This window comes from Camelus ferus, chromosome 5 (assembly GCF_009834535.1).
Source record: "Camelus ferus isolate YT-003-E chromosome 5, BCGSAC_Cfer_1.0, whole genome shotgun sequence".
NCBI classification, from domain to species: Eukaryota; Metazoa; Chordata; class Mammalia; order Artiodactyla; family Camelidae; genus Camelus; species Camelus ferus.
In genome coordinates this window covers 37946142-38080943 of record NC_045700.1, presented here as the reverse complement: position 1 = coordinate 38080943, position 134802 = coordinate 37946142, and the positions used below count along the sequence as shown (strand labels likewise).

General features: G+C 38.0%; 2 protein-coding genes and 1 long non-coding RNA gene across 8 annotated transcripts in view; 2 read left to right on the top strand and 1 right to left on the bottom strand.

Annotated features, from left to right (window-relative positions):
• The first annotated feature begins 13108 nt into the window (after window positions 1-13108).
• FAP (fibroblast activation protein alpha) lies at window positions 13109-76108 on the top strand. 5 transcript variants are annotated; one of them, XM_006176812.3, is made up of 27 exons: window positions 13109-13310; window positions 14575-14754; window positions 15085-15169; window positions 23200-23298; window positions 24277-24371; window positions 24841-24915; window positions 26325-26377; window positions 29665-29737; window positions 30437-30557; window positions 31559-31713; window positions 33674-33777; window positions 35630-35765; window positions 39377-39421; window positions 45101-45205; window positions 45304-45374; window positions 47531-47584; window positions 49206-49330; window positions 53336-53383; window positions 58056-58154; window positions 58620-58689; window positions 59439-59633; window positions 65157-65211; window positions 72037-72136; window positions 73244-73308; window positions 73808-73880; window positions 74143-74216; window positions 75710-76108. In XM_006176812.3, the coding sequence occupies exons 2-27, from the start codon at window positions 14749-14751 to the stop codon at window positions 75809-75811; spliced, it is 2283 nt and encodes a 760-aa protein (XP_006176874.1). In that variant the 5' UTR covers window positions 13109-13310; window positions 14575-14748; the 3' UTR covers window positions 75812-76108. The 5 variants fall into 5 exon arrangements, 3 of the variants coding, with proteins under 3 accessions (XP_006176874.1, XP_032335466.1, XP_014407944.1); XM_032479575.1 differs by lacking the exon at window positions 73244-73308 and adding an exon at window positions 73039-73208 and having other exon boundaries at window positions 13123-13310; XR_004319892.1 differs by lacking the exon at window positions 73244-73308 and having other exon boundaries at window positions 13116-13310; window positions 75710-75778.
• Window positions 76109-93096: 16988 nt separating this feature from the next.
• GCG (glucagon) lies at window positions 93097-102276 on the top strand. Of its 2 annotated transcripts, XM_006176810.2 has the most exons (6): window positions 93097-93204; window positions 96177-96277; window positions 97722-97883; window positions 99532-99669; window positions 100987-101130; window positions 101786-102276. In XM_006176810.2, exons 2-6 carry the CDS (start codon window positions 96186-96188, stop codon window positions 101790-101792), a joined length of 543 nt encoding a protein of 180 aa, XP_006176872.1. In that variant the 5' UTR covers window positions 93097-93204; window positions 96177-96185; the 3' UTR covers window positions 101793-102276. The 2 variants fall into 2 exon arrangements, with proteins under 2 accessions (XP_006176872.1, XP_032335465.1); XM_032479574.1 differs by lacking the exon at window positions 101786-102276 and having other exon boundaries at window positions 100987-101134.
• Window positions 102277-132705: 30429 nt separating this feature from the next.
• LOC116663640 overlaps window positions 132706-134802 on the bottom strand; it is a 5686-nt gene continuing 3589 nt past the window's right edge. The window contains exon 2 of the long non-coding RNA XR_004319890.1: window positions 132706-133790. This is a non-coding gene — a long non-coding RNA (uncharacterized LOC116663640). The remainder of the gene's footprint in view (window positions 133791-134802) is intronic.

Here is a 134802-nt window from a genome sequence, read left to right as displayed (position 1 = left end):
TCATTGTTGCTTTTCAGATGTAGGAGACCTGAACACACTTATGTGCCCGTGGAAAAGAACTATAGTAAGTGAGAAAATTAGCAATGTTCAGCCCCCAAGTAGATTGCTTATTGGGTTTTATTGATATTTTCTACAAAATATTCTTGCTACAAAGTTTTCTGGTCACTGTGATCCTCTCTGATATGTGCCTTTGCACATGGGGAGAAGACCTGCCACCTCTTCAGCAGACATCCTTTATGTTTTTCAAAGACAAACCCCATGTTTCAGTTTCCAGTATCTGACACAGTTTACGTTTTCAGAACTAGAATGGAGAGCACATTCAGGGAAAGTCATGTTCATGCACCATGAGCACAAAAGTGCTCATTTCCAGAATCTGGTAAACAATCACATGAGCCATAGCAATTAAGAAAAAAGAAAGAAAATTACTTTATTTTCCTTGAAGAGTTATGAAGTTAATTTGAAATGACTATGAGCTTCTTTTGTCTTCTTCAGTTTGTGAATTTCTCCTTAATTAGTCATACTAGGTGTGCAATTTTATATCTTTGTTTTTCTGGCGAGAGCATGGAGTGAGACAGACTTGGGTTTTGTGACTTGAACAAGTCACTTAATCTCTCTGAGACTGTAGGAAATCAATAGTGACTTTGAGGGACTTTTAGGAGAATTTGGATATTGTGTGGAATATACCTGGTAGTTGGCACATAGTAGGCAATAATGTCTAGAATATATTAGCAAGAGTTGCCAGACAAGCAGCAGCAGCAGCAGCAGAAGCACAGTTGTAGGTAAGGCGTAGCAATAGTACATTTTAGACCGATGGCTTGATTATAAATAGCATATGTACAGACTTGGAGCCCCCACGTTCAATGATTAGCCTAGAGCGCTGATCTCAAGAAGTAAGGAGTAGCTGTCAGGAAACCTGATTGCTATGAATATGCTCTCCAGTGTAGCGAGAGGACGGATTTAATGTCCAGATCTTCCATGTGTGCAACATAAAGGCAGGTATTAATATCAATATAAAGATCAGCACTTATTTATGAAGTGGCTACAGGACTTAAGCAGGTCTATCATGTAGACACAATTCTAATTAGAGTCTGTCTTCATCTCCAAGAAGAAAATAATAATGCTGTATAGAGCAGGCCAGCAGTTGTATGAAAAAAAGAAAGAGACAGAGATTCCGTTGTAACATGTCAACAGTAATTTTTGTCCGGCACGAATAGTAATTGTTTTTTATTTGTTTCTAAATCCCTAAACTTTTTTTTTCAGGTCATAGGTTATAAAGTAATAAATATATATGGAAAACATTCCAGACATTCTTTATAATTTTTAGATATTTTCCACACACAGCATTACCAAATCCCTTTTTACAGGAAATAAATTATTTCATAAGCATCTTATCATCATAGGTGAGCCCTATTGGTTCATAAGTTTAAAATCCAAATTAAAGGCCATGTTCTAGGTGGGAAGAGGAACAGACTAACAGTTAACCATGCAGTTGTTAGAATACATTTGAGCCACCATTTAAGTTGAATATATTTGATGAAATATATTATTCTTTACATACTATTTTCAAAACTGGACATTATTTTGACACTTATGAAAGAAATTTAACTGTTTAATTCAGTAATATATATGTAAAATAATAATGAACCAAAGATGAGCATTTTTTCCAGCTTAAATATTTCCTTCAAACCCTGCCCTCTGCTGCTCTTTATGCATGCTTGTATTTTATTGTGTACCCATAGGATGCATGGACTGTTGGAAGGTTAATTCTTGCCGTCTGAATCCCTTAATGGGCCTTGGAAATGATAATTCATTAAGCTGTAAGGATTTGTATAATACTACAATGACCAAAAACACCCATCAGTGTTATCCTGGACAGGGTTCCCATTTGAGTTCTTTCTCTAAAACATTGATGTTTCTTGTATTTAATTAGAATAAACAGTTTTTTTCTACTGAAAGTCACAAACTTCATGGGGAAAGGTTAGTTAAGGCTCTCTATATTTTGAAATAAACAACTTGGTTCAGTGTTTTGTTTTTATCACTCATTTCTTTTGAGACAAAATGCAAAACTTAAAAGACTGCAAGAAACACGATTTGATGGACTCAGAAAGTTTTACAATGTTATGGTCAGTGTAACCCAAATAGAGCTGCTTCTGTTTGTAGCTTCTCTCAACATGGAGCTGTATTAAAAGAAACCCAACATTAATATCCAGACAAATTAAAAATTAATTTAAATATTTTTGGCACGCAGAAAAAGTCCAAATGGATATTGCATATTATAAAAATATTTTCAAATCTTTTAAATTCTGTGTTTCCCAAAGAACTATAATTATACATGAAAATTACTTCACCACCTCCTTTTCTCTTTCCAAAACTTCTCCAGTTTATTTCCCTAAATAATCCTGTATTACTTTTTATCTCTCCTACTCCTCCCCATCTCTTCCTTTAAATGTAAATCAATATGGTTTTACTGTGTTCATTTCTTTTCCTCTCTTCATTATCCTAGGCTTGATGGGTGCCTAAACCACAAATGGTTTTTTCACCTTGAAAGTGTGCATTTGGAAGTGGGAAATTTTTGTGAATATTCATATTAATATTTGTAGTCTCTGGAATGTCAGAAAATAACAGTGACAATTATCAATTTATTGCCTTTTATCTCCAAATTCAACCTTTTTAACTGCTCCCTAAAAATGCATCTGGGCCTTTTAAATGTTTTGCTCTGCCGGCTATCATGACATTAAAGTTTGCCTGTAGAGGGTGCTAAAGAGGTAGTGCAGAAGAAAGGGCTTGCTTGCTGGTTCTGATGTGCTTACTTGACAAGCTTCTGCAGTGTGGGAGGCCCTCCAGCATCCCATTCCTGCAGTACGTGTGGCTCTCTCCAGCACCAGGGTCTTGCATGGCATCCAGCAGCACTCAGTGGCCAGCAACTGCAGAGTCTCAGGCGGTTTTGTGTAGAGCACCTCCAGTGAGACACCTCCCCAAGAGCAGATATCCCTGGTCCCTAGAGGGCACATTTCCAGCAAGCTCAAAAAGTAGACTTCTGGCAAGTTCCAGTGGTACCATGACAACTTCCTTGCTTTCGGTAACCTACACTTGCCCTCTCCAATAAGGTCTGAATCAGCTTTGAGGGCTCAATCTCAGCCACAAGGGAAGTGGCTGCTTCAGATGTCTGTTATTTCCATATATGTTAGTGTCCTTTTTACTTCTTACTAGCTAATCCTGTTACTCAGAACCCATAAAGTTAATCATTATTTACTTTAAGATTTACCTGTGCAAATTACTCTGTGGTTTCTCCCACCAGATTGGACTCAGATTCATACAATAATATCTAAAGAAATATGAGAATTAGTTCATAATCTATAATTTTCAAACATCCAACTATGTTCTCTTAGATGTAAGTATTGTATTTCACATAGGAAATGACTCAAATGCATCTGACCAATTCTCTAACCAAAAAATTTAGAAACAGGACAGAATGTATTTTATAAGTAGATAATTTCATTTTCTGAATCCAATTAACTAGTTTCATAATAGTATTAACTGAACCCAAAATTCCTGTCTTATGTGAAAGACCGTGGAATGGATCATTGAGAGGATGAAATGAGAAAATGTGTGTATAACAGATTCTTTAATACTTAAAACTCACAGAATAACTCTCAGAGAGAGAGAACTATCTTTGTTTTAGAACCCATCCCCCACAATGTTTGTGTTTATTTTTTAAGATGAAGTCTTCTTATAGTTCCATTGGTAATGAGTCAAAGAAATAGCTAAAATGTTTTGTGTAAGACAGGATCAGTTAGAGGAACTAAAGAGGAGGGGAGAAAACACTGTAGAGAGAGGAAATCCTAGAAGCAAAGCAAGAGGCTGCAGCCCAAGCAGAAATCACCAGTGGAAATTCTACCATCATTGTCCCGAAATACCAGTAAATCTGCTTCTTACACACTTGAGTCGGTGTTATTTGGCATCAGGCATTGGGGAGGTTTGGCAGGGAAATATGGAAACAATGAAGGGTGAACACCACACAAGGCAAAGTGGATACAGAGAAATTCCGGATAACAAATGCTGAGCACTTTTACAGTGACTGACGCAAAGAAAGCATTCAATAAATATTAATTTCCTTTCCTGATTTGACTTACAAGGTGCAATCTCTGACCTTGGGGAGTTAACAAACTGGTTGGCATTCAATGATTATGAGCACAAAATTATTAGAAAAAAATTGAGTATACAACAATTGTGTGGTATACAAATTATAGGTATTGTAGAGTTCAGAAAAGTCAGGGATCAATTGAGAAAACCTTCTGAATTAGAGTGAATAAGAAATCTGAATAATGCCTTGTGTATAATAGATGTTCATAGTTGTTTAAAATAATTTTTAAAAGGAAGAAGAGGAGAAAGTACTTTCTAAATGGGGATGGTGAGGAAGAAGGAAGATGAAAATGAATGCATTTTGCTTATCTAGCTATTAGAATGCCTTACTGAAGTCATTCTAGCTTTTTGAGCAGTGGAGTGACATGTTTTAGAAAAGATGATCTACAAGGAGTTAACAAGCTAAATCATATTGAAGAGAAAAAAAAATTGGAAGGAAAAAGATTAAGGAAGAAGCTGGTTGCCGTCATTCGGGCTGAGGATGATGAAAATCTGGACTCGGTCTTTGGCAGTGAGAGGGAGAGAAATGAGTGGTTCTGGATGATGTTGAAATAAAATCACGAGCTGCGGAAAACATGGTTGGCATAGAATTGATGACAGCAAACAAAAGAAAGACAAAAGGACAGCACAGTTGCTGATAGAAAGAAATACAAGTCATTTCTTTACATCACCTGATTTATGCTCTCCGTGTGACTCAGTCCTGTTCAGCCGTCATCTAGTGTCACGTGTGGTCATGTTCTTGGCACAAGGAGTAACTGCTTCATTTCACCAAAGAACTTACTCACTGGGCTCCAGCTGTTCCTAGTCCGCCCACATGATCACTGAGCTGTGGTGGATACAATTCCTTTGTCCTGAGGAAAAGGTTTAAAATGAGTCAGAATCTCTTGATTTGTGAATAAAGCAAACCCTTCTTCTTCCCAGAGGCTCTAGTTCCCAAGGAGGCTGGTGAGCTTAAGGATCTCGGTTACTTCCTCCTCTGTCCATCCTGGTCCACCAATGGGGGCAAACTGGTTGTGACCCATGTCCTATCTTGGTCTCAAGAGCTAAATAAGGTGCTTTGGGGTACCCATTCCAGTAAAGCCGGGAGAGTGAGCTTCTGATAACGTGGACGACATGGTCTCCACACTCCCCATTCTTTGGCCCTTTCCAGTGCCGCTCTGTCTTAGGCTGTGGCTGGAGATAATGATGCCTTTGTCAGCCTTTAAGATGTTAACCTATTCTAGACCAGCTCTGTTAATATACATATGATACACATAATTAATTTAAAATTTGCCAATAGCAGCATTAAAAAAGTTAAACAGGCGAGATTAATTTTAATAACTTACTTTATTTAGCTCAATATAGCAAAAATATTATATTGATGTTACCAATATAAAATTATTAATAAAATAGTTCACATTGTTTTCCTATTAGCATGAGAAGGGGGAAATCAAGACCCCCCTTGTCTTAAAACTTGGGCTTGTCCGCCACTCAGATCTCTGACTCCCAGCCGTCTGACATGACTCTCCTGGAGGTTGTTGGCTTTTACTGTTCCTGCTTTATCCATCTTCGGCAACTTTATATCTCTGTCTCACACACACGTACTCATCCAGGTCAATGAAAGTTCATTCTGCACAGCACTTCTGATGGCTTTCTTCCAGACCTTACCAAGTCACAATCCATTGATTATTGTCATAGCAAAGACCATTATAACCTAAGGAAGAGGAAGAAGGAAGGCGTCGTTCTGTACCTTCCCCTCCCTGCCCTGATACCTCAAGTCCTCTAAAAGGGATGAGGCACTCAGTTATTAGACCTGAACTGAGTTAGGAGACATTGACTCTCCATCTGATTTTCTCTTACTGAAGTTTTTGTGACTCATTTAATATCTGGAGTATTCTATCACCTAAATGTTACAGAGGCCGTAGCAAAATAATGATTACAAGTGCTCTGTGTTCCTGAAAATCTTTTCTAGCCTATAAACTCAAGTAGAAGATGGGATAAAATCTTACAGAAGGTAGGCAATGTATCTTTTCCTCAAAACTCTTGCTGCCTCTTTCGTCTTGGAAAAATTCACAGGGGTGGCAGGAAAGAATTTTAGAGCAAGTGGCTATTTTCCTAAAGTCATATGAGAAATCTGTTTTTTTGGGGGGGTATTTTTATTGTGTCTATAACTAATATATGACTGTATTAGAAATACCAAAACCATTGAAGTGTCTGTACTTCCGTGAAATATTAGGTTTACCAGTAAGTGATGCTGTAATGGCACTTGGAGGTCAGCGACTAGGGATTTTTCAAAGGAGGGACCCTACATTTAGCGAGGGATAAATTGTGAGAATCCTAGGGACAAGGAGATTCTGGCCTAAGTAACTCTTCAGGCTGTAAGAATATGTCTGAAAATATCTATAATGCACTTTGGATATTTCATTTGAGTAAAAGCAAAACTAGAGCAAGCCCTCAAGCAGTTGAGCATGGCCCCTCCTGTATTCAACAAAGAGGATTTTCTTCTTTCACTGTCCATCAGGAGATGGGAATTTATAGGGGAGAAGGCAATGTTGTTGTTCCTTTTTCCTGTAAGAGTAGGAACAGGGTTACAAAAGAATAAGAGGTCATGCCTCCATATCACACACAAAAAAGTAATTTCTCTGGCCTCATGTTCGCCAAGAGAGAAAGCGTGGGTTTGTGCGCATGCCTCAGTGTGGCCAGTTGGGCATCACATGAAAGGAGAAGGAATTCATGCCCGAGTAGATTGTGTGGTCCACAAAGTCCCTCCTCTGTGACGGTTCATCTGTATGAGCCTGGCGGAGGAGGCAGCATGAAAGAGAGAGCTTGCTGCATCAGAGTTTGTGCCAACTGGACAGGAAAGTGCAATCCCTTAGCCACCAGATGGTCCAGAGAGCCCACCGGCTTTTTGGATCCCACAGGCTCCCATACAACTCCTTGACCACATCGCTAAGCTCTGCCAGTTCAAATTGACTGTTTTACTAAGTCATCTACCATGAGCATGAAACAGTTCAGCGAATGTAGCCAATATGTTATAACTTTAAATAGAGTATAACTTTTAAAAATTGTAAATCACTATGTTGTACACCTGAAACTTATATAATATTGTACATCAACTATACCTCAAAAAAATCTTCCAAAATCTGGCACATGAATCCCACAAAGTTTTTTTCTAGATCTCTAGAATTTTTTTTTTTTTTTTTTTTTTTGCAAGGGGGAGATAATTAGTTTTATTTATTTATTTACTTTTTCAGTGGAGGTACTGGGGATTGAACCCAGGACCTCGTGTATGCTAAGCACGTGCTCTACCACTTGAGCTATACCCTCCCCCCTAGATCTCTAGAATTTGATCAAATGATTTCTCTTGTAAATAATTACAATACTCTTATATTATTATATGAATATATTTTAAACTTCAAGTTGATAAACTCAAACCACAATTAAGTCGAGGTGGGAGACCACAAAGGCGAGCGCTCATGCCCTGAGGGGGTTGCAGAGCCCAACTGGAAGAAGAAAGACTCCTCTTCTTTCCTGGCAAGGACTCAGCCAGTGGAAGGCTTACAGACTCGTTGTTCACTACAGCCCTCTCAACTTCCTTTTTCTCTCTATAAAAGCATTCTCCTTCCCTTGCTGTACAGGAGAACTTGCACTTGGCTTATCGTGGTTACAGACCCCAAATGGCGATTCTCTGCTGATTCTGAATAAACCCATCTTTGCTGGAGAAAAATCTGGCAGTCTATTTATTTCAGGTTAACACTAGAAAAATTATCAGATGGAACACAGAATTGATTAGATTATGTATTAATTGAAATTTCACTAACTAGAATGTCAAAAGGAAGCAGATAGGGAGTTCAACTAATTCTTACGTAACTAATCCACAAAGCAGTACTTCTCACAAATAGTTGGTACTCTTCCCTCAGTTCACAGGGAAGAAAAAAAAAAAAACCGAATAGATGCAGTTAAATCTCCTGTTACTAATTCTCCATGCTATAGTGAATAAAAGTACAATTGGTATTCAAAGTTATACTGAACCAGTGGCACAAGGATTAAATGATAATTGTTAGAAAGCAATGGTTAATATCTGATTGTTTAACAGTCATGAGCTTGGCCCTTAATATCTGACTGTTTAACAGTCATGAGCTTGGCCCTTTACTGGCCACACCTGGAGGTGCTCTCCTCGAGTGGTGTCTAGCTTGGACCCCAGTGAGAGCTGGTGATACCCAGATCCTCTACACCCTTCTTCACGCATTCAGTCAGGTACTATGGTTATTAAGCTCTTACTTTACACCAAGTTGTTCCTATGTCCTTAGGCTGTATGAGTGAAAAAAGCCAAAAATGGAGATAATACGTGAGATAAAGAGGAATAAGCAATCAAAATAACATGTACCTACTTACAGACGTATTCCAGGATTTGGGGGAGTGGTAAAACCTATGGACAAAAAGAAGAGTAAGCTAAGAAAACCTGGAGGTTGAAGGGGGTCAATTTTAAATGAGTGATTCAGCTTCATTGAGAAGGTGACATTTGAGCAAAAACTTGAGCTCATGTTGGCAATCTCTCCTATTTTCTCATTCATAAATCTGGCAACCACTTTTTGACTATTTCTATGAGTTTGACATTTAAAAATTTTTTCACATATAAATGATAACATGAAGTATTTGCCTTTCTTTGTCTAGTTTATTTCACTTTGTATAATGCCTCCCAAATCCATCCACGTTGTTGCAAATAGCAGGATCCCTTCTTTCTCATAGTTGAATGATATTCCACTGTACATGTACACCAGGATTCCTTATCCATGCATCTGTTGATGGACACTTAGGTTGTTCCCCTATTTGGGCTATTGTGAATAATGCTGCAATGACCATGGGAGTGCAGATATCCTGTCTTCATTTCCTTTGGCTATGTAGCCAGAAGTGAAATTGCTGAATTCAAACTTTTTTTTTAGAGATTCTTGAAGGTTATACACCAGTTTATAGTTGTTATAAAATATTTGCTATATTCCCCATATTCAAGCTTTTTAGAGGTTGTCTTCTGTTCTCATAATTATCTTCATGGTCATTTTTCCTATTTTTCTTGAGTGTCTTTTTTCCCCTACTTGTTCTTAGCATCCTTACTTTTTCTTTCATGTTTTAGGGGTTTGATTCTTCTTCTTCTTTTTTTTTTTTTCTAAATATTATTCTTGTCTACTGATTCTTGGTTTTTGTAGGAGACATAAGAATGAGGTAAGAATGAAGAGACCCTGTTATGTGGGTGGCGCTTATAGGCTGCTGGATTTTGTTTAAGGATAAACAATCAGGAAGCCATTATGCTGGAGGACTGAATTTACTCAGATACACCAACTCCCAGCTGGCCCCTTTCATACCTCCTCAGCAATAGTTTAATATCTCTTAAAATTAAATCTCTTACTTTTTGCCTAGAATAAATGCTCAGCTGCAGATGGTTCTGCATGTAGAGATGAAGAGTCCATATATGGATGTCCAAATGGCCCCCTTTTCTCAGCACCTTTTCTCTCTCCTATCCTCATTGGTAAATACCGTCTCAATTTGGAACTGTTCATTGAAACTTCCTCTCTAGCTGTGTCCAGGCAGCCTCTTGTTCTGCTCTGCTTTGTCCACCGACGCTGCTCTCGCCATTCTCCTCGTTGCTATACATCTTATCCTTCTTCCTTTTACAATCAGTTTAATGATGTTTCACAGGGCAAATAAATTGATGTATATGTTCATTCTACCACTTTGACCTGTTTTACAAAGACTTTAGAATGTGACTCAGAGTATTTCTTCCCCCTTCTCCAAGTATTGCCATAATTTGGGGTAAATGAGTTCCTAAGATAGACATCCCAAATGACACCCTCACTTCTCACTGTTTTGCCTAAGCACCTTCACCTCTTGCCTCTACCTCAGCCACCCACTTCTGTAGCCACACCCTAGACCTTGTCAGAACCTTGAGCTGAAATCTTAAACTGAAACCTGCTACTTTCTGGTAACAACTTCTTTTACTTTCCATTCTATCACTCAGTGATGACTACAATGGTGCGGCTTTGGCCCTGTCAAGGTATCCAGCTTATCAGCCCATCTAATTTCTTCCCTCTGTTTCACTTCCTCCTAGATCTAGTCTCAGTTACATATCCCATCACTTTCCCTACAGATCCCCTCCTGGCATAAACTTAACCCCTGACCAATCAAATTGTGTTAAGACCGTTTGGGTTCATGTTCCACCTCCAACCCCTATGTAGCTTATGCATACATATCACAATCTATGTGACTTTGAGGACGTTACTTAAATTTTCTGTGCAGCCTTGTCCTTATCTCTAAAATGAGGATCATAATAGTACTGATGTTCTGAGGGTGGAAGGAAATAGTTCATGTAAAGTCCTTGGGAAAATGCCGGGCTCAATGGATGTGTTCCACAAACAGTAGCTATTACAAGTAATAGTCTCTCTAAAATTACGAGTGGAATGGCAAAGTATATAAAGTGCTTACCCTTTCAATTTACACTATTTAATATCATCAAGCCTACTGACTGACTACTTCTAAGGAAATCTAATATTTGCATTTCAAAGTGCATCAAAACAAAAAAAAAAGAAACAAGTTGTTTCCCTACTGTTTCTTTTTTAATCCAACTTTGTTAGTTAACTCTCTGGGCCGCCAAAGAGAAATTGCCCTAATTATTAAAGGATAATAAACCACTGACATCTAATTATAACATCTATTAAGAAAGTAAGTATCAATTACAAAGTAGGAGACATGTTGCTTCATATTCTCCCTTATGTAACAATTGTGGTTGTTACAGATTCAAGAGTAGCTTAAGCTCTGTCATTTGTCACTGACGTTATGTTACGCCACTTCTTCCAGATCTATACCTATGTGATCGTAACTATGAGCTTTAAGATCTTGGCTCTTCCTAGCCTAGGCCTCAGATCTCTTTGATGACGGGTATTCTGATGAATCCCTTAATTTAAACAAGTACCTGGAGGAAGACCTTTTAACTCTAGGCACTATATATCTATTGTCCTGATTACTAGACCTCAGTTCTAACAAAACCCTAACCAAGTTAATATTTTAGACACATTCCCTGTAGAGTCAGACTGTGGTCTTTTGAGTCATGTGTAGCAATGATCTCTGAAAATATGAGAATTAGACATACTCTAGCTCTAATATTCTACCATCATGCCCTTAAGATGTCTCTCAGTAGAAAATCAATGAGATGTTAATTAAAATTAAATATATATATATATATTTATTTATTTATTTATTACTTTGGAATCAGCTTCAGGAATTATCACAAAAAAGCAATATAATTTTAATAACACTGGATCCTGTCAGAATTTAGGCAAGTTACCTTTCAGGGCTCCATTTACTAATCATTAAAATGAGTTTTGGTATGAGTTAAATGAAATGTATTGAAGCACTTTGTATAAAATAGTTGACAGGAAATTTTTACTGAATCTGAGGAATCTGAGTGAGGCATGGCCTTCTTGGGAGCAAATTTTTATTTTAAAGTATAAAATCAAGGCTTATGTTTGTTCCACTCCCACCCTCTTATCACGCATCCTTAAATGATCTATTTTAGTTTTTGGTTAATGAATGCATCTCTCTTTCTTTTTCTCTCCATCCTCAGATAAAAAGACAACATCCCTATTTATCTTTCAGCATGGTCTTAACCTTCACACTCTAGGAATATATAGTTGAATGTATTTTCTGGGAAAACGCCTAAGTCAAGATCATTTCTGGCAGACACACGATGGCTGTTTCTAAATAGTTCTAGAAAGCTCTCCTAGTAAGCTGAAGATTTATGTTATAGTTAACTTGTCCAGGGGGCTGGATTAAGCCCAAATTAAGCCTTATAAGGTCTGTCTCTGGAAAAAGCTCAGTTGAGCCTCTACTATCTTAATTCTTCCTCTTAACTATTTACAAATCAGTCATACTTTCCATTTTGGCAGCAATGAATAGATCCAGAGTTGCTTTCTGATGAAAATAGGACTTGAATTAAGGATCACAAACATACGCTATGTTTACTTTCTGTCTCTCCTCCTGGGTCCATGCAGGCATCCACACACCCATCAGAGCACTCTTCCACTGAGCGCAAGCCCAACATCAGGTTCGTTCTCAGCAAGAGCTCCAGGAAGGGAAACAAATATGTTAGAACCTAACTTGTCATGCTTGTAGTAAAATGTAAGCTCCCTGGGGACACAGACTGTGGCTTATTCACATTTGTTTTCCCAACAAAAATGTTGACTGGATGCTAACTGTATAAAATAAGAATAGTAGTCAATTTCCTTAATGTTTAAAAAAGTGTTAGCATAAACATTTCAACTCAAAAAGGAGAAAAAAATCAGGAAAGATGTTATAATATTAAAGGAATCTAAATTTTTGTGGGAGTACCTGTTTAGATGAAAACTAGAGCACTTATACACTGTCTCAAAGGGAAGAACATGTGTGGTTCTGTTCCAAGCAATATATCCCTAGCTCATGGAACCAGATGGAAAACCTCTGGACAGCTTTACTTCTGGAATCAGTCTCATTTTCCTTAAACCATTCAAACCAGTAAGAATTTTCCAGAAGTTGCAGTTTGAATCACCCAAGTATCCAAGGAAAAAACAAACAAAACTAAATAAACGTGGTTTAGCCTCATAATTTTCCTTCTCACTGATAGTTTCAATTTAAATTTGTCCCTCTTAAAGCACCCTGATTTCTCTTTAGATCTTGTAAAATGAGTTTCTTGTGGACACCCACACTTGACTATAACCCTAAGTGGTACTCAGACTAGTCACATGCCAGTGCCTTTTTAATTGCTAAAGCCAATAGTATCCATTTTAATTACACCCTAGTCATTTATTACAGTCAGTTTCTCTTCAGGATATAAAGTCTTGGAAATAACCCACTAAAAAGTATTTGCGGACTTTGGGGCTTTGGCAGGCTGGGACAGAACTTCTGAGAACACGCTGTGTGAATTTTCCAAAGAAGGCAATCAATCTGGGAGGGCCCACATGGGAGCCGTTCGTCTGGGATCTGGCTGGTGGTTTTTATCTTGGGTTTGAGGATTTCACAATCATATGGAGATGCCTACAAGCATATAGCATAACTTGGATGTTTATCTCAATGATTGCTTCAGTTTGTAAAGAGCTGGTCCCATCACCTGCACAGGAGGGAGGGGCTCCTCCCCAAGCCAGGGTGGCTGCATCTCTCTGCCAGTAAGTGCTTAATGACTCATTTTCCTCAACAGAAATTTCATAAGGCTGGAATTCGGGGAGGGATGTCTGGAGAGTGTCTGAGAGGAAGTTCACAAGCCACTGTCCTGCTCTTTGCTGGAGAAAGCCTCCCATGGTAGTCAGACTGGTTGACTAAAGTGAAGAGGAGCAGATTTCAGGAACGTGTTTTCATTATCATTCATGAAAAAAAATTCATGAAAGCTCACCATGAAGTTTGTTTCAGTCAGGTTGAGAACATTACAAATCTAGAGAAGAAAACCATTAGTGGAAAAACAAACACTAGAGGTTGACAACTGTGTTTATGTGGAACCACTGAATCTATCCAAATTCAGTATACTCCAAGCCAGCCAGTATACTCCAGGAAACTGGTGTGTGTGTGTGTGTGTGTGTGTGTGTGTGTGTGTGTGTTTTAACTCAGACAGTCATTTTACTGATCTCTCAAGTTGACCAATTGCTTTGGATTAATGTAAATTTAGCCAAAATGAAATTGTACATAAGACTTACTTCTCTTTTCAAATGCTTTTTAATTTATTTTAAAGACTTTATAATTACTAACTGTTCTCCTCTCTCAGAAGATATTCTGAGAGGGAAGCAAAAATATCACTTTTGCAAAGCCATTTTCATTCTTCCAAAGGTCTGCTGGTAAATTATTCTTACTGATCTTTCCATCTTTCTGGCCTGTGCATACACACCTAACCCATACTAAATTTCACCAGATGGCATTTTATTTCTTTAAAGTAAAGCAGTCGTGGGTTTAGACAGTTGAATTTTTAAACTTCTGTATTTACTGAAAGTGCATATGGTGCTATATGGACAAAGAAATTGTGCTGAAAGAAAAACATTTCTGTCTGCAATACCTCATAATCTCCCAGAGGAAGAAAAAAATGCAGTAATGTGGTGTACTTCTCACAAAATCTTATGTGGCTTTAATTTTCTTCCTCTGCTAAAAATTAGACATATGTGTACTGTACACACCTGGAAGTTACATTATTTTAAATTCTTTTGGTTACAGATAGAAAGGTTATACAAAACCCAATGACTTGCCAATGTGATCTGTAAGTGATTTCTAGAGGAAAACGAAACATAAACTTGTTAAAAAAAAAAAAAAAAAAACCTCTGTATGTCAACGTAAGCAGATGTTGGTGTAGAATTTACAAGGATGAGAAGGCTATAAAACCTCCCTTGAGCCACTCACAGTTCATTTCAAGGCCAAGAACGCCCCCAAAATCTGTTTCTAATTTTACAGAAATCTTTTGAAATTTGGCACAGTATTCAAAAGTCCGTGGAAAGGAAAAAAAACCTTGCCCTAGCTTCGGCTTCCAACTACGAAGACAGACTCGCTTCTTTCAACGGTTTTCACAGATCCAGTGACCCACGCTCTGAAGTCAGAATTAGCTAACTTTCAAAAACATCTGGTAAAATGAAGGTTAGTATATGCAGCCTCGGGTACTGCTAAAGCAGGGGGGCTGGCTATATTGAGCGCGATCAGAGTTTTCTATTGTTTAGAAAGTGAGGATTTGTACATAAGTATGTACTTCCTGGAGCGGGTTGGGATTGGGAAATTGTTCTAAATATACTGTAGAAACATTTGTCCTTGCAGAGCTGGAAGAATTCCAGCGATTATAGCCGGATCAGTGAAAGACAATTAAAAGCTTTGTGGGGAGGGAGAAATAGGATTTAGGTGTAAACAAAATCTTGCCCTTTCTACTATTTAGCAGAAGCCATTTATATGTCTAATTTTCTTTATTTTATGTAGACATGGTTAAAAATTGTATTCGGAGTTGCCACCTCTGCAGTGCTTGCTTTATTGGTGATGTGCATTGTCTTACGTCCTTCAAGAGGTAAGGATTTTCTGTAATTCGCTCTTTCTGCTGAGAATAGTTTGGAAAATGCACTAAGGCATGGTCACAAGTGATTGAACATTTCCTAAGTGCTTATTTTTCAAAGTCTGTTATTTCGAAGAAGACGTATAAGCTCCCAGAAATGTTGTTGAGCAACCAGAACTACTGAGGAATTTAAGGCATGGGTAGGAAGAGTTTTCCAGCATCATTTCAGCAATAGAAAAACCTAAGCACTGTTCTGTTTCACCCCCACATCTCTCCAAAATATATGCAAAATGACAAGCTTCGACAGGGCCTTTAGAGACAATATTTTTAACTAACATTGTGTTTCATTATTGGATTGCCTCATGGAAAGTAAGGATGAGTAAGAATGGAAAAGTTAAAACAGAACCTATGGAAATTTTTATGATGAGTCTTTCCAAAAATTTAGGGAGGCAGTCAAGAATAGAGATCTCGGGAATAGCTGTATAGAAAAAGAAAAATTGTTGTTCTGGAGGCAGCAGCAAAGAACAATCAAATTAGAAGATTAAATATTATTAAGCAAGCATCATGTTGAATGATAAATTGATCCTTTTTACAAAGACTTAGATTAACGTTAGATCTGACTTGGCTGACATTTAGTAGATAACGTGGACTGCTGTTGGGGCTCGTTTGGATTTAAGTTAGGATCCTGTCTATAAATATTTCAGTGATATTAAGGGAACAGGTTTTTATGAAACTATAAAAAGAAGCTCAAGTTCTAAAACAGGAAAAGAAAGCAATAATAATAGGTCTTGTGCCTTGGGGTCTAGAGAAGGGAAAACATTTGAACCAACAAACATTAAAAACATTTATTACCGTTATGTAGTGTTTACCTATCTCTGATTTCCAAGATGAATTGTGCTACAGTTTATAAAAGAATATTTAGTCATAGATAATACACCTTGAGAAAAACATGTTCTAGAGCTCAAATTGGAAATATGGAATCAGGGCTAAAAGTTTTTAAGAACCAGAGACAGTCAAAATGAGCCTTAAAAATCTAGCAATAATTAACACAATAAGCACAAATGAAAATAATCTTTCCATAGGATTATTAAATACTAATCAGTCTTTTATTTACTTATTGCTTATTATATGTAGAGCAAAGAAGTTATTTTCATTTCAGTATCCTTGTGAATTAACAAAAATTATGTAATAAAAATGGAATAACTTACAATCTTTATTAACTTTTATTCTCTTTAAGAACAAAAATAAGATTGTTCAGTATATAATAAAATTTGTTCATATAGATTATGATTTTATACTTGGTAGAAAAACCCATACGATAGGCCTCTTTAAAGGAACAGGAATGAAAAACTGCATGTCAAAATATCAGATAATTTAGATGAAAAGAACAAATTTTCAAAAGATACAAACAATCAAAATTGACTTAAAAACAAATTTCTTCTGTATAGCACAGGGAACTCTAGTCCATATCTTGTAATAATCTTTCATGAAAAATAATATGAAAATGAATATATGTATATATATGCATGGCTGGGACATTGTGCTGTACACCAGAAATTGCCAGATTGTAACTGGCTATATTTCAATGAAGAAAAAGAAAGAATGACTAGAATACTTGAATAAAACTATGACAACTGAAAAGATTGATACAATGATTTTAAAACTTCCCACAAAGAAAACCCCAAGCCCAGTTGGCTTCACTGGTAAATTCTACCAGACATCTAAAGAAGAATTATTATCAATCTTTCACAAACTCTTTTAAAAAATAGAAGGGAAGAGAACATTTCTCAACTCATATATAAAGCCAGTGCTTCTGTGATACCAAAACCATGGAAAGATGTCACAAGAAAAGAATTTACAGATCACTAGTAGTTACAGACCCATATTTCTTACAAATACAGACGGAAAAACCCTCAACATAATATTAGCAAGCCAAATCCAGGAACATTTAAAAGGGATTTACACCAAGACTAAGTCAAACTTACCCTAAGAATACAAGCTTTAACATCTAAAAATCAATTACTATAATAAACTGTATTAATAGAAAAAAGAACAAAAATCTCAGCAGACACAGAAAAAGGAATTAACAAAACACAGCACTCTTTTGTTATTTAAAACAAAAAACAAAAAAACCCACCACTCAGCAGACTAGAAACAGGAGGAATTTCCTCATCTGATAAAAGGCATCTACAAAAAATTCACAGCTAACATCATACTAGTGAAGGATTCAGTGCTCTTCCCCTAAGATCAAGAACAAGAGAGCACGTCTGCTCTGACCACTTCTGTTCAATAGTGAACTGGTGGTTATAACCAGAACAGTTAGGTAAGGAAAAGAAATAAAAAGCATTCCGATTGGAAAGGAAGAAGTAGAACTATCTTGATTTGCAGATGACATGATCTTGTCTACAGAAAATCCTAAGGAATTCACTTAAAAAACTGTTAGAACTAATGAACAAATGTAGAGAATTTGCAAAACACAAGATCAATATACAAAAATCAACTGTGTTTCTGTACATTAGCAATGGACAATACAAAAAAAAGATATAAATAAATGGAAAGAGAGCCTATATTTATAGGTCAGAAAACAATATTTTTAAGATGGGAATATTACCCCAATTGATCCACAGATTAAATGCAATCCCTATCCAGGTTCCAGATGACTGTTTTTTTTTTGCAGAAATTGATGAGCTGATTCCAAAACTCATATGGAAATGCAAAGGACCCAGAATAGCTACCTTGAAAACAAAGAACAAAGTTGGAGGAATCACATTTCCTTATTTCATAAGGAAAGCTTACATAATCAAGACAATGTGATACTGGAATAAGGATAGACATATAAATCAATAGAATAAAACGGGGGTTAGGAAATAAAGCCTCACTTTTATGGTTAATTGATTTCAATAAGGATGACATAACAATTTAATGGGAACTGTCTTTTCAAAAAATGGTACTGGGACAACTGGATATCCACGTGCAAAAAATGATGTTGGACCCACTTCCTCACATATACATAAAAATTAACTCAGAATGGATTGGAAACCTAAATGTAAGAGCTAAAACTATAAAACACTTTAAAAACAAAACATAGGAATAAAATTTCATGTCCTTGGATTAGGCAGTGGTTTCCTAAGTATGACCAAAAGCACAAGCCACAAAGGAGAAAGTACATAATTAGGACTTTACTGAAACTTAATACTTCAGTTGCAAAGGATATCATCAAGAAAGTGAAAAGACTACCCACAAAGTGGGAAAAAAATGTTTGCACATACATACATCTGATATGGGACTTGCATCCAGAATATAGAGATATATATATATATATATATATATCTTACAGCTCAATAATAAAAGGTAAATAACCCAATTTAAAAATAGACAAAGGGTAGACATTTCCTCCAAATAAGATATAAAAATGACCAACAGGTCAGGAAAAGAGACTCAACATCATTAGTCATTAGGAAAATGTACATCAAAACTACAATGAAATACTAGGAATGAAATTGCAGGTGGAGCAGTTAGGCATCCATTACGGCTACCTAGTGAGAAATGGGTTGGCCTTGAAGGTGCAGGAGAAATGTTGAGAGTCAAGAGAGATTTGGGAGATAGAATTGTCAGGCTTGTGAGCTGGACTAAGGCAGTAGGAGGGGAGGGAGTACCTGTGAGATATGCAAGCGGAGATGTTGAGGAGGAAGTTTAATCTATTGCCTGGAATTCAGAGAAGGCATCCAGTTGAGGTCAGGTGTGGAGGTGGCGGTGGTGGTGGTAGTGAGTCACTAGGGAATATGTAACAGGAACCTTGGGAGAATGAAATGGTTGAGGAAAGTCTTCCTCAAGCTCCGAGTAACACAGTATGAGCCACACCACAATTCAATGCAGAGATTAGAGGAAGATGAGCTGGCAAAGGAGACTGAGTGGTACTTCAAATATAGTCAAGGTTTGCTTTCCTCTTCAGGGTCACCAAAATGTCATTTACCCATGTTCTCACACGTTATGTTAACCATACCCTATGATCTTTACTGCTTTAGAGATCACACACACACACACACACACAAGCCCAAATTAACATTGCACAACAATAACACAATACACAAAATGAACTTTAAAAAAATCGACAATTCCTTTGAATAACTTATGTTGTTCAGTGTTATCTGTAGAGCGAACCACGGAAAATACTTTCAGAAGTGAGAGCTACTACTTTCCTCAGTGAGACATGAAAAGCTTTACAGTGGCCTCTTTGCTTTAACAAAGCTCAAATTGTCTCATTTTTCTCTCAGTGTTCATCTTGAGGTATAATTATTCTAACCCCCTTGTGTGTTGCTTGGTTCCTGACCTGATTTTTGTGTTTGTTTTGTCTTTTTGTTGTTTTGTCACACATGTGTTTTCACTTTAATTCTCAGTATAGTGATAAAGAGCCCAGTCTCTAAAACCAGATGGAGGTGGATTTGAATCTCAGCTTTGTTATGTAATAAGCAAGTTACTTTATCTCTCTAATTTTCATTTCTTAATCTGTAAAATGGTGTTAATAATAGTACTTATATCAGAGAGTTGCTGTAAGTGTTTAATGGGACCATGCGTGTACAGTGCTTGATACTTCTTAGAACTTAGGAAATTGTAACACTTCTTATTACTGGTCTAAAGCTAACTCAGCTCGACTTTTTCAAAGTTGTCAGCCTTTGCCCAAATATAATATTGGTTTTAAATAGCATATTTCCCACCCTAATATTTTCAACATTTGCTCCTGTGGTGCTCACTCCAGAAACAAAACATGACCAGATGTGATGGTTAGAGTTATTGCCCCTTCATGGACAGCATCTCTGCAGAGCCAGCAGAAAGACAGGTGTGGTGTTCCCCAGGAGCCCACATCGCTTTCCTTGGGGGTGGCCTCAGAAGCATCAGTTTCAAATCAAGTGTGAAAGTGAGAACAAAAGGACCTCCCAGTCATTTGTGTTCCCACTGGATAAACCATATTTTCTTATGTAGTTTATGATGACTATTAGAGATATTCGACATCAGATGTCTCTGCTTTGACACTTATTCCCAATTTTTCAGGACTAGAAAATTAAATGGCAGAAATAGAAACAGAATCCTAATAAATAATAAACAAAGTTTTATGAAAGAAGTAGGAGAAGTGAATCAATCCTTATGTGTGAATAATTTCTGTGAATTGTTCTTTCTTGGAATCACAATTGGAATAATTTTGAGCTTTGCTTTAATAAATTGAAAATGCAAATAATTAAAGTATAGTTAGAATGTTTCAGCAGTGTTATGAGTAACTGTGCTAAAGGTGGGCCAAATGGAATACAAGGGTCCTATCAGGAGTGTTGATAAGTGTCAGTTATGTATAGAAGAGAGATATGCTTCCAGAATTCATTTCTACTTCTGTTCAACTATTTTGAGTTTAAAAATTATAGATGCCAAAACAAAACTTCCAAAGTGATCAAATGATTATAATTAAATATTAAAAAGATGTTATTTGGAAAAAGGCATGAAAATCCCCATATTCATTCAATAATTATTAATGGAATAATTTTCAGGTGGCTGAAACTTGCTTAGTGTGATTGATGCAAGGATACTTAAATAGGGAAATCTATTATTTAAGTCATTAGCCATAATCAAAGTATTATTTATGCTAAACAAAAATGATATCACCAACATTATGTTCACTTGTTGAATTAATATCAAGGAAGCTTTTTGTACTATCTAGTTTTTTTGGTATTCACAATAAATGGATTTACTAAATTTAGAAGTTTTTCATCTATATGTTCAGGACTATGTAGACATAGATTAAATGTATCTCAAAAGGAAAATAATTTCTACTGCAAATAGTGTTAGAATTTCCCCTTTACATTAGAAACAGACTGCAATTTGCTCTTGAGAGAATTAAATAAAATTGAATTAAAATCTTAGCAATTATTCTAATACTATTGTAGTAAAATGATCTTTTGTTCTTTGAATGGAAATATAAAATCAGTGGTAAGAATTTTGCACAAGACCATTTAATTAAATAGAAATACTTTTTATTATAAATAATTGTATGGCATGTAGAACATTACTTAAGATGCAAAGAGAATGTACAAAGATGATTACTTAAAAAATAGAACAACCTACTGTTATTAAGTATTTAGTGTCTGATTACAAAGGGGTTATCTGCTACTTATATTCTTATAGCCACCAGAATAATTTTTAGTAAATTAAAGAAATAACTCATGGTCCTAACTGAAGGTGTGAAGCATACATACATCAGTGTGAATCAGTTAAAATAGCAGAAGATGGTATTGTCCAGTTGGTCAATTGGACCTTATCACATGGCAGTATATTTATGTGACTATAAGGTTAATAGAGCACATTGTGTCTCAAATTTCAAAATCTAGTGTGGTAGAACTGAACAGTATTAGCATTTTCTAGTCCAGTCTTTTATATTACAGGTGAGCAAATTGTGATGCCAGAGATGACTTACCAAAGTCATATAGGAAATTAGTAATAGAATCATTCTGTAGAGAAGACACAAGTATTGTCCACCTGTCTGTCAAGGCTCCATTTCACATATTCATTCATTCACCAAGTATTTATTAAATGGCTATTATGTGCTAGACCCTAGGGATGTCATGATGAGCAAAACTGGACATGTTCCCTGGCCTTATGGTGACTGTTTTGAGAATACAGTAGGAGGTGGAGAAATATTAATAAAATAATCATTCAAATACAAGCAAGATCACAAACCAAGACAAATGCTCTTTAAAAAGGGAACCTGGCCTAATGGGAATGTGTAACAAGGGAACCAGACTTAAGCCAGGGGGTCAGGAAAGGCTTCCCAGAGGAAGTGGCCCTTAAATTGAGCACTAAAGACTGAAGAGAAGTTACAAGGAGAAGGGAGAGGTGCAGTAGCCCTGGAGAAAGAAATCTGAGGAACAGAAAGCGCAGCATGTTTGGAGTCTAGAAAGTAATGAGAGAGGGGCAAGAAGGGGCTGGAGAGGTAGGCAGCCCAGACTATGGGTAGGGCCTATAGTCCACACTAATATTTTTGGTCTTTATCTTGCGAATCGTGGAAAGCTATGAAAGAGTTCAGCAGGAAGAGCAAGTTGCAGCTCATGTCTTTGGCAGTTTTATTTTTACATGAGCAAATACCAGATTCATATATGCTCTTCAAGGTGTAGGACACTTTTCTGTAACTGGAAAAAGGGCAAGGTGGGAGCAATGAAGAACAAGAATATGCATACTGAAGGGTTGGAAGTTGGTTGCCAATAGTTTCTGGTATATCTGTTTCAGGGCTATATAATGAATTTGTTCGGTGAGTAGGATCATATTTGAAACATAATAGTGTTTTGAAGGATTCAGTACAGGTGAAATTTGCTTGTGGTTTGTGAGCTATATTAGGTTAGCTTTTATATGGAAAACGTCTACTCTTGGAATTTCCAATATCATTTGTATGGATGATGTGATTTTCTTTTCTTCTGGTCCATTTTCTCTTTATAAAAATCCCTAGTCCAGATATGAATTTATCTACTATTGGGAATGTCTCTTTTGAGATATCTGAAGGTAAGGATTCTGGCTGATGTCATCTGACCAGCTGGGATGCTAAAATACATCACTGATAAATCAGTAGAAATTCAAGCTAAGCGTATGTGAGCAACTACAATGAACTGCTTAAAAGACTATGTTTTTCAGTCAAACCTATATGGTGTGCAAGCCCAGCTTTGCAAGGCCTAGAATTGTTGGAACCTCATCTCATCTTCTTTTTTAAAAACCTCTGACAACTCTTCACTGCTTGAAGAATAAAGTCCTCACTGCTCAGCATCGTCCTCCTCCGCACCCTTCATACTCCTTGAGATTTGCCCACCAGTGTTCCCTTCCAGGCAATCAAACTACTCTATAAGCCTCATTAGCCCGTCCCTAAAAAAGGAAATAATACTCTGAGTTATTAAGACAGGAGTTAAACAAGTGCTTAGCAGTGGCACATCTTTTAATTATATGAGAAAAGACAGATGAGAGACATTTGAGTTGTTAATCTTCTTTTAAGTAATGATATGTTTCCTCCTCCCCCAAAGTTCATAACTCGGAAGGAAGTACAACAAGACCACTCACACTGAAGGATATTTTAAATGGGACATTTTCTTATAAAACATTTTTTCCAAACTGGATTTCAGGTAAGTGAATTATTTCTTTACCATTTGGGGTTTTTTTAGTTCATTTTTTGGGTTTTGTTTTTATTGCCAGAACATCTCTATGGTAACAGAAGCCAACTCAGTTGAAATGGAAAAAAAAAAGAATGAGCAACTATTTAGATAAGTCAAGTGGCCACCAGAGCACTTTTGACGGAACTATTTAGACTGGATTTGCCCAATAGTAATGATTCCAACAGTAGGTTTAGCAGAACAGGAAAATCTGAGGCTGCTTTGTTAGAATAACCGTAGCACATGGTATAGCTTTTCAGAATGGGAAATAAGCACTTATTTAGAAGAGGTCGTGAGAATTTTACTAAGAGAGAAATTCCATTGTTAATCTAGATAATCCGAGAAATGAACAAATCCTACCTTGACAACAAATACTTTAAGGGTCATAAAATTGATATTTGCATATAGATTTTCAAAATAACATGTTGTCAAATGAGTCTAAGCAGGCAAATGGTAAGAGTAACTAAATTGTTTATAGTATTATAGTTTATATCTAAAGTGATACTAAACAAAATGGAATATTTTCATTTTTCCCTTGCATATAATAATAAAATGCATATAAAACAGATTTTAAACTAAATCAGACAACCCAAATGGAATATACATTTTTTATTGCAAAAGAAACATATCATTTTAAACTAGCTTATCCTCTTTGTAACACAGAAGAAACCCAAATTTGTTACTAAGCACCTTAAACTGGTTAGAATAGGGCTGCTAATAGCAAGTATGGCATTTTTGTATAAAGTAGAAAAAAAAGCACCCTTTTCTCCCCTCCACCATCAATTTATTATTTTATTTCAACTTGTTATTTTAAATTTGACAAAGCAGTATGTACTGGACAGAGAGGAGAAACAAAGTAAGTCTGTGAAATAAGAGAGGTTTCTCTTTTTTATAAATGTATTTCCTGTTAAGGGAGGTCATTTCAAGTTTTGTTTTCCTTCTTGTTTAAAGGACAAGAATATCTTCATCAATCTACAGATAATAACATAGTATTTTATAATATTGAAACAGGAGAATCATATACTATTTTGAAGAACACCACCATGGTATGTATCCAGCGTCATCTTCCTCTTCAAAAACGCTTAAAACTGACCATAACTGAGTTCTTAATTCTTATCTTATATGATGCCAGTTCCACAGAGCAAGCAAAATACTAGCTGATTTGGAGGAGACAAGGGCAGTAATCTAGTGAGACTAGAAGAGAGAACTGGAGAATAACTATGGTGGGGGAAGGAGCTGAGAAGGCAGGTTGAGTCCAGAACAGGTATTAAGAATTTGGACTCTGTTCCTTGGTCATTGAAGAGCTTCTTGAAATCACAAAGTATATTTTACCTATCACATCCTCATCCTCTAATGTGTAGTAAATTTCTTTGTATATAGTAGGTACTACGTAAACTTTTAAATAATTGCTCTGAATGTGTATGTGGGAGTATATCAATGATACAATATTCTTTTATAAATTTATATGGCTCTGTTATTTTTCCTGTATTCTAATCAACTTCTTCATCATTTCAGAAAAGTGTGAATGCTTCAAATTATGGTTTATCATCTGATCGGCAATTTGCATATCTAGAAAGTGATTATTCAAAGGTATTAACTGTTTAATTTGGGTGTATCTTATTATATCTCCTTTTAGCCCACAGATTGGTTTATAAAAGTAAGAGGGAGCAAGAATCTACCTTTATCTCTAAATATTCACAAAGTTAATGCAATTCTAGCTGAGCCCCAAAACCCTAACATATACAAATAATTCAGAATTTGGCCTTCTTGCCTGGTTATCATCAGCCAGTGGAGACTACTTTCCTCTTTAGAGGAAAACTTATTTGAGGGGGTACATTTTTCATCAGAAAAAAAGCTATTTGGCATCATAAATCATTAGTCAATTCTCACATACGTTAACTTTGTTAATGTTTATTATGATTGAAAATGGAAAAATCAAGATGCAGATTATTTAACTTACTTGCTCAAGCAAGCTCATATACAGTCAGTGGTGGAGCAGGGTTTAAATCTGTGTCTTTGAAACCTAGCCTAGGAACATCCCACGGAGATGGACCGACTTAGCCTGAAGTTGTAGGGGGAAGATAATCACCTTATTTTTTCTACTTACACTGGCAAAAAAGCAGAATTTACTATGAATTCCAACTTCTAATAATTACTTTTAGATCAAGAACCTTGTGTTTTAACTGCCATTTTTCATATTCTACTTGAGATGCCAAACTCCCTTAATATACAAAATGAAAAGACAAGCTTGCGCCTCCCGGGTGGTCCAGTCAACTGACTATTTTCCAATGAACCAGATTTTGATCACCAGCAATATTCAGAAAGACATGTTTCAACCTGCTGGAGCTTCTTTGCCAAGAATTTGAAAGCCCTGTAAGAAACAAAATCCAAAACAATATTTGCATTATTCACTAACCACAGAACAAATAAATGAGAAAAGAGCAGTTTTTTTTAAGGAGGAAAATGTAAGCTATATACCTTTTATTTATTTTTAAAATTTATATTATTTTAAAAAACTACACTGAAGGAAAAGCAAGCATTTTGTAACAAAACTATATATTGAATGAAATCCTCTTTATCCAATTTTAAAGGGTATTATTATAATGAATTACCCAAGTGCAGGGTATTCCTTTTGGGACTTGGAAATTATAGTGGTTTTACTTCAATCAAGGTAAAGCATAAAGGGAACATTTTTAAGGATAGAGTGTGTCAGAGAAAAGCTTTTTATATTAAGAAATGTCTTTGGATATGCTTTTTATGGAGTGAGGGTTGAATCACTGCTGAGATTAGTTCTGGAATTTGGACGAACAGCACAAAAGTCCACAGTAAAACTCTGTAAATGAGACTCATTTGGAATTGAAACATGTCTTTCCTAGTGCCTTGTGAAAACAGTCCTTTTTATAATTCTGAACCTTGAATTGAGTGATCTGTGATTATACATTGTTGACCTAAGCTTTTTAAGAATCATAATTTTTCTTCGCCTCTCTTCTTCCTGACAGCTTTGGCGATACTCTTACACAGCAACCTATCATATCTACGACCTTAGGAACGGGTAAAACTTCACATCTATTTATCAATACTACCTAAATCTTATATAGAGACTTGATTTGAGATGAAAACTGCATTTTTTTTTTTCTGATCTTAGTTTCTTATTTCTTTACAACATATCTATACCCATCCAACTTAAGGAACTCAAAGAAATACTTCTTTGGAATATTCACCCCTTTTTACTTGACTGATATCTTACATTTTTATACACAATATAGTTTTTTCCCCTAATTTTGAACACCAAATTATACATATACAATTTATGAAAGTAAACATGCATAAAAGTATGAAAACATGCATGGGGAGAGGGGCTCCTTCATTGGAAGGAAGCAGAAGGGAGGGAGATGCCACATTTAATTTAAATTTAATATCTTTTAAATTTAGATGCTAGCCAAATTATTATCTGTTATATTGTTTCCTTTATTTATCTATATGTTTAATTCTTTGGAACATTTACAGCTTAAAAGAAAAGAATTAAATGAATGAGTAGGTAGACAAAGGACTGAGGGAGAGAATTTCTGCAGAAGGAACAACATGTAAAGGCCCAAAAGGAAGGGAGAGCACAGAGTGTTCAGGAAACTCAAAGTAGGTCAGTTGACCTGAAATTAGAGGAGGGCATGCGTATAGTAGGAGGTGGTGCAAGGTGGGGAAGGAGCTGAGGCCAGAAAGCATGGGCCAAATAATAATGAGGAAACCATTAAAAACAATTTAGATCTCGTTCTGATGACAATATGGAATCACTGAAGGGTTTTAAAGGGGGAAATGACACAATCAGATTTGCATCTTAGAAAAATCACCCTGACTAAGAATCAACAATGAATTGGTTTAGTTACTCATCTTAATGTGATATCTTATTTGCTGTTATATAAAAGGGAAAATAATTAAATGGCTTGAAGAGGTATTGGAAAATCTAATGGTCTATTTCCCCTTTTGTCTAGCAAGAATACGAAAATTAAAAAAAAAAAAAACAACTTTATTTAATTCTATTAAATGTTCAACACAGGATAGCTCTGATCTTCTTAAAACTGTCAAATTAAGAACCAGGGACTGCTGTGCAATGCAGAATCTAAATCCAACCAGTGCACTCTGAGTCTTTCTCTTCTCTGGATCCACACTGTCACCAAATTCAAGAAGTATTTATGGAGCACCTACTATGTGAAAAGCATACAGGAGGGAGACACAAATGTGCTTGAGGCACCAACCCTGCTCTCAAGAGAACGTTAGACTAGTGAAGTGGAAACCTTACTCTTTCAGAAGAATTTCTTAAGGTTTAATCATTTCCTTGTTTTTTTTTTAATCATTTTGAAATTCTCCATGTCCTACCTATGCTGAAGTTCATCAAATTAAACAGCATTCCAAAAGAAGATGACACTACTAATATTTTAATCATCATTTGTATAAATTTGACGGCCTAAAATCATTTTAAACATTTAGCTTTTGTGCAGTGAATTTAATCAAACCACTATTCTGTCTGTTTTTCCTGGACAGCTATCTAATTTGCCAGATTGTCTTTTTGTCAGGTAAACATACCATAATCTAAGGAGTGAGGAATGATAAATTCATTGAGATTCGAGGCAAGACTAAGTATCACAAATTCCAAGTCTTCTATGTGCCTCTGAAGAGTTTTCAAACATCTACTGCAGAGAAAGTGAAGATAGCTCTAGTTTCAAGCAAGGGGGGATTACTGAGGAGATGACAGCCTTTGTAAAGCACTCTCCCCCACTGTTTCTCATACTGTTAATTATTCAGAAAACTCAGACAATGGCAAGCTGTGGTGACTTGCCAGCCCTGAAGAGAGACTGCACTGAGTTGTCAGGTTGGCACTGTCTGCACCATTTGTATAGATGATTCCATGGCTTAGGGAATCTCAGGCAGTGTTACAGTGTCAGAGATAGCTGGACACTGGTTTGAGACAGAATTGTAAGCCAGGGACAAATGTCTTCTCTTCTGGGTCATTCTCTTAACCATGCCCTAGTATGTTGATCTGTTCTGGCCCTTCCAGGGGCCTGGTGTTCATAAACTGCCCTCTAGCAGTCAGAATTCCCACTGCAGCACCAATGGTCTCCTTCCTCCAGGGACATCATTCTGTCTCCAATCAAAGCTGATCTATCCAGTGCCATGTTCCCTCATTGTTCACTACGCCTCATACCCTATGACCTAATAAGTTAAATCAAGGTAATGTGTGTTACAAGTCTTCACAAGTGTCCAAACTTTAGAAGAATGGGAAAAGCAGAAACGCCAAGCATATGTTAGGTCCAGGTTGGAGAGATCTTTTTGGAGAGGACGGACAAGGAGTCTTTCTTCGGGCTCCTCGCATATACCTTGGAGGCAGGTCTTGTTTGGCATCTCCACAAAAGCATTCTTAATGAAACCATTAATACGGTCTTCAAAAAGATAATAGTCAACATTTAAGCATGGCATTCTATGACTCTTTAACACTTAACAAAAATCTGAATCTGTAGTTCTTGCTGAAGAACAACAAAAGCTCCACAGTGGAGTCAGTCAATTGAGTAATTGCAGGGCGACTCTAAGCATCAAAGTGAGATTTTTGGCCAATAGTACATTTAAAATTTCCCCATGGGTGGAGGACTTTGCAAGCTTAAGGCATACTGCCCAGTATATGATCTGTTTTTCAGTTTAGCTTGAGATCAGATGTTCCTTTCCTTTTCTGATTTCAAGTCAGATCCCCGGGGAGATTGTCAAATGGCATCTTATTTTCAAAAATTTGAAATGCATATGCATTCACAGAGAGGGGGCTTGTGAATGAGAATGTGGAGGAGTACATATTAAACTTCAGCACAATTATAGAATTTCAGAGCTGGAAGGCACTTCAGCGACCATCTCAGCCCAGTGTGTACAAATTTTACAGTCCCGAGGGTTAAAAGACTTGAGTTTAACTAGGGGTCTGCCAAGAGCTAGCAATGTGATTTTTAAAAGCCATATAAATTCTCTAACCTCAAGTTTATTTTCTATAAAATGAGGGGGTTCCATTAGATAATTTCTAGAGAGAGTCCCACTTTCACAGTCTATAAATCTTTAATCCGTTCACCTCACTACAAAGGTCAGGAAACTCAGACCCAGAGAAATTAAATGACTTGTAAGTAACTAGTGAAGAATTGCCACCACTACCCCATGTCTTTAGTCCCATGTTGTCACATCCTTTTCGTTAGGTTTGGAGAAGCAGAGAGGATAATGCTTTATTTTTTTCTGTTTACACCTTTTTTTTTTTTTTTTTGGCATTGAACAGCAAGGTGTATTTATTTATTTATTTTCTTTCTTTTTTCCTTCTAGAGAGTTTGTAAGACAAAGTCAGCTTCCTCGTCCAATTCAGTATTTATCCTGGTCTCCTGTTGGGAGTAAATTAGTAAGTGTTTAAATTATAGAAGTGTTTAATCATTTAAATAAAAGAGGAGCCACTTGATTTTGGCCTTTGTTAAATTTCCATGCCTGAAGGGAAAAAAAAATACATTCATGACTATTTTAGTGGTTAAAAATGGGAAGAGTTTTGATAAATTGAAACCCATCTGAGAATTCCGCAAATCTCAAGCTCATGGATAGACTTCTTTAAATATCGCAGTCAAAAACTTTATCCTTATACTCAGCCAGAATGCGCTGTGCCAGAAAGCTCAGGAAAAATATGGTTTTCACAAGTTTCCCAGACTAGCTTCAGACAACATGAAATTTTGTCCAAGCTCTTATTTAAGGCCGCTAAATAAAGATTAGATCTGGCTAGCTATTAATATTCAGAGATTTTATTTGACTTTCTGTCAATATACATAATTATTTGGGTAATAAAGGCAACTAATATAATAGTAGGCTTTATTCTTTATTTAGTATATAGACTTTAACATCGTAATTTTTATGTTATGTTAAAAATCATAATGTTAATGTGAGTTGGTTGGTTTTTTTGACCTACTAAAGTGATATTTTAGTTGTAAATCATTTTTCATCTGGATTATCACTCTTTTTAAAGGGATTAGGCAAATAATTAAAACAAATATGCAGGCTTTATTGTATTTCTTGTGAAATTTCTCCTTATTAACTAACTTACCACCACTTCTAGGCATATGTCTATCAAAACAATATCTATCTGAAACAAAGACCAGAAGACCCACCTTTTCAAATAACATATAATGGAAAAGAAAATAAAATATTTAACGGAATCCCAGATTGGGTTTATGAAGGTACGCTGTATTATTTTTCTACTGCTGACGTTAGGCTTTTCACTGAAAGTAATTGCACACATTTAGTAACATTTAGACGAGCGGTATGTTACTGAGATGAATGGTGGCATTTCTGAAAGCTGTTATCAGGTTACAAACAGGACATGTGTGTTCTGGAAGAACAAAAGCTTGTTTCAGACTGGTAGAATTTATTTTCATAAGCATTATGAAATAGTAGTAATAATTGATATTCCAAGAAGTATATAGTCCTTAGATGCTATGTTGGTACATTTTCTTAGGTTTTTGGGTTTTTTTCTTGAGAAATAAATCTTTTTTCCAAAACTAAACAGCTGTCTATATTATTTTGCAGGAAAATACTCTTAGTTACTGATGCTCTCGTGAACATTGTCCTCTTTCTAGGTCATGTAGGATCCAGGACTTAACTGGACTTTAAAAGGTCTTCTAGTTCTTACCTTTGTTTATATATATATATATATATATACACATACACATATATATAATATTTAATATATTATATACATCTAATATTTCATATATATTTAGATACACACACACACACATATATATATGTAACTGAATTAATGGGTTTTTAAAAATATTCTCAGGAGAAAAATTTAACTTTCAATGCTTATCTCACTCTGCAGTATAATTACATTTCTCCTTCTGGTTAATTTAGGTGACTATAAAAACCAGTAGCTGACCCAAAGGGGAAAATTAATTATTGTTGAGATGTTTATTATTTATTTTAAAAACTGAATTTCTGATTAATGTCAATTCCTCAGAAAACTAATTGATGTCTGATATGGGGTATAAGATTAAACTATTCCTCTAAGCTCAGATTACTTATCTTTTGATAACCAAAGTACAGCATTGTCACATCCACATTAAATGAAAATTATTTCAGTCAATAAGTGGCTATACATAATGTGTTTTTAAACTGTTTACAAAGAGTTTAAGAGTAAGCTGTAATTGTAGTTAATATTCTAGTATTTATTTTTCAGAGGAAATGCTTGCTACAAAATATGCTCTCTGGTGGTCTCCTAATGGAAAATTTTTGGCCTACGCAGAATTTAATGATACAGAGATACCAGTTATTGCCTATTCCTATTATGGTGATGAACAATATCCTAGAACAATAAATATTCCATACCCAAAGGTATGTAGGATACTTTTAGCAGACGCTTCCATTTCCCTGGTGTCAAAATGAGCAACCAATACCATGAATAGAGGTGGGATCAACAAGTTTGGAGAGCTTCTTATCCTTGTGTATTGTAAGGCAAACATTGTACTGTGCTCTATTATTTATGTGGACATCTGTTGCTTTGGACATCTGGTTGTGCTGGATGAAATAGTCTTTGCAAAATCCATCGCAGAGTCTTTGAAAAACATATGGTCTAGATCATGGAGGAAAAACAAGCTTAACTTAATTTTAATTTTCTTCTCTTTCATGCTCCAAATTCAGGGTAAAGTTCTGTTCTGAAATTCCCTCTTGAGTTCTCATGTAAATGCCAACGAGAATGGGAAATTAAAATGTTAAATGTGATGTTCCTATCAGGTAAAAGGAGTCATGGTTATGATCTTTTCTGGAGAAACCTGATAGGTTAAGTTTATAAGCCTAGGTTCTCCTCTGTGGGAATTAGACATGGTGTGAGCCCAGAGTTTCTTGCATAAACATTCTAAAATTCTTAGCTTATCTACTTCTCATGCAGTCCTACTCCGCAAGAGAGGCAACCTCTATGCGCAGTAGAAGAATGGTCCGGTCACAGTGGATAAGCATTGTATCCTAATTTAACTTAGACAAGAAATTTGAAAGGGGATCAAACCATAAATTCTCCTCTTGTGCAAGTGATTCTTGAATGTAGTTCTTTGTTCTTAAGTCCCTATTGTTTTTACTTGCCAAGGGGAACGTGTCATGGATGGATGCAATGGGTCCCTATACATGACAAAGATGGGATAGATTTGCGTACACACAAGTGGATACCAAGGCAAGACAAAACAGCCATAGCGAGAAAAATAGAAATTCCAGATAGTCTAAAATTTATGTTAAAAGTCATTTGTGAAAAGACAATGGGTAGGAGATGAGTGTTTAGGTAGGAGATCCCTCAAGGATTGTGTATATAGTCTGAAAACTAGAGATGTTCAGAAGTGAGAGGTGTGGTAGCTGGGACCCAAAAGATGTAAAAGAACTTGGATCTTTAGGATGTTTAAGGGAGCAGGAAGAGATGAAGGAACCCAGAACTGAGGAGTAACTGAGACTGACAGAAAAATTGGGACCCAAATTCTCATATTTCTTTGAAGGTTGAAGTTATTGAAAACTCTGATGTTGGACTGAGAGGGGAGACACCTTGAGAGAAGAAGAAAGTCTCAGCTAAACGTCGGAGTGAAACAGGGAGGTCTGAGGAGACCGAATAGTCCCTTAGAGAAAGCCAAACAGCATGGAGCCATTTAATATTATATATCTACACTTTGTGAATTCAAATTATCAAACAATTATAAGATTCTCTTTTCCTGTGGTAAAATAACAGAGAAACTCTAAGAAGCTGTCTGGGCATAAAATATGCTTTCTTGTCAATTTGGGGCATGTGCTAGCACAGAAATCACAAAGCAAGAAAAGCATAAATCCCATGACACTTTATTTTGAGGTGAGATGACAGCAGTAGTAATGTAACCAGCTAGGAGACTGTTCGGTAATTGTCCTAGACTAAGTTATTCTTTACAGTCTCTTCCCAAAACGCATCTTCATCTGCACTCCCCTCAGCACATGGAGAAATGTTACTCTAATTATCCTGATAATGGTAAGAATGAGAAATATCTGTCTTGAAAGTCAAAAAAGAGAGTATCAGTTCCAGAACTGCATTTTCATGTCCAAAATATTTCCCCCATAAATCAAAGCTCCCTCATTAACCACTTAAAATATGTGTTTTCACTCTAGTTGGCACAATGTTTGTAATTGCCCTGCAATGAAATTCGTGGTCATGTTATAATTAGAATGTTTGCAACAGTAATATACTTAACATTGTTAGCTTATAAAAATATGCCTAAATTCCTCAAGTGTCTCTAAAATGTTGGTGATAACTAGAATTTTATGAGGTTACGTATCTCCACTTTCTTGGCAGGCTGGAGCGAAGAATCCTGTTGTTCGGATATTTATTATTGATACCACTTATCCTGGGCATGTAGGTCCCAGAGAAGTGCCAGTTCCAGCAATGATAGCCTCCAGGTATATTCGTCTCAGATGCTTCCCACCTTTTTAACTGAATTTTAACGCTGCAATTTCTTAATCAGGGTTTACACTTCCTTTCTAGTGAGTTTCTGATATACTATTAGCAAAAATAAATAAATAAAAATAGCATGCAAAGCTAAATACATAATAAAAACTGAAATTCACAAATAATTTTCTTATATTGATTTGAAAATATGAGTCCTTTTTGTACATTGAAAGATGACCAAAGTAATCCATCTAAGAGGTACTTCCCTTAGATGTGTGAATGTAAGTGAGGGATGAACAGGCAGATAGTAAAATTCATAGACATCCTCAGGCTGGCTTCTTTCAAGTCTGGCTTACTTTTCCTCCACCCCAGGATTTGTAGATCATGCTTATCACATGTGAATGACAAACAAGAGAAGATAAGCCAACCCGCTCCAAATAGTAGCATTTTCCACTAGATATAGTCTATTTGGAATGATCTGGTTGCAAAGTTATCTGGGGACTGATTGCAGACGGAAAGGAACAGAAGCATTCTCACTTCCCCTGCATGGTGCTCAACGTAGACCTTACCTAATGAGTCCTGCTCTTTGTGGTTGAAGTGGATAAAGGGAAGGGATCCCCCAAGCCCTGCCCGGTGGGCTGCCTCACCCTTTCCCAAACCCTAGCCGGCACAGGCTTGTCTCCTCTCCTCTTGCCCCATGAAGGAGAGTCAGCCAGGGCCAACTGATTGATCACTAATCGGAAGAGTAACCTCATCAGAGGTCTCTGCTGGGCTTTGCCAAGGTAAATCCACTCTGGGATCATCAAAAATGGCTTTAATCTTTTAAATTATCCATTATTCCCCGCCCTAATCTAGTTGATGAAAACTTGGCTAAACACATGTTTTGAGGGGGTGTCATTCCCCTCAGGAGGTCAGTGGAATGACAGAAAGAGCATCTTTAAGAAGTCACAAGGCTTGTTTGAACATCTGTAAAACACTAACAACATGATGGTAATAGCTAACATTTTTTGAGCACTCACTATGTAGTAAGCATAGTTCATAAGCACTTTAAGCCCTCTCAGCAAATCTTTACAGCAACCTTTAAAACTAGCCATTTTATTATTCCCCTTTTATATAGAAGCAGAGGCACGGATACTAAGTAATTAGCCTAAGGTAGTATAACTAGGAGGAGATAGAACCACAGTGTGAGCTGAAGACCCCTTCTGGCTCTGTGGTTCCTTTGACATCAATATCCAAAATTCTGTGGTTTGTTAACATTGTTGTTCTCTAAGTACAAGCTCTCCCTCAGATTCCAAGTAATCACTGTTGTCATTCATTGGCCTACACTTTGTGCCAAGAACTATTTGAGTTACTTTGCATATATCATCTGTGATTACTACTAACCTGAATTTCAACCCCTGATCACGGTCATAGCTAAAACTCAGCTTCTAACACAAACCTGCCTAGAGAAAAAAAAAAAAAAAAAAAGTCTTTTACCCACTTAGCTCTCTCTCAACTAGTTAAAAAGTGAAACATTGAGTTTACTTATTCAAAATAGCCAGTTTAATGTTTTTTCCCCTCTAGATTGACCAGTAGCTTTGACCTCGTGTCTAAATTTTTTCCTAAGATATAACAATTCCAAATGGGGAGAGAATTATAAATTATAAAATAATTCTGCTTAATTAATGAATTCTCTTATCGATATTCTTTAAACGTCATCAAGTGTATTTAAATTTTCTCTGCAGAGAAAGGAGAGTTTTGCCTTCCTTATTTATGGAATAAATATTTCATAATAATGAAATACATCCTTCAGAAAATACAGATTAAGAAATTATTTGAATGTGATATTGATTTATGGTTGTGATTGTTTTGGTTTATTTGCAGTGATTATTATTTCAGTTGGCTCACATGGGTTACCGATGAACGAATATGTTTGCAGTGGCTAAAAAGAATCCAGAATGTTTCAGTCTTATCTATATGTGATTTCAGGGAAGACTGGCTAATATGGGACTGCCCCAAGGTAGGTTATATTAAAACCACAGAGTGTATTCTGAAAATGTAAGTACCAGAAAACTTATTTATAGCTAGCATTTTATATCATAAAGCAGAATTACTGCATTCAGCTCATGACTGCTTTGCAGAAAACCACTCTCTATTCACAGGTTCATTATTTTTATTAAATAAATAAGATACCTCTGATTTTTCTTGAATGGTTTTAACATTGAAATTGAATAGAGAAAAAGACTAAATGAAACAATGTAACACTGGGAAAATCAGGTATCTGGTTCTGATTTAGAATGGAAATCCATCCTTTTGAGATCACCAGATTGGCCGGCAAAAAAATGAAGGGGTTTATTAGGGAAATAGATGTGTTTTGTTCAAAAGAACCAGAGGAAAAAATGCAAATGGCGGCATGCTCTATTCAATTTCAAAACTGAAAAATAAAAATTCCAAAGTAAATGAATACTATCCAAGGAAAGCCAAATACTCCCATTTTAAAATCAAAAGCAGATAACTGAAGACATGACATGAAATAGATCAAATTACTCTGCTATCCTGTTATCTTAGGGGAGTATTCCATACTGTGCTAATTTTAGGGAGAAAAAACTTCAAAACTAGGCACAGATTTATTGTTGAGTTTTAATTGTTTCTATTGCTCAAATCCAAACAGAATCTGTTGACTTAATGAGTCAGAAAACTACTTCACCAATTGAAAAGCTTCAAAATAAGCCTGTTCATAAGTACTGATATTAGAGACTATGAAACACAAAATGTTTTCTTTAAATAGGAAATTTGATGGGTACATTTTATGAGACATCTAATTATGAAGAAATGTTTCATTAAACCAAATATAGAATAAACCTATTTTATAAAGTAAGAAAAAAAGCACAGAGCAATCAAAGTAAAATACTAAATTCCATCTAGAAATTAGGACATTATGTTTTGCAAGAAAAAAGTCATATGAATCTGTTTGGAAATATATCAGGACTATAATAGTCAACATTACTCAGGCTAAAAATATTTTTAAATCACTACTGTGTCTGTAAGAAGCTTGACTAATTTTGATGGAATATGCTAGAAGCTTATTTTTATCTTACAGTTTGATATACAAAGCGGAAAGATGTTTGGCTTTAATGCAGTATCATAGGCAAACAAAAAAAGAATAAACTCGATTGTTCTGGTTAATTAGAAACTATTGGTCTGATTAGTCAGCTTTGGATGAATATAATCTTCAATGTTTTCATTGAATCTACATACTAGGAATTATTGCTTTAATTTTATGAGTTTAAAACTATAAGATTGGTCATTTAGATACAATTTTTACCTCTTAAAACTAGGCATTTAAAACTCTGATTGCTTTGGGATTTGAAATTCTAATTTATCAAATCTGAGACAACTTAATCCAAACTGACAGAACATGTAAGATGCTCATTCATTGAGATATGGAATTCCTGGAATATAAACTTTGGTTTTATGGCCAAAATCAGTGATTAAGTTTAGAATACCAGGTTTGAATAACCTTAGAATTTCAAAACAATCTCTGTTTCAAAATAATCTCATAAGTGCATGAAACATATTTTCAGATTTAGACCAACAAAGTTGAAATTTCCAGCAACCATACTCATGACTGGTGTGTGTGTGTGCGTGTGTGTGTGTGCACGCATGCGCACACACGCGTCTGTGTTTTGAAAACAAATAACATTTAAGGTTTAATGACTTGGGAACATTTTATTCATTTTGAGATTCATACTCAAAACAAAGAGGCAAAGGAAACTGGCAATAGTTAGGTGTAATATAATTATATGAATAAGATTTATTAAGAAATTTGTAGTTAGGGGAAGAAATATCTTTCATATTATTTTTTTGTCTCTGAAAATTAAAGTTAATTTTATCTTAATAGCTGAAAATGATGAATCAAAAAAGTTTCACTATTAAGTCTTGTCTTAACTTATTCTCTCTGAGACACTGGCCTGTCCCTATAGGAGAAAAATCCAAACTATGTTTTTAAAATTGATTACTCCCTTGCTTTTGACAACAGTATGCTCCCTCCTGGTTCTCTTTCTACTTTACTGACTGTTCTTTTCCTTTCCAGCTCTTCTTCTTCTGACTTCTCTAGAAATCTTATTATTCTCCAAGTTAATGTATTTGCAAGATAGGCTAACTGCTATAACAGTAACAACAACAAAGCCCCTCCAAAAATTCAGTGGGTTAACACAATAGAAATTCTTTGCACATTCATGTAACCATCCAATAGTGAGTCCAGGTAAGTGGGGAATGGTGAGGGTGGGGAATGGGGTGCCCTGCTCCACACAGTCATTCAGGAACCCAGATTGATAACATTTCTGCTGTCCTCCTTCAGTGGCTTCCAAGGGTATTTCAAGGTTATTCAAACCTGATTATCAACATCCAGCAGGGGGCAGTGGGGGTGGAAAAACGATGGAGGATCATGGATGAGAGGGTTTTATAAGTTAGGCATAAAAGTAGCATGAGTCAATTTTGCTCACATCCCATGGTTAGAACTTATCACATGACCACATCCAACTGAAAAGAGGCCTGGGAAATGTCGCCTACCTGTAGTCCCAGCAAAAAGAGGAAACGGTCACTGATTATCTTACAGTCTCTGTCACAAGTTTCTATTACTCTCTTAGGTGATTTTTGTCTAATACTAGAAGTTTCAATCACAACTTGCCCCTCAAATTCATTCTGAGGATTTACACTTTTATGTACCTCTGACTACATCTTCTCTTCTCCATCCTCACTACTGCTATCTGGATTTGGGTCTTTCGCATCCTTTTTCCAAACATTACAATACCCTGATTGATCTTTCTGCTTCCCTCTGTCTTAACCACTTCAAATCCATTCTCTGCATCATGTTCAGTTATGTTTTCCAGATTGTGACTTTGAAATCCTTCAAAGGATTTACCTACAGGACAAATCCAAACTTCCTAGCATGGCATAAAATTTTCTCCAAGATCTTGCTGATACCTCTGCATTTTCTCTCATCTTCTAACTCTTTCCCACTGTCACCCTCCACTCAGTCACACTGAACCACTGTGGGTCTCTAAGCTGACCTTGTCTCGCTGCTGTTCATTCTACCTAGAATGTTCTTTCTCTAATTATTTGCCTAGAAAAGCCTGTTCATTCTTTTAGGCTTACTAAATGTTTGTTCAATAAATGGTTGATTGTATTATGCTAAAATATATACCAAAATAAGACTTAGTGCAAATGTTAAGATTCCTAGTTACTTCATAAGATTGAGAAAAGGAAGAAAAAAACCTAACCTAAACTCCACTGTAAATGCCTTTTTACCTATATGACATGGCTTGTGCTAGTTCTCCACAGATACTGTTATAATTCCATTCACTGCCTCGTGGAATATTTAACCAGAATTATGAATGGTTTGCAATAAGGTTCAGCCCTTAGATCACCCTGTGTATGCAATAGTGCTGTTGTATAAGATTTTGAATCTAGTCATCTGAAACTCAAGAGTGAAGTTAACTGACTAGCAATAGTACACTCTGACCAGGCAGCTTGACTTGTTCAAATGTTTAGATTGTATTTAGGAAAAATGGTCTTCCTGATACTATGTTTCATGTGATCTTTTTTTCTTTCTTTCTTTCTTTCTTTTAGACCCAGGAGCATATAGAAGAAAGCAGAACTGGATGGGCTGGTGGAGTATGATTGTTATCTTTTCCTTATCTTTAAGTGAGACTTGACAAATTCTCAGCTATCAAAGGACTATTTGAAATGTATTCAAACTGGCACTACTTGTTTTTATAGAAAAAATGCCAAGGTAAAAAACACAAAGGTAGTGATCCTTTCAGCAATGTTGTGCCAGACAATTTTAAATGTCTGTGTATTTAGAATTCTACTGAGAACAAATCATATACCTCATGTCCCTACCTTACCTCTTTCAATTAATTCTCTGAAATCCAATAATTAATACTACTTATTAATAGATCAAATAAAGACCATTTTTCAAAAGGGAACACAATCTTTGATCTGCTTAAAATAATCTTAATAATTATCAGCCATTTGGACTAGGAAAAATAAATACATTGTGCATCCTTGGTTTAGAGATAACTGCCTCTTATTTAATTTTATATAAACTGAAATGAATAGGTGGATTTCATATGTATGTAGATTCATTCTAGTTTTTAGATAAAGTGTTATCAAATAGGAAAGTGTGTAGTTTGTTCTGATTTGTGATCACTGATATTTAGATTTTGGAGATATAGGTTTATTCAAATATTTATGAGGATTTTTAGTGTAAAAGTCATGTTTTAGGAAAATATCTATTATATCTTATATGCTATATGAAGAATAAAAAATAGGACAGAGACTAAGTGAATGCTGTTTAGATGCTGCCATTTATCACAAACGTGGTAGAATTCAACTAGCATTTGGGTAAAAAAAAAAAAGACTACTTTTTTCTAGGATTCAGACGCAAGCAAAGAAAAAAGAAACTCTTAGGAACTAGTTTAACACATTAATCCAAGACAAGGGACAATAAATAATTCAGATTTCAATTCTAAGATAATAAGTCTTATAAAAATTCAAAGTGAAGGTGGGTGGGGAAAAGATAAATTGTAAAGGTAGATTGTAGTCTTCAGCTATGAGAAAGCTTTTTGTACACTTTCCTCGACCCAGCAGTTTTAGCTTACATTTACTTCCTGTCTCCAAAGATACTTCAGGTTTCTTTATTCATTAACTAGTTATTACTTTATTAATTATATAAGTAAATGTAAATTGCATTCTAAAATAACAAAGTAACAAGGATAAGTGTGTAATTCAGAAAAAGAATGGGAAAAGTTCTTAATTCACTCTTTGGGACTGTACTAAATAATACAGGAAAAATGAGGAGAATTCATCGGAAAAACATGATTTTCTTTTCTTTTTTTTGGTGGTGGTGGTGTGGGGGTTCTTCATCAGTCAGAAGCTCACTTTTCAGAAAGATAACTCCTAGATCAGCATTTGCAAACTTGAGGAAAGAGAACAATTTAATTTACGAGTTCACTGCCACTGTCGAGATTTCCAGTAAAGAATGAGAGAAGGAAGAATACTTGAAATTTTCCTCTACCTGTGTTCTCCGTGATGATCCTATAACTAGAGTTACTATGAAGTAACATGAATGATGTGATTTTACCAACAGATAAACAATGATACCAACAACCTTATCAAAGACATGATCTTAAAAATCCATACACATTCTGAAAATACTACCAGCATTCAAAACACTCTGAAATATTTCAGAAAGCATCTTTTGAAATCTCCTATTTATAAGTACCTTGAGAATTACAATTGTATCTTATCAGTTTTTACAGTCTGGATAGCACCAGCTTTGCAATCTCATCAAATATTAGGTGGATGTATGAATGAATAAATGAATTGATTGATTACCTTCTAAAGCTATAGAATATTGTTTTAAATAGCCTGAGTGGAAGCACATACGTGTCCCTTGAGGGAAGATGAGGTCTCTACGTTGCATCAAAAGCCATGCCAAAATAAATACAGTAAATAATGAAAGATTTATCTGCAATATATGATTTTGTGTTAGATTTCAATATTTGTAGCTTTGCAATTCTATTGGGAAAATTATCTTTCTTATCTACTAATCTCAGTCTCTTAAAATTGATCCAATAGTCAGTAAACTTTCTAAATATTGGAAGAGGAATTGTCAAAAATTCTTCAAAATGATAGCTTTCAAGAGTAAGTTCACACTTCTCCAGGGCAACTGCTTTCAAGAGGTCATTCATTAGATTTTATAAGTTCTGAGATGTCTTTTGAAAAAAGTCAGGCCCTGACTTTATACAGTCATAACTCATATGTCATACTATGCTGCATAGCTTCCTTTGACCCATAATCAAACCAGTGGCTTAATAAAATTTCCCAGAAATAACCTAGAAGTATGTGTCTTTCAGACATCTGTTCAAATAATATTAATGAGGGTTTTAGATAAAGTGTACAGGCTAGTCATATTAGTATAAATTGTAAAAGCAATTTTAGATCAGTTGTTCTTTTAGTATTTATCAAAGAGATTTAAAGTGGAAAAGACCTCTGAGATCACCTATAAATTTAAAAAGTGAGATTAAATGACATGAGATTAAATGAATGTTCTCCTCAATGGTTGGAAGTCAGTGCTTTTGACTGAATGTGGACGCAATTTAGGCATCAACCTAGATAAGCAGGCCTTCAGGTTATTTACCAACTGTCGCAAGAAATAGTCTGGTGGTAAATAATCTTACCTTCTAAGTAAAATATTTTAAATGGCTTTGCACATAGAGATGAGTAATTTATCAGCACATCTAAGCATGATAAAGGGACCTGGGAAGAGGCCTTGTTAAAACCGAGGACCACCTAATTACGTGTGCTTAACTAGGGCCCAGGTGTGGCTGGCTATAAGAAGCACTTAACTCAGCATGCATTATGGACCTAGCTCTGGGAAAGCGAGTGCGGGAATATTTCACACTCTCTTTACCTCACCCAAGTTACCTGTTCCTCTAAAGCAGCTGTCTTTGACATGTGCAATAAAAGGGGAGAAGATAGCAGTCTTTGCCTATCAAAACTATTCTTCCTGTTTGCCTGATTCTAATATCTTAAAACATACCACTTTCCTGTCTTATTATTTATTTTCAATGAAAAGGAAATCTCTAGTTTTAATCTAGAACTAAACCTTTTTAGAGTTCTTTAACTAACTGCAGATGTGAGGAGAGTATTTTTTTTATTCTGGCACTTTGTATTTTGTGACCACGGTTCCGTTTTAGTGGTTAAGACAATATAGAGCCAGTTTTTGTCTTTCACCTTGAAGAGTGAGAGGGAGGCATTGTGAAGTGGTTACTGGTAAGTACGGATGCCATCATTTGGCTAAGAGGGCGAAGCCTCATTCTAAAATGAAAGAATGATTTGTCAGACCTAGACTAATGAAATTCCATCTACAAAACTGCAAATCAGAATTTCCCATTTCTGGGCCTCTTAACTCTCAGTTTCACTTAGTCTCAATAGACAAAATCCTACCAGGGCTGACCTTATTGTTAATGAAACTAATAAGAGAATTATGTAAGGAAACGGCAGTTTCTCATTATTCCATTTTTCATTTTGCTAAAAACATCCATTCTCTGCCAAAGAGATAAGACTTAGGACACTATATAAGTTTCCTGGGGCTGCCATGGCAAATTACCAAAAATTTGGCTTAAAACAACAAAAATTCATTCTTTCATCAGTCTGGAGGCTAGAAGTCCAAAGTCCAGGGGTTAGCAGGGTCACACCCTTTGAAGGCTTCTGGGAATAACCCTTCCCTACCTCTTCCAGTTTCTGGCAGCTCCTGGCCATTCTTGGCCATCCTTGGCCATCCTTGGCTTGCAGCTGCATCCCTCCAATGCCCGCTTCTGTCTTCTCATGGCTTCTTCTCTGTGACTCTCTGCATCTCTTTGTGTCCTCTTCTTACAAGGGGACCAATCATTGATCTCACATCTCAGGGCCCACGCCTCAATTCTTACTTTGATTACATCTTTCAAGATCCTACTTTTAAATAGAGTCATTGCCTTGGTCTGCTTGGGCTGCTGTAATGCATACCACAGAGTGAGTGGCTTATAAACAACAGCAAATTACTTCTCACAGTTCTAGAGGCTGGATGTCTGAGATGAAGATGCCAGCATGGTCAGGTTCTGATGAGAGTTCTCTTCTGGGTTGCAAACTGTCAACTTCTTGTTGCATCTTCACATGGAGGAGCAGAGCAGACTGAGCATGTTCCCTGGTGATTTTTATAAGGGTACTAATCACATTCATGGGGGCTTTACCCTTATGACTTCATCTAATCCTAATGGCCTCCCAAAGCCCCCACCTCTTAATACCAACATATGAATTGGGGAGGACACAAAGATTTTGTCCATAATAGTCACCTTCCGAGATTGGGTGGAAAAGAATTGGGAGGAACGCTATTTAGGTCCTATAGACACCACATCAAATAAGTTGCATTTTAATATCACGAAATTCTAATGATGACTTTTAGGAAAAGCATCAAGTATCCAATCACACATGGGGCCATCATTAAAGGGGGCCTTCAGCTACTTCCCTTGCTCTCTTCTTGCTCAAAAGTGGATCTCAGTAAGATGGGTGTCAGCAAGATAGGTGTTTGAAGCTAAAAGATACTGGTTAGTCTTTTGGTTGTTGTTGCTTGGCCAGTGGTAGACAGGTGAGTGTCTCAGCTCACCATCACGGTAGAAATGCTCTGACTGAGAGAGCTGGTTGGGATAACCTGTGGGAATTTCTACTCTGCGTGACGCAGGGTAGCTCTTTCCTCATGGAGCTCTTTTACCACGTTAGCGTCCTTCCACAACCTAATGACCAGGAGAAAAAGAGGCCAGCAAATGTAAACTGAGTCTATGTGTTTTAACGGGAGAAACTACTCGCTAAAATTTTGTGTGAAGACATTTGCAAGACTTTAGTTATCTGTACCATTTGGGATGTTGTGGTGTGGCTTGCTGTGTTCCAGGACACACCAGACCTCTGTCAGAGACTCCTTAGGTCATTAAGCAACTCCCAGCAGGTGGCGAGATGGGCCCTGCCCAGAGGTCAGAGGTCGCATTGAGGTCTGCTCTGCTCCCTGAGCTTAAGGAGTAAACCTCCCACTGGCTTGTTGTGGGTTACATTTTCCTCTCAAGTCCTGAAATCTCTCCCTATCATTAGAAACTGTAATTAGTGGGTCATGGTATTTTAATCTTTAAAAATGTCTTTACTGTATCATCAGCATGAGGTACTCGGCATTTGATAAACCAAGAATTAAAAGGATTATTGACCTTAATAAGAGTCCCACTTTGGTCAAATACAAAATTTTAAAGTTTGAGTTCATTAACATCAACATTCATTTGTGATTCTTTTAACTTTATCTCACAGCACGTAATCTCAGAACAAAGAATTTTTTTTTTTTTACATTTGTGATCTTTTTATGCTGCATTTTTATTTTATTTTTTGCGAGGGGAGGTAATTAGGTTTATTTGTTTGTTTTTTAATGGAGGTACTGGGGATTGAACCCAGGACCTCATGCATGCTAAGCACGCACTCTACCACTGAGGTATGCATCCTCTGCCCCCCAAACATAAAAATTCAATCAAACTACACATTATGAACCTCAGGCATATGTAGCAATTTAGCAGTAGTTGGAACGTGTCAGTGCCTGTTATAATCACCAGAAAAGCTTTCCCTCTGAAAGAATCGGACTTCAGGTGTGAGTGACGGAAGGTAGGGGAGGCAAGGCATTCTGGCCTCGGTAATAATAACTATGCATTGCTTTAAAAAAAAATCTATAGTTTTAGTTCGGTTTGTCTTTTGAACATAACCTCTGTTCATTTCTTTTAGTTCTTTGTTTCAACACCAGTTTTCAGCTCTGATGCCATTTCATACTACAAAATATTTAGTGACAAGGATGGCTACAAACATATTCACTATATCAAAGACACTGTGGTATGTTCCTTCCAAGATTTATCTCCTCAAAGATCATTCACTTGAGGTTGCTCAAATAACGCTCAGCTTCACACAACATAATGTTTGTCTTTTTATAGGAAAATGCTATTCAAATTACAAGTGGCAAGTGGGAGGCCATAAATATATTCAGAGTAACACAGGATTCACTGTAAGTATTGCATGAAGCTTTATGCACCATTCAGGTTTTAATTGGCACTGATGGATGTACAAATGATGCCTCTTTTAGTTAAGAGTATGTTTGTTACCCTGTGGTTTAGTTCAGACAGCTGCGGTTTCACTGACACTGCACGTTCTTTAATAACTAGTCAACATGATTTGCTTTTGGAAAAAATATTGAGTAGGTGGTTGTTTCTCTTCTGATACCTGGTAGATAATTATATTAAAAGTATAAAAATTTAAAAATAGTAGCTGGTTCTAAAGGCAATTTCCCCCCCCCAGAACTTGAAGCAATAAGGAAGCTTCATAGACAGAGGGCAGCCCATAGATGTAGAAATGTTCTCATAGTGAGTCACTGCTATGTAAGTTTAAGATGATTAGCTATAACAGCCATCATTTATTGAGCAATTATTGTGTGCCACAATAAGTAAATAAATAAATAAATAAGCAAATAAATAAACTAGAAACAATGATCCCAGTTTTACAGATGAGAAAACCGGTAACTTGGAAATTTAATTAACTTGGCCGAGGCCACATTGTTAGTGGCAGAACTAGGTTTTAAACCTAAAACACATTAAATCTAAGGTTCTTATTGTTAACCTCAGCATGGGGCTTCTTCCTTCCAGTTCTTTCCTTTTCAGTCCATCCTGCATACTATCTAAATAAACCATCTTAAAATAAGCATTTATGATAAAACTTCTCTAATCCCTCACTTCTAATAAAGTCCAAATTCAGGGTACTCTCCTATAGCCTGCCTACCATTGGCTGGAATTTTAAGAGCCAAAGAGGAAGATCATTAGTCCAGGCTTCCTGGATAAAAAACCTTTCAGAAACCTATTGCCAATCCATAGAATTCTTTGAATAGTCAGCAAAGGAGTTTGGACATTACATGCAGCAGCCAGTGTAAGAAGAGTGACCAGATAAAAACAGACGGGAGATTTCAGGCATAAGATGTTTAGCAAGAGCGGAAAACCGAAGGCAGGGAGACCCAGGTCTGGTCATTTTCTAGCCCTGAGGTGATAGAGGCCTGAACTAGACCAGTGGTGATGAAATGTGGACTCTGAGGGAAAACCATGCCCTCTTTATTTGCATCCTTGGCACTTGGCGTAGTGCCGGGCACACTGTTGTTGAACGAGTGAGAGGAAGTGTAGATAGATGGTGAAGATAGACAGACAGACACCCAACAGGACTGATGAATCCGTGGCTGTGAGGGAAAAGGGCAAGGAAAGAAGGAAAGTGGACTCTGTTCTAAGTATGAGAGATGAAGACAATCATGAAACCTTTGACATAACAAGAAATCTGCAGGGGGATGTTCAGAAAAGCTGAGTAGTTTATTTACAGGTAGTTTGAGATGATGTGAGAAAGGCAAGAACGAGTAACGACTGGAGTCATGTGATGTTAGTAAAGACATTTAGAAGGATCCTGGTTTAGAGGACAGTTAATACGAGGAGTGGGGTGTATTCTTTTCCTTTTACTGGGAATAACAAGGTTTTTATTTCAGTGAGGACATAGAAGTACCTGAGTTGCTGGAAAGTCCTGAGAATGTTTATTCCAAACTTTTCACATTCTATTATGCTCTTGTTAAAAATGAAAATTTAAAAAATTTAAAAGAGAGTTACTTTGTGATATTCAGATGAACTCACAGAGGAGTGAAAACCATGCCACTAAATTGGATATCCCACTTCATGGTTATATGAAGACAGGTTACAACTAGGATTCAGATACTTAAGTAATGAGTATGTTCTCTTGTGACTTGTTTTGCTTTTGGGCAAATTAACATGTCCTTTTGTGTGGCTCATAACTAATGAATCAAAATATAATATACCTATAATAAAAAAGAATACTCAGCATAATTTAATCTTTCTCCTATAATATTTATAGTTTACAAATATATTTTATATAAATTTATACATTTATATAAACTTTATATAAATGTAAATGTATTTATATATAAATTATACTTTATAAAGTCAGAGTAAATACACAAAATTCAGAATTATAAACAGCAGTGATCTGCGTACATAAGTGCCAATTAATTGTTTCATAACATGGAAGTTGGACTATATTATTATGTTAGTACTAGTATTAATAATTATATCACCGTTTAGTCATCAATACTTGTTTAATAACGTCTGAATGTATTTTCAGGTTTTATTCTAGCAATGAATTTGAAGGCTACCCTGGAAGAAGAAATATCTATAGGTAATTTATGTTAATTCATCCTAGTATTTTTATATATTGAAATTTAAATAAAAATCTGTCAGAGTTTTCAGGATGTATAGAATATGTTTTAAAGGGCTGAAATGGAATAAGGTTAATTTATGAATTAAAATAAAATATTCAGAGACTATTGTACACCACATCAGTATAAAAATATATATCCCCAACATATTAGCTAACTCAAAATGTTTTCAAAAGAAAAATCAAGAAATTCTAATGCTGATATAAACAAGGTATTAAACACTTCAGATAAATTTAGTGGTAATTGAGGACATTCATTTAACATACATTTATTAAGTATCTACTGTGCACCAGACATGGTATTTATTCCCAAAATGTGTGGTTTCCTTTAATGTGACTCCCTTTGGCATAAGCCTATTACTTTGGGAAGGAATTCTTCTCTGTTCCTAAGTTAGTGTTTAAGTTAGTCCAGGGGCCCACTTGGTGATTAGAATGGTGCCCCCATAGTTGCTTCTGGATGTGGAAACAAAAACCACAGCTACTGTGGGCTGGTGGTCTGCTATAACCCATGCACATTTTTATCTGCCTCACAGATGTGCTTTTATTTAATCTGCACAACAACTCTCTGAGCCAGGATTTGTACCTGGGCATGCTGTCCTTGACCCCTAACTGTTAGCTGCCTACCTAATGTTTCCAAGATCACAACAAAATATGAACATAGATACTACTAACCATAGCTGAGGAAATAATAAACTTTTTCCTCTGCTGCATTCCCCTGTTCTCTCCTGGATCCTTGCTTCTTATCTGTTGGGGAGAGCCCCTCTCTGGTGACAGCAGTGGCTCTGGCCACCCTCCACAACGTTCAAAGTAAGATCAGGGGCAGCAGAAGGAACACTGCTGCGGCCACAGGTAACTCACCAGCCAGAGCGAGACTCCAGCCCTGTCTCCATCCTGGTCCAAGTACCATCTAGCCCTCCCCAGATGAGCCTCTGAGGGTTTGGGTTAAGGTCCAGAGTTTGTATATTAAAGCCAATCATCCAGACAGTGGGCCCAGCTTAGTAGGTACAGGTTGGCTTGTGTGGGAACATGTGGAGGGAGCATTCCCAGGAAGAGCTTCCACAAGCCCACATTCCCTGCCAAATAAAATGACAGATCCAGGAGCTACTTAGAACTGTGACTTCTTATTTCCAGTTGGCTTATTACTAATTTCCCCTTCCAGATGTGTGATAAGGACAGGGACCCCTTTCTTGATGATTCTGCCAGATCTTCCTTATATGTTTTGCCACCGGAGTACATAGAGAGAGACGGGAGGTGAGAGAACCATGCATTCTCAACCACTCTGTAAAGTGTAAGAGACTGATGGTTACTGAGAAGGAACTACCTGACTCCCTCTCGAGGTGTTAGAAATTTCTCCCACAGCTGGAAAACCTCTCTAAGGTTTGTGCCTATTCAGGCAAAGATGGATTGAAAATCAGGCAAGTCAAAATACTGTGATTCCCCCTTTACTTTAAATGATATTGGCAACAGAAAAATAGAGTGAGTTTGATGGCAATATGTAAATTAGTCATTTTCCGTGGAGTGGTACATTTTGATAAATACAATCTCAAAATTTCAGCTTAGTTTTATTTTCATTTTCCTCTAGAATTAGCATTGGAAGCCATCCTCCGAGCAAGAAGTGCATTACTTGCCATCTAAGGAAAAAAAGGTGCCAGTATTACACAGCAAGTTTCAGCGACTATGCCAAGTACTATGCACTCGTCTGCTACGGTAGGTAACGGACCTTACACATGCTCTTCCCCCCCCTCCAGGCCACTGTCCTTGTCCTTGTCGCCACTATCTCATCAAACCTTAGCTACAGGTTATTGAGCACCTGTTATATGTGAGGAACTTATCTATGTTATCTTATCTAATGCTTACGGGAAAAAGTGTGAATCAGATGGGGAGGCGTTATTATCTCCATTTTTTGCAGTTGAGGAAACAGAGTAACTTGCAAAAGGTCGACACTGCTGGTAAGCATCAGAGCCAGATGGGAGCAAGGGTCCCTTGACTGTAAATCCAGCCTCTCACCCACCACGTGCCATAGCACCATGACGTTGCATGCAAACACTACCTACCCAGTATCTACAGCAGGACACGATTAACATTATAAAAAGAAGCATCCTCTGACAAAACGGTTGCTGGACTTCAGCGCCATTTGCCTGAAGAAATGTCAGTCTCCTACAGCCAAGGAAAGAAACCTGAGCTCTTTGCCTGGGAGGCCAGCAGTTCTTTGAACATAGTTTCAATGGGGATGGAAAGTGAACTTTTGTCACCTAGTATGTCCTTTCTAAATGCGGGGAACATAATAAGTAATTCATTCAGGTGTTTAAAAAACTAGTGATAAAATATACTAGACATGTCCTGGTTGTTTAGACCATGTGCACATTTAGTGAATAATTTCTATCCAAGTAATTTTATTTGATGCATAACATTTCATCTATATCTTGAACACATAGCAAAGTTGGGCAATCAGTAGATCAATGCGATATATCAGGATCCTGGGAGTCATCACGGGGATTTGGAAAACTAACTTGTGAAATGTATCCGCGCCTCCATTCTTTGTCCCGTCCCCTGGGTTAATCCCTGAGTCCCCTTGGGAGAGGGAGACAGAAAACAGAGGGGGTTATTACAAAATACATGCCACTCTCCTGTTTCTGGTATCAACTGCCCCTATTCAGGTAGGTGGCTCAGAGAGCAAATAGATTCTTTGACTGACTGAGATCCCTTCTCGGTGGCAGAGGACCCTGAGGTTTCCTTTACTTTTCAGAAGGAAGGCTACTCTGATATGCCACTTCCTTGGTCCAGTCACCTGGGCCCAGAACCTCAGCCCCAGCTCCTTTAACTATGTGGAAATGAATCAGCATTTTAACCCCAACGCGCTGCCCTTCAAGATAGCACAAGATGTCAGTTTAACACAACACTTTTCACAGAATGTTTGGTCAGTGGCATCTTTGCAAAGTCAAAAGGTTGCTGCTCATGACCGTATGTGCTGATTGTGGTTATGGCATTTCAAGGTATCCATTAAAGTTACGTGCAACATTTTTTCATCCCAAGCTATGTATTTATGCAACGTATGTTGAAAGCTTACATGCCAGGCGCATAGTATCATTGAACTGTCCTGAGTCAGCCGTTTGTCTATTTTCTCTCCTTAAGGGAGAGTCTGCTTTCTTTTCATCTTTATATTCACAAGGCCAAGAAGCATGGTTACTGCATAATGGGCATTGAGTGCTTGCTGAATGAACACAGGTGCTAAGGGAGATCAAAGCATTGCTGCCTTTTGCAAAGTGTACCAAAGCCCTCATTTTTATGCTGATATATTTACTGATGAAGACATTGGTGGCCCTTCACATACAAACGTGCATTTACGTTTATCTGCACTCTGCCTTTGTACAGTGCTTGAACGCTCTCTGAAAGCACCATACCACTTTTTCTATCATGTTGTCTCCCTACGATCTTCCTGAGCCTCAGTGCCCCCTGAAGAGATAAGGAATCAAAGACTGAGCTCTCATCAAAAGTTGGTGAAAGAGAGCCCTTTCTAGAACTTGAATCGCCTGACTTTTCCACACTCACTCTTCCTCGGCAGTATGGTAATTTCCCATTTAGCAAAAAATATACTGTGTGGGAAGCATCACATCGTCTGGTGTTTTTGAAGCTCCAGTAAAATGAGTCACTGCACCATCATAGGAAAAACCTTGAAATCTCTCCCTTCAGGACTAAGAGTAAAGCTTCATTATGTAACTTCTAACTCTCCAAGAGAGATGGCGAGTAAATCCCAGATAATAGGATTGAAATAGGTAAAACATACTGATGATGCTGATGAAACAAAAGCAATGCAAGGGAGGATTCTAGACAATGGATACTTATGCCACCAGGACCACACCCCCAGGCCACTTGTGTCAAGGGCAGTCAGTCATTAGTTTGCCTCCTAGTTTGGGCAGCAAAGATCTGCCAGTTGTCCCTGCTGGAACTGTACACTGAAAATTCCATAAGGTGAATGCTGATTGACTACAGTCTAGAAATTCAGGCCCACTGCCTTACATTCTAACCAAAAATCTGATGTGTGTTGGTCCCTTCTCATAACTTTGGAGAAAAAAACTGACCAAAAGGAAAATTCCTGAAATTAAATTCTAGAAAATGCTGAGACTCCACAGAATAAAGAACTGCTGGTTTTTGAAAGAGCCTAATGAATAATATCCCTCCTCCTCACTCTCAAATTAGTCCGAGGAATCAGGCAGGAAATCAAAATATTAGCTTCAGTACCTGTAAAGGTTAATTGGAAAATGTGGCTAAGGTGTGCAGCTTCCTAACATTGCAGCTCAGAATTGCAGTTACTCACACGAATAGAGGTGCACCCAGACGGCCGCTGGCTTTGCCCGTGGGGCGGGCTCTGTCACACTCACAGCGCTTAGGAACAGATCAGAGCGTGTTCTCTGCAGGCAAAAGCATGCCAGGAACAAGAAGAAGGAGCTATTCATACCCAGGTTTTCTCAGAGCTCATCAAATAGGTCATTTCCCTTCTGCTTGCTTGGGGCCAAGGGTGCTCTGATGGCGCTCCCACTGCACAGAAGGAAGCATCAGGAGAGCAAATGGAAGTCTGCTCCCAGCCTCCATGTTTGTTGCCTTCAACTCACTGACTGCCTGCGCAAATTCTTCCTTTAAAAATATATTTCTAGGTATTATTTTATTCTATACTTCCAAGTGATGGATAATTAGTGTTTAATTATTTGTAGACCTCATTAAAAAGGCTAGTTTCTGCACAGAGAACCTGAATTCCATGTTGGAATATATGGTGGACACTGGTTTGCCACCCAGAACTCCCACTTTTAGGACGGACTCACTCATTTCTCCAGCTGCTGAGAGGGCTGAGGGCTGAAGGCTGACGGCTGACATCTGACAGTTCACAGCTGAGCCCCCCCCCCCCCCCCGAGGTTGCCCTCATCACAGGCCACATCCAATGATCACTCCATTCTGGGGTATAAAAGCCAGACCAATTGGTCCCAATCAAGACAGCCCTGCAGGCCATCCAGCTCCAGAGCTCCAAGTGGGGTTGGATGAGGTCTCTGTTGTAACTGCACCGAGATCCACCTTTCCTCCCTGCCCTGCTCTTTTCCACCTCCCCCTACAGGTGTGCATCCTAATACCGCACCCCAGATGGACTTTGGTGCACACAACTCCTTCTGGGTCTGTTTCCTGGGGAATATGACCTGTCACAGCATATTTGAACAGGATACATATTCTATGTAAATGTATTTCTGCGTATAGAAATTACATGAAAGAAAAAAAGACACTGGGTCTACTCACCAAAATAAACTGAACACTGAACCCAGAAACCAGATTGAAGATACAATCTAGGTACTGGTGAAGGTTATTTGATAATAAAGACACAGCTAAGACTGGCCCACCCAGTAGGACATCTTCCCAGAAAGCCATTTATCACTGCAGCTTCTGGGGTCCATTTGTATAATTAGATCCCAATAGTTTAGAATCACTCTTGGGACAGTACACAGGCAACTGTTTTCTCAGGTCTGTTCTTTGATCAAGCTGTGATCTCATGGGTTGTTTAAATGTAACTTAAAAGGTGATGTTTACTTCTCTATGGGGAAAAAAAATGGCTGCAGAACTAAAAGATGTAATTGAACTTGACAGTAATCGCAAATATTACCAGCAGTTCTTGTTGAAAACTAAATGTTATCTTCAAACTAAGCTGTGTTTTTGTTCTCATCTTGTGCACAGGCCCAGGTCTCCCCATTTCCACCCTCCATGACGGCCGCACTGATCAAGGTACTGTCTCTTGTGTGCTGTTGTCGTAAGAAATCCTGAACTCTCATAACACTACACTGGAGGAAGCAAGACGGTTTCCCCACACCAATAAGGGGGAGAGCGATGGACTCTGTTGTCATATAGCTTATTTACCTACATTCGGCTATTCTTTGAGTCAAACATGATCGTATGAAATTTAATCATTAATTGCAGTAAGAACCTGGCATCATGTGGATGAGTTATATAAGAGGGATTAATCCTGTCTTCCCCAATCATCCTTATTAAAAAAAAAACACACACACAGAAACTTAGAATTGGGAGGAAACTTAAGATTTTTAGTACAATCTCCCCCCCAAGTAAGAATGCCTGTTTTTCTGTACCATCCCAAACCGGAGAAGAGTTCCAGATATAACTCCAGTTCGAAGCAGAGGGTGACTATCACGCTAGCTTTTTTGTTTTAACAGCTCCATCACACTGTTGCCACATATGAAAGCCCTGAAATATGGAGGCTCTTTCCATTTTCAACTGCTATCAAGACAGACCTCCTTCATCCTGTATTTGTGATATTGGTTCAAAATAGTTCACAGCTCAAAGATGACCGTTTTTGCTCACATCGGAGATGTTGAAGTGTATAATTGCCTTGGTATCTTCCTGCAGTTCTCTGTCATCTGTTGCTTCACCATTAAACATCTAGGGTTGAAGTTGATGGAGGCTAGGGACAATGAGGGACTTCAGCACTCATGCCTGTGATCGTCCCTGGACAGCTTTGGTGACAAGTCAGGAGACTGCTTTGGAATTAGTTTAGCTGCCAGCTCAATGGCCCAAGTATAGGTGAAAATAAGGTAATGAGGAAAAACAGAGTCAATTCAGGAGCTCTGGAAAGGATAGGCATTGTAATAATGAAACTGCGAATTTAATTTCATTTTGAAGTTTTATGGTTTTTTACCTTGTGTCTAATAAGGAAATACTTTTAAGAATAACAGACTATATTTCTCAATTAGGCTCAATACTGCTTTCAAATATGTAAGTTTTTGTGTTAATGGGAATCACCATAAATATATAATTCCCATTTTATCATGACTGCAAAATAAAGGTTAGCTTCCCTTTTTCCATAGTGTGAATTTTCACTTTCTTACTATCCTCTTCGTATTCCTGCCAGACACCAATTTCTGTACTGCTTACAAAGCTTTATTACTTCACCCAATATTTACAACATAGGTACACTGTTCATGTCATTCTTACGTATGTCGTATGTATTTACATGTTTTCTAATTCTCAAAACCTAATTCAGATTCTTTTACAGCACAGTTCTGCAAACTTACCTGAGGATGAAATTCTCCAGAGACATTTATTATAAATACAGATTCTCAAGCCCTCCTCAGAAATTCCAATTCAGTAGATTTTAGATTGGGCTAGGGAATCTGTATTTTTAATAAATTCCCAGACAAGTTTTGGAGCTGCTTTTTAGAGCAGATGCTATGCCTTCTATTTATTTGTAATTTTTTTCACCCATTTCCCATTGCATTTGATGCCAAGATCTTCATTCAACAGTTATTGATTAAGCATCTATTGCTTTAAACCAGACACTGCTGAATACTAGCTCCTTAAAATGCACAGATACTGGGTTAGGTATGGTCCCTGTCCTCAAGGAGATTATGCAACAATGGGGAATGCAAACATGTGAATGGGAGCTTACAATACAGTGGGGTAAAGTGTTAAAATGGGGGAAATAGAGATAGTATGAAATCGTGGCACCTCATCTGGGATTTGAGGGTTAGGAAATGTTTCTTAGTGATAGCTACATCAACTTTAAGTCTCATTAATTTAAATAGGGATTGATGCTGTTTGGATGTCTGATTGGTCAAGAGGATTGATATCAGAGCTTTTATTGAAAAATGGGATTCACAATGGAGAGGACATATTTGGAGAGACAAATTTTGTTTTGAATGTTGAGTTTGAGGTACTGATGGGATATCCAAATGCAGCTGTCCTGGAGTGACATAGTTTTGGATCTGGATGTTGGTGGATTGGTTTGGACTGACGATAATGATCATGACATCATTCATTTATAGAACTCATGGTTACTAAGTCCAGGGAAATGGATGAGATAACAGAGTGTGGAAAATGAAGATGGGCAAGGGTAGTGGAGGATGAGGAGGAAGTAGAGCTGTGCAAAACACCAACATGAGACATGGAAGGAGAAAAATGAACCTATAAAGGAGACCAAGAGGGAACAGAAGGACAAAGATAACCTTGAGAGTACAACGTAGTGGAAGGCAGGGGAGGAGAGGAGCTCAAGAAAAGGGAGCACTCATCTGTGTCAAGTTCCGCAGAGAGTGAAGACAGACCTGCTCCAAACCAATGAGCTCAGCAGAAGAGGATTAGTGGTAGCTTGGTCAGAGTCGTTTCAGTGGAGCAGTGGAGGTAGAAGCCCACTCGAAGTCAATTTAGTTCTGCATAGGAGGTAAATAAATAAAAAAAGCTAGTATTTTCAATAGGTCTGACTGGCAAAAGGAGGAAAGAGAGAGGATGGTGGCCAGAAGAGATTGATAGAGGTTTAAGTTAGTTTTTGAAAGCTGATAAACATGTGAACATAGTTGAATGCTGATGGAAGAAATTTGGAGAAAAAAAGAGGTTGAAGATGTGAAGGAGGGGAAAGTGGAGTCCAGAGACAGGTGAGAAGATTAATCTCTGACTTTGTGAATGAGAGAGGATGAGGAAATTATTGATGTAACTGTACAAAAGTTTGTAGAAAACAGTGCAATGGTTTCATTTTCTCTGCAAAGCAAGGTAAGGTCATTTGAAAATAACAGATAGTACTTGAACCAGATGCTATAAAAACCCAGAAGAGTTGGCACTTGAACAGAGGTACATATCACGTACTAGGTACTGAGCATGCTGGGTGCTGAGCAGACAGTGATGAGTGAAAGAAGGTACATGGTGCAATCTGGACTCCTTGCACAGTCTGGACTCATAGCACTCCTTGCCATATTATAGGATTTTAATCCAAAGCCACATAGAGAAGTCCAATGGCCACCCCTCCATCTCCTCACAGCCCCATGAAATTCCATTTGGCTCCAAGGAGTGGGAAAATTGCCCACTTACTATCCATAAAAATGCAACGCTGGACTGTAGAAGCATTGACAAGCTTTTCCATTCAATTTGTCATTTCAGTTAAGTCATGAATCAGAAAAGTTCAATAGCTAGGAACAGAATGGAGAAGGAATCAAGGACAAACCAACCCGGCAACACCTGCATATGGTTTCCAACTTCTAGTGCCTGTTGGCAAAATGTTAAACATGGTCTAAATAAATAAATATTGCAGCCCCTCTGCGTGGTTGCTCCACCCATGGGTCCCTTTATCCTGGACAGCTCCACATTCAGAGCCCACACGAGGACAGTGGAAGAGCTGGCTCCACTGTACTTAGAATCGTGTATCCATTTGATTGATTGATTGATTCTTTTAGTTTTAACTTTTCAGTTGCCATAAGTATCTCCTTCCTGATGGATTATCCAAAGTTAAAATGAAGTGTATTATATATCTTATACAACTCGTACCAAAACATCTCTTCTTGTTCTAAGATTAAATATAACACGTTGGAGCAAAATGCCATGAGTATATGAAAACTGAGAGTTATAAGGGAAGTGATTTGGCAAACTCAGTGTAGTTACATGTACTCCCCCAGTTCCCCATCTTTAAGGACCACTTTTTTAAAAAAGCACAGAAACAAGGAGTCCACACGATGTCTTTTGTAGAAACTGCAGTATCTCAGAAGTCATCCAGATCCTCTTTTAGAAAATAAAGCTACAAACTCCACCTATTATACAAAAGTCTAACTTTTCTCTAGAAGATATCTAGTATCCGTTCAGTTCAAAATAAAGCTTACAAAAAGCCTCTACTGCTAGAAACCCATTCGAATGGACCACCAATCCCCAGCTTCAGAAGAGTAATGGATTTGTTCAGTTTCAAAAACTAAAGTGTGAAACATAACTAAGCTCAAAGATAAACAGCAGTTTTTTTAGGAGCTCTTTTAAGGTGGAAGACAGAAAGGGGTCATAATGTATATATACTGTTGTCTTACTAAGATATCTAACTACTTTGAGAGAAAGGATTTGAAGGAATAGGATGCACAGTTAATTCAATTTAAAAAATAAAATTAAAGAAGGATATTCTATATTAAGCAAATACAGCAGGAAAAGGTTAAGAAAGAAATAGTTATACAAAATTGCAGAAATAATATTTGACCTCGCACCCTGAAAATTCTAAAACAAACTTGGTAACTACGTAGTTATTTTAAATTTGAGGTTTTAGCAATATAGATTTTCACTTCTACTACTTCTTTTTTTAGAAAATAATTTTTTTAAATGTCACCTACTCAGGTCATGGCTTCACATTAAAAAAGAGAAATTGGAGATGGGAAAATGTGGCTGAATAAACATTGTTGCTTCCGTGATTCTGCTCAAAATGTGTTTTGATGCCGTAAGGATCAGTTTAGGAGACAATGATTGATGTCCTTTATAAGCTTATTCCTGCTTTAAGGCTGGACTGAAAATATGTGTGTCAATATGAAACTCCTCAAGCAAATCTTATACAGTTTCAGTTTTATCCATATTAAAGCCAAAGAAATTTTAAGAAAGGAATTTACTTATGGAAGTGCTATTAATTGAAAATTGACACTTTTTTTTTTCCCAGAAATTAAAATCCTGGAAGAAAACAATGAATTAGAAAATGCTTTGAAAAATATCCAGCTGCCTAAAGAGGAAATTAAGAAACTTGAAGTGGACAATATTAGTAAGATCTTTTAAAAATTTCTCATAAATAGATATGAAGCTAAACATTTATCTTGCTTTTTTTTTTTAAACAAAATTATAGGGTAAATATTATAGTCTAAATGCTACAATATTATAGAATCTTAATTAAAACAACCTTACTGTCACAATAGAGTTTTATGAAATATCTTTCATATGTTTCTGAATTGGGTTGATCTTATACTTTTCTATAGCTCTATTTCAACATGGATTTTTTTTTAAGAGTTTATCTAATTTTAATTTTAAAATGTGTACTTCTAGAAAAACAATGGTTCAGCATTTCTAAATTGGACAAAAATATGTAATAAAAATCAATTTAAAACATCTTCTTGATTCTTAAAAATTTACTAGTCATGAATTGACTTTATGTTATACAGTCTTATTAAAGAAAATAAATAATGCGATGAGTAAATGGAATGAAGTTTTTTGCTTCTTTTTGTTTTTCAAGCTTTATGGTACAAGATGATTCTTCCTCCTCAGTTTGACAGATCAAAGAAGTATCCTTTGCTAATTCAAGTGTATGTAATATTTTCTTTGGTTTAAAGTATTTACTGAAAATATGTTGAATTAAATACACATTTATGAGATAGAATGAACCCTTCTCCTCGGTAACAGTTCCTATTGATGCTGTTTTTATATATTCCCCAACTAATCAGAGTAAATAAAATATGGCTATTTAAAATAGCTTGAGAAAGTTTTGAGATTTTAGATGGACTTGCTTGCATTTGCTGTTTTGAATTTCCTTTGTATGGCAAATTGCCTAATGTGTCAGAATACCTTTGAGATAGAGAAATTGCAGCCAAAAAAAATATTGTAAATCATCTTAACATCTTATGTAATTGAGTTAGAAATGAAATAAGGGAATGGAATACATTTTGTGGAATCACACCCAAAATCAGTGCTGACCTACACACAATTTGCTTAAAACACCATGCATTTTTTTTAGTATATCTTATGCCTGCTTTTAGCAAGTGGCAGGTGGCAGAAATGACGAAAAACCCACACATATTCCTTGAAATGCCAACCCTAGATGTATCCGTTTTGGGGAATAGGAGAGGCTGTGTCCCAAAACAACTTCCTTGTAGCAAACCTCTGGGAAAAGCCTGGTCCTTTCTTGATTTTGAGCCAGTTCTAATGCCACTGTTATTGAAATTTATCATACAAATGTACTGGGAAATACTAAAGGCAATTCTTGGCCATGATGGGAAGTTGAGTTTCACAAAGGAATCAGAGATGCTATCTTTTTCTTTTTCTTTTTTCCCTTTAGGTATGGTGGTCCCTGCAGTCAGAGTGTAAGGTCTGTGTTCGGTATTAGTTGGATATCTTATCTTGCAAGTAAGGAAGGCATAGTCATTGCCTTGGTGGATGGGCGGGGAACAGCTTTCCAGGGTGACAAACTCCTGTATGCAGTGTATCGAAAGCTGGGTGTTTATGAAGTTGAGGACCAGATCACAGCTGTCAGGTGAGCACCTTCTCATTCAAACAGAAATTGATGTGCAAACAAAAGTCGTGCAATCACTGTTGGGTTTCTCCATCCTTAATGACTTAACTCTTTTTGTCTGTTTTCCTAACTTCATCTAAAGCTATCATTAATTTTAAACGGATATTTTTGCTCAATATGAGAAAAAATTGTTTATGGAAGAGAGCTAATACGTGTGTTGAAAGATGATTTCTAGTGAAAGATGATAAATACTCTCTGTGTTTCAGTCATTATAATAGCCTTTCATTACCATGGCTCACAATTAGCAGAAAATTTTGTATTATTCTAGGGATGGTCTGAATTTGCTCAAGCATTGTGGAGTCTTCCTCTTAAATTTAGAAATGGCTCAGATTTCATCAGAACTATATACTTATAGTTATTAGGCATTCATTTCTAATTAAACCAGCTATGTTAGCAAGAAAGTGTTTTCCTATTTTCATATGACAAAAAAACTCATTCTACATAATAGAAATTATAGAAGGAAAGCATTTAGAAGAAAGACAGTTTCATAACCTGAGTTCTTCTTCCAAACTACACTCTCAACCACAACTTAGGGCTCAATCATCTTTTCCTGAAATGAAAAGAATACAGTTATCAAAATTGTTCCTAATTTGGAAACACTGTGTGGGATTCTTCTGGGTATTTCTGTATAGTTGTTGGGTTTCTGTTATCATGGTGGAGTCAGAGAATAGTAGTTTGTAAATGTAAAAACTAACACAGGCTGATGGTACTTAGTCATGGATATGTGTGCATGCGTGACAGCTAAAGGTCAAATGCTGTTCCACAGCAAAGAGCAACCTAGAAGATTCATTAGTACATTTCTTTCATCATCTTAATGTCATTCATAGTTACTGATTTCAGTGCAGAATATACAACACAGATTGTATTTAACAGCTGGGAGCCAGGCCCAGGCAACACTTTTCTGTATCTTTGTCTCTAGTCAAAACAGAAGAGTTTAGACTCACAAGTTATTATCATTTTTTAGACAGAAAAGTAATCATAACCCATATGTTTTGAAATTTTTCTTCCAGTCTGTGAACAGTAATACACACACATTACACTCAAAACTTTCAATTAAAAACAAAGTCTATTTGAGAAAAATCTGACAAATTAATAAGTAAATTATTAAACAACACTACACAATCCATAGGCATCATTCACACCCAACTTCTAGGAAGCTCCATCATTCTTATGGATCCAGATTTTTGGCTTTTCCACTGTTAACTTGTTTGAGAGACACTTCTGTCTGACAGAGAGTGGTGGAAAAAATAGTTCAAAGAAAAAACTCCAAGAATCAGTTTCTCCTATAAAGACTATGGTATCTCTTAGTCTCGTCTAAAGTCTAAGGTATGCCTTAATAGGAACATTAACCAATACAATTTCAGCATTTTAGACTTGATCCTTTAAGGAATTGTTTTTGGTACTGTGGGTCACATTTATTTGTATTTAAATCATGCAATAAACACCAAGGACATGTAATCCTGGGACAATATCAAAAGACAGAGATGTAAGTTATGGTAATTAGAAATTCAATTAGAAATTCAACTTTCCAAAGTTGGTAAAGCTAAAAACTGGTTTGTTTTGGCATTGGTTAAAAACAATCTTATCATTAACATCCTATGTCATTATAGTTTTGTGAATTTATTTACCATCAAAATTCAGCATTCAGATTAAAGAAGACTATCTCAAGAAAGAGAATGGATTGCTTCTTATGGTTTTCTCTTGGGTGAAATGAAAATTTAAACCTGAAACTCACATATAGACCTTAACAAAAATTATTATTTCTGATGTTCAGCATACAGGACTCAAAGCCACAAATTCTATTGATTTTCACTATAACATAAATGTCTTTGGCATTTAGAATTGAAGATGGACCAGAGGTGGTGACTGGCTGCCTTGACCTCCTCTGAGCCATTTTTAGGGTGGAACTCGAACAAAGTCTTCCTGCTGTAGATCAGGCATACGTTCACTCATTAACTCAGTCTCTTGACAACAGAGCAAATATTAATATATGCTATTAGGAGATTCTGTATAAAATTGTGCAATTTACAATCTCTACTTTCAGAGCACTTAAAAATTTTGAAGAGTGAACAAACCACGTGAACACTGAAGGGACAGCATGACTGTTAGATGGAACTTTCTGTGCTCACCTTAGTGAACATGGGGTGGCTGTGGGCCCATGCAAACTCTGTATTCAGCAGTGGAGATGCCAGCTGGTCCCGGTCTTGGCTTTGCTTGAAACCATTATTCTACGAAAGTGAAAGGGAAGCCTTGGAACCCAAGGCTTTGAGAAAACAAAAGCTAAAAAGATAGATTTATAATGATAATTCTGGGAACAATTCAATCACATACCTCCCCAAGAAGTGTTTTAGGAATGAGGCTGAACGTCTGACCTGGGGAGTTGGGATTATAATCCCTCTGTGGTAGCTCTCAAACTACCTCCTGCAAAAGAATGAAACTTATCTCCTTGAATCTGTTATAAAATGCAATCTGACCAAACTTTTTACATATCAAAAGAAAATCATATGTACATATTTGGAAACAATATTAAATACTAGTCAGGGTCAAGAAATAGATGCAAGCAAAGCAAAGCAGGAGAAAAAAAAAGAAGCCTTACAATCTCACAAATGTTGACTATACATAAGAGAATACTCCAAAGAGAGGCTTTCGAAGTCAAAGCTTAATTAAAAATGAGACCTGCTTTCTTCAGGCTCCTCTCCAAATGTTACGTATGTGAGATTTAAAACTTCAGTAGTTATAGGGTCAAATCTGCTCCTTTGGGGTATGTTTGGCATTTTGGACATTCCCATAATTTTGAAATTTTATGTAACTTGAGAGTTAAGGGTAAGGAAGAATTATATGAGGAAAAAAGATCATATCATACTGTTATACATGGTATCAATACTAACATTTCCAAAATTGAATAATAATTGATCACTAAGGTTTCGAACTGACCTTTGATCTATGGCCATTTTTAGGAGAGACAAGTTGTCAAGTTCAGTCCAGCCTCCAAAATTAGAAAAACATGCTTTTTCATTTGTTATTAACATTGTGTTGATTTAACCACATTATCAACAGTATTTCTGATTACTCGCCTGGAAGCACTTCAGATTTTGGAGGTAAATTTTATAGAGGCTTATTGGTCTCAAAGTGCTCAGATTATCTAGCTAACCTTTAACCTAGTCCTGCCACATTAAGTGTTAATGTTTCATTTCCATGTTAACTATTGCACTATCATTTCCTGTAAATGTCATCCTTTCAGAATAAACCTAGGAAGGGAGCTGTTAAGCATTTCCTGTTCCCATGTATCACCTGTTATTTGCTTTTACCCCAGATGCAAGGCAATATGATTGCTAGCTTCTGGGAGATCATAAAATCACGAGTGATTTTATGGCTCAGAGCTGTCTTCAAGCACTAGCAGCGAGATTTTTTTTTTTTTTTTTTTTTTTTTTTTGGACAAAGAAAGCGAACCTTCTCTTCTTTCACTTGGCTTTTGAAGTTTGTGGAAGAATTGCTGAAATGCCACAATTTGCTGCCTGTTTTCTCTACTTTACTGTGAACGGCATCCACACAGGTAGCAACTCTCCGTTTGCTACTGCATTTCTCCCCTGTAGACTCTGCAGTGTCCCTCAGAATCAGTGTCGAGTAAGCTGTGACTGACGGGGCTTCTTCCCATCTGCTGGTCCCGGGCGTCTGCCCAACTCCTCTGTGCCTCAGAAACAACCGTGCATGCCGACTCCATGCAAGAGCAAAATGGTTGCTGTGAAATCCCTTTAAGAAATTCCATTATTCAGCTAATGAAAACCCCTCCATCCCAGTTCCAGAGAGAATGAGAAAGGGCATCTAACATCACTGATTTTTCTGGGGCCACGAGTGTCACTTTGGTCTTTTCCCCCCCTTTTCCTCCACTGTCCCATCCAGGCTTCCATCAAGGCTCATCCACTTTGCTTTTTGCTTCCACTGCTTCTGTTTCTCAGAGAATTTCCGGAGTTTTTATCAAAACATTCCTTAAATAAATCCCAATTTCTCTAGAACACCAGCCCTCAAGGGGGCAAGTAATAAATTAGCCTCAGCCACTCTTGTTTTGTTCCAACAACACAGTTAGATGTCTGAGGGCTTCCCAAAACTTTTTAGAGGTTGCCCTTTAGCATAGCCCCTTGCTCCTAAGGAGAGATTAATTTTCCTTAGGAGGCTCTTCTACAAGGGAACTCAAATGAGTTGTGTGCATTATCTATAAGATATGTAACGTTGTCCATACCATGAACAACTGGGGGTACCTAAGTGTGACATGGGAGAGGGGTGGCTATTTTTCCTCAGATGGATGTGACCAAAAATGAGGCAGGAATTGCCATGCATGTCGATCTAAATAAAAGGTTAAAATGAGGCAAGCTCAAAATTGTCAAAAAAATAAGTTTATTCCAGAAGAGCAGAAGGGTTGCAGTTCTGGTCTCACGAACTGTAGCAAGCTACAGGCCAGTCCACGGAGGGTTTGTGGTAGGCTGTATTTATAGGCAGGGAATAGAAAGACGGGAGAGTTCAGTGAGAGTCTGTTAAAATCAAAAACAGAGACCAGCTTTGAAAATTCCCCCGGAAGACAAAACCCGTACAGTCATCCAAACAAAGCTCAATTCAGCTTATTTTGAGAGCCCAACCTGACCCAGGTCATTTCTTGTTGACGCCTCTGGAAACCATAAACAACGCTTTCCAAGGTTGATATGAGGCCATCCCGGACCAAACTCCCTCCCTATCATTAAAGAAAATTTCAGTATTATCAGTTTTCTGTAACTCAGGCATATGTGGAAATCAGTCTCCTAGTCCTTAAATTTTGTTTTCCTGAAGGCACATGCAGTGTGATTTTCCTCTTATATTCTCCAGTCCCAGTTTAGACTGAAATTCTTTCACATTAAGAGTGAAGAAAAAAAAAATTAGTAAGAAGTTAATAACATTTAAAACAGCCATAACAAAACCCATTTTTCCGAAAGCTGGTGATTTGGAAATTTGATCCTAGTCATGTTGCTATTACTTGTGGTGTTACTATGAGCCTGTTTCTTTTTTCTTATCTTTTTTTGGGAAGGGTGGGGTGGGGACATAGATAATTAAGTTTGTTTGTTTATTTAAAGGAGGTACTGGGGGTTGAACTCAGGACCTCATGCCTGCTAAGCATGTGCTTTACCACTGAGCTATACCCTGCCCTCTGAACCTGTTTCTTAACCTCTCTGAGCCCAGTAACTAACTCACCAGCACAGTTCGGATAGGATGCCTTCCAGCCCTGAAAGTACTGCTCAAAAGACCCCGTACCACAGAGTCAAAAGGATCCTTTTATCCTTTGCAGAAAACATGATAATTTTCTTTTAATTATTTGTAAATGCAGCCTTATTATGCATGTGTTTAAACAAAGAAAATGTAGCGTTTCTATTAAATCTTTGGATTAAATATGCTTGTGTAATGAAGTAAATGTCATGTGTACACACTTAAAATTCTAAAAATTTGTTTCTTTTACTTTAGAAAATTCGTAGAAATGGGTTTCATTGATGAAAAAAGAATAGCCATATGGGGCTGGGTGAGTTGTTTTATATGTTTTATGCCTGTTATTCGATTCAGCAATCATCATTTTCTAAAGTGTTCGCTTATAAGGTTTCTCATGAAATGTTAATGTTGCAACATAATTTAATCTGTCAATGGAAACAGTCAGTTTGGATAATCTGGGCTTCAAAGTGGTGGCTCTAAGTGTTTGTTCCCTTTTTTCAATCATTTTGTTCCTTCCCTGTAAAGCAAAGTAACTCATAATTAACGCATTTTAACTTAATTTCTGGTATTAGATTAGAGTATACTGAACTGAGCCATATTCATTAGAGGTTTACTTGCCTTTGTTATTTTAGGGGTTATGTATTTCTTTTCTTTTATGTTTTGTCCTTTTGTTTCTATGAAAAGCTAAGATAAAGTTTGAAATTGCAGGAACTTTCAAAATGTACATTCCCTAGGACTCAGCCTATCCTAGTCATATCATGGCTGTTTTGATCCTTTTTGTAATCAGATCTACCAGACCTAATGTTAATTTGTACTAACTGGAGAGAAATAATTATTTATTACTCGTTATAGGTCATGGAGACAATTTCCCATGTTTGAAGAGCCGCATGCAGGTTTTTTAAATACACGTAAAAAGAAAGTGACAAAACGTATCCTTCATGGGCAATGAAGTCACAGGAAAGTTTAGAGAAATGTGGGAAAGAGTTTAGATTTGCCCATTATAAATTATGATAATTACCCTTCAAAGAAGATTTCCTGTTTCACTTTTTGGTCTGAATTTGTACATTTGCAAGTCAATTTGCAGCCATTTGTGCTTGGGTTGTTTTTCTTGGCTGTTTTCTCTGAGAGCGGCCCGCACAAGATGGCGGGGATGAAACCCAATATTGAAGGGAAGCTGCAGGATCCCACTCAGCTCTCAGCTCAGTGACCAGATGAAGAGCTGTTAGGAATTTGTGGAAAGTTGTTACTTCAAGCCATTTGGTCCTTCTTAAAACTATCAAATGTTAAGTATCTAAACAGAATGGAATTCAAGTGGGTGGAAATAAATGAAATATTTTTGTGGGGGAATATTTCAGATAAGACCTTTCTTATGAAATTTCCTAAAGCAAATCCTTGAAAGATTTAAATTTCAAGCTGAACACTTAGCATATAATCATTAACATTTCTCATAGAGTTTCACTTTGCTGTTACTTCTGGCTTTGAATTAAGCGTCAGGTGGAACTTTTAATTTCACTTCTAGAACATTCTAGGTATAAGTAGTTTGGTAGAGAACCATGTATGTCTGATGATGTAAGAAACTCACTCATCACATGAAGGAGAGTGGGCTTTCTCCATGGCTCTGTGACATGTTTCTCTTCTCATTTTTCTATGTATCTGTGATCATTACACTATTCATTCTTTACATGTCAGTGGTTTTCTGGGTCTGGTCATGAATTTTATACTTCTTCACTTCCTTAAGGAAGCCCATGTGGTTTCAAAGACGGTGATGACTGCCAGATCCCTGCCACTAGTCCCCACCTCTCTCTTCTGAGCTCCACATTTCAAATGCCTACTGGTCATCTCTCCCAAATGTCTTCCAGGGGCCTCAAGCTTAACTTGTACAAGCTAAACATATTATAGTCTACTTTAAAGCAAGTCCTTATCTTTAATAAGGACCTCACCACACACCTAGTCACCTGAATTAGTAAGTTCAAAACTGTTTTCAATTTCCCCTGCTCCCTGACTCCAACATTCTGTTGGTTAGTAAATTCTGTCAATCCTGCCTTCAGACATCTGAGTCTGTTCTCACCATCCCCACGGACATTGTTTTAGTTCAAGTTTCTTTATATGGAATTTAATCCAGGGCTTCTCAAACTTTAGCTTGCATGAGCATCACCCAGAGAACTTCTTAAAAGTTTCCAGGGCCCTACCAGCAGACTTTCTGATTCAGGACTCTAGGGCAGGGCCTGAAGGTCCATTTCCATTGGGCTACAGATTGGGTGGTACAGGTTTAACTCTTCCAACTGCCTCTTACTAGCCTTCCTGCTTTGGCCTCCTAAGATTCAGTGTTGCTAATGAAGTTATTGTTCCAAAACACAATACTTACCATGTTGCTTTTCTGCTTTTATGTTTCTGAGGGCTTCACGCTGACCTCAGCCTAGTGCCCAAACATGCTTCCTTGCATGCAAGGCCCTTGGCAATCTGGTTGCCACCTACTTCTCCAGACTCATCTCCCTCCACTTCTTCCCACATTGTATTTGATTTATGTCTGTGCTTCCTTGTTCCCATGATTTTATCAGTCCTGTTCCCTGCACCTGCAATAGCCATCCTCATTTTCTGTTCCCCATGTCTTCCTCCCTCCAAAATGAAAAATTGCTACTTGTTCTTTAAGACCCAACTCAGATATTACTTTTTGTGCTCCAAGAGCTCTCTGCATTACTCTTAAAGGAATTACCATGTTTTATCTTGTTTGTGCACTGGTTTCTCTCACAAGAATGTCAGCTCATCAAGGGAATGGACTTTGGCTTTCTTCAGCTTTGTTTCTCAAATATTTAGCACAACACATGGCCATCTCACACACCTATGATGTTGTTTAAACCCAATTTATTCCTAGAAGTCAATGTTCCTCCAAACGCATTGTATTAGTATCAGGAAGTTTTTCCAGAAGAGGTTCTCTGGTCTAATCATAGGGTAAATTATAAAGTCTACATAATAGTGTAGATAGACTCTATGAACAAAAAGTAAGGAATCTTGTTAAGTTTTGTTTAATACAGTATTACCATGATTCCATGGATACCTCTTTGAGAAGTGGTCTTGAAGTCAGTAGGAAGCAGAATTGGAGCCTTGGAATGATACTCTTGTCTGCAGATTGAAGGATGGACTGGTATGAGGGAGGGAGCAGTCCAAGGGGCTAGGAGAGCAATGACACTGGCAGCAAATCCCAGGAGTCTGAATTCAGGCAGTGAAGAAGCGGGTGGCAACAGGTTATAGCTCTGAACGCTCTTTCATAGTATAATAAGCACAGACCTATGGGAAATTGAAGGTGAGAAAGAAAAACATGTTGAGAATGACCATGTGGGTTTCTTTAGCTATTACTATGTTTGATAAGGATCTGTTTCCATGAAGTATTAGGCACCTTAGTGATCTGAGAAATACACTATAGCTAACCACACAATTTTTTTTTTGCAGTCAATTGGTCAAAAGTTGCAAATCCTACATTTCCCTCCATTATCCGGATTAAGAAGGGGAGAGAAAGCATTTTTATTTTACCCTTTCATTTTTCTGGCACACGCAACTGAAGTCCAGCAGCCCTGCTTTTAGCTGCTTATCTGACGCCCACTGTGCATTCCAGCACTATGCCTAGGAGGTGTCTGTTTTGACAGTGGTTCTGACCTGGGCAGTTTTGTCCCTCAGGTAATTTTGGCAACATCTGGAGACATTGTTGGTTGTCAGAACTGGAGGAGAACTACTAGCATCCAGTGAGTAGAGGTCAGAGATGTTGTTACATATCGCACAATGCACAGGACAACATCCAACAAAAAAGAATTATCCAGCCTAAAATGTCAACATCGCTGAGGTTGAAAAACCCTGGCTTATGTGAAGAAAAATTGAAGCAATTATTCTGACAATTGAAGAGCAGCAGGGGTTTTGCCTAAATTATTAGAATAACAACCTCATTTATGGGCTTTGCTTTGTTAATATATCCCTAGCCAGGTGGTGTTGAATAAGCATTAGTTCATGATTTAATCTTAGTTCCTTTCTCTTCCAGTGACTAATTATAAGCAATTTGAATTGCTATGTGTGATCAACGATGTAAAAGTAGGACAAATGCACCTCTAATGAGACTATATTAGACTCTGAACTGAAAACTTCCCAAAGAGGTTGCTCTAACATAGGGATACAGAGGAAATGGCACGACTAGCAGTCAGGTGTCCTGCCCCTGAGCCCCAGGTCTGCCACTTCCTCTGAGTTTACTCTGAGCCTCAATTTCCTCATCATGAAATGCAACAATAATTTCCTCACCAAGTCACTGTGAGGGTTCAATGAGTTAATAGGAAAGTCAGATATTAAACAAATATTTCTATTCCTACTGTGTTTCAGGTTGTATTGTCAGTGTTGGGGACACGTTCATTAACAAGACAGACAAAAAGCTCTACCTTTATTGAGTTGGGAATGGCTGGGGAGAAAGGCAATAAGTAAGATAAATAAGTAAGATGTATAGGTGTGAAATGATGATAAGTGCTTTGGAGGAAAGCCAAACAAAACCAGAGAGGTGCATAGGACGGGGCTGGTGCAATTTTAGAAGGAGAAGTCAGACTTTTTCTTCAAGTTAAAACTTGAAATGGGGAGGAGGTGAGCAGTGGCAATTTCTGGGGAAAGAGCATTCCAGGCAGAGGGTGACAGCATTTACCAAAGTCCCGGGGCTCGATCACGCTTGGAGAGTTCAAGGAACATTCAGAGAACCAGGGGATGCAGTGGGGTGGATGGCGGGGGGGAAGGGAGACAGGGCCTGTAGGACCACAAAGACTGTCGCAGTAACCTTGGCCGTACAAACAGTAGCTAGCTATTATTATTATTGCCTGTAGGTAAAACGCTCCAAATGTTCCGTTACAGCTCCCATCAAAGTACTATTCTGTAAATCCCTCAAAATTCTGTGCCCTTTTAAGAATGTTTTTTAAATATCCTTCATTTAAACAAAATGGCAAGGCATCTAAGTGCAAAGGACACAATTCTAGAATTCTCATGGCCAATCTGCTCCGTGGGTTCTTTTCTTGTTGCAGACACCCACTCTGCTTGGAGCCCCACCCTTGGGAGAGCAGAAAAAAGTCAGCTCGGGTTTTTCTTTTTTTCCTCTTTATTTCTTCAACAGAAACAGCTTTTCTAAGCTGCCTAGTTTCAAGTACACCTTCTCCTGCTGCTACACGAGTTTTGCTTTTACAAATTCCTAGAGACAATTTGTATTCATCCTGAAAACATGAAAATTTTCTTTAGACACAGCACTACTATCTAATGACTGAGTAGATAAAGATTAATACTTTTATAACTCCTAAGATTTTGGGCAGAAATGTTCAAAACTCTTTTTACTATATGCAAATGCTTTCATTTCAAATACCGCTAATGCTATTTTCTGTTCTGGGACGTAGGGAAGAGAAGTGGAACCCAGTATTGTAATTTACAGGGAGCACACTCTTCCTATAAAACCCTCAACAGCAGTCATATTTCTGAAGGACTCAGACTTACTCTACTTTCATTTAAACCTAAAATTCAGAAAGAAGAACTCTTCCATTTCAGAAATAGTTGTTGCTAACTTATGAATCCAAACCAATTATTTTTATGTTAGAAGTGAAAGTTTGATCCTGATAGAGAATTTTCCCTCATCAAAATGATTTTTAAACCCACGGGTTCCTTCTGTTTTTAAAATATATTTTTCCTCTATTAAAACACGTTTTAGTTCTCTTCCAAGTATAATGAAAAGAGGCCATGGTATAATTGGAGCTGCCTCTTTTAGTCTGTGTTTTGTAGCCAAGGGTCCTGAGTAAGATTCCCTAGAGCTGGAAACATGAAACTCTCAACTAGCTAGAAAAGTCTTCCCCTCACTGTTGAATTCAGCAAGATGGTTTAGCTTGTGACTTCCTTCTGGGTATTTCATGGGTTAAGACCAGATCCCCTGCCACGGATATGCTGCCCAGTATCAGTGTCTGCCTTCTGTTACCCTCTTGTTCTGTAGGGCTCTCACGCCCGTCTCTCTCTTTTGTCTTCTCTCAAGACTGACTTTTCTGTGAAAGGCGTGATGTGATCTCTCCTGACCTAAGGGCAAATGATTCCCAGAAGTTAGAGAGTCATACTGTCCTCTTGATTTGCAGGCACGTTCCTGTGATGGAACAAGAATGAACACTGAGAATCCCTCCCTAATCTAGCGCACACATTTTGGGAGGGCAGGGAGGGTGACCCTGTCCCGGAGCGCTGCTTAATCCATGTTCCTGGAAGAAGCAACTCTCTCCCATCATGTTTATATAGAACAAATTTGCCTTCCAGAGGGAGATGCAGCTTTATTATGATGCTCTGTTCATTTCTTCATTTTTTTAGGAAAATGCTCAAATGTCCAGGTGACACAGGCAGGCATCTCCTTTCATTATCAGGGTCACATTTCTGAATCACCAGCCGAGTCCCTGGGGAAGAAAACTGATGCGTGCTAAACCGGCTCCTGACTCTGCATTCTGTATCCCCTTTCGTATTTCTTTGTTTTTCCATTAATTTGTAGGGGCAGGGGAGATGGAAGATTTTTAAAGGCACCAATGACTTTTCCTCCTTTGAGCTGCTAAACCAGAAATCCTCAAAACAGAATATGTAATACTACCTGATACACAAACTGGCCACGTCTTAAATTATCCAAGAGGATCTTTTGTCCTTCCCTTGCTGTTCTGTTATGAAAATAAATAAGTAAATACGCAAATATAAGTTCTGCCTCACGGGACTTTGCGTATTGTGGGAAGTATCTTGCTTCTACATTTTGAAAGTGACCTTTTATTGTGCATTTCTTTCAAGTAAAATCCTGCTTTTGCCTTAGCAAGTTTCTGGTTGGAAAAAGATAAAGAAGGAAAAAAAAAGAAATTCTTGCAGAAGAATTGCAATTATATCTCTCTCTTCAAATGCCCCTACATATTCTGATCAGCACACCAGTATTTATAATTTACTCGGGATTAAATTACTGTTATGTCTGATGGAGCTTGCTGCCCAGAGGGCAAGGTAGACATTTAACCTACCCCATCCATCTTCCCTAGCTCCCATCAGCACTTATTGTGAGTAGAATTGCCATAAAAATATGTTGGAGAGTTTACATAGGTAAATCTGTGACTGACTTTTAACAATGTCTCCACAGTCCTATGGAGGTTACGTCTCATCGCTGGCCCTTGCTTCAGGAACTGGTCTTTTCAAATGTGGGATAGCTGTGGCTCCAGTCTCCAGCTGGGAATATTACGGTATGGAAACATTTCATAAATGTTGCTGCGAAAACATTTAACACATAATTACTCTATATTTAAGGTTGCTAGGAAAACAAATTATGCAGTAAAATTCACCCCGGCATCACTGGGGAAAATATAATCTATAAATGAGGTTGTTTATATGATTCATTATAATCATGTTGCAACAATCAAAGAAATCTTAAGAAGAGGAAGGACTGTTCCCAAATCCAACGTATGTTATTTTTCTCTCCCAGAAACCTTGTGTCCCTTGATGAACTAAATGTTTAAAATCAGAGCTAACCCTGTGTTTGTGCAGGCAGGCACACAGGTGCAGCCTACCTGGCTTTTAAGCACATCTTAGGCAAAGTCGGGCCGGGGCGAGGCAACTCACCTCCATGCCATGGTTTGCAGCTGCCAATTCCATTGCTCCAGAAATCAAAGAAGCAAAACATTTGTTCGAGAAGTACACCTTCTGTGTGTGCCTATTTTTATGATTAACATCAATGCAGGATAATTATTTGGAATTAACTCCAATAAGTGCACAAAAATTACCTTCCATCAGATCCTCTTCCCTGTGTCGGGGTGGAAATGAGGCAACTGCAACTTGTAGGGAATCTTCATTCAGAAAAAAAAAATGTGTGTGTGTGTTGGGGGAGGAGGACTTGTGGGACATATTTCCATCCCAAATTAAGGTACCAATACAAGTACTAGAGATGGCTGCATTTGTGATTGCTTTTAAAATATAATGAGATCATTCCTAACTCAACAGTCTGCAACTGAAGAACTTAGGATAGGAGTGAAAAAGCTTAAGACTAGCCCTTTCTTTCTCTTTTTTTAATGGAGGTAGTGGGGACTGAACCCAGGACCTCATGCATGCTAAGCACACCCTCTACCACTGTGCTATACCACCTTCCTAGTGTTTGCTGCTCCTGTGTCCATGATCTTCTCCTGCATTGCTTCTCCGGCTCTATTGAGGCAACTTGCAGGGCAAATGACTTGGATCACAGTTAAGGAAAACAAGAACCTTCCTCGGCAGCTCCCCCTGAGAGAATTGATGAGCAGTTATTCATCTCAGGAGCCTTGTCGGGTAATGAAACGACATGTATCTTATATATTTTACAGCATCTATCTACACAGAGCGATTCATGGGCCTCCCAACAAAGGGTGATAATCTCGAGCATTATAAAGTAAGCGTTTTCTGTTTTACTGAGGTCATCAAAGTACTTCAGATGTGCTAAATAATTGTAAAGCAGTCATTCAGAGCTGACACTTGCTGGGTCTCCAAGCAAATGTGACAATCTTTTGTCAGCTGCAAAGCACCTCACTAGAAAGGAATTTGCTCCTTTTGGATTCTCTTTTTCCTTTCCCCATCCTCCCTTCCCAAACCTCCCTTTTCCTCATCCTCCTCCCCACCCCCACCCCTACACAGCTTGAGCAGGGCATCTTTTATGCCTAAGGTCTCACTCATATGTAACATGTGACACATAAACTTCCAGTTTTTCAAACTAAGAATCAGATGGAAGTAATGCAAATGATGATGAAAATGTGTTGCTCTGACTCTTAAATATTTATCAACCAAAGCAATACATAATTTCAGTATTGGTGCTAAGTCCATTGCACAATGATTTTGCTAGTTTTCTATTAGAACTTGCAGCAACTAAAATGTTAATTTTTCCTCTTTTCCAGAATTCAACTGTGATGGCAAGAGCAGAATATTTCAGAAATGTAGACTATCTTCTCATCCACGGAACAGCAGATGGTGAGGTTTAAGCAAGACTCTTACACATAAAAATACTGAGCCAGCATCACTTTGTTTAAGAAACATTAAGCATCTTCCTATGCCTGTGCTCAGGGTCAGTACCTAAGAGTCAGGGACATTTCCATAAACGAGTGTGATTACTCACTGCTGACAATGTCAACTGCATGACTAGATAATTGTTGGTGTTCATTTCCAGGCAGTACATTGTCACTCTATGCTTTCTGGTATTTAACAGCACTTTAACTCTCTCTCTTTGTTGCAGATAATGTGCACTTTCAAAACTCAGCACAGATTGCTAAAGCTCTGGTTAATGCACAAGTGGATTTCCAGGCAATGGTACATCACTTCGTCTCACTCGTGTTCATGGCCTTAGACCCCTAAGCTAAAAGGAGAAATCATCTTTTTTTTTCTTTTCTTTTTTTCTTTTTCCTTTTCTCTCTTTCTTTTTCTTTTTTTCCTTTTTAACTGAAACGTGACAAAGAGGCTGTAAGGTAGAGTACGCAGAACACTAGCAAATGAATCTTGGATCTTTCATTAACTCCCTGAAGGACACCAGGCAAATCACATCACTTCTGCCGATCCCAGTTGAGTCACATATAAAATAAGGCAACCACAAGATTAGATGATCTTCTAGCTCAATGATCCAGTAGTTCCGTGATCCCATGTGCTAAGTGGAGCTACGTGCCTTGAGTCCCTACAAAATCCGAGACTCCCAAAGCAGCTAGAAGAATCTGTTTACTCAGTAAGAAGCAATCGCGGAATGTTATCAGAGACCTCAGAGGCTCCCTGAAATCATGCAGCTCCAGGCAGAGTTAGAGAATCCTTTCATCTTCGCGTTCTCGGTGCCTGACACACACCTGCCGGGTCCTTCACAGCTCGTATTTTTACTGAGTGAATGAATGAATGAGCTGGCTGTAAAATCCAGTTGCATGAAAAATGGGAAATGGAAACACAGAGGCGAACAAGGCGAAAGCCAAAGCAGGGGAGACAGTCCCTGATCGCCAATCCCCCCTCTTCAGGGAGCGTAAATTCCCCCACACTTGCATCTGTTACGCAAGAATCTAGAGAAGGAAACCCCCATCTTTTGGAAATTTGGTTTTTTAAGATAATTTACAAAGCATGAGATGAGATTTTTCTGATCTTGTTTTTACCCCTTCACCCATTTTTTTTTTTAAATGTGACTCCCAGAGTAAATTCTTTTCCTAAGTGTATAGCTTTACATCAACAACCACTAGCCACCTTCATTTGGTGAAAACAATAACCTTACTGGCTTCTCTCCAGCAGTAAAGCTGAAATTTATAATACCATCTCCCTGGGGTTTTTTAATGATGCTATTTTTAACTCCTGAGAAGGGTGTTTACGGTTATACGTGCTGTGAATTTTCCGCAACCGAGAGGAATTAGATTCAGAGGCTAAAAGCCTTGTGGAATTTTTGAGCTAGAAGGAACCTTAGAGAAAATCAAATCCAACCCTCTCCTTGTCCTCATTTTTCAAATGAGGAAACCAAGCTCCAGAGAAGCAAAGTGTCTGACCCAGCACCCCAACTCTGGAACCAGAGCCCCTCATGATCCCCAGGATGCTGGTCACTGAAAATTCAGCCAACAGAAGCTCGAATAAAGTTTGAAAAATACAAAGCAGTAATGAAGGTTAATAAAAGGGCTTGAAATCTTCCTGTTCTAAATATTTACATGTAAACTGCTTTATTTATGCAAGTATTCTTAAGTAGAATTTCAACAGGAATATTAGAAAAACCATCATCAGGTCCTGAGAGCACAAAAAGTCAGAAGTGGCTGCAGGAATAACACAGGCTTCTCCCCTTTGTGTTTCAGTGGTACTCGGACCAGAACCACGGCATATCCGGCCTGTCCACGAAGCATTTATACACCCACATGACTCACTTCCTAAAGCAATGCTTCTCTTTGTCAGACTAAAAACGAGGCAGATCCAAGACTGTATCACAATCTGAACACTTCCTATAAATGCCTCAGACCGTTTGCTTGTTTTTCTCTTTATGCTGTTAAATGCTGGTATAAACAAACAAATGAATGTTGTTCTCAAGGCTGACGAAAAATTCGGAGGACTCAGAAGTTCAACCTAAATATTGTTTACATTTCCTGGCACTCTGTGAAAGAAGTGGAAAGGAGGCCGTGCCTTTTGCTTTGGACACAGACCGTGTTTTATCACCTGTTCCTTTGAGGAAAAAAATAAAATCAGAAGCTAAAATGCTATTATTTTTCTCTGTGTGTGTTAATTTCACGTTCTAGTTTCTATTACAGGAAAACATGCTTGTGTTAGGCAAGTGCTTGAATAATATTAGGGTGGTCGTGGAGGAGAAGAATCTCGAAGCAGTTTTGGATTTTTGTAACTAGAACTCCAAACCCTGGAACAAATGGCTCAGAGAGTGCAAAAGCACTGCTCAGAAATCAGGGTGGCGATGCCTTCGGCGGAGGCGCCCTGACGCTTGCACTCTGGGCTGTCCCTCCAAGAAATGTTTATTAAATTTCTCCCAGAAGGTTTCTTTCACAATGCCGAAAGTATTTGATAAAATCAGAATTTTGAATCTAGGCTCCTTTTAAGAAATGCTTCTAATTTGGAGACGTTCCTATTTTAGGTCCCTTTTTAGAACAAGTAATGGTAACTGTTTTCGGATTGCTAAGCCTCACCAAACTAAATAAAACCAAAAATTAAATCAAATGGACATCAATAGCCAGAGAGGAAAAATGTTAAATCTATGAGATTTTTCTGCGGTTTTAGTTCTACATTATAGGGTTTATTCTGGAAAAAAAAAAAAAAAGAAGAAGAAGAAGAGTCATAATGCCTGCAGTCCCAGAGGCAATGCTCTGCCGGTAACTGTTCAGTGAGAAGCACGGGCAGCTGGCCATCTCTGTGATTGTCACAGAATTTAAAACAATCCACACCAGGTCACCTGAAGATATTTCTTAAATGAGTGTTGAAAGTATCCGTGAGGTCACTGCCTAGGGGACTTTCCACTGATGTGGCTCCCAGTGTTGGATTGCCCTGGGAGATTTTTCCCCACCCCTGGCTTGAGTCTTCCTGGCTGCAGGTGGAAGACCCTCATGCCTTCCCTCGTGCTGGCAAGCCAGAAGAACCAGTCCAGGCGTGGAAATTACAGCGGGAAGGGGCCTCGAAGATCATTCATTACAGACTCCTTTAGACTGCTCAGACCTTTCTCAGTCCAGCACTCTTTCTCCTACTTTCTGAGACCGTGCCTCTCCCTCCAGTCACAGAGCCACACCTCACCTGTCAGGAAGGGTACTTCGTGGAGGTCAAGGAGCCCAGGCAACATCCTCACAGATTCAGGACTGGCCACAGGCCCTGCTCTGCATGTCCACGCAACTGCTGATGCTCTGAGGGTCAGAGGGGAGCTACTACCTTCCTTTCTGTTCTGCAGGGAGCAGCCTCTGAAGCAAGCCCAGATTTCCTCGTGATATTCTAGAGGAGACTAGCCAACAGTCCTTTCCTAGTACTCTATGAAGGGAGACAATGGGGCAATTACAAATAATAAGAAAGTCTTGTTACTCCAATTTATTTTCTGCCTTTGTGGAGTATGCAGATTTGGTATTTAATATCAGTGTGCAAAAAGTGGTCTCCAGCCTCAGGCCTTGGTTCCCAGAGCCACAGAGGTAACTTCTCCAAGACAGATTGAACTGCGTCACTTTCCCAAGTAGAAACCTCCAGGGATTCTCCACAGTCTACAGAATAATATTGTAGATATTCGATGTAGAACATTTTCATCATCACAGAAAGTGCTGTTGGATGGTGCTATCCTGGAGGAATCTTCACAGACCACATCTTGGAACAGAGCATATGATAGAAGCTCACCAACTGATGAATGAGTGAACGACGCTGTGTTCGTGGAAGACAGGCATTTCTACATCACTGCTGACGTGGCCTTCCCTGACGCCCTCAGGTACAGCCATCCAGGTGCTCCTCAGGATGTCAGCGTGTGTCTGTGTGTTCATTCATTCATTCAACAAACACTTAATTGAGTCTGTCTGTGTACCTGACACCATGCAAGATTTTGAGGATATAGTAGAGAGCAAGTCAGCAACTAAAGTGGCAGGGTTTTTTGTTTTTTGTTGTTTTTAATGTTCACGTTTTGTACAGCTTTGCTAGATTTTTTTTTTTTTTGGCTTGAAAGATAAAAAGGACATAAAATACAAAGATTTTAGTAGAAAATATCAAACTGAAAGGATGATTAAATGTCTTACCTTTTCTATTTGTAGGAAGTGAATTATAATAATAACTCTTCTTTGCCACATTTTATGCTTACATATGAGACTTGGGGAGGAGGGTGTCCCAACACCCTAATTAATGTGGCAGAGTATAATCACCCTTCATGTATCACCAACTTGAGATTTCCATGCATCATTCCACAAATGCAGCTGTCAGTCCACTGTTTTAGGTACTATAGGTGACACCCCCTCAAAAAAAAAGACTTGTATGTTAAACAGTATGCATGTCAGTCTATACGCAGTAGCTTAAAGTTTGTAAAGGTGAGAAGTGAATATGAGTAACCCCAATGCAAGTTCAAATGAGATCAGTACCCTGGGGATGGGATTCTGGTACATGTGAGAGGAAAGCCATGAAAAATTATGCCAACTCAAAATAATCTCAAATTTTAATCCTGCAATGCTGGCTTTAGAGCTATTTTAAGAGGTTTCAAAATTCTAAGTGACCATCAAGTATTTGTTAGAGTGAATGAGAAAGAAGGAGCAAGGAAATGGGTATTTTGTTAAACTGAATACAAATGAGGGAACTTTTTTGAGATTAAAAAACATTTTTTTAAATCTACTGCAAAGTGTGAAAGTATGTTTTATTTCCTTCAAGAAACATTTTGTGATACCTGTGCAGTGCATGGCTGTATTCTGGGTCCTGCAGGGGTTATGAAGATGAATGTATGTGACAAGTTCTCCGTTTCTAGACTGTTTCAGTAAAGGCGACTTAACGAATCTGATTTTCCCAACATTTGAGCATTTTTCAGAAACTGACAGATCTTTATGCAAATGTTGTTGCCAAGCTGTTTGTAATGGTGAAATTATACTTTGACAGTAACTCTTTAAAATATATTAAACCCAGCTAAGGTTTTTTTTTTGAAATGTTGCCAATTAAGTGACTTTAATGAGCTTCTTGATGGTAGTGTAATTAAAATTCAGATGTTCTAATTGTAAAAAAAAAAATACAGTTCTGGAAAACTTAACAGTAAAATAAGCAAATGTAAAATGAAGTAGGGCTAATTTAAATGGTGATTATGTGGTCTTCTGAGAAGATTCTACCAAAATAACGCTTTCAATTATCCTGTTTGTAAAGCAGAAAGAAGGCACCTAACAGATATGTTACATGTATCCAGTAAAGCAGAGATTTTGAGTTTATCTAATAAAACAGATTTTAAAATTCTGAACACAGTAAACGCTTCTCAGCTTGTGAAAGGAGATTTGCTAAAACACTTCCTTGGCAGTATGGACAGGTACCTTGGCAATTCTAAGTGAAATAATTTCTAATTCAGGGAGAAATGAGTGCCTGGACCTTACCAAGCTATTCATGGGGGAAAAGATCTGGTTTCTGGCAAAAGTCTCTAATGACCACCTGCTCAGATTATTGGCATGCAATACTAGCATGCTGGTCACAGACACTTCTGTTTGACACACAGGTAATGTCTTTGGCAAGCTGGAGCAGTATGATTTCATTCTATTGGCCTCTAATTAATCCTCCGTTACTTACTCTACTTACTTTAAAAATGGCTTTGACAATATATGATTTAATAAATATTTGTTGGTACAGTATTACATCCTTTGCTCTGTGGTGATACAGAGTCCGTATCCTGCGCACGAGAGAGGGGTAATCATGTCAAACCGTCGTTTGACATTCGTCTTCTCTTTTTCCTAATTATTGTTCATTGACAAGCAAAGACAGGACCATCTTTGCTAGCCATGAATTATTGGCTATTCATTATTATTATTATGAAACTAGAATCCATATATGTGATCTCACTGTGGAAACAAGTATGTAAATAGTATGGAAATAAGTATTTAATAGAAATAAATATGTAATAGAAACTTGCCTTTTCCCCTTCAAAGCAAAGACAAAGGAAAAAAAAAAATCCCTAAGCAGCAGGTGGCCCATAGTCAGGAGAATGGGGTTAGGGAGGACATGAATCTTAGCCAGAGATTTAAAAGAAGGTGATCTATGAAACAAAAATAATTTGGGTTAGGAAATAAAAAGCCCACTGCACTGCCCTACCTCCAATTCTCACTGCCCCTAGAGACACCACAGACTGAGGAATTTTGGCACAAGATTCAGATTGGAAAAAGTCAAGTAAGTCTCTGGAACGTTATTGATTATTTTAGCGTCTTTCTTTTTTCTTTCTTTTTTTTTTTTTTTTGTCGATAAAAAGTAGTTTTAAAGTATATTTTATTTAATAAATGTATTTCAAGTACTAAGGGTTTCTTTCACATTGTAAAACAAGGATAGCTATGCGGGTAGGTCATAAGTTCAAATCCTAAACGTTTTGTTGGTTGGTTCTTTTAAATTCAGATTATAAATTTGGAGTCATCAAAAATAAGCCAGTGAAATATGTCTTCCAGAATTTGTACATTTACGATCACACTTTTCTAGTTGACCAGTCAACATGGGTGAATTGAACTTTCTAGGATCCCATCAATGTGGCTGAGTATGGCCTTGGGTATCTGCAAAATAACCAAACAGAATCTGGAGAACTGAATTCTAATTCTTATGATTTGGGCAAGTGCTTTATCTTCCTGAGATTCCATTACCCCTCTCTGTGCCACAGTTACTGAGTTAAATCCATGGCTTTGCAAGCCCTACGAATCCTTCTGTGTCCCATTAGGATATAGTGCAAGGTAATTCCTAAGCCATAAATCCTCTTCCAAAAACTGAGACCATAGCTTGGATAATAGGAGTCAATCTGGTGTTTTAATTCATTCTTCCCTCCTCTGGATCTCATCATCTTCTGGGATTACAGTGGTTACACTGATTATTTCTGTTTCTTTCCAATACAGAGTTCTCATGGGTCTCTTTTGAGGCTCTATTTATAGAGATGGCGTGGGAAAACAATCTTATATCCCCTGGAAACAGGTCAAAGTGTTCTCCCTGACTTGGATGATGAAAATGAGGCCTGAGGCCACCATTGTACTTTGCTTGATGCTGATATGATAACATTCTCAAAGTAACTGCCATCACCATCTACCATCTTCCTTGATGAGACTGATTTTATGTGAATTAAACTGATAGTTGAGAATCTTGTATTGGACAAATGCACAGGATGCCCTGGAGTAGAGTTCCCAATCTCAGTCAACTGCTGAGGCCAGCTAGGCAATCAGAATAAATGAAGCAAACCAAGGAGGGGGTTAGCAAGTTCTCAGTAACCTAAGGGTGGGACTCAGGCAAGCTGGTGAGTGTGTCTAGAGGGGTGACGCCTACTGATTCAAACTGTTGCCCTGGAGAAATATAGGCCTATTGCTTCCCAGCCTGGTTTTTGTCAAAAGATACCAGAAAATTGGAGAGTTAAATATAAACTCTCTCAATTTTGAACCCTTGACAACTAATTTATGAGTAAAGAAAACTCATCATGTCAGATTTGGTCTGTGGATATCAATTTCTATTTTAAATAATCATTTAATTGCCCCCTTTTTTGAATGTCAATTATATATCAAGTACTTCATATAGATTATTCCACTTAATTCTCCAAATGGTAAAGTTAAAATTTAAAAAAATTTAAGATGTGTATTTCCTGATGTACAGTCCCCGCTAACCACAAATTGAGCTTTGAGATTAAAGTCACAGCCATTCCGTGGCAAACCCTTCAAATACCTAGCTGCCATTTGAAAGAAAAACTGTTCTAAATGTAATATCATACATAATATTATACAGTAACTATTTCTTCTATTTAAAAAAGTATGTGTATTTCTGATTAGGAAAATGACATACAAATTATGGCGCTTACCTGAGATCCATAGATTCAGACCTTCTGGACCATGGTCTTCCTCCCATCACCACACCCCATGTAATATGAGAAGTGCCATTTGTCAGGTATTCCAGGGGAGCCTGGGGAATGCCTTTTCAGATGGCTTTGTTACATATTATTGTCATTAATCACATGTTGAATATAGAGTATAAATAAACATAACCCTAGTAGCAAGTTCTCCGTCAGTATTAGAATTTAAGTACAGTTAATGAAGTAGCCATTAAGCAACTGCTTAAATAAACATTGGTAGGGTGGCTTTGAAAATGGTGTTTTGTGCCTCCCTCTAACTCGATGACCTCTACAGAGTTTGCATCTCATTCCTGGCCCCAGCAAAATTCTGTGTATGTACAAGCAAGCCATCCAGTATGTAAATCCAGTTCGTGACTGGACTCCAAATGATGTTAGCTTTCCAGTCTTCCCATCACCTCTTCTCCACTCATCTGTATTCCTTCTGGATGTCTTCTGGTTAATGTTACCCCTGCTCTATGTCTTCCCACACCTGTTCTCCTACCAACTCCCACACCATGGCCACAGAGCTACAGAAGTGGGTAGGATGGGGGGAAGCTTCTAAGATATCACACAAGAATGGTCCCCAAATTGGCATCAACTGTATCTTGCCAACAGCACTCAGGCTGCCAAAGCAGAGGCTCCAAAAATGAAAATGTAAACCTGAGGTTTTATTCCTCCAGATTAAGTTTTTAGAAAAACAAAAAGTAAAAATTAAAAAATTCCAAGGAAAATAAGCATTCTATATCTTTCTCCTGCTTTTAGTTAGTGGCTATCAGTGTATGCTTAAAAAAAAATCACATGTGTGCCTCCAGGTTGCCAAAGCACTTTCAACATATCCGGAGGATTTTTATTATTTACTTTCTCAAGTTACAGTATCAGGAACCATAAAACATTGTTTACATAATCTTTGGTGAAAAAGCTGTGCCCATTGAAACCTGCTATAGGAAACCCTAGTACCATTTCCTTGACATAGACTTAGAGTTTTTTGCACAGTATTTCCTCTTGACAAGTATTAGTGATTTATCATTATCAGAGTGTTAAAAATATTTGATAAACCTTATAAATAGCCATTCAATATTCACATAATCCTGTGCCATAGCTCCCAGAAAATAAGTAAAGTCATAGAAATTATAGATGCAACTGTTAATATGTTTAATTTATTAAAATGTATAATTTTTATTAAAATTTTATTCATTTTTGAAAAAGAATTTCACATATGATATATATACTTTGTATATATGTTTTTACATGTAAAATATATATATTTACATGTACCTATGCATATATATGTGTTATATATATTTTTATATCTATATATAATTTTATTTGCAAGGTCCAGTATCTAGAATATATAAGGAACTCTTATAATTCAACAACACAATTTAAAAAGAGGTAAAGAACTTGAATAGACATTTCTCCAAAGACGATACTAAACAACAAGCACATGAAGAGATATTCAATATCTTTCATCGTTAGGGAAATGCAGATCAAAACCATAATAAAGTATCACTTTATACCTCCAAAGATGGCTATTAAAAAAAAGAAAGAGAAAAAGTGTTGGCAAAGATATGGATAAATTGGAACCCTCATTATATTGCTGGCAGGAATGTAAAATAGTTCAGCTGCTGTGGAAAACAGTTTAGCAGGTCTTCAAGAAGTCAAGCATAGGATTATCATGTAACCCAGCAGTCCCCCTTCTAGGTATATATCCAAAAGAACTGAAAACAGCTTCTCCAGCAAATACACTTAAAGGCATGTTCATAGCAGTGCTGATTCACCATAGTCAAAGGGTAAAAGCAGCCCAAAGTTCCATCAATGGATGAATGAATGAACCAATTGTGTTAAACACATATAATGGAATATTATTTATCCATAAAAAGGAAGTACTGACGCATGCTACAACATGAATGAACCTTGGAAACATGCAAAGTGGAAGAAGCCCAGACACAAAGGCTATCATATGATTCCATTTATATGAAATATCCAGAATAGGTAAGTCCACAGGAATGGAATACAGATTGGTGGTTCCCCAAGGATGAGAAGAAACTGCTTAACATATAAAGTGTTTTTTTTTTTTTTTGAGTGATAGAAATGTTTTGGTACTAGATGGAGTTGGTGGTTGCACAACACTGTGAACAGATGCCACTAATTTGTTCACTTCAAATGATTTGGTTTTGTTATGTGAACTTAATTTCAATAAGTCTTTTAAAGATCTGGTTTTAAAAAAAACTTCCTTTGTAAAGATTTTCAATATATTTGTAATAATTATGGCACAATTTCTAGAATCAGTAGATTGAAGTTTTTAATCTGAGAGAAAAGTATATTTCAGAAAATTAGGCTCTTGGGTGCTTTATAAATAATTATTTTAATCCATTTTCATTGCCAATAAAAGAAATACTTTCATTCTCAGTTAAAGACAAAGTTAAAATTTGTTAGTCTTATTAATCAGTTGTCATTCACACCACCACACCTCTGGACATAGAAGAGAGGAAACCCATAGAATTCACCCCCCTCAGTCATTAAAGAGTCATACCTTACACCTCATGAGCACTCAAAACACTTAGACTTATCAAATATCAGATATTTGTTTGTCTGACTCAAATTCTGTTCTTCCAAATTCCTGCTCAATTGCACTCACATATCAGCTCTTCCAAAAGGACTTTTCAAATAGCCAATCTCAGGCTGCCTCCTTCTTTTCTCCTCCCATTCTGTCTTCACTTCAGTCTAGAGAAAACTATTAAGACAGACTCTCTTTGCCAAGGCCTGTCCCGCTCCCATACCGTGCTCTCGAGCCTATGCTCTTTGAATGTTCCCATCTTCTTTATCAGAAAGTGAAATCTGTAGCTGTTGGAAGGGAAGAAAAGTCAGTTGGGTGACATCTCCAAAACTCATGGATTTGATTCTTAAAAAATGGAATCTCCACAGCTACCTTGGAAAGCAGTTGGACAGTCCCTCAATAAGTTAAACGTCGAGTTATCATGTAACTCATCAATTCTTCTTCTAGAATTCTTTACCATTCTTTGAGAATCCTACTTTACCTAAGAGAATTAAAAACATAGTCCAAACAAAAACTTATGCTTAAATATTTATAGCAGCATTATTCATAATACTCAAAAGTGGAAACAACCCGAGTGTCCATCAATTGATGAATAGTTAAACCAAATGTGTTATATACATATGATGGAATATTATGAAGACATACAAAGGAATGATGTACTGATTCGTGCTACAACATTGATGAGCTTTGAATATATGCTAAGTAAAAGAGGTCAGACACAACAGGCCATGTATTGAGTGATTCCATTTATATGAGATGTGCAGCGTAGGCAAATAAATAGAGAAAGTAGATCAGTGGTTGTCAGGGGCTGGGAAGAGGCAACAGGGAGCAACTGCTAATGGGTACAGGGCTTCTTTTGAAGGTAATGAAAAGGTTCCGGAAGTAGACAGTGGTGATGGTTATACAACATTGTGAATATACTAAAAACCAGTGAATCATACACTTTTAAAATCAAAGCTAAACTATAAAATACCTGGAATTGCCAACTGTTTAATCTTTAGACATCTTCCTATCTTAGCCATCTGGCGGCTGTGAATGGAATCAGACAGAAGTCAAAGCAGATTCCAAGGAGGTGAGGAGATTCTGCCCGGTCTCCCACCACTGCTTGGCAGAGCCCTCCCTGAGGAGGGAAGTATGGATTCAGATCCACTTGTGGCTTTAAGCAACTTGGTTGTCTGTTCTACTCCCCTGTCTCATTGTTTGTAAAATGGAGGCAGAAATATTTAACTTACTGTATATGGTGAGGATTAGAGAATATCACATTTAGAGAGTTCTGCTTTTCATAAGCATTAATAAAGGGCAAGTATTTCTATTATCTTAGGGAACTTGCTCCTCATCCCTGAAGTATAAAAAAAAACTGACCTTAAACAATAGAAATATTTTCAAAGTATTACTCTGTTCTAAATCTGCTGATTAAAATTAAGCCTATACTTGAAATCCATGTGAAAATGAAAGCCAGCAATCACCTAATCAGGTGGTTGGGACTATGTGTTACTCACTGAAATGCATGGTTATTACACTTTCATTCAGGTGTTAATTCAAATGTATCCCTGAAATTATTATTTATACTTGATTGTTTTCATTAATGTCAACTGTTCTAAATGATAGATTTATGCAGGACAATTGTCCAGAAAAATAATAGATGCAAATTGGTGCTTAATATATCAAAGCAAAATTTAGGATATTCATTGAGTCACCTTTTTTTGCTGTACATTACGCCTAGTGTTGAGAGGAAGGCGTGAAAAAAAAGAAGAAAGTCTAAGATCCAGTCTCTGGCTTCCAGAGCTACCTGATCAGTGATATGGAGGAGGATGCTGGTGACCATGGAACAGATTTATGAGAAAGAAAGGGAGACTCCGTCTTCTGCATTAGAAAGGGCTTCCTGTGACTACTCTCGTGTGCTCTATGAAGAGAAAAAGATTTTTATTAAAATGGAAGTGAAAAACAGTCTTTAACTTCCCCTGACAACGTGTCCACAAAGAAATGATTTACTTTTCAGCAAGCAAGAGAGGACTGAACATAGTACTGAGGCCATGGAATGGTTTCTGTGTGCAAAGATCAATTATTTGGTGCAATTGGCTACAAAACGAAATTGTAGAAATTAATTCTCTATGTTTGAAGAATAAAATAATCAAATAATGAATTGCTTTAAATTAAATAAAATTCTACTTAAAAATAGGATAATAGCCTAGGGGGCTTCAAAAATTAGCCTTCACTCTACTATTATATCATTTCAATAACACCAAAAAACTGGCTGTATCTTTACAATAGGTGACAAAATGTGAGTTGGTAACACTGAGCAAGTTTCAGGCAGGGGGCAGGTCTGATTACAAGACATCATGAATAAGAAAAAGTGTTTATAACTCCATTTTTCATTTTCTGCATTTTTTAGTATACGGAATTTCAAATTTTCAATATTCTAATGGATAAAGTTACTTCCTTTTACAGCAGCCTCTGAAAAACTTGCAACGTTTTAATTGGTTCACATTAAAAACTTAGAAGCTAGAAGGAAAGAAAGTCTTTCCAGATGAGCAAGAGGTTGGATAAATGTAATGACATATGGTTTGTTTTTTATAGCTACAATATGCGAAAAATAGAAGCATAACACATGTATTCAATGATATATATGTATTTATACATATAAATATAAATTCTGATTATAAATTATGAGATAAGATTACTTTGTATAAATGTGATTTTGTTTTCTTTCCCTTTCTTGTTCCCTTTATGAATAAAAATAACAACTGAAACTTAGAACAATTTTAAACATCTCATTATACCAGGGATGTAGCAAAAGATAAAATCGACGTATGCAAAGCCATGATGCTGCATGGTCCCCTGCTCAGACTTGCGAGCTGGGCTGTCTGCAAGGTCTCAGAGCCTCAGGGCGGGAAGACTGTCCACTGATCTTATTACGGAACTTCCCCCCACCCAGCAGGCTTCCTCGGAATCGTTCCAGATGAAAGGGTCACGAACTGTTTCTTAAATATCTCTCAGTAAGGATGAATCTCGCATCTTCTGGCAAACTCAGAACTTCCTCTGGAAGTTCTTCCTTTATTGCCCCTGGATGCCTGAGCTCATCAAGACACCCATGGAGATGTGTTGGGCATCTGATTATTACATTCTATGTACTCGATTGTTAAAGTTGCAAAGGCTAATGTTAAATGGCTCTCTGCATTTTTTTTCAAAGCTAAAAAAATCTGCATTGCTATAAACTTTTCTCTCACATGCTATGCACAATTTCTGTGGGGAGCGAGGACAGATCTTTTGCACACTCACACCTATCTCCAGAAGACCCTTGTTTTGCAGAAAAGTATTCTAGGAATAGTATGCATATTGAGAGCATTACCTCTGAGGAACAAAAATGGACCTCAAACTCATCTGCAAAGTGTTAAGGTCACTATTAAATCTAAATAACAGAGTGGAGGCATACCCTCAGGACAAACCTTGAAAATGATTGAGAAAGAGCTATAATCACTATTCAATTATCTCTGAATGGTGGCTGTCATCCCTGGCCTTCAGTGCAGTGGTTTTTCCATTACTCGGGCCTGGTCCTGTGCTACCATTTTACCTCCAAGCTCGGTTGCCACCATGTGTCTCTGAACTTCATTTACTTTACCCAGCTCATCCTTAGTAACTGAAAGGTCAAACTCTTTAGCTTCCAGAGTAAACAACTAACTGGTGCTAATGGCCCATCCCTATGCTTATTTTATTATAGTTTTAATTTAACTTTTTAGTTCAGAAAATGTCAAAGGTGTATAAAGTAAGCAGAATCACATAATAAACTCTCATAGTAATAACTATGTTATTAAAAATAATAAGTAAAAATATAATAAAATATAAAATATTTATATATAAATAACGTAATAAAAATAATAAGTAATAAAAATGTAGAGTCATTTAACAAAAGCCTTTGAAACTTTAAAAGTTGAAGCTTTTTTCTTTATAGCTTTTTAAAATTTTTTATTTTATTGAGTTATAGTCAATTTACAACATTGTATCAATTTCCAGTGTAGAGCACAATTTTTCAGTTATATGTGACCATACATATATTCATTGTCACATTCTTTTTCGCCGTGAGCTACCAAAAACTGAAACTTTAAAAGTAGCTCATTACCCTTTCTAACAATTATCAATAACCTGCCAAGGTTATATTATTTACACCTCCACCCACACCCCACACTCCTTTTTCATTATCTTTCTTAGTTAAAATTTACATAAGTTGAAATCACAAATCAAATATTCACTATTTTGACAATTGGACATGCCTTGGTAAAGCAGATCCCTTTCACAATATAAGACTATTTCTACCTCCCCAGGAAGTCCCTCCCCCCCCAACAGACTATGCTCTCCCACCTCTTCTAAGAGACAGCCACCGTTCTGAGTTTTATCTAACCAGTTCTGAGTTTTATTTAACCTCTGCAACTTCTGTGGATGGACTCACACGGCACGTAGTTTTCTGTGTCCAGCTCCTTTCTCTCAGCCTGTTGTCTGTGAGATTCATCCATACTGCTGCCAGTGTCACTTATTGGCTCCTTTTTGTTACTGTTCAATAGGATTCCATTACATGTCTATTTTTTCTTTTGTTTATGGATAGTTTTGGTTGCTTCCTGCTTTAGCTATTGTAAATAAAGCTGTTGTGAATATTTTTGTACAAGTCTTTTTGTGGTTATGTGTTTTCATTTCTTTTGTGTGAAACACCCAGATGTAGAAGTACTAGGCCAAAGGGTAGTTGTACATTTAGCTCTAAAGTTTAACCTTTTCTCAGAGTGGTTACACCGTAACCCCTTTTAAATTGCATTTTTAATGTTTTGAATAGATAATTAAACCAAATGGTTAAAAGAATCTAAACAGCATAACAAATACATATTGAGAAGTGTTCTTTGCACCCTGTTCCTGTCTAACCCACTGCTCCACACTGCCTCCCACATGGTAAGCAGTAAAACTAATTTTATTAATTTCTTATGCATTCTTCCTTTTTTTTAATAATAAGAGGAACAAAAATTATTTCCAGCAGTATAGACTCACATTACATTACACTAATATTGACAGCACTGTCTTGTCTATTTTTGGTACAGAAGATTGTATCTTTACATTACCTTGTAAGGCTTCAGTAACTAAAGCGGAAAACAAAGCAAGCAAACTCTCCCCCCCAAAAAAACAATTTTTTAAAACACAGTGATGAATAAATAAACATATATATGCTCCCTTCCCTTTTCTAACACAAAAGGTAACCTACTATATACCCATAATACACCTTCCTATTCTCACCTAACAACATTTCAGAATCCTTCCGTATTGGTGAATAAGGAGAGTCCTCATTCTTTTTCTAAACACTGCGTTATGGATGGCCTGTGGGATTGGTTCCAACCTGCTACTATTATGCAAGTGCTGCAGTAAAGAACCTTGTGCCTACATCATTACTTATTTATGTAGGGATATAGATGGGATAAATTTTCAAAATGATGCTTTAGCCTACCTAGACCAAGAGTTATAGGTATTTATAATTTTGTTAAAGTTGCCAAATTGTGCCCCCAAATGTACTGTGACATGTTGCACTCCCCTCAGCGATAAAAGAGAGTTCCCCTTGTCCGTAGACTTGCCACCAGAGAGCACTGTGAACCTGGATCTTTGCCATTCTCGAATATTTCAACCCAAGTATCCTGAACAGCTGAGGAAAACAAAGATGTAAAACCCTATGATTTTATGAAGTGAGATCCTAAGCAGAATCTGCTACATAATTTATGGGGCCAAGTGCAAAGCGAAAATACGGAGTCCTTGTTAAAATATTTTTAAGAACTTCAAGATGGTAAGAGTAGAACATTAAGCCAAGCATGTGACCGCATGCAACGGACAGTCTGTAAGCCCATGGAGTTGTCCCTGGTCCTAAGCACCATAAAGAAAGCAAGAAATCTTTGAATAAGTACTTATTTTACCTTAAAATGTGATGCACATTTTTGCACTCTATTCCATATAATAATCATGTTTTATATTACTTCTATCAGGTCAAACTAACCCTCCACGAAGGAACGCATATCATAGCTGTTGTGTGGCCACACCCCCTGCAACCACCGGGCACCGCATGCAGACTGATGAGCCTGCATGGAGAACTCTAAACAACATCTCTCAGAACATCCCTGCTCCCAGACAAGCTTCTTAACACTCGTTATACAGATCCAGGGCCACCACGTTCCCTGCCTCGTGTCTAAGTAATTGAATAGCTACAGTGATGGGAATTAGAGGCCAAGTGGAGATTGGTGTTGGGACAGTCATTCTAAGAAGATCCACTAGTCCAAGCTGCACTGGATATTTGTCTTAATTTCTGACAATATGCTCTGTCCATTAAGGAGCCTGATTTCCCCTTCCTGGGGAGGAGAGCAGTGGGGCTTTTACTACTTCTGCACTCTCAGAATTCTTATCACTAATGATGTTGGGAACCCTCCCCCCAAGAATCAGTGTTGCTGGGCTGGAAATGAAACTAGAGGACATTTCCTGAAAGAACTTGGGATAGTCACTTTTGAAACAATAGAAAGCAAGTCGGGTAGAGGGAAAGAAAGAAATTTTGTAATGAGATTCTGGGAGAGGGCATTTACTGAGTTGCCAGGTGCTAGGGTAAGGCCCTTCTATACATCATCACACAGCTCCCTTCTTAGGGCTGCTCCCACGAACAAGTAGCATCTGCAAAGGACAGACAGACAGAGAAGAGAGGAAGAAACATCTACTCAAATAGCCAAAGGGGGAAAAAAAAAGAAAAGAATTGAATGTCAAACGCTTTAATAAAAATATAGCTAATATACTCATGAGGACTGAGACCAGAAGGAAGAACAATCTGACTATGTATTAAACGAATCCACACTTTCAAGCCACGGCAGTACTTACCAGTGTTACTCCAGACGGCCCTGAGGTGCGCCACTGTTCTCTGCTCTTTAACCCCCTCTGCTGGTGAAAGCAATCCTCAGGTCAAAACACCAGCAAGCACCAGGGAGAAGCTGAAGAAAACGAGATGGGTATTTCATTCAGTTGTGTTTCTCAGACTTCAGTATGCCTATAAATTGCCTGGGAATCTTGGTAAAATGCAGATTATTATTCAGTAAGTCTGAGTTTGGGTCTGAGAGTCTGCATTTCTAGCAAGCTCCCAGGTAATGCTGGTCCTTGGACCATACTTTGAATAGTAAGGCTTACACTGATGGTCTACCATCAGTTATGTCCAGCACAAGTACCCCTTTCTATCTTGTGGTGACCTAGAATGAAAAAGAATATGAAAACAAATACGTGTATATGTATGACTGAAACATTGTGCTGCACACCAGAAATTGACACATTTTAAACTGACTATACTTCAATAAAAAAGAATGCAACCCCCCCCTCCAAATACCAAAAAACCAAATACTCCTCCCTGAGGTCTCCTAATTTCACATAGAACTGATCTTTATGGCCTTTAGGCAGCTCTACTTCCAAGAGTGCATCCAGTCTACAAAGTAAACCAATTAGTTCCTCAGGAGTGTTTCTCCAGTTGTCTCAATGATTTACTTCTGTACAAGCTCCATTGTGCAGATGATTATATTAGAATATTGGAATCAAATTGAAATGATTTTGTCAGATGAAATCAAATTTTTATTTTAGAAGAGTCATTTAACCGACACTCTCATTTGCAAATCAGAAAGCTGAGGCTTAATAAAGAGAGTACGTGCCTTGACTGAGGCCACACAGCGTGTTGACAGCAGCCAGACTAAAATCTCATCATACTAACACTGTCCTCAAGCTGTCTGCCCAGATCATTTCTCATTTTCTTCTTTCTCGAAGGTGGCCAGACTCATAGCTGCTAAATCCTACAGATCACTGAAGTCCTAATTGGCAGATCACAAAGCTCAGGAAATACGACCATACACATAATGACTCACTCTTTTGTAAATTAGTATCCATCTCTCTTATCAGCAGAGTTAGCCTTTAAATATACATTAGAAGGAAAAAGTAACACTAGACTCTGTCTTATTAGCATTATCTGTCTTGGATGTTTAATCCTCATTATGCTTTATCCTTTCTGTCTGAATCCAGTGTATTACAACAGGATACATTAGGTTTTAACTGACATTCTTAAAAATTCTCCACCAAAACAATACAATTAATTTTGCATAGTGTAGATGAGACGATTCTTAAGATGTACGCTTCGAGTGAGTACTTTATTATTTGGTGAGGTACAAGAATTAATTATTATATTAAGATAAATTCATCACAGTTAAACAGCAAACAAAAGGGCTTATAAGACCCTCAAATAAGGCCATGTTCCAAGTGGGTTAGCCATGGACTGTGTAATTTCATGGTTTTTTTTTTTTTTTTTTTTTTTTGGCTTCAGCATCAAAATTCATTTTAGAGTACTTAAGTGATTTTCATGCCTGACCAAGAGTGAAAGGTGAATTTTCCAAACTGCTCTTTCCATTCCCAGGGGGAAAAAAAAAGCACCAGAGTAAATAAAAAGTTTCCTGGTCTCTGAAGTCTCACCCAATATAAGCATAAAATGCAGATTAGCAAAGTGAGTGGGCGAGTGAAATTGTTTGTAACAAACCCCATTATTTACAGATGAAAAATTTATATTGTCAGCGTAATATCTGCGAGGCTAAACGATGCTGGAGAGTATATAAAGGCAGGGCGCTGTGGTGCAGAACTGCAGAGCTCAGGGCACAGCGGCACCCAAAGTTCCGAAAACAGGGAGCGCTCTCTCTCCACCTGTTCTGTTCGCATCCTGGTGTCAGAAGGTAAGATTAATATGGATTGATTGTACGATTGTAAATCCTGTTTGGGGTGAAGTTGAGTATTCTTAAGGGGGCAAAGTATTATTAATTGAAATATTGCTTTTTCATCTTATACTTTACTACTAAAATATGGGGCAGAATTGAGATGAAAAAGTGATATAAAATGCATTTACATATACTTCAACATACCAAAGCCGCAAAGTGAGTTAGAGAAACAATTCAATGCAAAAATATCAAATAGAAAGATAAAGATTCAAATCAATGCACATATCACAAGATTTAACTGTTATAACAACTGCATTTAAAAAATAAGTTGTAACATTTTGAAAAATAAAAATTTTTCCTTGGATTTGATAAATGTTAAGATGTACATGCCTTTGAACAGAAGGCGCCTTTCAGCAGAAATGTATGTGTCCATTAGAGATGCTATAACAGCAGTTGCTCCTTATCAATGAAAACGTATGTTTTTCAAAAAGAGCAGAATCCACATCATCGTTCAAATATTCAAATTTCTGATAAGTCTATCAAAAACTCAAAGCCCATGAAATCGGCTCTTTGTAAATAAGACATAGCATATTTAGTGCTGAGAAAAAATATCATCAATTACTGGGAATTCTGTGGATGGAACTGAGTAGAGCCAGAGATTCATAATTATTTACTATGTATTGAGGACCAGTAGTAATAAATAAAATATCTAAAGTGTCCACATTCTGAAATGAAATTGTAGTAAATCTCTTTAGGAAAAAAAAATCAGATGTTCTAACGTACCTATTTAAGCTCTTAAGGACAAAGAACAATTTTATGGAGATCCTCAATGGAGTAAATGATTATGTGATGTGTTTTTTTCACACATACCAAGGACCTATGAGAGGAAATAACCTACAACACCAATATATTTAGGGACATAATATATGTCACCTTGCCTAGGTCAAAGATCAATCTTTCCAAAAGACTTTCTACTCAGGAGATGCTCTTGGTACCGTATTTCCTTTTAAATTTGAGTGGACGTGTAACGTTCTTACAGAACTGCAGATTCTTTCCTCAGGCTTTCTAAAGCAGAGGTAGGGAAATAACTGGAAAGTTTTCTCTTATTAAATAAGATTTTGACACTAAAATAACACAAATATTTGCTTTCTCAGTAGGGGTATTCAAACAACCAACCTTGCTCTTAAATTTTTTCGCAATTCCGTAGACTTTTACATAATGAACAAGTAAAATTTTAAAAATCAGTCTCTTCTTTCAGTAGAGGTCATTTTACTGCCTGGAGAGGACTTTGAACATTCACTTCTGCGTGGTTGTTTCTTCTTCCCACGGCGGCAAAAAACCACCTGCTCCGTATCTGCCTCTGTAGAACATAATAGAGATGTTGTAAGCCGTTTAGGGACGTTGCATGGAAGGAATTATTTAGTTCTAAATTAACTTTCCAAGAGTGATGTCATCCTAAAAAGAAATGGTTGCTTTAATTTTTTGAAGTTTCTAAAAGCATGAATTAATAAGTAAGAATTATAATCAGAAGACCCTGCCTATACATTTGGCAAGGTTTCCAAAGTTTGCCAACTGGATAAAATGAAACATAGCAAGATGCCAAATGAGTAATTTAACACTGATGAATGAAGAAGGATGAATATGTAGTGCCTATTGTGTTGCTTTGTCTAATTGACCACCTAATCTAAAAAGACTTCGTATTTCAAAGAAAAGAAATTACCACTGCAGGTGTCATAGTCTCTGTGTTTTAGTGCCAAAGATAGATAGTAATTATGACTAAGATGTTAGAGAAAAGATTGATAGTTTAAAATGATAATATTTGGAAAATACTTGTTTCAAACCAAATGCCATTTGCTAAAAATACTCATTCAAATTTTTTATGGGTAAGCATAATCAAACTTGGATTGAAATCCCCACTTCTCAAAGTAAACATGGTAAGATTTGAAAGCAGCGGAGAATGAGTCCGTGACAAATACTGGACTTGAGGTTTTCATTCAGAAAATAGAGGTGCTCACCCTGTGGGGACATTCTGCCTCACATTCATGTTGGTCCTGCCCTGCTGCATCCACACTGCACCTCATGTCCTTAGCATCCCGTGGCTTCACGGGGCATCTGCTTATGATGTGAGGACAAGCGATCAGGTGCACCACGCAACCTGGTCTAGGGTGTTGCTAGAAGTGAATGACGTCCTGGACTCAGTCCAATTATAAAACAAACGGGGGACTTCCGAGACTTCAAAAGCGAGCTTTAATTTTCTTTATGACAGTGATCTCTTAGTTTCTTAGTTGTGATCATTCAAGTTGCCAGAAGCATTAGTTCTGGTTGCAAATTGCTTGTCTTTAAAATGATTTTTTTCCCTTTAATTTAGAACAGGTCAAAGCACCCTAAAATACCTCAAATCTGTTGGCCGCTTTATAATTACAAAGTCTAGACCAAGTTACACTATTTAAAATATAAATGAATAATACATCTGAACCGACAGCTGGTATGCCAAGTTGTAGCCTGAGGCTGCTTTAAGATGGTTGAAATGCAGTATAATGTAAATGCTGGGAAGTGAAGGACTATTAATTGAAAGCCAGACTGATAGGGAAGGGGGTGGCATTATGGATAAAGTGCCATTCAGGCTAACCATATGCAGCAGATCATCTACAGTGGGGATTTTCAATGTTTATCATGGACGTTTTTAATTTCAGGTCTGGAAATGAGCCTTCTAATCATTAACAGAAGTATCCCACACTAATGAAAAAGTTTCACAGTGCTGCTAAACATCTTTTGTATTCTTTTTTGCCACCAAAAGAAAAAAAAAATCTGCAGAAAAAATATCATCTAATATTTGAAATTAAGTTAGAAATATAATCAGAATAAAATTGACGACTAGCTTTTTCTATTTATAGTACTTAATCAAAATCGAGCTAATTTAGCTTGACATGTTTAAATATGGTTAAGTGTCTTTATCCCTCTCCCCAACCCCTGACTCTGTGTTCCGACAGGCAGCAAAAATGAAAAGCATTTACTTTGTGGCTGGATTGTTTGTAATGCTGGTGCAAGGCAGCTGGCAACGTTCCCTTCAGGACACAGAGGAGAAATCCAGGTATTAAATCTTCAGACTTGAACTAACAGCACTATGGTTAGAATACAGCCCAAGATAACTGTGATTAGTGAGTAGGTCTCAGTGATTTAGAATAAATACTATGCATAATTTTCAAATGTTTAAAGTATCATTGTGATAAAGGCTTTTCTAGAGTATAGATCAGAGTATGCTGTTTCATAACCAAAGGGGTGGCCAATGTTGAAAAATATGTTACAGAGGAAATTATATCTCTTTGAAATCTTCAGCTGATCTTACCCCATCCATTTATTACTTGCACTGCATAGTAGATCATGTTAATTATTCACACCAACTTTTCCTTATTTAATTCCTTTTAAAAAATAACATTTTTTCCTGCTAATTGTAAAAGTCCTACAGGTTCATGACAGAAAATATGCGTGTACTGTATGTAAATATATCTCAGATCATTTACAGCTTCGTATTATGCTTTTCCTCTTGGTATTGTATTGTTAGCTTTTTCTTACATCATTGCAAATATTTATTAAATATATGCTATTTAATGGCTGCACACTATTCCATCTCATAAATGTACAATATTTATTTAGATATTCCTCCTCTATTGACTACTTAAGAGTTCTTCAAATTTTCACACAAAGAATGCTGCAAATAACATTTTTTCCTACATTTCTTACTATTTTCAGAGGATTGATTTATAGTAGTAAAATTATTGTGTCAAAGAGTTTAAATGAGTTTAAACTTTTTATTATATCTTGCCAATTTGCTTTCCAGAGAAGTCCTACACATATACACACTCTCATCAGCATTATAGAAATACTCCTCTCACAATATCCTCCCCAGTAGTTAATCCTTGCTAATTTGACAGGTAAAAATAGTATCTCACTTCTATTTCTGAGCCTTAATCATATTGAATATTTCCCCATATAGCCATGCCAACCAACTGTTGATTACTGGCATGCAGATTATTCACGACCCAGTTTTAAATTAGTGGGCTTCTTCTTATCTTCCTTTGAACTTTTAATTGTCTTTCTTCCACCATTAGCTACCACATAAGCAGGTAATGGAGCTACTTTTTTATATTAATATATGCAAAACTAAATTTGGAACATAAATCTGCTGCCCAAACAAAAATGATCTGGGATTCTTCACTCTTTTAAAATATTCAAGGCGTTGCTCTCTTCTGGAATTATTAGCATAATTATGAGTAGATGAATTCGTTGAAAACAGATTTACTTAATCCTATTTCAGAAAAAAAAGAAAAAAAGAAGAAGCAGCAGCCAGTTGAAAGATCAATTGCTAGATTTCTGAATCAGGATGTACTTTCCTGTAAGGTCTTTCCGAACTGTCAACTGAAATATTGGAAGTACCTGCTTTCCAGCTTCTTGTGGTTTTGTACTTTGCAAAGAGATGCTTCTCAAATGAATCTATTCTTGAGAGATTTAGTTGCACCAATCACTGTTCTTCACAGATCATTCCCGGCTCCCCAGACTGATACACTCAATGATTTGGATCTGATGAATGAAGACAAGCGCCATTCACAGGGCACATTCACCAGTGACTACAGCAAGTATCTGGACTCCAGGCGTGCCCAGGATTTTGTGCAGTGGTTGATGAACACCAAGAGGAACAAGTAAGAGTCTGAACCTGATCAGACCTTTGCATACAAATGTGTTCCTTCAATATGTCTAAAATTCCTCCTGACTTTCCTCAGTTAAAGTGCATATCAAATAGCGCCCATAAGCTCTTTCAACTGTGATGATTTTCCAGGTTGATGACGTTATCCATTATGCCTGTGAATGCCCCACCCCTTGCGCCTCCAAAACTCTTACCCATCCTCCAATGGGACATAGGCTTTAAATTATTTTCCCAGCTGTGGTCTTAGCAATAATCACTCTCTCGCCTATTTGCCTTTAAAAACTGAAAGCCGACTTTTATGAACCTGCAAAGTTAGGAATCTAATTTCTAACCAAAAGATAAGAGTGAATTCAACATTCCCTTGTAAGGTTCAAACTCATGACTGTGATCACATTTAAAGTATCCTCTAGCCAAGTTAATCATGGTTAGGAATGGAAACAGATGCAGTCTTTTTCTTGTAGAATACAATCCAAGATACACATTTAAAATTACAGCCTAGCTGCACAGCACAAAGAGAGAAGAAGGCAAATAAGAACACAAGCCCATCGTAAGACATACATTTTAATGTTGGATCTCCTTTGACAGTGTTGGGGGTTTTTGCTGCTTCTAGGCTACTGGAGGAAATCAGCCGCAAGGGTTTCACAGGGATGGTGGAATTTCACAATTTCTTTGGAGGGTGGCCCACAAGGGGAAGGGAGTTATGCATGCAAAGTAGCTGAAGGAATCTAAAAATCAGGAAAAGGGCATAGATTTGTCTGGATAGAATGGAGAAGGGGGAGAGAGAGAGAGTGAGTGAGTGAGAGACACGAGCCAGCAGGAATAAAGAGACAGAGCATTGACCAAAAAGTCTTAAACTGGAGGGCACGACTACAGGGAAGATGGCAGTCGTGGTCAGAGAAGACACTGGGAGAAGCCTTTGTTAAGTTTACAAACGGAGCCATTGGTGAAATGTGAGAAATCACATGTTTGAAAAAATCCCAGATGTCTTCATTCCTAGAAAGAGAATGCCACAACCTAGTAAACTAGCGTAAAACAATCCTAGCTCTCAGGCGGTTTCTGTTGTGTTTAAGATGAAACCTCCCAGTGGTAATATGTGCCGGGGAGACTGAGAGCAGCTGGTCAACCTCCACAGAGCACTCTGCACACACTTGAGGATGACAAGGGGTCATCTTCTTAGCTTTCCTCATTGCTCACCCATCACATGTTTCCTTTGATCCATTATCGTGTGGTCTTTCTGATGACATGTTGAGATGCTCCTTTGCTTCCCCTTGTACCAATGAACTAACTCTGACCCCAGCTGCTTTGTTGGTGAATAGCAGAGCACACTGGGGAATCCGGACACGTTGAGACAGAAGTAAATGCAGCTCTAATATTCAATGACTTGGATAAGCAGGGTAGCGAAAATGGGTCACTGGGGGAGTGAGGGGACTTAGCCCCCTTACCTGTTATTAGCCATCTCCCATCAACCTTCACTCCAGATAATTAATGGAGCTTCAAGATGAGCCCCCTCCTCCACCCTCATCTCTCCAATCTCCCTAGACCCGTCTACACAGAATCTCGAACCCGAAGCTGCCACGGCTTATAGGTGAGAACCATATTGCTAAAGAGACAGATCTTCAATTTGACTTTCACATTGCTTTCAGGAATAACATTGCCAAACGTCATGATGAATTTGAGAGACATGCTGAAGGGACCTTTACCAGTGATGTAAGTTCTTATTTGGAAGGCCAAGCTGCCAAGGAATTCATTGCTTGGCTGGTGAAAGGCCGAGGAAGGCGAGAGTAAGTCTGTATATTCTTATTTAACTTTTTTTTCTTGCTTGATGCTGAAAACTTAGACTACAGTTATCTATATATGGATCTGCATTACAGAGGCAATTAGTAGAGTCCCACAAGGGAGGAAATCGCCGTTTACAAAAGTCTTGTCTGTTTTATCTTTGGTAGCAGGTATTAATAATAGGGTTGGACAGGTTACTTTTTTATCCCCCATTATAGTTGTGTTGTAATTAGGGTAGTAATGTGTCAACCTAGGACACTTTTGAGAATAAACAGAGTGCTTTTGATAACTACACCAGGAAAACAAGCATAAACTAGGACTGTCCCAGGAAAAATAGGGATAAGGGAAAAGAAGAAATAATGCTGAAAACTTAGTTTGACTTTAAATATTTACATACATGAACAACATATATTTACATGTCAGTAAGTATCCAGGTAAAAATGTTATGAAGACTGACAGGAACTAAACTTAAGATGTTTAATGAAATGACACTCAAAATACAGATACGTGGAAACACCCACATATTTAACAACATACCCATTTTTTGTGGGACTTTCACATAGACAACCATTAAAATATCACGGTTGAAAATGAGACTAAGACCTTTAGGTACTTTCTTGGATCTTACCACAACCAAACACAACCCGGAACCATCTCATTTTCTTGTGACCGTTTTGATTGACATTTGAATTATGATAAGCAGGAAATTCAAGTTCCGTTCTATTTTTATTTTTAGTGAGATTTAAAATGAGTTTACTGAGACTTTAAAGTGCTCTCAGGACAAAAGGGAAGGAGTATTGTCACCGATTTTTCGAACATTAACACTCAAATTTACAAAATCAGTGGTAGAAGAGTCACTTACTCTTGAGATTATTTTATAGTGTGTCAAAGGGATACCAAAAATTCTGTTAAATAAACCAGCTGAAGAGAAAATCTAATATAGACTAAGGTTTAATCCCTTAAGACTACGCTTGGCAAGGCTGTTATGATAATCATTCATTTTACAGGATAATATTTTTCTGAATTACAAACAAATTACTAGACTCAGTAATAACATCTGTGTTGACAATACACTCAAATCTTGGGAGCAGCTGGAATATGGAAAGGGTTTGGTTTCAGGTCCCAGCTCTGTCCTTTTCTTTCCCACCTCGTTCCCTTTCCAACATGCAAGTTTCTATGAGACTTTTCATGGTAGGTCCTCTGTAAATAAAAACAGTTTTGTTTTCTCAATGACCCTCATGTATATTACCAGTGATAGGTAATCAGTAAGCATTTATTTGAAATGTTTAACCAAGTACTGATTTTACCCCTCTTTTTCTCAGTTTCCCAGAAGAAGTCACCATCGTTGAAGAACTCCGACGCAGACATGCTGATGGCTCTTTCTCTGATGAGATGAACACGATTCTCGATAATCTTGCCACCCAGGACTTTATAAACTGGTTGCTTCAGACCAAAATTACTGACAGGTGATTGTATTTTAGTTCATTCTGAAAATCATCAAAACTCTCATAAATATCCTACTGCTGCAGCTTGTTCCTATGTGGGGAAGAGAGTCTTTGCTCTCTTGGTACACAATCAAAACTATGAATCATTTAAGAGTACATTATTATATTTGTTTTTGATCATTACAATTTTATCCATTCACCCATTTATTCCAAACATATTTCCTGAGTGTCAGTAAAGGACAAGGCATTAAGACGACAGATATGAATAAAAAATGGACATGTTAAGTCATTTACATCTTAAGGTCACATTGCAAATAGCTATGTGTGTTGAAATTTTAGCACAAAGTGAAAGTTATATATGGTATTAAATACCTAATGTAATAACCATAGTGGTAAAAATTTAAGTGCCCAGATTAGCCACGTATTTTGATAGAATATAATTGCTTTTTATAGTTATTCATACACTTTGTACTTCTTGATAGGGGAACTTTAGGGTAAGTCATCTTTGAATGTAAATATTTGGAGTCAAAAAGATAAAGGGATGTATAAGAGGAAAAGATTGATAAACAGCTTTTATCAAAATAAATTATTAATATACTTCCTGGATAATTTAACTATATCATCTGGGTATTATACTGTGTTAAATCATTCTCTCTCTCTCTTTTTTTATCTCTAGGAAGTAAGTATGTCACTGCTTAAGATCATCTTCACAACATCACCTGCCAGCCATGTGGGATGTTTGAAATTTTAAGTTCTGTAAATTTAAGAGGTGTATTCTAAAGCCATATTGCTTTGCATGCCAATAAATAAATTTTCATTTAACACTGTGTAACCAAAAAGATTATAAACAGAATAAACCATTGTCAAAATATTGCTAACATAAGAGCTTTAAAATATGGAAGTACAGAGTTCTCTTATTTTCTTATTTTGGATGAAGTACCCCAACCTGCTTCCACTTAGCAAAGAAATTGTTTTTCTGTAATAGTATTTGTATATATAAATTACTCCAATCATGACATGTCAGCATTATAATAATAGGATAAAGGAAGGACTGGTAGTCACAGTTGTGAAACAAAAGAGAACTTTCTTCTTAAAACTTTTGTCATAAAAATGCTCAGCTTTCAATATATCAAAGATAGACTTAAATAAAATTTTCAAGCTTCTTCACCATCATCTGTTTTCTCTCTTCTTTGTGCTCCCACTTCTTCCAAGTACCCCTTCTCCCTAAGCTGGTAGCCCACAAGCCAAATCTGGTTCCCAGAGATGGATTTGTGTTTTAAATTGTGGCACAGTGCTTTATTGTTTTGAGCCAATATTGAAAAATCAAGTTATTTTATATTAAAATATTGATTTCTAGCTTCTCTTGAAAAATTAGGTCATTAGGTAATATGAGAGCCACCAAATGAATCTTTTCTGGAGCTGAATACAGCTGCCTCTTTCTGAAGGGCCACATGCTTTTCAGCTCACTATTGTGCCTCCTATATGCACACACACACACACACACACAGATGCACACAACACACATCTGTGCATGCTCACACACATACACATGCAGGTAATGTATACAGAAGGCACTTTCCCCTGACACATTTTATTTATTCATATTACTTGCCTGTCACCTGCGGGCATTTAAGTTTGTCAGTTATAACCTGTACCCTCATCTCCCTGTCCTGCATTGTCCAGAATCTTGGGCCAGTCTAGTGCTGATTGCCATGCCAGAGACTTTGCTGCATACAGCACTGCCAACTCTTTTTCTCTCCCTTTTATTATTGAGATACAATAAACACATACCATTGTGAAGGTTTAAGGTGAACAACATACTAAAACAGGTAGATGTAAATATAAAAGAAAGTAGGGGTCGCACTTTTGAGAGCAGAAGGTAAAACTCAAGGGGAAAAAATATTAAGGAAAAGAGGGACACTTTAAAATGCTAAGTGTTCTGAGTCATAATGAAGATCAATAATAGCTGTTAATTTGTATGCACCCAATAACACATCAACCGTTTTCATAAAGCAGAAACTACACGAGATTCAAGAAGCAAGTGTCAGAAATATACTGATAAAATTAAATCTTAACCCTTGTCTCTTAACTCCAGATAGAGTCAGGGAAGCAAAAAGTTAGGCTACAGAGCCCAAAACAACATAACCAGTAAGATAGATTGTATAGCTCTAAACTGAACTGGGAATTATGATGAAACAGGATACATGTTTTCCAAAATGAAATGGAAAGTACACAAAAATTGACCACATAGTTGGCCTCAAAGAAAACCTCAATACTTACACAAAGAATTATACAAATTCCAAAGACTGAAATCATTCAGAGTCTGTTCTCTGACTACAGTGGAATTAAAACACAAATCAAACACAAAAGATAGCTTGAAAATCACAACTGCCTGAAACTAGGCAATAAACCTAAATAAACTATGGATCAAAGAAGAAATCATAGAAGGAATCAAGAAATACTTTTGAATTCTATCATAATGAAGATACAATAAATACAAATCAGAGATATAATCAAAGCAGTATTTAAGGGTAAAATATAGCTTTAAATGCACCTGTTACAAAAGAAGAAAGTTTGGAAATCAATAGCCTAAGATTTTACCTCAAAAAGCTGGGGGAAGAAGACAGCACATTTCAAAATGTAGAAGAAAGAAAATTTTACAAATATAGGAGAAAATATGAAATGGAGAAAAATTACCAGTAAAAATTAACAAAACCAAAAGTTGGTTCTTTGGCTAGATAAATAAAATTAATAAATCCCTAGCAAGATCAGGGAAGAAAAAAAAAGAGAAAAAATTACCAATATCTGTAGTAAAAGGAGATACCTCTAAAGATCTTACAGACAATAAAAGGATAATAAGAATACAGTATTTGAAATTATATGCCTGATAAATTTAACAATTAGTCAAAATGGACATATTCCCTTTAACAATGTTACTAAAATACACACAAATAATAGAAAAATCTCAATAGTTCTCTGTCTATTACGGAAATTGGATCTGTTATTTTAAAAACTTTTCCAGAAAAGAACTCCAGGCCCAGATGGCTTAACAGGTGAATTCTTCTAAACATTTAAGGAAGAAAAAACACCAATATTACACAAACTCTTTAAAATAAGGGGAAAATAAAGACTATTTCCCAGCTCATTTTATGAGACCAGGATAACCTTGATACCAAAATCCGACAAAGATTTTACAGGAAAGGAAAACAACACATCAATCTGATTCATGACCATCAGTAAAAAAAAAAAAAATCCTATACAAAACATCAGTGAGTCAAATCTAGCAATATATAAAAGAAATATTACAATACAAACAAGGACTGGAGGAAGCAACAATATGTAAAATAAAGTGAATTGGGAAACAATCATTGAAACAGGTGAAATTAAAACAAATGTCAGATGATTGAAACTGTCTAAGATTTGTTAGCATAAAATATACTTGAAAACCTAGAAAAGATAGACAAAATTTTAAATAAAATGTAATTTTAAAAAATTGGCACTAGTAGAGAATTTTCTAAAAGCTTAAATAAATCAATTTCCACAGAAGAAATGAAGGAAAGTATCAAAGAATCATCTTACAAAAAGGCACTAGATCCATAAGGTTTTGCATGGAACATCCATCAAACTTGCAAAGAAGTGAGTGATTATGATGCTTGATAAATTATTCTAGAGGCTAAGGGGAGAAAGGGGGATGAATAGTCCTCATTCTTTTTATAAAGTGAGTGCAACATCGATGCCTAAACTTGATAAAGATAGAAGAAAAAGAGAAAATTATGAACTAATTTCATTCATGAAATTTATCTTAAAATCCTAAAAAAAAATCCCAGGAAATAGAATTCAACAGCATATTAAAAATATTAATACACCATGATCAAGTGCAACTTTATTCCAAAATTATCAAGGGTGGTTCCAGATTAGAAAAATCTGTTAATGTAATATACCATATTAAGGAGGTCTAAAAAGAAAAAAAATTCTCCTTATCTCCACACATGCTGCATATAAAAATTTAATAAAATGGAAATAATGCATTGCACATTTATATCAAGTTTGCAGAAGCCAGCAACCTACATGGTGGCACAAATGCAGCACTGGAAGTTTCATATATTCTGGGTAATATTATAAAATGGGATGGATGCCCACTTGGGAAAACTATTTGGCAATTCGTTATAAAGCTAAACTACACGTACCCTATTATATATTAATCAAAAGAAATAGATTATTGTAAACAACCTGAATACCCCACATATCTCTCCATGGGATACTGGTTAAAGGAATCAACAAGCAGTAGCTCCTATGCTTGTAATCTCACCCTGAGACAGGCCTCTAGCTTATGCGCTCAGAATTTGACACCAGTCAGCCACTCCTTCACGGGGCTCCTCCCGGGAGGGTCACGTTCCCGGAGGCGAGCCGGCCTCCACCGCCCCCAGGATGCCAGTGCCTCAGAGGAGGTTGCCCGGCCGAGAGCTCATCATCCGAGAGGACAGCACCTCAGTCACACCTCAGCCTCGCTAGACATTGGGATCCCCTACTTCCCTGCATCGCCTCCCCACCAGGAGGGAAATGGCTGTGGTGACAATCACTCTGGGGGCCGAGTGCAAAAATGCCTCCACTTGATGAGCCCTGAGGACCCTGCACAATATTCATTTTCTGAAGTAGCTAACTGCTTGCCTTGCGAGCCTTGCCACTATCAAAACGCTTGCAAAACCGGAAGTTCCCTGCCGACTGCCTGGCAGCACTAGACATCGTTTCACCTGATGGCAAAACAAATGATGGGTTCTAAACCATACTAGCCATGATGGGGCGCTTCCCTGAGACACCCCTAGCTTGACCGGTTAGATCCCAAAGTCAGGGAGCTCTTGCTGCTGTGTCCCCTGCTCAGTGTACTAGACTACAGCCTTTCCTCCCCCCGATGCATCCGTGAGAGACCCGCTCCCCTACTTATTCCCTGCGCCCCTGCTGGCACCTCCTCCACACCACAAACTGCCACCTTGGAGACGAGCAGTAATGTGCTGGTGAGTGTTTGATGACCCGTTCTGGGCCACGGTTATCGCTCCAGCGTTAAAGGTGTGAAGACTCCCACCATGGCCAATCTCACGCTGAACTTGGGCTTGGGAAGAAGCGGGCGCTACTGCTACTCCGCAGGGTTGCAGCCCACAGCATCAGGTCACAGGATGAGAAAAAGTGTTGAATCCGGGATTACTCCTGAGTTTTTATCTTCAACAATTGGGTGGTGTGGCTGAGATGCTACGTTAGTTGAGTGAGAGCTGTCGTAATTTGGACATTAAAAGTAAATACACATGGGAATGAAAGAATGCCAGTTTCAGAAGAGTGGGTGGGTTACCTCCAGTTGGGAGCTGGGGAGGACAAGTAGGGACTGAGCACAGTGCTTCAGTTGTCATGGTATTTGGAAGCTGATGTTTTAAGGTTGGTGGTAAGTACATGGGTGTTTGTTTCATTAGTCTGCATATCTGCTTGAATGTCTTTAAAGTGTCATAATAAATTAGAGATGAAATGAAGATACTGAAAGAGAACGAGAAGAAAAAGCTATTGTGTTCCAACTTCCCAGTAAAATACCCATAATAATAAATAATGATAAAATTAATAATAATAATAATAATTCATTATGTGATAGCCATGGCTGGTGATTCTGGTTACAATTTATAAACTCAGCTTCTCTCATCATCTTAACAACTCTCATTGCATAATATATGCTTAAGTAGACTATATTTCATCTACTCATGCCAAATTAGGCCATAATATCCCAGGAGATGGGCATATTCAGAGCACACTAGCTCACAGGTGTTTTAGAGCAGTCACCGTGACCCTCGCATTTCAGCCCATCTCCTCTCACTTCAATTCCTTTCATTATTTTCTCTCATTCTCCCTTGGGCCCTCTTACTGCCCTGGATGTCCTTAGATTTGGACACAGGTGTCTATGTCTCCTACACATGAGCAGTCTCCTCTCTTTTCTTATTTCTTCTTTTACCCAGAATGAACTTGTTTATCTCATAAAAACAACTTTAAAGATTGGAGGAAAGCAGCAGTTTGGAGAGTATTTCAGTAATTCAGTTGAGAAAGGATGACGACTTGAATTGACAAACTGAGAGTGAAAAGAACGGAGATGCAGACAAAATATGAAGGAGGTGGCCTGACTAGGAGAAGGCAGAGCAGAGGCTGCTTCCTAGATTTCTGAGTTGATGTCGAGGTGGTGTTATTCCCTGAAGGGTGCGTACAGGCAGAGGAGCAGGTTTTCAGGGTTGGAGGGAAACCAGTCAGTTTAGCTGGGACATAGAAAAGACGTCCATTTGACTTCTACACCCACCCAGCCACACGAGAATCCACTAAAACTTGCCCCACAAAGGAGTGATGGAACAACTGAACTATAGTGGACCAAGAAGAGACAAGAAAAGGGGGTGGGGGTGCAGATAACAAGTATGGAGCACTGTGGTCTTTCAAGTTTTGCCCAAAAGAAAAGGAGTAGGGACTGCTGTGAAGTTGATACATAAGAAGGACATAGGAACAGTATGGTTGGAAGAGGGGTGGGACTTGATGCTATGTTTGCATAATGTTTTATATCAAATGGAGAAAACCTAATAATTTTTCACATGGAAAAGGGAGGAGGGAGAAGGCTGGTTAGTAGAACCAAGGGGTGGTTATGGCTTGATTGAATATTTATTGGTTGGTTTGTTAAGATGAGATGCCTTGGGAACAAATTTGTGTATCTCCTCCCTCCCAGCCTGGGCAGACCACATGGAAAGCAAAGTTGGGAAAGGCTGGTATTAAAATGAAATTGCACACTCTTCTCTTTCAAATAGAGAGAAGGAAGAGGGAGACGAGGGCACAGAGATGAAATAGCTCCCTTTCAAACCTAACGCGTCTAATTCTGCAGGTACCAAAAGAAAAAAAAAAAATGACCAAAGAACATGATTTCAGGGACTTCCATAGGGCAGAATGTGAGTTTAAACCATAACTTTGCTGGAAACTAATTCTGAAGTTTTGCTCTTTAGCAATTCTCTTTCCTCAGGGAAATTACAGATTCTCGCCAAGACAGAGAGACTCTCACTTTCCCTCCAAATGTTTCTGAGTGATCCCTCTCACTTTCCCAGCAATTCTAATTTCATTTTGGTCTTTGAAATCATTTCTATCTGACATCTGGAACAAATACATGGCATTTCTAGGGAATTAGCTTTTTTTTTCCCCCAAGAAAGTTACCTTCATAGTAACACATTTTCCCTGAAAACTCACGGTGCTTCTTAACAATTTTACCCTCCAGCTAGAGAAATGGCACACAGGGCAGTGGCAGGTCAACGTGGGACAGTAGCGAGAAGATGGGCTTTAAAACTGGGCAGACAGGGCTTGAATGTCAGCTCTGTCAGTGACTAGCTCCGCGCTGCTTCCTGCCTCCAAACCCCAAAAAAACAGGGATAATAATCCTTACCTCATGGTTTTGCTGTGGCACTTAAGTGAGGTAACACATTCCAAGTTCAGGGTGCTCCCCCTGCCTGGCCCAGAGAACCCTTTCAATAAATGGAATCTTCTATGATGTAAGGAATCTTTGATTACATAAGATTATCAATAATCTTGTAAATACCCACTCATTTTTTTTGTGGTTTTGGGTGGTGGGAACATAATACTAAATAACCTTTATAAATCCAAAAATGGTCTATTAAATAAATCATGAAGTTCCAGACAAGCACAGATATTTTCATGAACAAAGCTGGATTAGGATCTCGTTGCTGCCATGACAAATTACCACAAACTTAGTTGCTTAAAACAACACAGATGAACTACCTTCACTCTGCGGGTCAGAAGCCCAAAATAGGTTTCAATAGGCTGAAATCAAGGTATTGTCAGGGCCACACTCCTTTCAAGGGCTCTAGGAAAAAATCTATTCCTTTGCTTCTTCCAACTTTTTAGAGGCTGCCTGCCCACTTCCTCACTCATCCTCTTCCTCTGTTTTTGAAGTGTATCTGTCCAATCTCTGCTCCTGTCTTCATCTTTCTTTTGTCTCTGACCCTAATCCTCCTGTCTCCCTTTTATAAGCACACTTGTGATTACACTGGGTCCACCTGGATAACCCAGGAGAATCTCCACATTTCAAGACCTTTAACTTAATAACATCTTATAGAGTCCCCTTCCCCGTATAAAGTGACAGTCACAGGTTCTGGACATCAGGATGTGGACATCTTGAGGAGATGGGAGGCGGTACTCACTAGCCTACCACAGAACCCAAGGCAAATTACACAGATATGACATGTAGAAAATAGCAGTTTGACAGTAAAAGGCTTGAGGTTTATTGTGGAACCTAATCCATGCCAGGCACAAAGAGGAAAGGCTGTCATTTAAACAGCAAATCTGATACTGGGATAAGATAAGAAGAAAACTTTGCTGTTTATTTACAGCTGATTTGGACTTGAGAAGAAATGCCATTACCAGTTTTATATAGTCAAGTATGGAATAGACTCTAAGGAGAACAGTTCTTAATCTCAATAATCAATGAAGAGGGAAAAAATAAGTCTTCTGAAAAATAAATGAATTGCAACTGTGTAGCTGGGGGAGGGGGGAGGATAGCATAAATCTGAATAATTAATTATAAGAGTACAGGGTGTGGGCCAGAGCTAACTAGCAGGAAAGGTTGATCATGTACCCTCCGTATTCACAGAGAGCTGAGAAAAAGAGGAAATGGGCCAAACTGCAGTGAGAAGCTGGGCTTTTAAAAAAGGAAGTTCTTGACCATGAAGATCAGACAACCAAGGGAAGCTGTGTAATCTCCATCCTTAAAGAGCTTTAAAAATAGTATAAACAGCCATCTGCACAAGATGATTTATGCATTGACCTTCAGGAGGCGGGCCCAGATCATCTCATGAAGTCCCTTCCAAGTGTGGGATTCTATGATTTAATCAGTATGTGATTTTTTTTTTTTTTTTCTCAGCTCCACATTTTGTGAGATAACCAGCAGATGGAAGCCACAAATTCCCCAACATCATACCAAAATCATGGTTCCTCATACTGGTAGGGCCCGGTCAAGCTTGCCAAATTGGCAACTGTTGTAAAAATCATTGAAGGACCCACCTCAAACATTTATTTATCTCCTTGTGGGTGTCTGGACCACCCATGTCCACAAAATACAGATAATCCTTACATTGATTCCATGTGCATTTAGCTTTCACTTTGCATAAGAGAAAGTTGCATATGTTAGAAGTATTTGTCTGGTTTTGAAATCGGAGGCAGCAGCTCTTAAAAACGTTATGAAATTTTACAGACCCTTATCTGAGCACAAATCAGGCCGATTGGACACTTTGCTCAGAAAAGATTCACAGCTCACTTGGGCTTTAGTGTTTCTCACGTAAGTAACAGGTACAGTTCTCTGTGTATGTTCATTTGTTCATTGAATGAATATCTGGATGCTGACTGTATTCTAGGTTATTTATGAAGCATTAGGAGAGACTTTTCCCTCATGGAGCTTAGAGTCTCTCAGGAGAGACAAATAAATAAACAGGCCATTTTGATGCAGAGTGATAAAAACTATGATGGGGTTAGAGATACAGTGCTCACATAGGAGGAGAAACTGTACCTAAGAGTGTGTCCGGAGAAAATGATGCCAAAGCTGGGATTTAAAAAGTGAATGGTCACTGCTGGGGGCAAGGGTGGAGGAAGAGTAAGTAGCTCCTGCAGAGGGAACAGCCTGGCCAAGAGGCTGGTGGAATGCCCTGGTGCGGGAAATGAGAATCTTTGCAGATGGCTGGAGCTTGAAGGGCAGAGAGGGAGGGGGAGAGGTGAGTGGGAGGAAGGAGAGAGCAAGGGAAAGTCAGTGATGAGGCTGGAGAGATCATGAGAGGCCTCATACTCATGCTAAAGGGTTTGGACATTTATGCAAGGGTAATGAGCAGCCATTGAAAGATATAGGCCAGGTTTGTCCTTTCTAACCGTATATTATGGTGCAGTTCTGAACCCAAGGGACAGAAAAATGTTGACATTTGTTTCAGCAAAAGGAAGATTTTACCAGAAAGATATTGGGAATATCAGGAATCTAAGCGGGAACTGACGTCCAAGCTGAGCAAAGGGCAGAGAAGTGTGTTGGGAGCTACAGAACCAGGCACGGGAACCTCGTGTGCTTCATTCAGCTCCTCCTGTTGCTTTTTTTAGCCTCCCCCTTTCCACTTGCTCTTTCTGTTTCTCCAGTTGCATTAATGGTCCCCCAAATCTCCTGAATTTTAAGCTCTGTCTTGATAACCCAGAGATAGACTCACCCAGTTCTCCCATTCCTAAATCACCCTAAATCCCCCAACAGAGGGGACTTCTAGACTCATCTTTAGTTTAAGAGCTCATCTCTTGACCAGAGAAAGTGCCAGGGAGCAGAGGTACGCGACAACAGGGCAGCTGGGCTGCAGCCCCTTGGTTGGGGAAGGAGGACTTGTTCCCAGAAATGCAAGGGCTGCTTTGCAGATTCACCTGTGTTTCCTCACTGCAACTTAGATGACTGGATGGAAAGCCTGAGGGCAGAGCCAAAGTGGAAATGGTTGCATTATGTGGTCCCTGTATCTGGGGTCAGTGAGGAAAGCTGAAACCTCCATTCACTCCAGGGACTACGCAGCCACACTAACCACAAGCCCAGAGCACGCTCTGGACCTCCATCAAGCTTCACAATCCAGAGGACAGGTTTCCGGGAATGTGTTCTTATTCAGAACTATAACTACTGGCAGGTTCTATTCTCATATATGAATTTCTAACCAGCACGCTTTTACTCAGATTGTTCTTTTGTTTCATCGTGTTACTAAAAAAAAAAGTATGACAGGTTGGCATACTTGTTTATGTAAATGTCTGCAACCGTAATTTCTTACAAGTTAAATTGGGATCATTATATAGGCTACCATTTATAATATGCTCTGAAACAGTAAAACCATCTTATCAGTATTAACAAAGCTTTCCTTAAATTTTTGAAGTGTGAGGTATAAACCTTTTCATTAATGAATAATTTACCTCCCTCAAGTCTCCTCTTGTTTTAAATTTCTGCCAATAGATGCTACTTTAAGCAATATGTATGCAGTTACCTGTTTCACCACTAGATGGCATCATACATCTTTCCTTCTAATTTGATCTCAAACTCGCTTTTTAGAAATGGGATTTGCTTTTTATTTTTGTTTATTGTTTTTCAAAGAGTTAATGGTATTTCTGCACATTTATTGAACACTCACAGTATCACTACTTATTTGTAATACTATTTTAAATTTTATACTAAATTTCTATATGTGCTACCCATGTCTCCAGGAAATTTTATGATTTTATCTGTCAATCCTTATTACAAAACCATGCTGTTTTAATTACTTGAGTTTTACAATACATTTCAATATGTTCTGTCACCACCTTTACCCCTCAATTGTGTCTTCAGTTTCAAAATCTTTTTCATCTGTTAATTTATCCACATGAAATTTGGGATCATTTCATCATCTTAAAAAAAAAATTACTAGCCCTTTTATCAGAATGGCCTATAAATTAGGCAATAAACTTATAAGTTAATTTTGGAGACAGTTACATCTTTTCAACATTTATTTCCTTCAGAATGCTTTTGAACCAGTGATGTAGATAAGAACATATGCAGAGTTCTTGGCATATGCATGTGTGTGAGTGTGCGTGTGTACAGAATAAATGATTATATAGAGAAGGATGCATTCAAATATTCCTTACAAAAGAGGAAAAGTGGAGAAAATAACTCCTCATGTCCAACTGTAGCAGATGGGCTAAATAAATTATTGTATAATCTCAATGGAATATTTTCCTCCACTACATACAGTGATTTCAAATGATTGTCAAATGAGAAAATGCTCATAATAAAAGGTTAAGTAAATATAGTAGATGTGACATTAAACATACAACACGAAAAAAATTTTAAATAGAGACAGAAGGAAATAGATAATATGCTAACTCATTCTCTCTAGGAGGTAAAATTGCAACTAATTCATATGTTCTTAACACTTTTCAGAATTTTTCATATTTTCTACAGTGAACGTGTATTGCTTTCATAATCAGAAAAAAATACTTCTAAATCTTTAAAATAAATGGGCTTCATGGAGATTTCAAAGAGATACCATTTTCTTATATATAGATACACATACTTATATATACAGATTGATTTATTGACTAATTTTTCATAAAAATACTCTTGTGTTATTCAAAGTCAGGAAGTTTCCCATAGCTCAAAAAGTTACTTTCTGATACTTTTTCTACATATGTTCCCTGCTATTCCATTAGAGACATGATCTCAATTTGTAAGTCACAGTCTTCAGAAAGATTCTTTACTTCAACTTCTTTTGCACAGGTCCAACCTTTCGACCATTTCCTGAGAACAGGTCTTCACCTTCCAGTAAGTGATAAAACTCAGTGGATCTCAAACGTTCTAGTCTCAGGGTCCTTTTACTCTCAAACATTATTGACTACACCAAAGAGCTTTTGTTTATTTAGGTTATATCTATTAATATTTAACATACTCAAAATTAAAACAGAAATTTCTCAATATTTATTTTAATTTATTTAAAATAAAAGAATAAGAAGGAGGTCTACCAAGATGATGGCATACCAGGTTCCTGAACGCCTCTCCTCCCATGGACATACAGGAGGGGTAGCTACGCACAGAGAAACTACCTCCGAAAGAAATCCAGAAGGCCTATCTATTGGGTGAATGAGAAAATACCTACCTCGAATTGCGTAGGAAAGCCCAAGACACACTCCCACCGTAAATCTCACCCCCAGTGCAGCACGTAAAACCCCAAGGGCACTCCCAACTCCCAGCTTCTCCCTGAGGAGTGAAGGATTTGGACCCCACGTCTCCTGCTCCCCTTTTAAGACTGCCATCGGAAGGAAGGGTTCCCAAACACCTAGCTCTGAAGCCAGTGAGGCTTGCATTCCTGAACACCCTCAAGACTATAGCAAACAAAGAAACAGTTCTTAAGGGACAAGCAAGCACTCCCTGCAGCTGTTTCCCCGGGGCTCAGCACAGAGGGAGCAAGGAAAAATGTCCATTTCTCAGTCTTTCCATAAAAAGGGTTCACCTGCAGACTCTGAAAGCTGCCACCCGAGGGTCAGGCTTCTAATTTAACATATATCTAGGGACCGGTTGTGATCATCCCTAAGAGATGCACAGTCTCACCACTTTTATTGAACATAGTATTGAATGTCCCAGCCAGAGCAATTATGTAAGAAAAAGAAATAAAAGTCATCCAAATTGGAAAATCAAGAGTAAAATTATCTCTATTTGCAGATGACATGATATTATATATAGAAAATCCTAAAGACTCAACCAAAAAACTGTTAGAACTAATAAACAAATTCAGTGAAATTGCAGATATGAAAATAAATATACAAAATCAGTTGCATTTCTGTACACTAACAACAAATCATAAGAAGAGAAATTAAGAAAACAATCCCATTTACTACAGCGTCAAAAAGGATAAAATATTTAGGAATAAATTTAACTAAGGAGGTAAAAGATCTATAAGCTGAAACTATAAGATACTGATGAAAGAAGTTGAAGAAAACACACACACACAAATTGAAAGATATTCTGTGCTCATAGGTTGGAATAATTGAGATTACTAAAATGTCTATATTACCCAAAATGATCTACAGATTTAATGCAATCTCTATAAAAATGGCAATGGCATTTTTCACAGAAATAGAAAAAGCAATCCTAAAATTTGTGTGGAACCACAAAAGACCTCAAATAGCTAAAGCAATCTTGAGAGAGAAGAATAAAGCTGGCGGCATCATATGTCCTGGTTTTAAACTATATTACAAAGTTATAGTAATTAAAACAGTATGCTATTGACATGAAAACAGACACATATCAATGGAACAGAATAGAGAGCCCGGAAATAAACCCATGAGTATATGGTCAATTAATTTTTGACACAGGAGCCAAAAGGGCACAAATGGTGCTGACAAAGCTGGATTGCCACAGGCAAAAGAGTGAAACTGGACCCTTGTCTTGCACCATACACAAAAGTCAACTGCAAATGGATTGAAGACTTGAATGTAAGACCTGAAACGGTAAAACCCCTGGAAGAAAACATACGGGTAAGGTTCTTGACATCAGTCTTGACCATGATTTTTTAGGTTTGATCTTAAAAGCAAAAATAAACAAGTGGAGTTACATCAAACTAAAAAGCTTCAGCTCAGTGAGGGAGACTATCAACAAAATGAAAATATTTGCAAACTACATGTCCAATAAGGGGTTAATACTCAAAATATATTAAGAACTCATACAACTCCATATCAAAAAACCAAATAACTCAATTTAAAAAAATGGGCCAAGAACCTAACTAAACATTTTTCCAAAGAAGATACACAAATGGCCAATGGGATATTTGAACAGATGCTCAGTATCACTAATCATGAGGGAAATACAAATCAAATCACAATAAGATATCATCTCACACCTGTTAGGATGACTTTTATTAAACAGAAAGAAATCACTAATGTTGTCAAGGGTGTGGAGAAAAGGGAACACTTTTACACTGTTGGTGGGAATACAAACTGCTGTGGAAAACACTATGAAGTTTCCTCAAAAAATTAAAGCTGGAACTACCACATAATCCACAAATTGCACTTACAGGTATATACCCAAAGTAAACAAAACCATATCTCAAAGAGACTATGGACTCCCAAGCTCACTGAAGCATTAGTCACAACAGCCAAGATATGGATACAACCTAAGTGTCTGTCAAGGAATGAATAAATCAAGAAAATGTATAAATATAAATATATGTATAATATTTAGCCTTTAAAAAAGAAGGAATTCCTATCACTTGTGATATGTATGAACCTGGAGGACATTATGTGAAATAAACTAGACATAGAAAGACAAATACTGGATGTTATCATTTACATGTGGAATTAAAAAAAAAAAAGACAGTGTCATAGAAACAGAGAACAGAGAATACAGAAGGTGGTTGTTAGGGGCTGGAATGTGCACAAAATATGGAAAGATTGATAAAAAGGTACAAAGTTTCAGTTATAAGATGAATAAGATCTGAGAATCTAATGTATAACTTGGTGACCATAGTTGACAACACTGTATTGTATAATTGAAATTTGCTAAGAGAGTAAGAACTTAAACATTCTCACCAAAATAAGGTAAATATGTGAGGTTATAGATGTGTTAATTAATTTGATGAGGGAATCATTTTACAAGGTGTACATATATCAGATCTTCACGCTGTAGACTTATAATGTAATTTGTCAGTTGTACTTTAAGAAAGCTGGGGGAAAAAAAAGATTCTGGCTGAGACTTCAGCCTCACCTGAGGGTCTGCTGGAGAAGGATACACTTCTAATCTCATTCAGGTTGTTGGTAGAACTTGGTTTCTTGCAGTTGCAAGCCTGAGGGATTTGGTTTCTTGCTGGCTGTGGGTTAAGGGGCCACCCTCAGCTCCCTGAGGCCATCTGGAGTTCCTTGTCACATGAGGTTCCCCAATATGGTCACTTACTTCCTCAAAGCCAGCAAAGGAGAGAGTGAGCATCTCCAGAAAAATGAGCCAAGAGATGCAGTAATAATAGGTAAGGGTAAGGATAAGGTAACAATATTGGAACTCTCAACTCCAGCTTGGTAACCGTATGGTACTAATAATAATACCATTCATGTATTTACCACCTAACTTGTACAAAGTGCTTTAATGTCTATCATTTCTTCACAATATCCTTGGGCAACACAACTGTTTTTATCTCGATTGTATGGATGAAGAAATTGAGGCTTATAGAGGTTAAAACAATTGTCTAAAATTACACAGAAAAATAAAATAAAATTATACTGAGAGTTAATAATAGAGTTGAGATTAGAACCCAGATTCAAGGAAACCAAGAAGTGCCTAGGCTGCAGGACCCCAGGCTCTAACACAGAAATCCTGAGTGACAGTTAGAAGCTTCAAACAGCTTTTGAGTCTGAAACACCGGGGAATTGACATGAGATCTTGAGACTGGGTGCTAGGTATGGATAAGTGGAGGGATGGGGTGGGAATTCGTAATGATACTGACAAGCCAGCAGGAAGGGCATTTCTGAGTGCCAGAACTCAAGTAGAAGCAGATAAACTGAGCTGAGCACAGGTGGGAGAAGCAGGTGGGCTCACCTGACTGGGGGTGTAGGGTGGAGGTGGAGGAGGTTAAGTCATAGCTGATGATCATCCCAGAGAATGAATGATCGTAGGGTTCTCTGTGGAAGCTCTGATGTTTATCTCCTGAAATCACTTGGCCTCTGACCTAAAAAAGAAGCAAATCTTTGGCATCTCATGGGATGGTCACTATGTGCTACTGGAGGCTGAGCAAGGGATACTGGAGGCTGAGCAAGGGATGGGAAGGGAGGAATTGTCCCCTATATCTAACTACATCACCATCCAAAGGATTTTAAACAGTTCATGGAATATGCATAAGCCTTAAGAAGTAGGGTACAAGAATTGACAAATTATTTCTTTGGCATTCAGTTTGGTACTGTTAGAGCAGGTTTGTCATTTCACGTGTAACAGATGTTAAACAAGCATGGTCCATGATGAAATCTCTGTTTTTATGATCCACTCCCCTACGCATGTGTTGAGTGGAGCTGACCTTCACTTGCCCCTGAATGAACTCTGAGGCACACCCCAGGGCTTTTCTAGACATTTTCAGGTTTCTGTGTCAAAACAAGGACATCCTACAGTCACTTCAAAACAGTTAGAGTTAAATTCAGTAATGAGAATATCTTACATAATCAGAAAACGAACTGATTTAGCACTAAACCTTTTCCTGCCCTCTTGCTTGGGCTGCTTCTCTGTGGGTAGGTGGCTTATTCTCGATTTCTGCACCTTTTGCTTTCCCCCCTCCCTCCTGGCACTCTTTCCACAGCTTGCTAGCCAGTTTCTGGATTGGAGCCAGAGCCAGAAGAGAGAGAAATGATTAGGGGCTGGGAAATGTCCTTCACGAACTGGCTTTGTTAAAACATTTACAGTGTTTACAAGTGAGCCTTTCTTTCGTGGACGCTTTCGTGGGTGTCCTGTAGGGTCTCTCCCAGACCCCTCCCCTGGGATTCCCTTGCCTCAAGTGGGCAGATGTATGGGTTGTCCAGGGTAGGGTGACTAATCATTCCAGTTTTAGGTAATGTCCCTGTTTCAGCATTGAAAGCCCCACGTCCTGGGAAACCCCTTAGTCCTGGATAAAACAAGTGTGGCGGATCACCCTAGTGCCACGTGCTCTTCAGCCCTTAATTAGTCCGTATCAACTTTAACTCCTGGCTTCTGGTCCTTCACTTCTTTAGGGCCCTATTAAACAAAGCTATTGATAAGCCTCCATAGACTCGCTGCCCCAGTGACCCCATATCTGGTCCACAGAAAATATTCCTTTGCTTCTTTGAAATCTGGAGGTATAAGCCCTCCATACTACCTGAATCCAGAGCTGGAGTGGTCACCTCCAAAAGCACAGAGAGAGCAGCTCCCTGTACCTCCAACCCCCTTTCCTGGAGAGACTCACGTGTGTCCTGGGCCCATTGGAACAGACTTCTCGTGGCCTCTGGGAGGGTTTGGTCATGGCCAAGGGACCTCAAGGGGCGTCCAGCTTGGAATTCTCCTTGAGAAGATACACGTGCTTCATGGATGCGGTCAATCTTCATGAAACCCTAATGATGCATATGGTGAACCCATAAATAACCCTACCCTGAGGCCACCTACCTTGTTTACTCTATGGTGGAATAATAAAGACCTTAATGATAAGACACCTTAAAAAAATAACTAGTAGTTTTAGTAAAATAATAAATAAAATAAAACTATTATTTTAAGCCAAAAAATCATAATAAATTTTAATATAATAAGATTTATAATAAAAAAAACACTTTATCTTGTTGCCATTACCCTTTTCGGCTTTCTAAGGTATAAGTTGGACACCGGTCTTCCGAGAACCCTAACAGCAAGGAATACGGTTCAAAACGCTCCAAATGGACCTACTGAGGTCTCTTCTTACTAAAGTGGGAGTAAAGGGCATAATACTCATCACCATTCCCCAGGAGGGAGCAACCGCTCTTTCCAAAGAAATCCTTTCAAAATTTTTCACCATAGCAACTCTTTCCATCTGAAACGGGCTGAGAGGATTCCAGTCACGGAATCCGAATATCGTGGACTGTGATCTGGCTATGGAATATCACATCAAGTCTATCTTGGAGTCTCAGTCTCTAACTTTAATGTTAACACTCTATTACACAAGATTATTCAAAACAAAAACTTTATCCAGTGGGTGGCACCTGCAGAAATATATGCAGAGCATTTGTAGCAGATTGCATTTCCCACAAATTGCCATAGCAATATTTATGTTCTCACATACTCTCCCAGAACCTTGACATCCTTCCATTAAGCAGTGGGATCTATTTTTCTCTCTTCAAATGTGGGACACCTCAGTGACTCAGTTCTAACAAATACAGTGTCATGGGAGTCTGACTTCCTAGACTCGGTCGAAAAGGGCAGTTTAGCTTCTGGCTAGTTCCTCTCTCTCTCTCCCTCCTTCTCAGTTAGGACCAGCTACATAATTAGTGGAAACCAGTAGAAAATGAAAATAAGCAGTCTCTCATTCAAAAATTAAAAATTTCAAGAAGACCATGACAGAACACCAAACCAAGCGCGAGTGTGAGCGCACAGGGCACAAGCCCACAAAGTCAGCCTAGCCGAGGACGCTTAGCCTTGTAAACCAGCCACCACGTGGAGGGAAAGCCCAGGCTACACGGAGAAGCCACAGCCCTAGAAGGACCCGCAGCCAACAGCCACCTCTAGCAGCAGACGCGGGAGTGAGGAAACACTCAGTCGATTCCAGCCCCCGGCCTCCCAGCCTTCCGGATGGGACCCCAGACCTCATAAAAACAAGCTGCCTCGACTGTATCCTGTCCAAAGAACCCGTGAACGTGATGAAAGGTTTTTTATGCCTCTATGCTTTGCAGTTATTCACACAGCCACGGTAACAACGACACGATCTACAGACACAGCTAATGAAAGACACGCAGCCCCATCACACCTGCCCTCTCTCTGTTCGGCAAGCATCTGCCCACGACCTGTCTCCTCAGACACCAGAGTCCTCCCCAGTGTTGCTGAGAAGGCCTCGCACACCACACACCGCAGCGAACCCCAAGCCTCCCCTTTGCAGGAAGCGGCCTCTGCCCTTGGCATCTTTGTCCGCATCAAAGCTTAACGGTCCTCCCTGTAAACTCTGCAGCTCCATCACAGGGCTGCGGCCTCACCAGCAGGAGGACCCCGCACCCTGATTCCACGGGCAGCCCTTTAAATGTGCACTCACTGATGAGACAGGCTCCCAAATTCTAGATTTGGGGTTATCTTTCCAACAGCCATGGACATTAAACTGGCTTGATGGAGCGGCTTCAGAACTTGTATCAGGGAGGGTTATTTATATTTATATCAAGGTTTCTATGAAAATGAGGGTCTGAGACCCAAACCTCAAAAGTTTTTGAAACCCAACGTTTTCATTAGATAAAAACCACAACCCAGTCTTTAATCCGTTATTTGACTTAAGTAGCTGTTGGAGGCCGATCACTCCATCTCTCTGCCTTTTTATTTGAGTGCCTTTGGGAGCCATATCTCTCAGAATTTAAGACACTCAACCCAAAGCAATTTAATGTCAAACACTCTAGAAAAGAACTATAAAAACAAATACTCCAACCAGAAGGTTAAGACATTTTTTAGGTTTTACAAATTATGAAAACGTGACCACTGAAAGAAATTCATCCATTGTACAGAATGATGTTATGAGTTATTTTTGAAAAATATAGAAATATTCTCCAAGCAAATGGAGTTTTTACCACAGTAAGTTTGTCCCATGCAACAACTTACTGAATTATCTGTCTGCTTTACTCCTGATAATTCCCAAATTTAGCTGTTCCTAAGTGAAGATGCCTTTTCTCTCTTGACTTTTCCTGTCAGTCATATATTAGCACAAGTACCACTTCAAAGCTATATAAACATTAACTTGCATGATGCATGCTTTTTTAAAAAAAAAAAACGTTAGTATTCTCCAATATTGAAAATGTTTCTTACATTTCTCTTTGCTATCCAGTTGTCAAACAAACGTAAATTCAGATTTCTATCAAACTCGTTCTCTGTACCCAAATTGCACTCCAATTATTTAGAACACATCAATTAAAATTAAAAAGTAAAATAAAATAGCATCGTATCCTTAAGGGATTATATTTAATTATTAAAAAACAAATCTGAGAAGTTTTTTTTTTCCTGTTTTCTTTTTCCTTTTTCTTAGACCTCGTCCAAATTAAACCAAGCTGGATCATCACATCAGATATCAAAACGCTCACAGCTCAGATTCCCCGAGGGACCATCCGTATCACTATAGGGCCACAGGGAGAAGTAGCAGTCAGCTCTGAGGAAATGAGAACTCCTTGCTGGAAAAATCCCAAAACAGGCTGTTAGAGAACAACGAAAAGCCACCCTGCCTAGTGATGTATGTACAGTTAGAGCCACTGGCCAACCAAATTCTGTTATGAAAAAAATGGAAACAATATCATTTTTTAAGCCGTTGGAGTGTTTTCAAAGTATTTGGCTCCAAATAGACACTATTCAGTTATAAGCTTGTTAAATAGTCATACTGCTTATCTCATTTTTTCCCTCCTCAACAACCTTGCAAGATGAGTAATACTATCACCATTACTTGAGGAAAGTCCTGCCTTATGTGGCTACTTGTGGTGTCCAGCGCTCTTCCAATATGACGGCCATCTGACACTGCGCTCATCCATTCATTTATTAATTCATTTACTCTTCAAAGCCAAACTTGTGGTTAATACATTTGAAAAGCACACAGTCCCATGGGGAACAGAGACAGAGAACTTGAATACTGCATTCCAGAGTAAGTGGTAAAATAGAGGAAAACTGTAGTGGAGGCAGGGAAGTCTTCCTGGAGGAGGTGATATTTGCTGAATCCTAAAGTCAACATAATCTACTAAAATTGTTTCAAACCATACTGTCTAACTCAGCACTTCTCAAGCTGTGTTTGAAGGAACACTAGTGTTTGGCTTAATATCAATAAATATTCTGTGAATGATGGAATATCCCAATTAGCAGCAGTCGCCCTGTGGCTGGACCTAGCACTTCATTCATTGTGAATAATTTATTTAAGTTGGCCCACTGTTTCGCCAATAAGCCTGCTGTGTTTGATCATGCAGAATTAGCCTGACGTGCTCTGGCTCATTTATGCAGTAAGACCCCATGGGTAACCTCACAGCTGACTATTCTAACCTGGTAGAACTAAGACACAAGGCCCTGGAATAAGCGTGGTACCACCGTATCACACCACAATTCTCAGCCTTCTTGAAGCTAAAACTCTGGGTAGCTTTTCTTCTCTGCTTGAGGAAAAACTTGACATTCTTTGGATGAATTTAATGGGTGTGATGAAAAAATAATTTATTTAAAAAACAAACTAGGATTGATCATAGGCTGGATTGTTCAATATTTAAGTAAGAAACCGAGATCAACTTATCAAAGGAGCTTTTCGGAGTTGTAGAAGGCACAGTCGTCCCCACTCCAGGGTGAGACCCAGCAGCACAAACCACAGTGAGCCACGCAGCACCCACATCTCCCTGGAGAGCAGAGAAGCGAGCCAGTGGGCTGTCTGTTCAGCGTAAATAATTTGAGCAGAGGAATGTTTAAAGCAGAAGTCAGAATTAGATTAATTAGAAAAAATGTCAAGTGAGAAGAAGCCTCTCCAGGTGTCTCCAATTGTACACAGCAAGCAGCCAGGCCTCCATACAAGAACCTTAAGAAAAGCACACCCCTTTGTGAATTAGAAATTTGGCAGCAACCTCAGTAGGTCCACTTTTTCTGGGTGTTTCATGTTGAAACATGAGTCTCAGAGGGGCGCTGGTAATTTCTACTAAAACGTTTCCTCGGGATTAAAATGTGCAGCCGTGGAAATATGTTGTAGGAGTTCTAAGGTTTGTTTATGCTTGTCACATTTTTAAGTATTTGGATCAAGACAGCACAAGTTCACAGTGGAAGGGTGCCCTCTACAACGTGACGGGGCTCATGCTAACATCTAAAGGGGCTTTGATATCCAATCTCTCAGGATGCCCCTTATTTCAGATACTCCTTCATACTTGCAAATCACCTCCTGGGCTATTGCACTGCGTGACTATGTTTGCGCCTGTGTGTGGTGCAGTCTGAACAGTAACAAAAGGTGACAGAGATTTGTTGAGTATTTGCCCTGTGCTGGCCTCTTCACATTAATTCTTTCCTATCTTGGCAGAAAAGCAGGCCTTTCTGAATCTGAAGTTCCAAAACCCTGATTGCCACACCTGCAAAATTTAACCCCATGGTACCTGGCTCGGGACACATCAGAAACACACTTGGGAACCTAATCTAAGAAAACTGATTTTGTCGCAGGCAAAGGCACGTAGCAGCAGTAGATAGGTGGGTGCAGAATTTGGAGGCACCTAGATGCCTCTGAAAACTCCCCTTGTCCACTTACTCTGTGAGCAGTGTCCTAGCATCCAGGAGCATCTGGTGCCTCTCTAGCCATGAGTTAAAATCTCAAAGGAATTGCTGGGGTGGTAGCTTAACCCATTGCCCCTGCAATTTGCAATCTTTTTCCGAGGACTTGGGTAAAATTTACGTACAAATGCATTTTTTCATGGACCTTTGAAACAGATTAAAATCCTGCCACTTGGCAGCACCCCTTAAACTCCGTGCAGGTTTCTGCTGGATGGTGAAGTCAGGAGTGGGGGCAGCTTCGTCATCACTGCAGCTGGCTGTTTCCCTTTCAGCTAAAAGCCTTGCAGTGGTTTTCATAGCTGTAACCCTGACTTTGGACTGTCCATCAGCCAAGGTCTCAGTTCTCTTCTACAGCTTGTGGGAAGGCTAATATCCTTTCTTATTCTGCAAACTTCACGTGGAGTGAACCCTGTACTTTGGGCGGCAGGGCGTGGGGCGGGGGTTGGCAGAGAAGAGAGAAAAGAGGAAATGAGAAAACAGTGCTCGTTTTTCACACGACGCCTTTAATTATGTCTTCCTTGGAGAAAGCACATGCTGGTCAAGAGGGTCCTGTTCTTCCTCTTTCTTCATCTATCCTCCTCCACCTTTATTTTTTTGGCTCTCTTTCAAAAACCCATCTTTTGCCACAAGAGGCCAAGAATAGGGTAGAGCAAAGAATGTTTGGAAACAATTCTAGTTCTTTTCTTCTTATTTCAAGTTCCAGAAACCATGAAAAACCACACTTTTTCCCATAGTCAGTGTTCCTGCCTAAATACCTGCCATAGTTGCACTGGCTCCTTGAGAACTTCACTGTCACACCTCACCTGTCCTCCCGGTGCTGGGACAGAAACACCAGCAAGGATATAATACCATCTCCAATCGTGTGGATGCTTAATTCTTTTTCATTCTTATTTTAAATTAGAAATTTCAAAGCAAAACCAAATTTACTTATTAAAAAACAAATTTCCCAAACCAAATAAATAAATGATTTTGAAAGGAAATGTTCCAATCAATCATTTATGACATTTGGCTTCTACTCTGTTTTACAAAAACCAAAGCAATCTTCACTAATCCAGTCTAGTCAGAAAAAAGAATGAAAAAACAAAACAAAACAACAACAAAAGGAAAAGTGGCTTTTTTTAGTTTTCTAATTATAAGGAAATTTTGTAGTTATACACATACACAAATGTGTGTGTATTTGTGCACAAGTAATCTCATAAATTTTTTATTTACTCATTTAGCAAATATTTTCCAATCATCTACAGTATACTATGCCAGCTCATGCGAGGGGCTGAAGATATAGCAGTTCATATGACAGTGTTTTAATTATCTATTGCTGTACAACAAACTACCCCCAAACCTAGCACCTGACTCTCTAATTCATTATGATCTCTCACAGTTCGCTGGGCTGACTGGGCTCAGCCAGGCAGCTGCCACACAGGTCTTTCATGTAGTTGCAATCAGATAGTGGTTGGGGCTGAAGTCCTATGAAGGCTTGACTGGTCTGGACATCCAAGTTGGCTTGTTTGCTTGCACTGCGGTTGCCTAGAATGGCTGGGGCTCGCCAAGTCTCTCTCTCTCCCTCTGTCTCTCTCTCCCTCCCTCTCAGTCTCTCTGTCTCACCATGTGGCCTGTGCACATAGCCACATGGGGCTTCCCCACAGCCCCAGGTATTCAGACTTACGAATTCTTCCAGAGCACAAAAAGACCAAAGCAGAGGCAACGAGGCTTCCTATGACCTAGCCTCGAAAGTTATGCAGCCTCACATCCATCGAATTCTGTTGGCGCCACAGGGCAAACCCAGGTGCACTGTGGGAGAGGCCTACCTAAGACCATGAATTCTGGGAGGTGGGGTTTGTTGGGGACCATCTTTAGAGACTAGCCAAGGTAAGTAAGCATGGTCCCTAACTTCCAGAAGTTTATAGTAGTTAAATAAACGCTGGACTAAAAGTTGTCATTGGGACTACTAATTTTGGCTTTACCATGCTGTTGTCAAAGCCATTTCACCTCTCAGAACTAAACAGCAGCAAAAAAACTGAACTGAAATTCCTACCAAAGTGAATTTTTAATGGTGTATACAATTAAGAGCTATGCAGTAATTAAAACTCATGCCTTCAAAGAATATTTATGGGTGGAAAGTGCTCACGTTAAGTGGAAAGCAGAACACATAAGCAGTGCATGTTTGTAGACTATTCCCAGTTCTGCTTAAGGTACGTGAGCACACACACACACAAATATGCATACATGTATAAACTCCTAGAAGCAGGACTAGGAAGAGTCCAGTGAACGTGGTTAAGATGGTTAGAATATGAATGATATTTTTCCTTCAAAGTATTTTTCCAAGTTTTCTACAAGGAACCTGTATTGCTTTAATAACAAAAATTATAATATATCTATAACTGGCATGCTGAGAAAAAAAAAAGATAGTGAGCAGTTAGTCTTAATACTTATCGCTGGGACTTGAGCTTTCCAAGACTACCATCAGAGGATGGCAAATTAGCACAGAATCTCAATATGATACTTGGCAGAAAATGAAAATGAAGACTTCAGAGTGGCCAGGGGTGAGGTTCACGGGACTTCAGCATTAGCAATCTTAACGTAAGAGCAGTAAGGCAACTGGGTGTTCCTAAATTCTCACATCTTGACAAAAGAAAGAGTCCAAGGTTCCTGGCCTTCGTCCTGGAACCCTGAGGTTTTTAAGAGAGATATGCTTTGGCCATGGTACTTGTGAATACCATTTGACCAAGTTCTAAGAGACTTTGTCCCAGATTTTCAAAAAGGAATGTAAGAATAAAAGAACATGAAAGAGCAGATACAATAAATATATATGTCCCCGCAGTGTATGAGAACAGGAGATCAGACCATCCATTGGGGACCGCAATAAATTGGAATGATGGTGGTGAGAAAGTCCTTTCCTGTCTCAGACTGTTATACAGACGGGACAGAAAGGCATTTCAGTGGAAGGAGCCCAGGCATGGTAACCAGAAATACAAACTCATTGGTGATTATAGCGGCCGGATGAGCACTGAACCACAGCTCACGCAGCTTGGCCTCAAATCTAGGTCACAGGCAATGAAATAAAATACAGAAAACAAGATTTTATTCAAAATAACATAAATTCTTCGGTTCATATCTCAAGGAATGTTAAAAATATTGAAATACACAATCCAAAGCACCACCTTAAAATTCTCTTTTCTCTCTCTATGGGATGTCTGCCAGTCATCCATCCTATTCTGTGTTTTCCTTTTCTTCCTTAGAAATGGAACCGCTGATTTGGCTAGACACCTAGAATAAAATCAGACATTTCCCAGGTGTGGCCATGTGACTAAGTTCTGGGCAACGAGTTTAAGCACATATGTTGGGTGGAATTCCTGGAAATTTCCCTAAAGACTGTCAGCGGGCCTTCTTTGTTCCTCCATCCTCGATGCTGGCTATCATACAGATGATGTGGCTGGAACTGAAACACCTCTTTTGGACCAGAGGAGAGCATGCTAAGGATGGTGGAACAGGAAAAGGATCTCGAGTCCTTGATGGTCACGGAACCTCCGTAGTGGTAAAGAACTACCTGCATTTGGACTTTTTTAAGTGATTAAGGAACAATTTTCTGTCTTATGTAAGCTGCTATTACTCAGAGGTTTTTTTTCTTTGCTTGCAACCAAATGTAATCTTAACTAATTCAAAGTCAAAGCCCTCACATTTCACATCTCTGTATTTTCCTTCCTAAAATCCCCAGAGGCCCCTCCCTACTTGCAATCTGCAGGATCCCAGCCCCAAGAGGCTTTTCTTTCTTTTCTCAAGAGAAAAACATCTCACCTCCCCAATGACAAGTTTCTTGTCATGGCCCCTCTCCTTTCCTCCTGACCCTGAGGCTCTAGCTGCCTGTTCTCGTTCCCAAGTTCTGCAGCCCACATTCCACATGCCTGGTGAGCAAGGGCAGGACCTCTTGGGAGGCAGGAGGGGCAGACACCAAGCAATCCCAGCTGAACCTCTCTTTAAGAGGAAGGGATAGGGGCCAAAAGCTATAGGAAGACTCCTACATCAATTGCTAAATCACACAACTTTTTTTGAAAGTGAAACAATTGATAAACAATGTCTATATTGACAAGACACCTTTAATATATGTGCAAATGTATTTATTGAAAATGTATATTTTTATTTATGATAAATTTTCTGTATTGAATAAAAAATTGAAAAGGAAAAAATTGCACAGTTTTCTGAGATGATGATACCTGAGAAAGAGCAATCTTGGGGCAACAAATAATCCCTTTAGCTCTCACACTTACACGGCATTTGGATGAATTACTTCCTTTTACTTTCTAAACAATCCTGAGGGGTAAATGTTATTATCATCCCCTACACCCAGGACAAAGTTGAGGCTCAGAGAGATGTCTTGCTCACCTCAACATAGTATTTCAAGCTGTATTATTTTTCTCCAATATTGGCTGTCCCACACCATGGTAAGATTAGATCCTGATACATCTTTGACATCAAGCTTGACGCTCTGACTTGCTTGGGCCAATGAAATGTGAGTGGAGGGGCAGGTGCCAATTCTCAACACGAGCTTTAAAGCAGCTCCTCTACCCTCTTTTCTCTGCCGTGGGCCTGCATGCCCCGGGTAAATGCTGGGTCATTGATTAAATTTGTGGAGTTGAACTACAGCCAATGCTCAATGAACATGGAATCTGAACAATAATACCATGTTCATTTGTGGGTCATTTATTCCTGTCATCTCATTTAGACTAAGGTGACTGATGCACAAAGTGAGTGAGTGAAAATCCCGGGGTTGAAAGCTTGCCCCCATTCAAGGCAGCGATTGTTTAGCTCCCCCTGGCATTCCTGCAGGACCCAAAGAGCTGAAGGAATGCAGGCAACTACCCACTCCCAATCTCACCCTCCCTCTCCCATGGTTGGAAGTTTTCCAATCTACAGGCAGAGCTTGGAGGTACTGTGGGTTTGATTTCAGACCATTGCAGTAAAAATGAATATCATGATAAAGTGAAGCACATGAATTTTTTGGTTTCCCAGTGCAAATAAATTATGTTGACCCTATACTGTAGTCTATTAAGTGTGCAATAGCACTGTGTCTGAAAAAACAATGTAATGCCTTAATCAAAACATACTCTATTGCTACAAAATGCTAGCCATCATCTGTGCCTTCAGAGAGTCACATTTTCATTGGTGGAAGGTCTTGCTTCGATGTTAATGGCTGCTGACTGATCAGAGTGGTAGTTGCTGAAGGTTGTGGTGGCTGTGACAATTTCCTTAAAATAAGACAACAATGAAATTTGCCACGTCAATTGATTCTGCCTTTGATTTCTCTGTAGCCTGCTGTGCTATTTGATAGCTTTTTACCTACAGTAGAACTTCTTTCACAATAGGAGTCAGTCCTCTCAAACCCTGCTGCTGCGTTATCAGCTAAGTTTATTTAACAATCTAAATTCTCTGCTGTCCTTCCAACAATCTTCACAGCATCTTCACCAGGAGTAGATTCCATCTCAGGAAACCACTTTATTTGCTCATCTGTAAGAAACAACTCCACACCCGTTAAAGTTTTATCATGAGATTGCAGCAATTCAGTCACATCTTCTGGTTTTCTTGCTTTTCCCACCACATCTGCAGTTACTTCCTCCACTGAAGTCTTGAACCCCTCCCCCAAGTCATCTGTAAGGGTTGGAATCAACTTCTTCCAAACTCTTATTAATGTTGATATTTTGACCCCTTCCCTTGAATCATGAATGTTTTTAACGGCATCTGGAATGATGAATCCCTTCCAGAAGGTTCTCAATTTACTCTGCTTCATTTAGAGAGCACAGGAAGAGTAGATTAAGTGTAATTCTTAAGAGCCCTAAGAATTTTCAGAATGGTAAGTGAGTGATGGCTTCACCTTAAGTCACCAGCTGCATTAGCGAGCCCCTAATAAGCAGGGCAGCCTGTCCTCTGTCCTCATGAATCATTTTAGCCTGATCTTCTGGGTAACCTGCTGTGCAGCTTCTATTTCAGCACTCGCTGCTTCCCATTGCTCTGTTATGTTATCTTCTTTCCTTAAACCATGAACCAACCTCTGCTAGCTTCAGGCTTTTCTTCTGCAGCTTCCTCACCTCTCTCAGCCTTCACAGAACTGAAGAGGGTCAGGGCCTGGCTCTGGACTAGGCTTTGGCCCAAGGGACTGCTGTAGGTGGTTTGATCTTCTCTCCAGACCACTACAACTTTCTCCATATCAGCAGTAAGGCTGTTTCTCTTTCTTATCACTCATGTGTTCACTGGAATAATGGTTTCCATTTCCTTCAGGAACTTTTCCTTTGCATTCACACAACCTGACTAGGCAAGGGGCCTAGATTCCGGCCTGTCTCAGTTTTCGGCAGGCCTTCCTTACTAAGCATAATCATTTCTAGCTTTTGATTTAAAGTGAGAGACATTCATATGTTGTATACCTGAAACTAATATAATATTGTAAGTCAACTATACTTCAAAAAACCCTTCAATGTCTGGGAAGTGTGATGAAACGAAGGATGCCTGTATTTCGACCTGTATTTGGCAATCTATTATCCCAGGCCAGTAAAGACGTTTTCCCAGACAGCCTGCTGTCAGACCATTCTAGCTACAACTCAGCACACAGCACTGTTCTTGGCCGGTGTCCAGTGCTCCTGAGGGCCCAGCCTGCTGCAGGCCTTAGCTGGGCAGGGGCCACTCCGCCCACCAGTGAACTCTCACTTTCACTGTCACCGAACACTTTCGGACTCCACAGGTGACCCCGAGGACTAGGAGAGTTTCCTAGGAAACTTCCCTCCTTCTCCACTTTGTTCCAGCCCCTCAGCTTTGTAAAAAAGGAAAAAAAAAAAAGCGTTGAAATTAGGTATGTTGTCATAGCTTAAAGACAGAAAGCTTTCAACAGTCCTCGAGGAACAGGTTACTCACAGCTCAGCTGAATTAAAGCAGCTGAGACTGACAGATGTCCTACCAAGGTCCCACCAGGAAAGCAGCCATCACAGAGAAAGTGAGCATCCAGGCCAGAACTGAACCAGGACATCAAATGTGGCTGCCACAGCTGCCGAGGAAAACTCGAGTCCCCCAGATTTCATGGCAAGGTTCAGAATCAGCTTGGGAGCTGGGGGACAGGAGCTTGAGGATCTCAGAAATCCCACTGGGCGGGACACAACTTGGTCGTCTCCAAGGCCCAAGAAACATTACATGCAGTTTACATTTAGTTGTATTGCAGTTTATCATTCGCACACCACCCTGATTATACCCATAGCAGGTGCTTTCCTGCCAAAAGCATCTTTTCACCAGCAACAAATGCATGGGCTCTTTATTATGACTTTGAGCTGCATGACTTTTCCCACATCTTATTATCAATAGGAGCACTGTTAGTTGCTGTTAAGAGAATAATGAGGACATTTTTAACATCTATAAGGAAACTTACACCACTTACAGGAAAATTACTTATCCTTTGGCCTTTCTTTCTTCCTTCCTTTCTTTCTGTTTTGGAGTCACTAGGATTTTAGTAATTCATTTAAAGTTTCTTTTTTTTAATTGAAGTATAGTCAGTTCACAATGTATAAATTTCTGGTGTACAGCATAATGTTTCAGTGATACATATACATATGTATATTCATTTTCATATTCTTTTTCACTATAGGTTACTACGAGATACTGAATATAGTTCCCTATGCTATGCAGAAGAAACTTGTTGTTTATCTATTTTGTATAGTTTGTTTTAAAATCTCATTTCCTATAAGGTTTATTGAAAACCATGAAGTATTAAACTTTTCCTAGTAAACTGGATGGAAAATATATGTTTACCACAGGGCAGATGATCTGAGAAGATATGGCCAAAAACAGTGATAGGTTTCTGATTTTTTTTTGTGGGCGAGGATACCTTCTTCAGAAAGCTCTCTGTAAAATCACTAAGCACCTGTTTATTCAAGCCGGGGACCCACACTTCAGCTATTTGCCTCAGTCCTGAAGATGGTGAAGCCTGAAGGAAAATGAGGAGGAACAGAAATTAAAACAGGGGAGGACCCATAGATTCAAAGGAGGAACTTGGGGCACAGTTTGCCAAACAGGTTTGACTTGCGGTATGGAAGTGATATTGAGGCCAGCTAGGGGTGTCCTCTACTTTCTACAGAACAAATTACATGTGTTTTGTAACTGGATCCATTTCTATGTTTTAAGTGTTCCAGTAAAGCCGTGTGTGTGTGTGTGTGTGTGTGTGTGTGTGTGTGTGTGTGTGTTTCTCAAAAGCTAAGAGGAAAGGGAATTTTCCTCACTTTGTCCGAGTTAGCTGGAGAGATCTGTCCCTGGACGCTGTAAAACACCATGGGCAGCAGCTACTCCAGCTGGACAGCCAGGCGGGGAACTCGGGGAAGGGTGCTGCTTTAACTGATACTACGCCCCCCACCACCCCCTACAGATTCCTCTCACTAGCAGTTAGTCTTCCTTTTCACTTTTTTATATGACGTCTGTATTTGAGCACTCCTCCCATCTCCCCAAGGCCACTTCGTCACCTTCCCTCAGGTCTTGCCCAAACGGCACCTTCCAGTGAGCCTCCTCTGACCTCCCTATTTAAAGTTGAACCCCTTTCCTCTCTAAACCCACATTCCCTATATCCTTCCTTCCACTTATTTTTCTCCATAGTCCTATTTTATTCTTTTAAAATGTAATATTTGCATTTGCAAAATGCATGCAACAGAATATACATAATATATACGTAAATTATGAATCATGTTAATAAAATAAAAGTTCACCACAACTTAAGAAATAAAACATTTTGAATACCCTGTCTTCTTCCTCATCGTATTCCTGATACGTGTGCCAGGAAATGTGCACAATAGCACACTTAATTATGATGCAAAACTGAAAATAACACAGATACCCATCAAACAAAAGATGGATCAATGAACTATGATATATTCACCCCAGAAAATACTCATCTATAGAAATGAATGAACTACAGACACACACAACTGAGCATGGATAAATCTTAGAAACATAATGAGTGGCATAATTAAGTCCCAGAAGACCAAACTGAATATGATACCATTTATATGAAGCTCTAAAACAAGCAAAACAATGTTATTAGCATGAATCTTAATAAATGTTAACACTATGAGACGTATTCATCATCTTAGTTTATTATTCAGAGAGGACTCTTCCAATTTCAACATACATGTAAAATAATGTCTTCTAAATTCATGCCAATTTTAAAAACTCTGAATTCCAAAACCATGAAACTATATTTAGCTTTCCAATTTGGGAAATAGGAATCAATCTTGACACCTTTATGTTTTGCCCACCATATAAAACTGGCTACCCAATCAGGTAACTTCGCCTCTTAAATGTGGCCCCAGTCTCCGTCAAAGTTCCCATCTAATACATCCTTAGATCAAATCTTCAACTTTGAATTCTGATATTTAACGATTTTTTTAATTCATCTTCTCATTTCAGTCTATTTGTAGAATATATTTCTGTGAGTTATATAGAAGGTTAATTTTTTTTTTTTGGTTTTTATTTCAATGATAAACTTCAAATTAATTTAATAATGAGCACAATTGATTTATCAGTTTGAACTTGGTAGGAGTTTATATCAGAAATTGTTTTGTGTTTTTTTCTCCAAATGCCACATTCATTTGTACTAAGACAAACCCTCCTTTTCAGTTACTTACAGATTATTTCCAGTCCAGTCCATTTTGATCCAGCTAAACTTCGTTCTCATAGAGCACCACCACCACCCACCTCTCCTAGCTCATGCTGCTTGACCCATGGCCTGAAACCCGTAGGGCACAACAGTTGTGGTCCACACCTTTCTTTGATCATCTCCTCCTCTCTGGGAAGTCTGGGTGGGTGGGGAAAGAGGAGTTATGGAAAGAGATGACTGGGTCCCACCCAAGGGTGCTATTGTGGTTCTCTCCTGGCTATACTGGTTGCATATCCACTCCCTCAGCGTGGCAGGAATCCACTTGATGTCTCTTTGGTGGGGCACGGTGCAAGTTCACTTCGGGGCACAGTGTGTTCTTGTTGGAGGGCGCACATCACCATTTGGTTCTGGGTATGGGAGGTCTGATCCAGCTCAGCTTATTCCAATACCTTTATCCATAATAAAGCCAGCTCCTACCGGTCAATTGTTCATTTTTCAGAAATTCTGTGAGTTGGTTGTTACTCTACTGGTAACTTGAAACCAGCCATGATGGGAGAATTCACACTATAGAAACAGGCAAAAACTACAAATCAGTTCTATTTTTTTTCTTTTGGGAAGCCATTTGCTAAACATTTACTAATATTTACTAGAATGTCCACAACTTTCATCTCCTCTCCCCAATGATCTACCCCATAGCCTCTTACTGCATATAGCATTCTGGCTTTTTTGTGTGTGTGTTTTTAAAAGTAAAATTTATTGAATATAGTATACATACAGAAGAGCACACAAACCATAAGTGCCTGATACATTTTCATAGAGTGTAACATCCACGTTGCCAGCAGCCAGATAAAAAACCAACATCAGAGCCCAACTTATGCCTCCTCTTAGACAACAACACCCATAGCAGGAAAATCATTATCCTGACTTCTAACCTCGTAGATTCATTACGCCTGAATAACATCTTTATTGAGATAGAATTCACATGCCATGTAAGTTAGCTTTTAAATTGTGCAAATCAATGGCTTTTAATGTATCAACGAACTGAGCAGCCATAACCACAATCTGATTTTAGGACATTTTCATCCCCCCACAGAGAAACCCCATACTCATTAGCAGTCACCGCCTATTCTTCCTCACTCCTCCTCAGCCCTCAATAAGATTTCTAAACGATTGTCTCTTCACATTCTTGGGATTTGACATCAACAAAAACTTAATTCACCGAAACATATCAGAAAAGTTAAATCCTTTTTTTGCAACTAATCAAATGTTCCTAACAATTGAAATTATAAAAAATCTAAAAGGCATTTTCCCCATAACAAATCTAATATTAATATTTCCTATTTGAAAATGTGAATGGTGCTCAATATTGGCACTTTGTCCAGGATGGGTAGTCTGCAACTGGCGGGTAAGGTAGACAGGTCGATGTCCAGATGGAGAGTGCCGCCTTGGCCATGCTGAGCATGCAACATGGTGGCAGAGTAACAAGTGCTATATGTTCCTCCAGAGGGGTGACTTGTGGCCCTCTGTTTTCCACGAGAAAGGAGAAAACAAATGTGTCTGGCCGCTTCTTTAGTTC

Bases quoted from the DNA above. Each gene is read 5' to 3' on its own strand.
- FAP (XM_032479575.1), top strand. The intron at 29,738-30,436 runs GTAAGTGTTTAA...CACCACTTCTAG, and splicing joins CTCCTGTTGGGAGTAAATTA to GCATATGTCTATCAAAACAA. The intron at 65,212-72,036 runs GTGAGTTGTTTT...ATGTCTCCACAG, and splicing joins GAATAGCCATATGGGGCTGG to TCCTATGGAGGTTACGTCTC.
- GCG (XM_006176810.2), top strand. From the start codon at position 96,186: ATGAAAAGCATTTACTTTGTGGCTGGATTGTTTGTAATGCTGGTGCAA. The intron at 96,278-97,721 runs GTATTAAATCTT...TGTTCTTCACAG, and splicing joins GACACAGAGGAGAAATCCAG to ATCATTCCCGGCTCCCCAGA. The intron at 97,884-99,531 runs GTAAGAGTCTGA...CATTGCTTTCAG, and splicing joins ATGAACACCAAGAGGAACAA to GAATAACATTGCCAAACGTC.